The 125,987-nt window shown below is 50.8% G+C and overlaps 1 protein-coding gene across 1 annotated transcript; it reads right to left on the reverse strand.

The window, feature by feature from the left end:
• Positions 1-24,304: 24,304 nt before the first annotated feature.
• Positions 24,305-110,078, reverse strand: LOC144734807 (potassium/sodium hyperpolarization-activated cyclic nucleotide-gated channel 2-like). The gene is made up of 9 exons (XM_078617190.1): positions 109,390-110,078; positions 65,567-65,990; positions 55,181-55,342; positions 46,891-47,109; positions 43,974-44,120; positions 41,464-41,704; positions 39,799-39,963; positions 25,290-25,422; positions 24,305-25,205 (listed from the first exon to the last, which is right to left on the reverse strand). The coding sequence occupies exons 1-9, from the start codon at positions 109,773-109,775 to the stop codon at positions 24,305-24,307; spliced, it is 2,778 nt and encodes a 925-aa protein (XP_078473316.1). The 5' UTR covers positions 109,776-110,078.
• Between the last annotated feature and the right edge of the window lie 15,909 nt (positions 110,079-125,987).

The following is a 125,987-nucleotide window of genomic DNA, read 5'->3' on the forward strand; positions in this document are numbered from 1 at the left end:
AGGTGCTCGCTAACAGCACCACTTGCCCCAACAGTCTGTTACAGATTCTAGATTTGAGGCTTTCGTGACTGCAAGGATTCATACTCTTAGTTCTTTCGGTAAAGTCACGTAGGTAAAAAATGAAATAAAATTTTATAAAAATATTATTACATTTTTATTAATTTTAATTTCATGTTTTAAAATTAATAAAATATTATTATTTTATTTTTATTAATTTTAATTTCATTTTTTACCTACGTGACTTTACCGAAAGAACTAAGAGTATAGTCTGTTACAGGCTATACGGGGATCTTTGTCTTTGCTACGGGTGAGGGGAGGGGTTAATAGGTTGAGGCGAAGTCTCGCGACGTCGCGGAGTCTCGCGAGAGTTTGATGAGCGGGGCGGGGCGGACCGGTGGCGGGGCGAAGTGAGGGGGAGGGGCTTGAGTGCGACCCAGTCACGTGACCGGCAAGATTAATTGAGAAGCGATTTGACCATACTTCACCACGCTGGTTCATGCGGGTGGGTGAAGCGCTCTGCGTTACCACCCGAGTTCGATTCCTGGTCAGGGCCGAATTAATATTTTGTAGGCCCCCTGGGGCAACAGGCACCGTGAGGGGCCCCCAGTAATATTTTCAAAAGGAAAACAAAGTTTAAGAAAAATAAAATTTATACTGGTAGGAACCTCCTGGTTACACCAGCCCACAGGGGATTATTGTGTCCGTCGTGCAGGGAGGGGCTGGGTGGGGAGGGGAGGGTGGGGCTGGGTGGGGAGAGTGGGGAGGGTAGGGAGGGGCTGGGTGGGGAGGGGCTTGATGGGGATGGTGGGGTTGGGCTGGGTGGGGAGGGTGGGGGGTGGGAGAGGTGGGGCTGGGTGGGGAGGGGAAGGTGAGGAGGGGCTGGGTGGGGAGGGGCTGGTCACCCCGTGGTGCCCTTATAAAACTCAACGTTTAAACCTACTCACGCCGGCTTGTGCCCGCCCTCACAGTCGGGCATATTTGCGCAATACACCACGCCGCCGTTGACCCTTGGCCATTGACCGAGCAACCCAACCTTCCTACCAGCTCCCTCCGCAGGAATGTGTTTTTTTTACAAGGCTAACAACAAATAAAATTCAGCATTCACAAATAAAATAACTTTTCTATTTAAAGCTTTCGTGACTGCAGGGATTCATCTTCTTGGTTCTTTCGGTAAAGTCACGTAGAAGGGAAATAATAAAATAATACAAGTATTTTATTGTTTTATTTTTTTATTTTTTTATTTCCCTTCTACGTGACTTTACCGAAAGAACGTTTCGGCTACAACGCAAGCAGCCGTCTTCAGGTGAAGGACGGCTGCTTGCGTTGTAGCCGAAACGTCGTGAGAATTATTTTGTTGTTTTATTTTTATTATTTTATTGCTTCCCTTCTACGTGACTTTACCGAAATAACCAAGAAGATAAATAACTTTTCATTTAATCTCTGAAGGCCTTTACAGCTGGCGGAGGCCCCTGGGCTTGCAGCCCCTCCAGCCCCGTGCCTCAATCCGGCCCTGTTCCTGATGACGATTATCTGAATCGGTCATGGACCTCCCCTAGGTCGACTCAGCCTCACCTGGTTCTGTGTGTAAACGGCGCCGCGAGGGAGACAAAGGCGGCCGGGCGTGGTTGCCGGCCACCCACCACCTCGTGCGCCGTGCCCGCGTTCGCAGGTGCGACTCGCTAGCAGCACTTGCCCCAAACCGTCTGTGATGTTTCTAGGGGGCATCTTTGTTGTGTGCTTGTCTCTTAAGCTCCCTTAAATCATCGAGGCGGTGTTCCTTTAGAAGAGAGAGGAAATAACCAGATTAGGAGCGAGCGACCTCTGTGTGTCCCCCCCCCCCTCAAGAGCGCGCCAATGTCACTGACCGTACCTCGACCGTGCGCACGCGTGTGCCACACTCGTGTATCACACTCGTGCCACACACTCGTGTCACACACTCGTACCACACACTCGTGTATCACAATCGTGCCACACACTCGTGTCACACACTCGTGCATCACACTCGTGTATCACACTCGTGCCACACACTCGTACCACACACTCGTACCACACACTCGTGTCACACACTCGTACCACACACTCGTGTATCACACTCGTGCCACACACTCGTGCCACACTCGTGTATCACACTCGTGCCACACTCGTGCCACACACTCGTGTATCACACTCGTGCCACACACTCGTGCCACACTCGTGTATCACACTCGTGCCACACTCGTGCCACACACTCGTGCCACACTCGTGCCACACTCGTGTATCACACTCGTGTATCACACTCGTGCCACACTCGTGCCACACACTCGTGTATCACACTCGTGTATCACACTCGTGCCACACACTCGTGTATCACACTCGTGCCACACTCGTGCCACACTCGTGTATCACACTCGTGCCACACTCGTGCCACACTCGTGCCACACTCGTGTATCACACTCGTGCCACACTCGTGCCACACTCGTGTATCACACTCGTGCCACACTCGTGCCACACTCGTGCCACACTCGTGTGTCACACTCGTGCCACACTCGTGCCACACTCGTGTATCACACTCGTGCCACATACTCGTGTATCACACTCGTGTTTATCACACTCGTGCCACACACTCGTGTATCAAACTCGTGCCACACTCGTGCCACACTCGTGCCACACTCGTGTATCACACTCGTGCCACACTCATGCCACACTCGTGCCACACTCGTGTATCACACTCGTGCCACACACTCATGCCACACACTCGTGTATCACACTCGTGCCACACACTCGTGCCACACACTCGTGTATCACACTCGTGCCACACATTAGTGTATCACACTCGTGCCACACACTCGTGTATCACACTCGTGCCACACACTCGTGCCACACACTCGTGTATCACACTCGTGCCACACTCGTGTATCACACTCGTGCCACACTCGTGCAACACTCGTGTATCACACTCGTGCCACACTCGTGCCACACTCGTGTATCACACTCGTGCCACACTCGTGCCACACTCGTGTATCACACTCGTGCCACACTCGTGCCACACTCGTGTATCACACTCGTGCCACACTCGTGCCACACTCGTGTATCACACTCGTGCCACACTCGTGCCACACTCGTGTATCACACTCGTGCCACACTCGTGTATCACACTCGTGCCACACTCGTGCCACACACTCGTGTATCACACTCGTGCCACACACTCGTGCCACACACTCGTGTATCACACTCGTGCCACACTCGTGCCACACTCGTGCCACACTCGTGTATTACACTCGTGCCACACTCGTGCCACACTCGTGCCACACTCGTGTATCACACTCATGCCACACTCGTGCCACACTCGTGTATCACACTCGTGCCGCACTCGTGCCACACTCGTGCCACACACTCGTGCCACACACTCGTGCCACACACTTGTGTATCACACTCGTGCCACACACTCGTGCCACACACTCGTGTATCACACTCGTGCCACACTCGTGCCACACTCGTGCCACACTCGTGTATCACACTCGTGCCACACCCGTGCCACACTCGTGCCACACTCGTGTATCACACTCATGCCACACTCGTGTATCACACTCATGCCACACACTCGTGTATCACACTCGTGCCACACTCGTGCCACACTCGTGCCACACTCGTGTATCACACTCGTGCCACACACTCGTGTATCACACTCGTGCCACACTCGTGCCACACTCGTGCCACACTCGTGTATCACACTCGTGCCACACTCGTGCCACACTCGTGCCACACTCGTGTATCACACTCGTGCCACACTTGTGCCACACTCGTGTATCACACTCGTGCCACACACTCGTGCCACACACTCGTGCCACACACTCGTGCCACACACTCGTGTATCACACTCGTGCCACACACTCGTGCCACACACTCGTGCCACACACTCGTGTATCACACTCGTGCCACACACTCGTGTATCACACTCGTGCCACACACTCGTGTGTCACACTCGTGCCACACACTCGTGTTTCACACTCGTGCCACACACTCGTGCCACACTCGTGTATCACACTCGTGCCACACTCGTGCCACACACTCGTGTATCACACTCGTGCCACACACTCGTGTATCACACTCGTGCCACACTCGTGCCACACACTCGTGCCACACTCATGCCACACACTCGTGTATCACACTCGTGCCACACTCGTGCCACACACTCGTACCACACACTCGTGTATCACACTCGTGCCACACACTCGTGTATCACACTCGTGCCACACACTCGTGTATCACACTCGTGCCACACTCGTGCCACACTCGTGCCACACACTCGTGTATCACACTCGTGCCACACACCCGTGCCACACACTCGTGTATCACACTCGTGCCACGCTCGTGCCACACACCCGTGCCACACACTCGTGTATCACACTCGTGCCACACACTCGTGTATCACACTCGTGCCACACTCGTGCCACACACTCGTGCCACACACTCGTGCCACACACTCGTGCCATACACTCGTGTATCACACTCGTGCCACACTCGTGCCACACACTCGTGCCACACACTCGTGCATCACACTCGTGCCACACACTCGTGCCACACACTCGTGCCACACACCCGTGCCACACACTCGTGCCACACACTCGTGCCACACACTCGTGTATCACACTCGTGTATCACACTCGTGCCACACTCTCGTGTATCACACTCGTGTATCACACTCGTGCCACACACTCGTGTATCACACTCGTGTATCACACTCGTGCCACACACTCGTGAATCACACTCGTGAATCACACTCGTGCCACACACTCGTGAATCACACTCGTGCCACACTCGTGTATCACACTCGTGCCACACTCGTGCCACACTCGTGCCACACTCGTGCCACACTCGTGCCACACTCTCGTGTATCACACTCGTGCCACACACTCGTGCCACACTCGTGCATCACACTCGTGCCACACACTCGTTCCACACCCGTGTATCACACCCGTGTATCACACTCGTGCATCACACTCGTGCCACACACTCGTGCCACACTCGTGCCACACACTCGTTCCACACACTCGTACCACACCGGTGTATCACACCCTTGTATCACACTCGTGTATCACACCCGTGTATCACATCCGTGTATCACACCCTTGTATCACACTCGTGCCACACTCGTTCCACACTCGTGTATCACACTCGTGTTCCACATTCGTGCGCACCGAGCCGATGATGAATTGGCCACGATGAAAGTAACGTCTGTGCGGCACGGCCCGCTAACCACAATTACAACGGTGAAGGAAGACAAGGCTTTAATAATGTGGACATTACCGCGCATAAATTCTAGATTTGAAGCTTTCGTGACTGCAAGGAATCATCTTCTTAGGTTTTTTCGGTAAAGTCACGTAGAAAGTAAAATAAAATAAAAACAAAAATCACGACGTTTCGGAGGCAACACAAGTCTCCGTCATCAGGTGGGACCGTCACAGCCAGATTAGCTGTATCAAGTGACGGTCCCACCTGATGACGGAGACTTGTGTTGCCTCCGAAACGTCGTGATTTTTGTTTTTATTTTATTTTACTTTCTACGTGACTTTACCGCGCATAAATCATGCGTGTGCAATTACTACGTACGCGGAATGCGCGCACGCAAAGGCACGCAAATATACAACAAAGGTCACCCGTATAGCTTCAACAGATTGTTGGGGCAAGTGCCGTTAGCGAGCACCAACGAAGGTCAGCACGGCACACGAGTGGGTGGGTGGCCAGCACCACGCCCGGCCGCCTTTGTCTCCCTCGTGGCTATGTTTACTAAGTATTAATTTGAGGCTGAGTCGACCTCGGGGAGGTCGAGAACCGGTACAGATATTCCGTCACCGGTGTTGGTCGTGAGCGGGAATCGAACTCGCGTCGCCGGGATTTTTCGTAGCGGCAGTGCGCTAACCACTGCGCCACCGCTCCCACCACACACGCATGCATATTTATTATACACACACACAAAGACGTACACACGTACACACACCGGCTAGCTGTGTTTCAGTGATTTCTTTTTAAAGAGACGTCATAGCCCGCTCACTTTTGCCTGCAGGTTTAAAATTTGCAAGGATCCGCATGAATAATTAAGAGATCTAATTTAGCTCGCAGCGCGCATGGGCCATGTGCTCAGCATTCGAGTCGCATGCCCAACGGATAAAGCAATTCGTATCTACTCCTCGTGTGTAAGCTCCCCTCATCATCGTGAGCATCATCAATGCTCACCACTCACCTGAAACTACTCACCAGATAATGACACCGCGACACGCCACTGCTCACCACCACGCCACTCACCAGCACCCCACTCACCACCACCCCACTCACCACCACCCCACTCACCACCACCCCACTCACCACCACACCACTCACCACCACCCCACTCACCACCACACCACTCACCACCACCCCACTCACCACCACCCCACTCACCACCACCCCACTCACCACCACCCCACTCACCACCACACCACTCACCACCACCCCACTCACCACCCCACTCACCACCACCCCACTCACCACCACCCCACTCACCACCACACCACTCACCACCACCCCACTCACCACCCCACTCACCACCACACCACTCACCACCACCCCACTCACCACCACCCCACTCACCACCACCCCACTCACCACCACCCCCACTCACCACCACCCCACTCACCACCACCCCACTCACCACCACCCCACTCACCAGCACACCACTCACCACCACCCCACTCACCAGCACACCACTCACCACCACCCCACTCACCACCACCCCACTCACCACCACCCCACTCCCAGCACCCCACTCACCACCACCCCACTCACCACCACCCCACTCACCACCACCCCACTCACCACCACCCCACTCACCACCACCCCACTCATCAGCAACACATCACAGCCACCGCGACACGCCATTGCCACCACCACTCGCCACTAAGTTGTGGTGATGCCACCACGGAACTCGCGTCAGGCGAGGTGCAAACTTAGATTCGGAGCTTTCGTTACCGCAGGAATTACTCTGGTTCTTTCGGTAAAGTTACGTAGAAATAAATGTAATAATAAACGAATACGAAGTTTCGATTGCGACACAAGCAACCATCATCAGGTACAGTTGAATGAGAAATCAAACATAGTAAACTTGGAAATATAATGCAATACAACCTGTGTGTCTGTCTGTGTGTCTCCGTGTCTATGTTTTGTCTCTCTCTCAAATGTAGCAATCTTTAGAATAACGTAATCAACCAGGTGGGGTGTTCACTGTGGTGTTGGCCAACAGTTGGCACAGTAGGGGGCACAGGTGGTGCATCAGCCAGTCATCTCGGTCATCTCAGTCAGTCGACCCGTGGCACCTGCTGGGTCTGCCCCGTGACCTCCTGCCAGCGGGCGTTCGACACTTCACGTGGCCTCAAGGTGCACATGGCCTGGCACAAGCGCCGTGGTGACGTCACCGCCACTGAGTGGCGAATGGCGGTTGTTGTTGTTGGCCAACTCTCTGTGATGTGTTGCACTATATTTCTAACTTTACGATGTTTGTTTTCTCATTCATTTGTACCCGATGATGGTTGCTTGTGTTGCAATCGAAACATCGTATTCTATCATTACTTTATTTATTTCTACGTGACTTTACGGAAAGAACCAACGAGGTCAAAATCAAGTGACGAAGAAGGCTCGTTGGCAGGAGGTCATAGGTCAGACCCAGGTGTTATCGGTTAACTCTGAGCAGCTGGGAGTTCACACGGTGATCGATGGATGTGTCCAGATATTACGCAGTCCTTGATTTGTGTTGAAGCGTCGGGGGAGGGGTTGGGGGGGGGAGGGGGTTCTATTTTATGCGGCAAAGTGGCGTCTGGATGTCGGCTGTTGGGAGTGATGGATCGATAGGGATGATGGCGATTCGGAATTTTTGTTCTGCATCAATAGTGCAACGTACATAAATGCTCGTTCTTTCGTCGCGGTTCAACGACTGCCTTCATCCCAAGGTCGCGCAGTGTTTGTGAGCACTTAGTGTGACGTTGACGGCGGTACGCAGTAGGTGTGAGTTTCAGGTGGCACTGTCGGATATATATTTTTCCCCGACCAAATGTCAGATTTCATCTCTAACCTTTCCGCCTTTGCACCGTGTTACATTCCGAGTAACGTTCGTTGCCGAAGCGACGAGCCGGCGACAGCAATTGCCCGAGCTCTGCGGCCCTTTACATATATATCGATGTGTTATCGGTCAAATAATGATGAGCGTTTACATGCGGGAGGAAACCGAAGCACCCGGAGAAAATCCAACGCGTGCGAGGGCGCAACACTCTATTCCATGCAGAGGGGACAGCAGAGGTCGCAAATGGGTTTTGATTCCTTACCCGTACCCGTACCCGGCCGCACCGGGGTCGCAAACGGGTACTCGTACCCGTACCCGGCCGTACCCGTACCCTACCCGTACCCGGCCGAGTACGGGTAGGGTACGGGTATCGGGTACCTGATTGCGACCTCTGGGATGAAGCCATGTTGCAGGCGCGGGTGGGTTGATTCTAGGAACTTGAATTGTGAGAAGAGACAAGACGTTGGGAAATTAGTGACAAACAGTTACTCACCAGTGACTCACGGCCTACCTGTACCCGTACCCGGCCGCACCAGGGTCGCAAACGGGTACCCGTACCCGGCCGGGTACGGGTAGCCGGGTATCGGGTAGGGTACGGGTATCGGGTACCCGGTTGCCACCTCTGGGGGACAGGTGGGAGAGTCCACAGTTTTCCTGTAGCGCCTTCTGCTGGCGAGCCAGAGGTGCTGCCACCTCGACGCACACGGGAAAGGAATTTTACAGGTAGGAACAATATGTTCCACACTGCCCACCAGGGATTTTTTGTCTGTCTGTCTGTCGTGCATAAATATATATATATAATATAAACAGCTCTTTGATTGATAATTGGTTTTTTACCCTTCTATCTGGCAACAAAACTGACACCTTTTTACAAGGAGTCATGTTAACATAGACCACAATACCTGCAGTCATAATGCAAACAAAAAACATAACTCTGATAATGTATGCACTGTCCTTGAAGTTGATTGGTCCACACCCGAGGCAGCTTTCCTTAGAGCCTAGTCTCACATGGGTTGGACCAGATGACGCCAAAAGGTTATGTTTTTTGTTTGCATTATGACTGCAGGTATTGTGGTCTATGTAAACATGACTCCTTGTAAAAAAGGTGTCAGTTTTGTTGCCAGATAGAAGGGTAAAAAAACAATTATCATATTTTTTACTGGCAAATGAGGTTCCAATGGTGTAAACGTTATTTGATTGGTGGAGACCTACTGCCGGGTACGGAGAGGGGAGGGGCCTAAGGAAGGGGGGAGTCAGGAGAGGGGCCTGAGGGGGGGGGGGGGTCAGGGGAGGGGCCTGAGGATATGGGGGGGGTGGCCAGGGGAGGGGCCTAAGGCAAGGGGGGTCAGGGGAGGGGCCTGAGGGAGGGGGGGTAAGGGGAGGGGGGTAAGGGGAGGGGCCTAAGCAAGGGGGAGGGCCGATAGTTGAGGGGGCTGTCTGCCTGGCTACCTCAAGTCACGTGATCTTGTCCACAGGTAGGAACAACAGGTTCCACACTGCCCACCAGGGATTATTTGTCTGTCTGTCGTGCATATTTGTCTGTCGTGCACGAATGCGCTGTCCAACCAAGTTCCTACCTGCCCACTCCGAAGGAACGTGTTCACAACGTCTGTGGTGGTCCCACCAACCCTCACCATCACCACAGCAGGAGTCGAACACAAACACCAACAGAGGCAATGAGTCAGTGTCCTCATTAGTTTATAATTTTCATCTCTACACATCAAATATCTCTAGATGCAAATTATATTATACAAAAATATGCATTATATTCAGATTAAAAGTTGCCTTTTTTTTGGAAGAAAGCATTGATTATATACACATATAACAATTATAATAATATATATATATTCAACAAGTTAACGTGACAACGGTTAAAGCTTTTTTTTTAAAATAAAAGATTACAGGAATTTTTTTCATTCAGAAAATAAAACCAACGCATCGGGCACAACGCAAATAAAAACAAAATTAATATCCTTCGGAATGCGGACTAACGGAATGGTGCATCAAATAATTAATGAACGAATCAGTCAGTCAATTATATTTTGGCTAATCACACGCGTAAGAGACAGATTAACTTGTTCATCTGTGGCCTTCCTTCTCCATTCCTTCTTGAAATAACACGGACGAGGTCATGCAAAGGAAGCAGAGTTGAGGATCGGTCTCTTTAGCAGCGAGCAGACGGGAGCAGAAAACATCCCAACGCCTAGATTAAAAGCTTTCGTGACTGCAAGGATTCATACGCTTAGGTTTTTTTGGTAAAGTCACGTAGGTATTTTTAATTAATTAATAAAATATAAATAATAATAGTGATTTTATGTAGTTATTTTCATTTATTATTATTTTATTATTATTTTTACCTACGTGACTTTACGGAAAAAAACCTAAGAGTATGAATCCCAACGCCTACCCTTACACAAAGACAAAGATCCCCCGTATAGCCTTCAGCAGTCTGTTGGGGGCAAGTGCTGTTTGCGAGCACATGTGAAGGCAGGAACGTCACAGAAGGGGATGCGTGGTCAATAACACGCCCGGCCGCCTTTGTCTCCCCCCAAGTGCTGATGTTTCACGGCACACAACCAGGCACTCGTCCAAGGCTGAGTCGACTTAAAGGAGGCCCGGACCGATTCAGAATTATCGCCACTGATGTTGGTCGTGAGCGAAAATTCTACTTGGTTTGCCGGGTTCGTAGTGCAGTGCGCTAACCACTATACTACCGCCCCCACCTTATACAGAGAGACACACACACACACATAGACACATACAGTATAACTCCAGACAGGCAGAAGAATACAGACAAGACAAACAGAAGTACAGATATACACGCACACACGGACAAAGACGCATACATACAGACAGACGCACACATGCACATGTGCATTATGGGAAGGCTAATCTGTCAGATGATATAATTAAAACACGCAAATAATACGGCAATTAATGAATCAAGGTAGCATTGTTGACATTGTTCATGAGAACGATCATATCGATAAAACAAATCTTATTTTCATTAATCATTACAAATGTCATTATTATGTTGTGGTGGTTGTAGGCTGTGGGTCCCACACCTGGAATTTTCAGGGCCGCGGGAAAAAAAAAAACCTCGTTGGGCCACGCACCAATGTCAGGGCCCCATCGCTAGATGCACACCGCTAAGGAAGGGGCCGCAGAGATGAGGCCATGGGGTCGTGGGGCGGTAGCCGTGGCCGTCTTCACCGGGCCCTGATTGTGGAGCGGGAACCAAAACTCAACACGTCCGCCAATAACACCGCGGCCTTCCATCAGACGGGAAGATGAGGCGCTATCGGGCAAGGGACCATTTGCTTCGCATCGCACACACAAAGGTGTGTTGCTACGTGATTAATGATTGTGTTCCACGAAGTAGGGCGTGTTGCCCGAAACGTCACCTACTATATCTCGACGGTAACCTACTCGCGTTTAAAGACTAAAACGCCACCTCGCAGCCGTCAACACCCGCGTCCCAGTGCAACTGTTGCCAGCCCTAGAGATTTTGTCGACAATTTGGGCTGCCCTAGCGACGAGACGCTGTCAGAGCGACTGGTGATGCACGTATGTGTGCTTTGACTAAGGCCCATTGCCCGAAACGTCGCCTATGACATCTCTTTCCTTTGAAGGCCGCGGTGTTACTGACGCATGTGTTGAGTTTCTTAAGAAAATATATACACAGTATTTATATTTTGGCTTGTGCAGTAGCAGCATCACCACAATTACATCTATTTTTGTTGATCCAATTATGAACTCTCGTCTCCACCGTGAGTGTCAACCACGCCGCTTGGGACTCCGCACACGGCGGCCTCGGCCACGTGGTCCCCGTGTGCACGAGTCCACGGTGGAGGGAGCTCATCACCGAGCTGGACGTGGGAGGCCTCTTTGTTCCAGAGCCCATGGACCAGCAGCGTAACTCGCGTGGGGGGAGGGGGGGTTTGGGCGTGCCTTGGTGGCCAAAGATAGTCGTTGGAGCCCCCCTTGCCAACCACCGTGACGATATGTTTTCAACAGTAGTGTAAAAAGAACAAAGACTTATTTAAAACGCAGGTTTCAATACATTTTTTTAAAAATGAAAATGCTCCCATTTACGTTGCGCGTTTTATTTTTTATTTATTTCAAATAAAACAATTATATTGGGGGCCCTACCTGAGCGATTGCCCCACCACGCCTGAAGCTGACAATGTCGTTACTAACGCCACTGCGATGGACTCTTTTTTTCTTGAGTTGGAAAAGGGGTGTGCTAAGACCCCCCCCACTCTCTCTCTGCCACTCAAGCGCAACAGCAGCCAAACAACAATCCCAAGTGATTTCCTGTTCTCGAATGAGCATCGTACCGATGGCTCAACTCCCGTTTACAGCCCTGAGCCAGTGGTGGAAATTCCACATTATTGTGGGAGGGGCGAGTCTATCCATAGGACAGCCGCTCTTGACTTCCCCCACACGGTGGCACACATTTTATTGACCTCCCCCCCCCCCCCCAAGAGAGATGGATGGATGATGCCGAGTCAGCAGCCAGGCCTTCGTTTCAGCTGCCCCGGGGAAGGATGAAGGGGTGGCGGGGTTGATTGGGAGGGAGTCCTGGTAGTAGTGGCAGTAGTAAGTGGCACGTAGTTTGTGTCAAAAATGACACCTCCGCAAACTACTCACCTACTCCTCATATTTCAGCGTGTTGGTCCTGAGCCGGCAGAAGACCAATTCCACAGTCCAGTGGACTGGGTCAGGCTGTACAATTTACCAGGACGGCAGCAATGTCAATCGCTGCTTTCCACCGCTCCGAGTGAGACAGTAGTTCCAAGAGACGGTGCTCATTTTTAAATCGTTTATATTAAGTTCGCTTGCTTAGGACCGTGCAAATCTTTCGGTCGTTTTTTAACCCACTTCCCGTGATCCAATCGAGCTGACATTTTCCACACAGACTCGTTGTGCGTGACAATTAATGTTCGTGAAAATTTTTTTCCAAAATTTTACACTTTTTAGGACAATTTTTTTTAATTTAATTACCAATTGCTTAATGGTGCAATGCAATCATCTGACCCATAGGTGGCAGCCATCTCAAGCCAGAGGACGAGAGGACTCTAACCGCCACGCATATAAAGGATTTATAGTGAAAAACTTTGTTTTTACGGGTTAATTTTTTTACCTATCCCCCCCACCCCCCAGAAGGCATGATGATGACGACGACGGTGTTGGTAACGATGATGGCGATAATGATGATGATGGGGCTGGGTTTGTGACCCTGGCCGAGATTGGATCTCGGAAACCCTACGGTCGCAAGAGTTACAATTCTCCATCGAGAGAGATATAGAGAGTACAGAGTACGTTATACCACAGAGGACGTTACTCCTCTGATAAACCGCCGCACATCAAACGCTCGTTTCCGCCACTACCACCCGCCCGCGACGTCCCGCGTCCGTCTCTCAACGCGTCCATCGCAAACCGTCCGTAGGAAGACTTTAGAACATTCAGTCGCGATGCATACGATACACACACACGCTCGTGCACGCGCACACACTCGTGCACGCACGCACGCTCGCTCTCTCTCGCGCGCGTAACGCACGTCAATTAGCTCGACGTTATCTTGAGTTCCCCGTAACCGCGGACACGACGCGAACCCCGAAATCGCCACCCGCGTGGGCTCTCCACGGTCGTGCCGCCGCTAATCTGCGGTCCTCCGATCGCGTTCTCGCACACGCGGCGCGCCAGACGTCCGACGTTTCGAGCTCTCGCGCGGCTTGAGGGGGAAGGCTTCTCCGTGCCACTGAACGCTTCCGAGCAGTGGGAAGCGAAGAAGTTGGTCAGCGCGCGGAGAGAAGCGTCGGGTATCCGTGACGAACGACCCGAAAACACACGTGAGCGCTGTGACGATGAGATGATCAACAGCAGTGGCTTGGTGGTCGTGATTAGATGATCAACAATCGATGGTGTCGATGATTAATGGGTCATGATGATGGTGTTCGCGTTGTTGATTGGCTGTGTGCTTTGCGGGAGGCGGGGGGTGGCGAGGTTTAAGGGTCTCAAGATAGCCTGAAGCGGGGCCGTTTCATTATCCCGTGAGATGTAAGGCAGAAGGCGTGTCACGATTCATCATCACCATCACCACCACGACTCCACCTACACCGCGATTCGGTTCGTCGTCGCGATACGGCGTCACGATTATTACTTTATTATTTACGAATCGATTTTATTTTTGACGTACTGCATTAAACGTGTGTGCTGTGCACGTGACCAAGTGTGTGTGTACACGCACGTGGTGATCACATGGACACCACGAGGTTTCGTGTGCGTGTAAACGTGCGGACCACGTGCATACACACGTGGTGTACATGGTCAGAAAGAAAATGTCACGTCACGTGATTCGTTTTAGATAATTCATGCATTCATTTCCGAAGATAATCATCGGAATCGACCGATAAATAGAACCAATTCATACATTCGTCACTGGAGTAATTTCGTAAGAAGACATGAATATTTATCGATTAGTGGACGTAATTAATTTACTCTCCTCCCCCGAGACGATTACATAACTTTAGTACAACTTTTAAAGATTTTTGTTTTTTTAATTATAGAGGCCTCTAGTTGCTGCGAATCGAAAAGCGTCAGTTTGTAACTCGCGTGGCGTGAACTCAGAATCGATACCCAATCAACAACAATTGATGATTCATAACACGCCTTGTAAGGCAATATCAGGTCAGCCTGTCTCAAATGATACAAGAAATAGTTCTCGCTATATATTTTTTATATAGTTTTGCATATTCTACCCACATCACTCTCTTACCCATTACGATTAATCTTAATAGCAGCAATATATTTCAAGAGTGAAGTTAATGTCATATGTATAGGCTTAAATGTCATCCGATAAACTCTTTGATATACATTCGATATATACACACAGACATCATACATATATACACACGCAGACACGCCAGCACTCATGACAGATCGAATCATCTGTTCAGTGTTACAAACAACCAAACCCCAGGTTCGATCATCCTCGACATCGACCACAGTGAAACCTGATAATTGGTTTTTTACCCTTTTATCTGGCAACAAAACTGACACCTTTTTTACGAGGAGTCATGTTTGCATTGACCACAATACCTGCGGTCGGAATGCAAACAAAAAACACAACTCTCATCATTTATGCACGGTCCTTGAAATTGATTGGTCCACACCCGAGACAGCTTTCCTTAGAGCCTAGTCTCACATGGTGTTGGACCAGATGCCGCCAAAAGGCGCACAACTCAAAGACAATGCACCATCAGAGAATGAGAGCTCGGGGTAAAGCATTTACACCATTGGAACCTCCTTTGCCAGTAGCAAAATATGATAATTGCTTTTTTACCCTTTTATCTGGCAACAAAACTGACACCATTTTTACAAGGCGTCATGTTTGCATTGACCACAATACCTGCGGTCGGAATGCAAACAAAAAACACAACTCTGATCATTTATGCACGGTCCTTGAAATTGATTGGTCCACACCCGAGACAGCTTTTCTTAGAGCCTAGTCAGTGAAATCTCACGTGTCTCCCACGTGGACCTCGGGCATCTGTTTTGTGCTACAAGTGGGTGGTGGGTGTTGTGGGGGGGGTGAAAAAAAAGAATACGATTTGAATCTGAAATCCAGTTCAGGTGTTCGCCGTGGCAAGTACGAGCTGCTTTGCTCGCTTGCTGGCTGGTTTGTTTCCGTGGCACCGGGCATCGTGAGCGCGGCGAATATCGGCCACCACTTCTGGGAAGCGAGTCAGACGCAGACAGACAAGACGTACGGACAAACAGACACACTAGCAAGACGACTCTCGTCGTCACCACTCCCCTCCCCTCTACGCGCTCATAGAAGTCATATAATTTTTACGAATGTCGTCAATAAATACGAGCGTGCTGGGCCAAAATGTTTATACATTTCCTACACGCAGGGCCGGATTAAGGCATGGGGGCTTTAGGGGCTGCAGCCCAGAGATTAAGTGGAAAGTTTTATCGCTTGTGAATGCTGAATTTAATTTGTTGCTAGCCTTGTAAAAATAAAATTTTATTTTTCCTTAACTTTGTTTTCCTTTTGTAGCCCAGGGAGCCCTTCAAAATCTTTATCCGGCCCTGCCTCCACGCGCTGCCCCCCCCTCGCTCTCTCCAACTCTCTCTCCTATCCACGATTACCACCGATAGCCGCTTTCTGACCACTTGACAGCAGCAACACTTCATTGAGGTGGCTCGGGCACCTGGTCAGGATGACCCCTAACCCCTGGAACTCTAACGGGGCGGAGACCCCCGGGGCCGGCCCAGGACGCGCCGCTGGCGAGACCACGTCGCTCGGCTGGCCCTGGGACTCCCCAGGAAGAGATGGAGACCGTGTGTAGTGTAGTGTATAGTGTAGTGTAGTGTGTAGTGTATAGTGTAGTGTATAGTGTAGTGTATAGTGTAGTGTATAGTGTAGTGTATAGTGTAGTGTATAGTGTGTAGTGTAGTGTGTAGTGTATAGTGTAGTGTATAGTGTAGTGTATCGTGTATAGTGTAGTGTAGTGTATAGTGTAGTGTATAGTGTAGTGTGTAGTGTAGTGTATAGTGTAGTGTATAGTGTGTAGTGTAGTGTATAGTGTAGTGTATAGTGTAGTGTATAGTGTAGTGTATAGTGTAGTGTATAGTGTAGTGTGTAGTAGTGTATAGTGTAGTGTATAGTGTAGTAGTGTATAGTGTAGTGTACAGTCAGATTCCACCCCCCCCCCCCCACACCGTTATGCATACAGCACACCGAGAGGCAGAAACAGGGAACGAAACACGTTGATTCGAGAAGCACATATCCACCATTGGAACCTCATTTGCCAGTAAAAAATATGATACATATTTTTTTACCCTTCTATCTGGCAACAAAACTGACACCTTTTTTTTACAAGGAGTCATGTTTGCATAGACCACAATACCTGCAGTCATAATGCAAACAAAAAACATAACTCTGATAATGTGCACTGTCCTTGAAGTTGATTGGTCCACACCCAAGACAGCTTTCCTTAGAGCCTAGTCTCACATGGGTTGGACCAACCCATGTGAGACGTCATCTGGTCTTCTTGGTTCTTTCGGTAAAGTCACGTAGAATGGAAATAATAAAATAATAAAAATAAAACATAATAAAATAATTCTCACGACGTTTCGGCCACAACGCAAGCAGCCGTCCTCAGGTGGAGAACAGGTCTGTCGAGGAGACAGACTCTGTCTCCTCGACTTGCGTTGTGGCCGAAACGTCGTGAGAATTATTTTATTATGTTTTATTTTTATTATTGTATTATTTCCATTCTACGTGACTTTACCGAAAGAACCAAGAAGATGAATCCCTGCAGTCACGAAAGCTTTAAATCGGTGGCAATATCTTTTTTTTATGCGGCAGGTATAAGTGCATAATTCCGTGCGATACGTGTTGGTATTGAGTTTTATCCTGGCCTATTAAAAAACTCATTTAGATCCAATTGAGACCACGGGTCTGTATTTCCACGGAGACGAGATTGGGTGGGAGGGTGGGGGAAATTGATGAATGAAACAGAAGCATTTCCAGTGAAACAAATTAAAACAAATTTAAACACGGGGTTACACAATCACAATCCTAACAAATCATACACGAAAGTTAAAACATTGCACGCGCCAGAATGGGCGCACTAGCGCAAAATAAATGGAAATAAAAATATGTAATTCACTACAATTCTTCCACGTAATAAAATGTTTAGTTAAGCGCTGTGTGTGTAGTTTTTTATTTGCCAGAAGGCACGGAGAAGTAAGGAAGGAAAACAACTACTACCGATCGTTTAATTGTCTTGAGAATAACTGACTCATAACAGATGCCCTGTGGGGTGGGTGGTAACCAAATTGGTGTCCTGTCTCCTGCAAAACGAGAACGTGGCATCGTAATTTTGAAATGCGCTCGGCAGTGAATTTTACGTTCCATGTCGCTATTAATATTTTTTGTAAAAAAAAAAAAGGTGTATTCATAGCGATAATAATATTGGCGATGATGATGACTACGGTGACGATAGTGCCGTATTACTCGGATTATACGACGCTTCGGAATGTAAGACGCACCCAGAAATTGTGCCCAGTCTCAATGAAGTCATCCAACACGTGGTGGTCACACAGAAAGCAAAGATCCCCCCCGCCCATCTCCCCAACCCCCGTGTAGCCTGTCACAGACTGTCGGGGCAAGTGCTGTTAGCGAGCACCTATGAAGGCCGGCACACGGCACACGATGGGACCGGTGGTCAACACCACACCCGGCCGCCTTTGTCTCCCCACTGGGTGATGTCTACACACCGCACCAGGTACTCATTTAAGGCCGAGTCGACATAGCGGCGGCCCAGGACCTGTTCAGATATTCATCGTTATTTGTCGCAAGCGGGAAAACGAATTCGGGTCGCCGGGTTCATAGCGCAGTGTGCTAACCACTACACCACCACTCCCCACCAAAAAGACAAAGATCCCCCGTATAGATTTAACAGACTGCTCGGGAAAGTGCTGTTAACGAGTACCTATGGAGGCCGGAACGATGGACGAGGGGGTAGGCACCACGCCAGACCGCCTTTGTATCCCCAGTGGAGACGTTTACACACCACAGCAGGTACTCATTTGAGGCTGAGTTGACCTTAGGGAGGCACAGGACCGCTTCAGATAATCGCCACCGGTGTTAGCCGTGAGCAGGAATCGAACCCGGATCGCCGGTTTCGCAGCTCAGCACGCTAACCACTACACCACCGCTCCCCACCACACACATATACATACACACACAGACAAAAACAATATTGCTTTCAAATACAGGGGGAGAAATGTGTGTGCCATGATCCGCAGAATACGTGAAGAGTCGTCCATCCAGGATGAGCCTCGAAGTGCCTCACAGGAGAATATCCCTCCTCGATCAGAAACAGAAGTGGCTGGCGGGAGAATATCCCGCCTCGATCAGGCGAATATCGCGGCCTCTTGTGGCTGGAAGGGTGTCACGTGATCCCGTGGCACGAGAGACGTTCGCGAATTTTTGTTTTCTAATTTTAATTTCCTCTAACTCAACCCACGCGTTTAAATGTGCGGGTTTAACAATCGACATTTCAGTGCATCGCTTAAGCCACGCATCTTCATCACCACGCTTGCCGTGTCTGTATGGATGTAGGCCTCCATAAACAGAGGTTTTGGGGTTAGATCGTGCAAATATGAACTGCGTCGTTAAACCCGCTGCAGCCGATTAGTAAGGTCTGTCACGCAAAAACAGAACGTGCCAATTCGTTACGAGTTCAGCACCGACCGTTGTGTTGGAGAGTAACCCCACTACGACGTTTACCAAGGGCAGGCCTGTACGCACACAGCGCTTGTGTACAAATCACTGACAAATCGGAAACCCTTTGAGTGACGGCCAAAACGAGTCCGCAATTTCAACCCCATCGGAACCCCCTCTTGAGCATTTGACATGATATACATTATACATGTACTTGCTGCAGCAAGATGATATACATTATACATGTACGTGATGATATATACTTGCGCTGTATTGAAATGATATACACGCGTGCCTGCCTGTACTGTATTAGAACCATGGTTAACTGCCGGTGGACCTGCGAGGTGTCAGGAGAACGAATGAATGAATGGAGGGCACCTTCAAGGTTACTGCTGCGCCCTTCGTTGGAGAACGCGGCGTTGAATGTGGACTACGCGTGGAGGGAACGTGTCACACCCCCCCACACACCCCGTGGGCAAAAGGCGCTGCACCGGTAAACACGAGGGAACGTTTGGCCAACGTTTCGCGACCTGCCCCCTCACATGCTTCATCAAGGGCACCGTGGCGGCGAGGTGTTAACTACCTCGCCTGGTATACAGGAGGTCGACGGTTCGAACCCGACCCTGACGCCTGCTGTGTATTTGGAGTTTGCGGTGTCTCTCTCTCTCCCTGTAGAGATGTTAACTACCTCGCCTGGTATACAGGAGGTCGAGGATTCGATCCCGACCCTGACGCCTGCTGTATATTTGGAGTTTGCGGTGTCTCTCTCTCTCCCTGTAGAGATGTTAACTACCTCGCCTGGTATGCAGGTGGTCGTGAGTTCGATCCCGACCCTGACGCTCACTGTATATTTGGAGTTTGCGGTGTCTCTCTCTCCGCGTGCATTTTTCTCCGGGTCCACCGTTTTTCTTTTCCCACCCCACAATTTAGAATCAACATCACGCCTTAAGATCATTTGCCTGCAATACATTTCCACACGTGATAAGCCACTTCATTGGGCTATCATCTGTGGCCAGGTGGCTTCTGAAAAAAAAGCTGCTGAGCTCAGTGAGCCTTCCACCTGGTAAAAATGTAAAAAATAAAGTTTCGTCACGTAGAAGGGAAATAATAAAATAATAAAAATAAAACATAATAAAATAATTCTCACGACGTTTCGGCCACAACGCAAGTAGCCACTTCTCCCCGACAGACCTGGTCTTCACCTGAGGACGGCTGCTTGCGTTGTGGCCGAAACGTCGTGAGAATTATTTTATTATGTTTTATTTTTATTATTTTATTATTTCCCTTCTACGTGACTTTACCGAAAGAACCAAGAAGATGAATCCCTGCAGTCACGAAAGCTTTAAATCGAAAAATAAAGTTTAGTTTTTTCTAGTTTGGAATTGCACGGCGGGACGGAAGGAGGGGCGCGTGGAGGAGAGCGATCAGCGGTGGGGGGGGGGGGGGCGTGGGATTACGACATCGCAGCAGCAGCAGCACGCGGGGAAAGCGATGGAGTGGGGAGGCCTTCATCCAGCAGTGGATAGAGTGTTGCCGATGATGATGTGCGCGCGAAACTGCCACGTCAGCCCAACCCGAATCTCATCGACCCCTCCAAAAAATTCCCTTCCCATCACAAAGGTCACCTCGAGGTCTCCGTACGTAATACTGGAAAATGTCCAGCAAGTTTAAGATTTGCTCAGAAGCGGTTCTCTTATGTTTAAAGCCCCCTTATCCAGCGGTGCTAACTCCACATTCCTATTGCAGGGGCGATTATTTCCATATGACAACCGCTCTTGAATTCCTCCACAAAGCGGTACTAATTTTATCGACCCTCTCCCAAACAGAATTTGAGCTCCGCGCCCTTCCGATTGCGAGCCGCTCGCTCCGCCGCTGAGCAGCCTAGGAATGGAAGCAGCAGTAGTAGCAGCCAGGGCTTGATATTAGTTGGAGCTGTCCGATAGGGAGGAGGGGGGTGGGGGGATGAGAAGTGGGGGGGGGGGGTGGTGGATCCCAGTATCTGGCCGAGACATCACACGCCTGCGCCAACCACGACACCCACCGCTCCCAAACGCAATTCTGCGATTCGCGTAAACCGGGGGGGGGGGGTGGGGGGGGGGGCTCGGCAAAACTCCCCGGCCATCCGGAGCCGCACGGGGCCCTTCAAGGGACTGCTTCGTCGTCACGTTGTTCATTGGCCGCGTTGCATTGCGGCTCTCGAAATGTCAAAGGTCAAATTTTTTTTTTTTACCGAATTCTAAAAAACAAAAAGTCTCCCTCCCGTTGTTTCGGGTTTGCCGACAACCACCCCTCGGCGTGTCGCGTCGCGAGCGAGCGAACGCCAATGACCGCTCGCCGATCCCACGAGGCCGATCGCTTCCGTGCGTCGCGGACAAAGAAACCTCCCGTCCCCCCCGCGCCGCACCCCTCCAAACAATGAAATGAAGGAACAAAAATTCACATCGGCAACGCCGAGAGAGCGAGTTGGAGCTACGGACTGCAGAACCCCCCCCCCCGCCGAGCGAGTGTTCCTCACGCCGTCGCGCTGCGGTGGCAGCATTGGCGGCGTCGCTGCCGAGCCGGTGTACAGGCGGTGCAACTGCGCCGGAAGCCCCACGGGAAATTGCGAACGGGGGCTGGAGAAGGCCCTGGAGCCACGGGGCCAGGGTAGGGGGGGGGGGGCATTGCGATGTGGGGCCGAGGGGCCGGAGAGGATTACCAAGGGGAACAAAAAACATCGAAACGGAGCTTCCAATTCTGTTCGTGGCACCGGCGGAACCCGTGCCAGCCACTGGGCAGTGGACAAACAGCTCGGCGGAGGTGCGTGCCATCGCAGCTTCGTGACGACCACAGATTCGTCGTGGTGTGTCGCTTGTTGTTTTTTTTTTGTTGCCCAGCAGAGTTGTTTTTGTTTTGTTTGGGTCAGAGTCCACTTTTGCGTCAGGAGACGCACGGACGATCCGCACGGTCGCAATATCTCTGCCCACTCGGCGCTTGCAGTCATCTCTGTTGTCTTGTAGTTGGGGGGGGGAAGGGGAGGCTCTATGTATTTATGTACATTGCGGTTGTGCGTGAGTGCCACTGAGCGTGTCACTGCGTGCGCGCGCGCACACACTCGCGTGCGCGCGCGCACACACTCGCGTGCGCGCCCCACCATGGACTGAATCCTTTCTCGAAATGATTCGCACGCGAGATCACGACTCTTCGTGGCTATTGGTACGAGTGGCGATGAAGATTACGATGAGTATGCATATGATGAAGATCGCGACGATTTGTTAAACGGTTATGGATTTTCACAACGTACAATTGCATCGTTGTAGTTTTGACAGCGGTCGCGGCTGCCAAGGGTTGTCGTGGGGGGTGGGGGGGGTGGGGGGGCGATCTGCCACGGACCTCACAAAAAGAGGGCCCCCAAAAATCTGGCCTGAGGATGAGGAGCCACCACGCGGAATTCCACCCCTGGCCTCTTAAAAGAACAAAACCCTCATCGGCGATGGTGGTGATGTCACGTGATATGTGGTGATGTCACGTGGTTCGTGGTGCTGCTGCTGAAATTCATTTTTTGATGCCGCTGCTGCTGATGGTGATGATGGTGGTGGTGGTGATGGTGATGATGGTGATGATGGTGGTGATGGTGATGATGGTGGTGATGGTGGTGATGGTGATGATGGTGGTGATGATGGTGATGATGGTGATGATGGTGGTGATGGTGATGATGGTGATGATGGTGATGATGGTGATGATGGTGATGGTGATGATGATGGTGATGATGATGATGATGGTGGTGGTGATGGTGATGATGGTGATGGTGGTGGTGGTGAAACTTGCCACTGGTGATGCCGATAAATACCGTTGCCCATTGATCACCGTTAGTTATTTTTGAATCGTCACGAATTGTGCTGATGATGACGACGGAATTTATTTGAAATTACTTTCCCGCTCATTTAAAAAAGTGGGGAGAAATAAATTAATTGCCGTGGTGACATCGATGGCTACGACCGTGCGCATTGCGTTTCAACTCAACAATTGCCGATACCGAATTGACTTGACGACGATGACGACGACGATGAACGACCTCGTAAAATAATTCACCCACCACGTGGTGGAGGGTTGGAGGGAGGGGGAGACAACATTTGTAGCCGTGCGGCGGCGTCATCATCGTCGGTCGTAATTCGATTCGGGAATAATTTTCCGCCCGCAGTGGCGATGCGCACACATCGTGAATAATCGTCGACGCTGACAACGTGCGGCGAGCCGAGCCGTCGGCGCGTCGCGATGCTTAGCGGCGTCGCTCGATTTGAACGCCGGACATTATTTTAAGACAACACAACGGCGATCTGGGACGATGACAGATTACTCGGGGAGATCAATTTAGGACGGCGAGGTTCAAAACTGTGGAAATTGTGTTCAATGCGAACCGGGCGATTGCTAAGCGGGCGGTTGTGAGAAAACGGACGGTGGGTTCTGGAGGAGCACAGCGATGATTTTGACCAACAACAAAACAATACGACTTGTTTTAAAGAACCGACGGTGGTGAGCGATTGACGACGATGACTTCGAACGAGTTTGCGATGACGTCTCGGCCGGCGACGATCTCCACTGGCGATGACGATGGCGGCGCGGAGTGACGACGAGCCCCTGGACGACCGTAACGTTCGCACGTCCCGCACCATCGTCTCTACCACCACCAGCAGCTCGCACTACCACAACCACCAGCAGCAGAAGCAACACCACCAGCAGCACCACCAGCAGTATCACCAGCAGCACCACCACCAGCAATACCACCAGCATTATCATCATCAGCAGCAGCGGCACCACCACTACCAGAATCATCATCATCATCACCACCAGCATCACCACCAGCAGCACCACCAGCAGCACCACCAGCATCATCATCATCATCATCACCACCACCAGCATCATCATCATCACCACCAGCAGCACCACCAGCAGCACCACCAGCAGCACCACCATCAGCACCAGCAGCGACACCACCGGCAGCAGCAGCAGCGCTACAGGTTGGAGGAGAGCCTGGCCCGTGCCGGCTCGCCGCCCTCTCCGGCCACCACCACCGAGTCCCTCTTGACGAGGCTCAGCTCCCGCGCGAGCGGCGCCCCGGGCACCCACGGCACGCCGCCGTGGGGGCCCACGGACGCCGACGACGGCTGGCGCCCCAGCAGCGTCGCCGCCCTCCCTCGCGACAGCCCCTGCTGCTGCTGCTGACCGCCGGCACCGGCGCCGGCTGCGGCGGCCGTCGTGGGCAACATCGGCGGAGGCAGCGCCCCCCACCGCGCCGGCGCCGTCCCGCCGTCCGCGGGGCCCGTCCCTCCCGGCGACGCGGCGGTGGCCAACGGCGCCGCCGCCGCCGCCGCGGCCCGCGCCGGCGCCCCGCCGTCGTGGTGCTTCAGCGCCGGCTGCGACTGCGAGAGCGGCCGCGCGTCCCTGCTCAGTGCCGTAGCCGCGGCGCCGACGCCGCCGACGCCGGCCGAGGAGGAGGAGGAGGCGCCGGCGCCGGTGCCGGCGGTCGTGCCGCTGCGTCCCAGCGTCTGCGCGCTGCGGTGGGCGGCCCTCCGTGGCGTGTGTGGGGGGCTCCCGCCGGCCTGCTGCTGCTGCTGCTGCTGGCGCGGCGAGCGCGGCCGCGAAGGGGAGGAAGAGCCGGCCTTCACCGACGCGGCGCGGGAGGCGGACGGCGCCGAGGGCGGCGGCGGCAGCGCCGGCGGGGGCGAAGTCGCGGCGCCGATCGACGGCCAGAGCCACGTGGCCGCCGGCTGCTGCTGCTGCTGCTGGGGCGACTGCGCCGACGACTGCGGCGCGGAGGAGCGCGGCCGGTGCTGCGTGTGTGGCGTGGTGCCCTGGTGCGTGAGCGCGATGGTCACGGAGGCGGCCGTGTTGATGAGCGAGTTGACGGCGGCGCTGCCCCCCGGCGACAGGGCCCCCTGCGCCTGCTGCTGCGCGTGCCGCTGCTGCAGCTGCTGCTGCTGCTGAGCGTGCTGTTGCGCTGCGGCCTCCTGCAGCGTCATCTCGCGGTCGTAGCGCACGATGCGCTGGATGATGTCGTGCTCGCTCGTGTTGAAGATGCCCTCGTTGAGGTCGTCTTGCATCTTGTGCAGCAGCATGGAGTTCTTCTTGCCTGCCGCGGGCCGACAGCGTTCGACGGTTGAGAAGAGACACGGAACACCAGAACGAGAGAGAGATAGAGATCATTTACCATCCCCCCCCCTTCACCCCTCGTCTGGAACAGATGGGATAGGTTTGCCACCACGGCATTCTGGGAGTGCGTAGTTTCAGCAGCAGCATTGGTTCAATGCGGGCAAGGCAAGGCTCTGGACCAGTTTTGACATTCAGTGTCTCAGAGCAGCTCTTCAATAGACTCGGTTCTTAGCTTTTAAGTTGCTCTGAAATTTGGTGAATTGCAGATACATCCACTCACTCAACCACTCACCCTTGCCACTCACCCAATCAACCACCCAATCACCTACTCACCCACCCACTCACCTACTTATCCACGCACTCACCCACCCACTCAACCACTCACCTAATCACCCACTCACTCACCAACTCACCCAATCACCCACTCACTCACCTACTCACCCACCCACTCACTCACCAACTCACCCAATCACTCAACCACTCATCTACTCACCCACTCACTCACCAACTCACCCAATCACTCAACCACTCACCTACTCACCCACCCACTCACTCACCAACTCACCCAATCACCCACCCACCCACTCACCTACTCACCTGCACACTCCTCACCCACCCACCGCCTACACGTTTATATTTGGCGCATTGCGGAGTTCTGTGGGCCATGATTTGACCTGGGAGTGGAGTGGGGGGGGGGGGGGGGTTCGAGGGGCTCTCATCGTGGGGGGCGAGAGGCAGCGGTGTAATAGGAGGCGGCGTCTGCGGGGTGGAGGGTGGTGCACACTCTTAGCGGCTCAATGTTGGCGAACAGGACACCGGTGATGGTGGGGTCACGTCCCGCCCTGCCAATGTGGAGCCGATGTGGAGCCGACGCGTCCCAAATATTAATTGATCGTTCGGCTGGAGAAAGGCACGAAGAGTGGGTGTGTGTGAGTGCATGTGTGTGTGGGGGGGTATGAGTGTGTGTGTGTGGGGCGCGAGTGCGTGTGTGTGTGGTGTGAGTATGTGGGTGTGTGTGGGGGGGGGGTGTGAGTGCGTGTGTATGGTGTGAGTGCGTGTGTAGGGGGGTTCGTGTGTGTGGGGCGTGAGCGCGTGGATATGTGGGTGTTTGTGTGTGGTGTGAGTGTATGTGTGGGGGGGGGGGGGTGAGTGTGTGGGGTGTATATGTGGGGGTTGGTGTGCGTTTGTGCGGTGTGAGTGCATGTGTATGGGGGGAGTGCATGTGTGTGTGTGGTGTGAGTGCTTGTGCGAGTGTGTAGGGGGCGTGAGTGCCTGTGTGGGGGTGTGTGTTTGTGTGTGGTGTGAGTGTATGTGTGTGGGGGGGGGGGGTGCGTGTGTGGGGTGTATATGTGGGGGTTTGTGTGTGGTGTGAGTGCTTGTGCGAGTGTGTAGGGGGTGTGAGTGCGTGTTTGGTGTGAGTGCGTGTGTGTGTGGTGTGAGTGCATGTGTGGGGGGGGGTGTGAGTGCGAGTGTGTGTGTGTGTGCCTCAAATGAGTACCTGGTGCGTGTGTAAACATGAACACTTCGGGAGACAAAGGCGGCCAGGCGTGGTCCTGGCCACCCACCCCCTCTTGTGCCATGCCGGCCTTCATAGGTGCTCGCTAACAGCACTTGCCCCAACAGTCTGTTGAGGCTGTACGGGGGAGGTTTGTGCTTCGAACCTGGCGACCCGAGTTCCATTCCCGCTCTCGACCAATAACAGTGGTGAATATTTGAGCCGGTCCTGGGCCTCCCCTAGGTCGACTGAGCCTTAAAACGAATACCTGGTGAGACGGAGTTCGCCGTGCGTGATGCTGGCCACGCACGTGGGCCGTGTCAGCCTTTAATAGGTGCTCGCTGACAACACCTGCCCCAATCTCCCATTACATCAAATAGGGGATTGTAGCACGTGTGTGAGCGCGCGCGTGTGTGTGCACGTGTGTGTATGTGCGCGCGCGCGTGTGTGCATGTGTGTGTGCACGTGTGTGTGGACGTGTGTGCGTCAACGTGTCTCTCCTGAAATATGATTTGCCCTTTGGCTCCGAAGGAAATGGCTTTTAAGTGACCTCTGTTCTTTCCACTCATTTAACTCACAGCTCTGTCTTGCACTCAAAACGACACGGCCATAAATCATTCTACCGGTGGTGTGTAGTCGCGTAGGCCGATCTACTTCTATGATTGTAAACCGGTAAGCAAGCTCCAACCTGCTTGCTGTTGTTGGCTTCAGCGTCACACTCTTCGTCAAAGTGAGCGGGAATCGAATTCGGGTCGCCCGGTTCGCGGCGCAGCGCGCTAACCGCTCCACCACCGCTCCCCAAAGACAAAGATCCCCCGTATAGCCTTAACAGACTGTTGGGGCAAGCGCTGTTAGCGAGCGCCTACCAAGGCCAACACCACGCCTGACTGCCTTTGTCTGCCCCAGTGGCGATGTTTACGCACCGCACCCAGTACTCATTTGAGGCTGCGTCGACCTAGGGGAGGCCCGGGACCGGTTCAATTAATCGCCACTGGTATTGGTGGCCGTTAGCGGAAATCAAACTTGGGTCGCCGGGTTAGTAGTGCAACGCGCTGACCGCTACACTACCGCTCCCCACACTTACACACACACACACGTATAGCACAGAATGTATCGGACAGGGCATTGCCAAGGAACGTGGAGAGCATTCCTTGAGGCCTCCGTGACGTGGGTGGGTTGGCGTAATTGGCCTACTCTTCCATGCGGGACAAACTTCTTGGGAGAGTTGGGAGTACCCACACTTTACCCCATGACTGCACACGACCTGCCAATCGAATCCGTCGTCTACACCAGCGGTCCCCAACATTTTTGGCACCAGGCACCGGTTTCGTGGAAGATAATTTTTTCACGGACCGGGGGGGGGGGGGGTCATCATTGGGTCTTTCCCACATTTTCAAAGAAGCTCTCCAGCTACGTTTGTTTTTTACTCATTGTGGCTACTAGGGGTTAGCAGCTTGTGGGCTCACCAAAACTGTGACAAGTGCGCAGTGCGGGAAAGAGGCGCGGACAGAAGTGGTCGATTATAAAATCATGGGGGAGGCCACGTGCGAACTCACCGCTCTCACCTCCTGCTGCTGTGCGGCCCGGTTCCTAACAGGCCACGGACCGGTACCGGTCCGCGGCCCGGGGGTTGGGGAGCCCTGATCTACACAATCATCCTGCTGGGTGGATAGAGGCGGGGAGTGTGGGGGGTGGGGTAAATCTAAGAAACTTCCACCGTTGTTTCATTTGCCATGTCAGGGAGAGCCAATCGAAGTGGTGACCCCACGGAATGCCAGTCCGCTGCGCTAACCGCTTACACCGCAGCAGCAGCGACAGCAGCAACAACAGCAGCAGCAACACAACAGCAGCAACACAACAGCAGCAATACAGCAGCATAAAAAACAGGAGCAGCAACAACAGCAGCAGCAACAACAGCAACAACAACAGCAGCAGCAATACAGCAGCAGCAACAGCAGTAGCAAGAACAATACATCAACAGCAGCAACAGCAGCAGCAATACAACAGCAGCAACAACAACAGTAGCAACAGCAGCAGCAAATCAGCAGCAGCACAACAGCAGCAGCAGCAGCAATACATCAACAGCAACAACAGCAGCAGTAGCGCTGCCTTGGTTGTGCGAGAGTCGTTAACTAAGATCCACGTCCCCGCGATCCGTCGGGGCAGCGTCGGGGCGAACCCATGAATTCTGAAAAGTCAGCGCGCCGTCTTATCAGCCTCTGCCAAAAAAAAAACAACGGATAAGGAGGGCATGCCAGAGGCAGCTGCGGCAGCAGCTTGAAACGATGTGGACGTAGGAGCTGTAGCAGGATAAAATAAATCAGCGATAGAATTATAAAGTATGTTCACGTAGAGGGAAGACAAGTCAGCGTGGAGGGGAGGCCTAATCTGGGTTTTTTTTCGATCCTCAAATCGTCTCTTTAGATCCAGAAATTATGTGACAGGAAACTTAACGGTAAGAAAAATTAACCCGTATAAAAACAAAGTTTTTAACTATAAATCCTTAATATGCGTGTTGGCTAGAGTCCTCTCGTCCTCTGGTTTGAGATGGCTGCCACCTATGGGTCAGATGATTGCCTGCCACCATTAAGCAATTGGTAATTAAATATAAAAAAATGTCCTAAAAAGTGTAAAAATTTGGAGAAAAAAAATTCACGAAAATTAATTGTCACGCACAACGAGTATGTGTGCAAAATGTCAGCTCGATTGGATCACGGGAAGTGGGTTAAAAAACGACCGAAAGATTTGCACGGTCGTAAGCGCGCAAGCAAGTGAACTTAATATAAAGGATTTAAAAATTTGTTCTAGATTTGAAGCTTCCGTGACTGCAAGGATTCATACTCTTAGGTTTTTTCGATAAAGTCACGTAGGGGAAAAAAATAAATAAATAAAGTTAATGTTCGAACACATGCACACAAGTATTCAAAACATCATAACCATTCTTAATCCACGCTCTAACACATACACACAATAATTCAAAACATCAATACATTTGCCTATGGGTTCGATCATGGATCAAGCTTGGATCAAGCTTCGTATCGTTTAAAAAATCGCTCGATCCCCGTTTAATCGTGCATTGGATCGTTAAAAACACGAAACTCTTAGGTTTTTTCGGTAAAGTCACGTAGGTAATTTTTTTTTATAAAAGTAAAATAAAAAATCACGACGTTTCGGAGGCAACACAAGCTTCCGTCTTCAGGTGGAACCGTCACAGCATGATTGCTGTATTTTTAACTTTTATTAATTTTAATTTACTTTTTTACCTACGTGACTTTACCGAAAAAACCTAGAAGTATGAATCCTTGCAGTCACGAAAGCTTCAAATCCGTTAAAAACGCATTGCATCGCGTTCCGGTAATACTTACACGAGCAAAATCACGCCCTAATAAACTCCGTAAATGCGCCTACAGCACGAACATAATAATTAATGCATTCTGTCACGGATTAAATGTTACCCTGCTACAGCAGTGCCGCTAATTGCCGCGATGGAACGAGCTCGCTCGGGGTCACCCCGCACGGCAGCGCAAGAGAAGCACAACAATTTAGTGTCGACGACAATGAAATGAAGGTGTCTCCAAAGAGTAGCGCGCGCCTTCGGCTGACAAACACTTTGTTCCAATTACCCTTTTGTCAGTGTTTAATGTTGGGGCTGTTCAACTTCGTAACCCGTGGGGGGGGGGGGGGGGGTCCCCGTGGTTTTGGTGAAAAGAGGTGGCCAATTAAGGTAAGGTGAGAGAACCCGTGCGGGTTTTCAACTGAATATCGTCGTCGTCATCATCAGCAGCATAATTAATAACACAATATAATAATAATAATATATTCATACTCTTAGGTTTTTTCGGTAAAGTCACGTAGGGGAAAAATTAAATAATAATAAAATAAATAATAAACATAATAAGAGAAATGATAGAAATAACAAAAATAGTATTTCTTTTTTCGATTTAAAGCTTTCGTGACTGCAGGGATTCATCTTCTTGGTTCTTTCGGTAAAGTCACGTAGAAGGGAAGTAATAAAATAATAAAAATAAAACATAATAAAACAATTCTCACGACGTTTCGGCCACAACGCAAGCAGCCGTCCTCAGGCGAGGACGTTGTGGCCGAAACGTCGTGAGAATTGTTTTATTATGTTTTATTTTTATTATTTTATTACTTCCCTTCTACGTGACTTTACCGAAAGAACCAAGAAGATAGTATTTCTTCTTCTATTATTTTTATTATTTATTTCGTATTATTATTTTTCCCCACACGTGACTTTACCGAAAAAACCTAAGAGTATGAATCATTGCAGTCACGAAACCTTCAAATCTAGAAATAATGTATTCATTCATAACATGATTCATAATTAGGAGTGGTGGCACAGTGGTTAGAGACACTGCATTATGGATACAGCATACCCCAGTTGGATTCCCTGGCAGGGCTGACATCAGTAGCGAGTGCTTGCTAGACGGGTCCTTGACCCACCGGCGCTGAACCGATCATTCCATGGCGAGAACCCAGTGAGCCTTGGAGTCTCTCTTACAAGGGGGTACACCAGTGTCAGATGGGTGCAAATCACAGGGGCCCATCACAGGGGCAAATCACAGGGGCCAATCGCAGGGGCCCATCACAGGAGCCCATCACAGGGACCAATCACAGGGGCCGATCACAGGGACCAATCACAGCGACCAATCACAGGGGCCGATCACAGGGACCAATTACAGGGGCCAATCGCAGGGGCCCATCACAGGAGCCAATTACAGGAGCCATTCATAGTCGACAGGCATTAATTAGCGTTCACGCTGGCGTTGCTTCGTCTGGCAGAGTCGTGATCCCCAGCACGAAGGGACGCAACGACACGGGTAGCCCCATTGACCCCGCGTCTTCTCTGACCTCGTCAGGTCGGAGAAGACGAGTTGCCGATTAGCGACGTGGGTGGGAGGGAGACCAGCAGCTGGGGCTCTGAGATGGATCAGGAGTTGTATGTACCGTATGTTGAACTTCTTTTGCACCGTACGTAGCCAACCGTGATAATTTGGAGGTGCGGGGGAAGGACAATACACTAAAACACAAAAAAACTGTTTTAAAGAAATGAGTTTGTCGATTTCGATGTAAAGCTTTCGTGACTGCAGGGATTCATCTTCTTGGTTCTTTCGGTAAAGTCAAGTAGAAGGGAAATAATAAAATAATAAAAATAAAACATAATAAAATACAATTCTCACGACCTGTTCTTCACCTGAGGACGGCTGCTTGCGTTGTGGCCGAAACGTCGTGAGAATTGCATTTTATTATGTTTCATTTTTATTATTTTATTACTTCCCTTCTACGTAACTTTACCGAAAGAACCAAGAAGAATTTGTCGATCTAGATGATTTAAAAAGTGCATATCTCCCAGTGACTTCCTAATGTCGGGAGGAGCGTTCCAGACGGCCGCAGAAGCGCATCTGAAAGCGCCTGACGTGGTGACCGTCTTTGTTCGATGGCTGAGCCCAAAAGCCGCTGCGAGGATGACCGCAGTTCGCGTGATGGTTTATACTCCATGACGAGATCGGCGTGAAAACTAGATTGGAAGCTTTCGTGACTGCAGGAATTACTCTTTGGTTATTTCGGTAAAGTCACGTAGAAATAAAATAACATAATAATAGCATACGACGTTTCGATTGCATCACAAGCAGCCATCATCAGGTACAAATGAATGAGAAAACAAATATAGTAAACTTGGAAATATAATGGAATACAACACAGAGAGTCGGCCAACACAACAGTCAACACCCCACCTGGTTGATTACGTTCTTCCAAAGATTGCTAAATGTAAGGCCTCGACACAGAGATGTTGTCTTTCTGTGTGCCTTTGTGTGTCTCTCTCTCTGTTTGTCTCTGTGTGAGTCTCTCTCTGCTTGTGTGTCTGTCTGTGTGTCTCCGTGTGTGTGTTTTGTATCTCACAAATTTAGCAATCTTTGCAAGAACGTAATTAACCAGGTGGGATGTTGACTGTTTTGTTGGCCGACTCTGTGTTGTATTGCATTCTATTTACAAGTTTACTATGTTTGTTTTCGCACTCATTTGTATCTGACGATGGTTGCTTGTGTTGCAATCGAAACGTCGTATTCTATTATTATTATTTAAGTACATTTCTTTCTACGTGACTTTCCAGAAAGAACCAAAGAGAGATCGGCGTGGTATTGTGGTTCATTTGCGGCAATCACTTTGCGATGTAACAATTCACCACAGCACCGGCACATTCCGTTGTTCCATCTCCACACACGCTGGCCGCCCTCTCTGTGTGTTGGCGTTGTTGCTGCTGTTGTTATTTTCCGTGCCTCCGTTCAACAATAACAGTAACGGATTGTGCTGACGCAGATGACATTGCGAGCCCCATTAACGGAATCTGACTTTCGCAAAGGGCGAGCGAATGAGAGCGAGGGAGAGAGAGAGCGATGGAGAGTGAGGGAGAGAGAGTGAGGGAGAGCGAGAGGGAGAGCGAGCGAGCAGGAGAGAGCGAAATTGAGAGCAAATGAGAGGGGGGGGGGAGAGCGAGGGGAGAGTGCGCGGCACGGTGCAAATTTTGTCAAAAAGCCTCTCCGGTGAACAAATTCCCGTGTTTGCTCTTAGACAGAAACCGACGTCTTGAAATATTAAAATAATATAGGTAAAAATCTAGCGTCTTCAATGCACACGCTTCAATTCGCACTCACAAGTAGAAAGTAAATGATTTTGACCCCAGAATTAGTCAAAATTTGATGTGCTGAATAAAAGTGGGTGGCATCCGTTCGAGATGCTTAATTGTCTTAATGCGAGCCATCCACTTTAATTCGGCACATCAAATTTGATTTATTCTGGGGTCAAGATAATAGATTTTCTACTTTTGAGTGCAAACAAAAGTGTGTGCACTGAAACACTTTTTTTTTACCTTTTTTTAAAGTTGTAGTCCCATTGTCGTTAACTTAACAAAAAGTCTTGACCGTAAATGCTGCTCATTTGCATAGAGTAAGCTTACGTAATGTTGAAGGGCGGCAAATAAATAGATGGAGCAATTTCGTCTCTCTGTTTATGCAATTTTTTTTATGTGAACATGCAAATAGAAATTTGCAGGCGTCAGGGTTAGGATGAAACTCAGGAACCTCCCGTATACCAGGCGAGGTTAGTAAACATCTCGCCACGGCACGATGTCAACTCTGAAGACCAGTAAAGGAAATATTATTCATAATAAACGTTTTTGGGTTCGATCGCGTTGTTTATAAATGTGTCGTAACCCTCCACCACCCGACACGGCCAATCAGCAAAAAAAGTGTCACGTTGACAAAAAGACAAAAAGTTCACTACTTTAGCCGGGAACAGTGACGGCAAATTGCCCAATGATGCTGGATGTAATTACCAGCGAAACGTCGTACTCAAAAAAAATTGAAATGTTGTGGATTCATTCTTCAACACACCGGTGGGCTAAAGTAGTGAACTATTTGTCTTTTGTCAACGTGACACTTTTTTGCTGATTGGCCGTGTCGGGTGGTGGAGGGTTACGACACATTTATTAATAACGCGATCGAACCCAAAAACGTTTATTTTCAATAATATTGGTCGTGAAAGCCTGCCACGTGTTAAAGAAAATATGTATAACCCTCAAGGCCTATGAAGAAATCACCCAGACTTGGAATGTGGCCGATGTGTTTGGACCTCGAAAGTAAAGCAGATCTGAGCCGGGAACAGTAACGGTCAAAAATGAAATTAAAATTAATAAAAATAAAACAATAAAAATCACGACGTTTCGGAGGCAACACAAGCTTCCGTCTTCACCTGAAGCTTGTGTTGCCTCCGAAACGTCGTGATTTTTATTGTTTTATTTTTATTAATTTTAATTTCATTTTTTACCTACGTGACTTTACCGAAAGAACTAAGAGTATGAATCCTTGCAGTCACGAAAGCTTCAAATCTAGAAGTAACGGTCAGTCGGGCCTGCCCACCATGTACGAGCAGGTTGTCAAGGGGCTGGCCGGCTGGGAGCCGAACGTTGTGTTTACATGCAGAGTTGTCACGATACGTCTATCCGCACTTGAGGCCGTCACCCTCCCCGCAGTGGAATGACAAAGTTATCGATATTCCTACGGGCATTCCGAGGCACTCGTCTAGAGCGGTGAAAATTGCGCATTGCCACGGCAGGGGGCCGCGATTGACAAGCACCGAAGACTGCACCCGAAGTGGCAGCCATTGTCACAAGAGCGTGTTGAGATGGAAATGGTGCGGGCTTGGCCTTATGCGCAAGCCGTTGAACCGACAGGTAATTGAAAGCGTTGCGCATTGCTCTGTGACAGTGGAGTGAAGTGACATTCCGAGCAAGGCGACAGGGTCACAGTGCGTTCAGTTGTAGGATTTGCGATTGCTGGGGTCTGTAGTGTATGCCAGACGGCAATGCACACACGCATGGACCCGCAATGTGATAACCAATGCGCACGTATGCACAGCGATTGTATATATCTCGACAGCGTAGGCAGCGTGCACAGTGAACACGTTAGTATTCATGTCAACGAGAGAGAATGATAGCTTCTTTTGTGAATTACTAAGGCGCTCAATAAAAGGTTAAGTTCATTTAAGACCTATTCTTTCACTGTATTTATATTATAATTCATGCCAAATGTCGACTGCTGCTGCGTCCTGTACAGCACTTTGAGATCCTTGACGAAGAGCCGCTATTTCGATGTAATTATAAATTAAATGGCAATCATGATCACAATAAAGAGCCGCTATATGATGTAATTACAATTAAAATAGTAATCGTGATCACGATTAAAACCCACTATAAAAAATTTACAATAATTTAAATGCTAATCATGATCAGGATGAAGAGCCGCTTTATAAATGTAAAACAAATTATTTAAATGGTAATCATGATCACGATACACAGCTGATATGTAGATGTAATTATAATTAAAAAAACCTTTGATCGCGATGAAGAGCCACTATTTAAATGTGTAATGATAGGGGAGTCAACCTCTGGTGTGAGTGGACTAGTGGCCACGGGAGGTAATGACAGGGGAGTCAGCCTGCAGTATGATGGGACTGGTGGCCACGGGAGGTAATGCCAGGGGAGTCAGCCTGTTGTACGAATGGACTAGTGGCCACGGGAGGTAATGACAGGGGAGTCAGCCTGCAGTGCGAATGGACTAGTGGCCACGGGAGGTAATGACAGGGGAGTCAGCCTGCAGTACGAATGGACGAGTGGCCACGGGAGGTAATGACAGGGGAGTCAGCCTGCAGTGCGAATGGACTAGTGGCCATGGGAGGTAATGACAGGGGAGTCAGCCTGCAGTACGAATGGACTAGTGGCCACGGGAGGTAATGATAGGGGAGTTAACCTGCAGTACGAAGGGACTGGTGGCTTCGGGAGGTAATGACAGGGGAGTCGGCTTGCAGTACGAAGGGACTGGAGGCTACGGGAGGTAATGACAGGGGTGTCGGCTTGCAGTATGAAGGGACTGGTGGCTACGGGAATGATCGAGAATGAGAGCGTGGCCAGGTGACGGAAGAGGACAGTGGAGTCTGCTGGTAGAGCGAGCGGTCTAGAACCAGCGAGAAGGTTCGGAAATGGGGGCGTAGCCTCGGACCGTATAAAAGGGAGATGTGCGGGAGACTCGGGGCTGTCAGAGTGGGGGTCTCCGCCTATCCGAGTGTGAGCACGCGGCTCCTTAATACAGAAACCATCTCAAGGCAAGCACGTCGAAGTCGTCATTACAAATGTGATAATTATACTTTAAATGGTAATCGTGATCACGGTTCCCACCTGCTAGCGCTATTCAGCACAACCATACCTGCCCTCCGCACGTGAGAACGCGCCTTACGACACAAGTGATAGCGCTGTTTATTACGATTATAAGCATGTAATTGTGTTAACAATAGTGGTAACTATTATATATTACGATCAACGTTGTAATTGTTGGTCTCGCGCTCAGGGAGAGGGTAATGCAGCGGCTGCTCAGGCGCCATCACGAGCAGGCGCTGCAAGGTGCACGCCCCGCATTGGTCAGACGGCCGCTCAGCAACGGCCGCTGTGATTGGACGAGACGTTTGGCCCTCGTGGCTGGGTGCAACCATTCGTGACTTTAACAAGGGGGGAGAGGTAGAATGTGTGAGTCATAATTATTAAAATTATAAGAGAGTTTTAATAATAAATTAGTAAAATTTATTATAAAAAAAAAATTTTGATTGTTAATGATTAAAATGTATTATAAAAAATTTGCACGATGAAGAGCCGCTCTATATATGTAATTATGATTTAAACGGTGTTAGTAAAAGACCTGTTACTAAAAAACATGCTACTAAAAGACGTATTAGTAGAACACGTGTTACTAAAAAAAACATTACTAAAAGACATGTTACTAAAATACGCGATACTAAAAAAATGTATAATAAAAAAATTGTTTTAAAAAACACGAATACACACGTTCTGATGATGACCGATTGTGTTGCGATCGAAACGTCATCGTTTTTTGTTATTTTCTTTGAACCTATCTATGTGACTTTACCGAAAGACCCAAAGAAAATTTTACAACAAAAATGTCACAAAAAATATGTTACTAAAAATGTTATTAAAAATGTGTTACTAAAAATGTGTTACTAAAAATGTGTAACTAATAATGTTACTTAAAATGTGTTACTCAAAATGTGTTACTAAAAATATGTTACTAAAATGTTACTAAAATTTGTTACTAAAAATATGTTACTAAAATTTTTACTAAAAACGTGTTACTAAAAATATGTTACTAAAAATATGTTACTAAAAATGTGTTACTAAAAATATGTTACTAAAAATGTGTTACTAAATATGTTACTAAAATGTTACTAAAAATGTGTTACTAAAAATATGTTACTAAAATGTTACTAAAAATGTGTTACTAAAAATGTTACTAAAATGTGTTACTAAAAATGTTACAAAAAATGTGTTACTAAAACAATATTTCTAAAAATGTTACTAAAAATGTGTTACTAAAAATATATCACTAAAAATGTTACTAAAAATGTATTACTAAAAAAGAAACAAACGGGCAGAGACGTCGAGACGGGTGCAACGGTTCGGAACGGAACGGACATCACCACGTGGCCCCTCTAAGCCAACAACCTCCACAACCTCTCCGTTCTCTCTCTCTCTGGTTGCTGTCGAGAAGGGCCATTGCCCGAAACGTCGCCGATTAAATACATATTTCCTTTCTTTCACGCAATACACGCGTTTTTTGTATTCTTCTTCTTGACGAATGCGTTGTGAGTGTTGGCTTGCTTGTTTGTTTGGTTGTTGCTGTTGGTAAAGGGGCCGTCAATTTATTGTCGGCCGCTGACTTTCTCAATCGCGGCGGAGGCGGAGGTGACGAGAACTGATGGGGGGAGTGGGCTGGCGGCTACGAAGGGCGTTTGCTTCTCCCCTTGAAGGTTCTCAATAAAACATTCATAGTAATAATGAACGACGCTGATGCCCCCGCGAAATAAAACATTCATAGTGCCCGGAGACAAGCTGGCGAGCGCGCCTGTGTGCGTCTGTGTGTGTGAGTGTGTCTGTGTGTGTGAGTGTGTCTGTGTGTGTGTGTGTGAGTGTGTGAGTGTGTCTGTGAGTGTGTCTGTGTGTCTGCGTCTGTGTGTGTGCGTGTGTGTGTGAGTGAGTGTGTCTGTGTGTGTGCGTCTGTGTGTGTGAGTGTGTCTGTGTGTGTGCGTCTGTGTGTGTGTTTCTGTGTTTGTGTCTGTGTGTGTGTTGTGGGGAGCGGTAGTGTAGTGGTTAGCGCGCTACGCTGCGAACCTGGCGACCCGGGTTCGATTCCCGTTCACGGCCAACACCAGTGAAGATTGTCTGAACCAGTTCTGGCCCTAGGCCGACTCAGCCTCAAAAGAGTACCTGGTGCGGTGTGTAAACATCGTCACTAGGGAGACAAAGGCGGCCGGGCGTGGTGCTGGCCACCCACCCCCTCGTGTACCGTGTTGGCCTTCATAGGTGCTCGCTAGCAGCACTTGCCCCAACAGTCTGTTAAGTCTATACGGGAATCTTTTGTGTGTGGGGTGTATGAATGAGTGCGATTGTCCTCATGTCCCCACGTCTACCCCCCAAGTGTCTCCCCACGTACTCCCCCTGCGTCTCCCCATGTCTTTCACCAGGTCTCACCCCACGTCTCTCTCCACGTCTCCCCAAGTCTCTCCCCGCATCTCCTAGCGTCTCTCCTCGCATCTCTCCCCAGGTCACTTCACATCTACCCACATCTCACCCCAGTCTCCCCACATCTCCCCACATCTCCCCATGTCTTTCACCAGGTCTCACCCCACGCCTCACCCCATGTCTCACCCCACGTCTCCCCAAGTCTCACCCCGCATCTCCCAGCGTCTCTCCCCGCATCTCTCCGCGTCTCTCCCCGCATCTCTCCCCAGGTCACTTCACATCTACCCACCTCTCACCCCAGTCTCCCCACGTCTCCCCATGTCATTCACCAGGTCTAACCCCACGTCTCCCTGCGTCTCTCCACATTTCCCCACGTCTCCCCGCGTCTCTCCACATCACCCGACGTCTCACCCCAGTCTCCCCACGTCTCCCCATGTCTTTCACCAGGTCTCACCCCGCGTCTCTCCCCACGTCTCACCCCACGTCTCTCCTCACGTCTCCCCAGGTCTCTCCACATCTCCCCACATCTCACCCCAGTCTCCCCACGTCTCTCCACATCTCCACACGTATCGCCCCACATCTCACCCCAGTCTTCCCACGTCTCCCCACGTCTTTCACCAGGTCTCACCCCACGTCTCTCCACATGTCTCACCCCACGTCTCCCCGCATCTCCCCGCGTGTCTCACCCCACGTCTCTCCACGTCTCCCCACGTGCCTCTCCCCCCCCCCCCCCATCGCCCCCGGCGAGGGCATCTCACCGATGCGGTCGAGGCGGTCGATGGCCACGGTCTCGAAGGCTCGCCGCATCATGGGGTACTCCTCGAGAACCTCGTTGAAGTGGTCCACGGAGAGCGAGAAGAGGCGGCAGTACGTGTCGGCGCGCACGCTCGCCGTGCGGCGCCCGCGCGTCAGCAGGCAGATCTCTGCACGCGCAGAGTCGCCGTCGGCATCATCGTCAGCAGCAGCATCATCAGCAGCACCATCAGCATCATCAGCAGCACCATCAGCATTATCATCATCATCATCAACAACAGCATTATCAGCAGCATCATCAACAACAGTATTATCAGCAGCATCAGCATTCTCAGCAGCTGCATCATCATCAGCAGCAGCATCAGCAGCATCAGCAGCAGCAGTATCATCAGCATCATCATCATCATCATCAGCAGCAGCATCATTATCATCATCAGCAGCATCATCATTATCATCATCAGCAGCAGCATCATCAGCAGCATCATTATCATCATCATTATCAGCATCATCGTCATCATCAGCAGCAGCATCATCATGAGCAGCATCATCAGCAGCATAATCAGCATTATCATCATCATCAACAACAGCATTATCAGCAGCATCAGCATTCTCAGCAGCAGCATCAGCATTATCAGCAGCTGCATCATCATCAGCAGCATCAGCAGCAGCATCATCAGCAGCAGTATCATCATCAGCAGCAGCATCATCATGAACAGCATCATCAGCAGCACCATCAGCATCATCAGCAGCACCATCAGCATTATCAGCATCATCATCATCAGCAGCATCAGCATCATCACCATCTTCAGCAGCATCATTATCAGCAGCAGTAGCATCAGGATCATCAGCAAAATCATCAGCAGCATCATCAGCAGCAGCATACATCATCAGTGTCATAATCATTATCATCATCAGGCAGATCTCAACACGCGCAGCGTCATCATCAGTTTCATCTTAATCAGTGGCATCATCAGCAGTAGCAGATCTCTTACATGCGCAGCATCATCGGCATCATCCTTATCATCACTATCGGTGTCATCCTAGCGACATCATCAACGTGGGAATGGCTCCTGGTTCAAAAGCGAGGGCCACCTCTGCTGCTGATGAGAGACCGGGTGGCGAAACCGCTCCGGAGATTTGTCTCGCGTTGAACCGAACGCTGCCTCACTAATGCCACGACCAGACGGCTGATGGGATGTGTAAAAAAACAAGTTTGTGTTGCGGCAGATCGTGCGAAGGGGGTGTGCAGAAGCAGGCGCCCGATCGTCCGTTTATTTATTTATTTATTCCTCCTCCTGAGGCTCCTCCTCCTCACGTCCTCCTCCTGAAACTCCCTCCCTCTCCACCCCCCTCCCTCTCCTCCCTCCCTCCCTCTCCTCCCTCTCTCCACCTCCCTCCCTCTCCTCCCTCCCTCTCCACCCCCCCCCCCTCCTGACCTTCTCATCCTGAACCTCCTTTTCCTTCCCCTCCTTCCCTCCCTCCATCCATCCCTCCCTCCTGACCTCCTGACCTCCTCCTCCTGAACCTCTCCCTCCTCCTGAACCCCTCCCTCCGTCTCCTCCCCCCCCCTCCTCCTGAACCCCTCCCTCCTCCTGAACCCCTCCCTCCGTCTCCCCCCTCCCCCCTCCTCCTGAACCCCCCCCCCCTCCCTCGCCCTCGCGTCGACCGACCTCCGAAGTAGGAGCCGTCGGAGAGCTTCGTCTCCTTGTTGGCCTTGGTGATGATGCTGACGACGCCGTGCTGGATGAAGTACATCTTCTTGCCGATGGTGCCCTCGCGCACGATGAAGTCCGCCGGCTGGAACACCTCGAACTGCAGCTTGGTGAGCATCGCCGTCACGAAGTTGGGGTCCGCGTTGGCGAACAGCGGCATGGAGGCGACGAGCTTGCGGCAGTTGTAGTTGACGATCTCCTGCGGTCGAGGGGGGGGGGGAGCGGTATGGGCGGCGTGGTTCGTGGTGACCGGTGACCACGGCAGCGGTGGCGGTGGTGACGATGGTGATAGAGATGGTGATGACGATGTTTATAGAGATGGCGATGACGATGATGATAGAGATGGCGGTGACAATGGTGATAGAGATGGCGGTGACGATGGTGATAGAGATGGCGGTGACGATGGTGATAGAGATGGCGATGACGATGATGATAGAGATGGTGATGACGATGATGATAGAGATGGTGATGACGATGGTGATAGAGATGGTGATGGCGATGGTGATAGAGATGGTGATGACGATGGTGATAGAGATGGTGGTGGCGATGGTGATAGAGATGGTGGTGGCGATGGTGATGACGATTGTGATAGAGATGGTGGTGGCGATGGTGATAGAGATGGTGATGACGATGGTGATAGAGATGGTGGTGGCGATGGTGATGACGATTGTGATAGAGATGGTGGTGGCGATGGTGATAGAGATGGTGGTGGCGATGGTGATAGAGATGGCGGTGACGATGGTGATAGAGATGGTGATGACGATGGTGATGACGAATGTGATAGAGATGGTGGTGGCGATGGTGATAGAGATGGTGGTGGCGATGGTGATAGAGATGGTGGTGGCGATGGTGATGATGATTGTGATAGAGATGGCGATGACGATGGTGATAGAGATGGTGATGACGATGGTGATAGAGATGGTGATGACGATGGTGATAGAGATGGTGATGACGATGGTGATAGAGATGGCGATGACGATGGTGATAGAGATGGTGATGACGATGGTGATAGAGATGGTGATGACGATTGTGATAGAGATGGTGATGACGATGGTGATAGAGATGGTGATGACGATGGTGATAAAGATGGCGATGACGATGGTGATAGAGATGGTGGTGGCGATGGTGATAGAGATGGTGGTGGCGATGGTGATAGAGATGGCGATGACGATGGTGATAGAGATGGCGATGACGATGATGATAGAGATGGCGATGACGATGGTGATAGAGATGGCGATGACGATGGTGATAGAGATGGTGATGATGATGGTGATAGAGATGGTGATGATGATGGTGATAGAGATGGTGGTGGCGATGGTGATAGAGATGGCGGTGACGATGGTGATAGAGATGGTGATGACGATGGTTATACAGATCGTGATGACGATGGGTATACAGATCGTGATGACGATGATGATAGAGATGGCAATGACGATGGTGATAGAGATGGCAGTGACGATGGTTATACAGATCGTGATGACGATGATGATAGAGATGGCGATGACGATGTTTATAGAGATGGTGATGACGATGTTTATAGAGATGGTGATGACGATGGTGATAGAGATGGTGATGACGATGGTGATAGAGATGGTGATGGCGATGTTTATAGAGATGGTGATGACGATGGTTATACAGATCGTGATGACGATGGTTATACAGATGGTGATGACGATGTTTATAGAGATGGTGATGGCGATGTTTATAGAGATGGTGATGACGATGGTTATACAGATCGTGATGACGATGGTTATACAGATCGTGATGACGATGTTTATAGAGATGGTGATGACGATGTTTATAGAGATGGTGATGACGATGTTTATAGAGATGGTGATGGCGATGTTTATAGAGATGGTGATGACGATGGTTATACAGATCGTGATGACGATGGTTATACAGATCGTGATGACGATGTTTATAGAGATGGTGATGACGATGTTTATAGAGATGGTGATGACGATGGTGATAGAGATGGTGATGGCGATGTTTATAGAGATGGTGATGACGATGGTTATACAGATCGTGATGACGATGGTTATACAGATGGTGATGACGATGGTTATACAGATGGTGATGACGATGGTGATAGAGATGGTGATGACGATGGTTATACAGATGGTGATGACGATGGTTATACAGATGGTGATGACGATGGTGATAGAGATGGTGATGACGATGTTTATAGAGATGGCGATGACGATGGTGATAGAGATGGTGATGACGATGGTGACAGAGATGGTGATGGCAATGGTGATAGAGATGGTGATGACGATGTTTATACAGATCGTGATGACGATGGTTATACAGATGGTGATGATGATGGTTATACAGATGGTGATGACGATGGTTATAGAGATGGCGGTGGCGATGGTGATAGATATGGTGATGACGATGGTTATACAGATGGCGGTGGCGATGATGATAGAGGTGGCGGTGGCGATGACGGCGACGCGTCTCGCGCTCACGTGTCTGAGCGGCTCGTTGAGCTCCTCCAAGATGTTGTCCTCGTCGAACATCTTGCCCTGGTAGCGGTGCTCGTAGTACTCGTGGATGCGCTGGCGCAGCTCCGCCGGCAGCTTGTGGAACGACATGTACTGCTCCACTTGCTTGTACTGCACGCGGAGGGGGGTCAATAGGTCAACGGGTCAAAGGGTCAGCGGCGGGATCGGTACGGCATGCACTGCTCCACTTGCTTGTACTGCACGCGGAGGGGGGGTCAATAGGTCAACGGGTCAACGACGGATTGGAATTATATGCACTGCTCCACTTGCTTGTACTGCACATGGGGGGTCAATAGGTCAACGGGTCAATAGGTCAGCGGCGGGTCGGTACGGCATGCACTGCTCCACTTGCTTGTACTGCACGCGGGGGGTCAATAGGTCAACGGGTCAAGGGGTCAGCGGCGGGTCGTTACGGCATGCACTGCTCCACTTGCTTGTACTGCACGCGGGGGGTCAATAGGTCAACGGGTCAAAGGGTCAGCGGCGGGTCGGTACGGCATGCACTGCTCCACTTGCTTGTACTGCAAACCGGGGGGTGGGGGGTCAATAGGTTAACAGGTCAGCGACGGATCGGAACGGCATGCACTGCTCCACTTGCTTGTACTGCACACGGTTGGTCAATAGGTCAACAGGTCAAGGGATCAGCGGCGGGTCGGTACGGCATGCACTGCTCCACTTTCTTGTACTGCACGTGGAGGGGGGGGTCAATAGGTCAACGGGTCAACGGCGGGTCAGCGGCTCAAAGGGGGGTCGACCGGTCAATGGGGGTCCATGCTAAAGAGTTTATATTGGGGAGGGAGGGGGGTGCCACTAAAGCCATCGCCGCCCCCGACACAGCCGATCGGCGAGGCCTCGTCGCCGCAAACAAAACGTGGCCAAATTCGCCGGCGGCTTCAGCACGCCGGGGTTGTTGTTGTTGTTGTTGTGGGTGTGTTGGGAAGGCAAACCCCGCGGCGTTTACAATTCCGAGTACAATAATAGTAGGTTTTTACCCTTTAAACTGGTACAAAACTGACACCTTTATACAAGGCATCATGTTTGCAATAACCACAACACGAGCAGTCAAAATGCAAACAAAAAGAAACAACTCTGATAATGGTAATGATATGCACTGTCCTTGAAGTTGATTGGTCCACACCCGAGACAGCTTTTCTCAGAGCCTAGTCTCCATTGGTGTTGGACCAGATGACACCAAAAGTCGTACAACTCAAAAACAGCGCACTATCAGAGTATTGAGAGCTCGGGGTAAGCATTTACACTATGAGACCTCCTTTACCAGTGGCAAAATATAGTAGTAGGTTTTTACCCTTTAAACTGGTACAAAATCATTATCATCATCAGAGTTGTTTCTTTTTGTTTGTATTTTGACTACTTGTGTTGTGGTTATTCCAAACATGATGCCTTGTATAAAGGTGTCAGTTTTGTACCAGTTTAAAGGGTAAAAACCTACTATTATATTTTGCCACTGGTAAAGGAGGTCTCATAGTGTAAATTCCGAGTACGGTGAAGGTTCCGCGGGCGACTGCAACCAATCAGGAGCTCCAGCACGGGGCAATTGGCATGGAAATGCGAGGATGTCCTCCCTGCGTCGTCAGTCTCAAGCAAATGTGACGTCATCGCTGTGAGCCCACGTGGTGTCAATCTGGTCAGTGGGAGGTCAATGTGTCAGTTAGGCAGAGGGAGGGGGGGTCATCAGGTCGACGGGTCAAAGTGTCATCGATGCACAGGGGGTCAATGGGGGGGAGGGGCGGTCAACGTGTCGGTGATACACGTGGGGGTCAATGGGTCAGCGATGCACAGGGGGGTCAACTGGTCAATGGGGGGGTCAACGTGTCAGTGATGCACATCGGGGTCAACGGGTCAAATGGGGGGGTGGTCAACGTGTCAATGATGCACATGGGGGTAAATGGGTCAGCGATGCACAGGGCGGTCAATGTCTCAACGGGTCAATGGGGGAGGGGTCAACGTGTCAGTGATGCACAGGGGTCAATTGTTCAACGCGTCAGCGATGCACAGGGGGGTCAATGGGTCAACGTTTTAGTGATGCGCATGGGGTCGACTGGTCAATGTGGGGTGAAGCGGTCACCCGCGTCAAAGGGTGAGAGGTGACGGGTCATCGCTGCTGATGAGGATGATAGTGATGATGATGGTGTCGACGATTAGAATCGCCCAGGGACGGATGTAGGCCGAGGCTGAGTGAGCCACAGCTTAGGGCCTCTCATTGCGAGGGGTGCGGCGGGCGGGCGGGCGGCGACCTCCGAATACGAAATAAACATTAATTAAACAACGGCACGAAGTTGCAAGTTTTTACATAATCGGTTGAAAAATAAAGAAGACTGTGGGAATAACAAAAACAAACGGACTTAAACGGTTACAGGGTCTCCTCTTCTTACGAACGAGTTAGGTTCCAGAGGTACTGCTCGTAACTCGATTTGTTCGTAAGTTCCATCTTTACTCCCGTCGATTCGAAACGCGTTGTACGGCGTGTACACTCAACACGGGGAATGGCTTTATAAGTTGTGTAATCTCCTGCAGACGTATATATCGCTGGTACTTCACGTTCTGTAGATGTAGACGCCACCACCGCCGTCTATTGCGCGGTGGTTGAACTTACGACTCTCGGTCCGAACAGGCAACTGGACATACGGACCAGGCTTGTTCGTATCTCTGACAGTTCGTGAGTAGAGGAGTCCCTGTATTTCCATTGCGATATTAGACAACAAATCTCAGAGGCATTCCTCCAAGGGGGGAACCCTTCGAAAAGCTTCACGCGGCTGAATTTTAGATACCCCAGCAACGTCACAATCCCCCCCCGCCCCCCCGAGGGGAGATGGAGGAGGGGGGGAGGGGGAGGGGGGGATCCTCAATGCCCCCCACGCACCTTCTCCTGGTACTGGCGGCGCGACGAGTCGAGCGACTGGATGAGCGCCGTGGCGTGCCCGATGAACATGGCGTAGCACGTGGCGCCCACGATCATGCTGAGCATGGTGAGCCACACGTCGGACATGCTGGAGGGCGCCTGCTGCCCGTAGCCGATGCACAGCATGTGGCTCATGGCCATGAAGAGGGCGTACGAGTACTGCATCTCCCACGACACATTCTGCAGCAGCACACAATGACAAAGGTCGCCCGTGTAGCCTTCACGGGAGTGGGGGCGGGGGGGTGTGGGGACAAGTGCTGTTAGTGAACGAGGAATAGCAGCGACTCGTAAAGGCCGGCACTGTTGCACACGAGGGGGAGCGGTGCGGTGGCGAGCAAACCGCGACATCGCTAAGTAACGCAAATCCAGATATCGCTTCCATCCCCCCCCCTCCGGCAATCTCGCCGTGCGTGTGGTGAACAGCGGCGATGTGGGTGTGTGTGTGTGGGTGAGTGTGTGTGGGTGTGTGGGTGTGTGTGTGTGGGTGAGTGTGTGTGGGTGTGTGGGTGTGTGTGTGTGGGTGAGTGTGTGTGGGTGTGCGGGTGTGTGTGTGTGGGTGAGTGTGTGTGGGTGTGTGGGTGTGTGTGTGACTTGCCGATGACTGGTACCAGCGGTGTCAAGATCGGCCTCAGTGGAGGAGGCTCGTGAAGGACGCTACTGGGCAGTTGGAGGCAGTCGCCCTCCAACAACAACGGAGGGCGGAGGAGCGACGCTCACAACAACGAGCGGAGCGCCGGGTGGCTAAAGCACAGCAAGTTGGCACAGTAGGGGGCACAGGTGGTGCATCAGCCAGTCATCTCGGTCATCTCGGTCAGTCGACCCGTGGCACCTGGGTCTGCCCCGTGACCTCCTGCCAGCGGGCGTTCGACACTTCACGTGGCCTCAAGGTGCACATGGCCTGGCACAAGCGTCGTGGTGACGTCACCGCCACTTAGTGGCGAATGGCGGTTGTTGTGTGTGTGTGGGTGAGTGTGTGTGGGTGTGTGGGTGTGTTTGTGTGGGTGAGTGTGTGTGTGTGGGTGAGTGTGTGTGGGTGAGTGTGGGTGTGTGAGTGTGGGTGGGTGGGTGAGTGTGGGTGGGTGAGTGTGGGTGGGTGAGTGTGGGTGAGTGAGTGTGGGTGGGTGAGTGTGTGTGGGTGAGTGTGGGTGGGTGAGTGTGGGTGGGTGAGTGTGGGTGTGAGTGTGGGTGGGTGAGTGTGGGTGGGTGAGTGTGGGTGGGTGTGTGTGGAGGGATGAGTGTGGGTGGGTGGGTGAGTGAGTGTGGGTGTGTGGGTGAGTGTGGGTGGGTGGGTGGGTGTGGGTGGGTGTGTGTGGGTGGGTGTGTGGGTGAGTGTGGGTGTGTGGGTGAGTCTGGGTGGGTGTGTGTGGGTGGGTGAGTGTGGGTGGGTGAGTGTGGATGGGTGAGTGTGGGTGGGTGTGTGGATGGGTGAGTGTGGGTGGGTGAGTGAGTGTGGGTGGGTGAGTGTGGGTGAGTGTGGGTGGGTGGGTGAGGGTGGGTGGGTGAGTGTGTGTGTGTGTGGGTGGGTGGGTGAGTGTGGGTGGGTGAGTGTCGGTGGGTGAGTGTGGGTGGGTGAGTGTGGGTGAGTGAGTGTGGGTGGGTAAGTGTGGGTGGGTGAGTGTGGGTGGGTGAGTGTGGGTGAGTGAGTGTTGGTGGGTGAGTGTGGGTGGGTGGGTGAGTGTGGGTGGGTGAGTGTGGGTGGGTGAGTGTGGGTGAGTGAGTGTGGGTGGGTGAGTGTGGGTGGGTGAGTGTGGGTGGGTGTGGGTGGGTGGGTGAGTGTGGGTGGGTGTGGGTGGGTGAGTGTGGGTGGGTGAGTGTGGGTGGGTGAGTGTGGGTGAGTGTGGGTGGGTGGGTGAGTGTGGGTGGGTGAGTGTGGGTGTGTGTGTGTGTGTGTGGGGGTGAGTGTGGGTGAGTGTGGGTGGGTGAGTGTGGGTGAGTGTGGGTGAGTGTGTGTGGGTGGGTGAGTGTGGGTAAGTGTGTGTGGGTGGGTGAGTGTGGGTGGGTGAGTGTGTGTGGGTGAGTGTGGGTGAGTGTGGGTGGGTGAGTGTGGGTGTGTGGGTGTAAGTGTGTGTGGGTGAGTGTGAGTTGGGGTGAGTGTGAGTAGGGGTGAGTGTGGGTGAGTATGGGTGAGTGTAGGTGAGTGTGAGTAGGGGTGAGTGTGGGTGAGCGTGTGTGAGTGTGTGTGAATAGGGGTGAGTATGTGTGAGTGTGGGTGAGTGTGAATAGGGGTGAGTGTGTGTGATTTGTGGTGAGTGTGAGTAGGGGTGAGTGTGAGTAGGGGTGAGTGTGAGTTGGGGTGAGTGTGAATAGGGGTGAGTGTGTGTGAGAAGCGTCAACTCCGGGCGTGTCTCTGCACGCCTGGAATCCGGCGCCGCGCGCCTCGGGTTAGCGGATCACTCCGGGATCACTCCGGCGTCACGCTGCGCGCCAGAATCCCACCCAGGGTGGCACGGGGCGGTGCAGTGCAGCAAATAGGTTCCCCATCTACCCACGTTCGTCTACTTCGCTGTGTGTGTCTCCTCTTCGCTGTGTGTCATCTCCTCTTCGCTGTGTGTGTCTCCTCTTCCCTGTGTGTATCTCCTCTTCGGAGTGTGTCATCTTCTCTTCGCTGTGTGTCATCTCCTCGTACCGTGGTGTGGCTGTCTCGGGGCTCGCTGGCATTGGTTGACAAGCGAACCTGACTGCTGATGAGACACCGAATGTCGAAACTTTGTCTGGACAAATTTTTTCAAAAACATATTTTGGTTCTTTCGGTAAAGTCACGTAGATAGAAAATAAAAATAAAATAAAAATTTGAAATAAAATTGTCTAGACAACCTCTTCCCCCCCCCTCCTCCTCCTCCAACGTTCCCCCAGCTCGAGAATGATCCGAAGCCTCCCTTCCAAAACGCTCGAACTTGTTCCACGTCCCCGTTGGTTCGCGTGGATTATCCTCCGCGTCATCCTCCGGTTTCCCCCACCCCCCCCTCCCTCCTCCTCCCCGCACCTTCACATCGAGACTCAACACGGACGAGTTTTATGATTCATTCCACGCGATGATGATAAACCACGAAACCTCGTTTCGCTATCATTTTGTGACAGCGCAGGTCGCTCCGGGGGGGGGGGGGTTACACCTTGTAAGATGAAGAACAATAGTGAAGTGTTTTTATTTAGTTTAGTTTAGATCGCCCCCCTCTTCCCCACGGTCAAACCACGCGTGGACACAATCACAGCCCGTTATACTCGGCGGGGGGTGAGAGGGGGAGCGGGGGGAAGGGGGGGGGGGCTGGGTGGAAGTAGAGCTGGGGGGAGGGGGGAGTTGGGTTGGGGGGAGGGGGAGCGGGGGAAGGGGGGGCTGGGTGGAGGAAGAACTGGGGGGAGGGGGGAGGGCGGTTGGGGTGAGGGGGGGCTGGGGAGAGGAGGGGGCTGGGTGGAGGTAGAGCTGGGGGTAGGGGGGAGGGAGGTTGGGAGGAGGGGGGTTGGGGTGAGGGGGGGGGGGCTGGGTGGATGAAGAACTGGGGGGAGGGGGAGCGGGGGGAAGGGGGGGGGCTGGGTGGAGGAAGAACTGGGGGGAGGGGGGAGGGCGGTTCGGGGGAGGGGGGGCTGGGGAGAGGAGGGGGCTGGGTGGATGAAGGGCTGGGGGGGAAGAGGGCTGGGGGTGAGTCGGGGGAGGGGGCCTGGGGAGAGGAGGGTGTGGGGGGAGGGGAGGCTGGCAGGAAGGGGGGGCTGGGGGGAGGCGGGCTGGGGAGAGGAGGGAGCTGGGGGGAGGGGAGGCTGGGGGTGGTAGTAAGGGGGGCTGCGGTGTGTGGGGGAGCTGGGGATAGGGGTGGGGGGCTGCGGGGGGGGTGGGGGTGGAATTCCTGCGAGGCGGGTGCGCGGCGTTGTCGACTGTGGAGCGCTCGGAATCTCTCTCGCCCGCCCGAGCCCTCGACGGGGAGATTAACAACGCTCGCCCTCTCGCATTTCAATGAACTTCACCAACGCCTCTCCTCGCCCCGTGCGAGAGGCGTCGTTTGTTCTTTTCAGTCGGGGGTGGTGGCGCGGGGGGGGGGTAGGAGCTGTTCATAATCGGGCGTCCGTATTTGCCAAGGACAAGTTATGTCAGGATCTTGGCTTCACCGTTGGGGTGGAAGGCTGGGGGGGGGGGGATGAGGTTTTTTTGTGACGTGGTTTTGGTTACAATCGCGACCTCTGGGCAGGTGGTGGACGATGGGCGATTTGACCCGGTGGAGGCAATGCAGGGGGCGCCAGGGAGGCGAGACGTCCACTGCCTCACCTGGCACACGGGAGGATCGTGGGTTCCACCATGGCACTGCCGCCTGTATATTTTGAGTTTTCGTGTCTCTATCTCTCTCCCTCCCTCTTTCTCCCCGTGGTTGCGTGGATTTATCTCCGGGTCCTCCGGGATTTCCCTCCACGTTTAGAATCACCGTACGTTTTAGAGTAATTTGGCTGCTATAAATGTCCACGTGATAAGCCACTTCGTTGTAGCTCGCATTTGAAGCCACGTGGCTTCGAAAAAAAAGTTCTATATAGCTGAGTGGGCTATACAAGTGGTAACATAATAAAATTATCTTCTTGGTTCTTTCTGTAAAGTCACGTAGAAGGGAAATCATAAAATAATACAAATAAAACATAATAAAATACAATTCTCACGACGTTTCGGCCACAACGCAAGCAGCCGTCCTCAGGTAAAGAACAGGTCTGTCGGAAAGACAGCGTCTGAATGAACACCACTAAGCTTGGCAGCGTATATTTAATCTGGGTTAGAGGAGGAAGGGCGCCTTGACAAAGGAATAATAATAAAATTCGTTTATAGTCGAGTTTTAGTTTGTAGTCGAGTTTTTAGGTCCGGCTGGTGGTTCACCCTCCCGCCCTCCACCCGCCCCTCCCCTCGTCCCCTCCGGCACCACCCCAACCCCTCCTGAACTTTTGTTTTAATTGAAACTCGGAAGAGAAATAAGTAATTCAGAACAAACGCCAACAACAACAACCCAGCCAAGAGTTGCGCAAGTTACATTTTGACAAAAGTCGCGGGAGTAACTGGGACGTGGAGCGATTTGTGTGACTTTGAGTGGAGGTAACCTCACTGCGTGCCCACACATAAGAAACAGAATGACAAAGTGACTGTGATTATTGAACCGAAATCGCCTTCCAATTCATCCACATGCGCCGCGATTCTCACCTGTAACAATAGCGCCCTGATTGTCATTGAGATCGGACGGAATCTGTCACGTGTCCCTGTCACGTGTCTGTGCCACGTGTCACTGTCACGTGTCTATCACTGTCACGTCACTGTCACGTGTTTGCCACGTGTCCGTCACGTGTCTGTCACTGTCACGTGTCCTTCACTGCGACTTCACGCGTGTTGTTATTTGCCGTTCGGAGAGTAGATGAGGCTCCAAATCCATTGAGTTGTTTCGTTATTCTGTGCACCACTGCGGCAGATTGAAAACAAAAACTAACTTTCTTTAGAACTGCTTGTTGTTGTTGTTGTGTGTTTAGTTTGTTTGTCCTTCCCCGCGCACCTCCAATTAGCGCGGTTGGCTACGTACGGTGCGAAAGAAGTTCGACGTCCAAACGTACATCAATCACATTATTTGATTGTGTAGCCTTCATAGAAAGATTATATAACAGGCGACATATCAGACAATACACCAGAAGGACCATCGCCTGAAACGTCATAAAAATGTATCTTTCAGGCCACACGCGGTTAACGTTAACGAACGTGTTGTACCCCCTATTATTATATTTTGGTACTGGCAAAGGAGGTTTAATGATGAAGATGCTCACCCCGAGCCCTCATTACTTTGATAGTGCATTGTCTTTGAGCTGTACGTCTTTTGGCGTCCTCTGGTCGAGCACGAATTGGGTCGAGGCTCAAAAGAAAGCCCTCCCTTGGTGTGGACCAATCAGTTTCAAGGACAATGCATATATTATCAGTGTGTTTTTTGTTTGCATTTTGACTGCAAGTATTGTGGTTAATGCAGACATGAATCCTTTTAAAAAGGTTTCAGTTTTGTTGCCAGAAAAAAGGGGAAAACCCTATTATTAAACTGGTCAACACACTTTTTCTGGCATAAGGTATTCCAACGGTTTTTGGGGTGCTGATTCCAAATCTGGCATCAGTTTTTGTCTATCACATCAGGTTTTTGAGATATCAAATATTGCATTTTCAATAAAAACTGCAGAAGAAAAATATTAAATAAATGTGGATATCTACATAAAATGATATTATAAACACACTTTCCTAAAAATACAGCACCATATTTTAACACTAAAGCAGTCACTGACTCGCAACAACGTGCAATCATAAGTGACAGAGTTAATTTCGGGTAAAATCAATGAAAATGGGGTATTCCGATAGCATAAAAATGAGATGTGATAGAGCAAATCTGAGATCAGATTTGGAATCAGCACCCTGAAATTAGTCTAAAACAGCTGCAAAAGTCCAGGCCAGAAAAAAAAAGTTTTTTTTTGTTGACCATTGAGTTATTGAACGTGTTGTCTCCCTAGCCTAGTCATCTCGATGAGCAACGGTTGGCTACGTACGGTGCGAAAGAAGTTCAACAGACGTACAGACATCGGGGCCATCTCTCCGAGCCATCCACACGTGACGTCGGTGGTGGGTTCAGCCGAGAGAGTCACGCCCCTGCACTCCGTCCCATTCCCCACTCCCCGATAGCCCCTTTCGTGACCCTGCGTGCCAGTGCCACTGCTCGTCACTCATTTCCAGAGACGGGGGGGGGGGTTGGCACTTTTGCTGATGAGACATCATCAGTGCCGAGGGCCGCCACACGCATTTGAAACCACTGCTGGGTTTGACAGCAGCACGACGACGACGATGATGATGATGGGGGGGTGCGTCAGGGGCCGCACTGAAAGCCACCGGAGGGCCATCAGTGCCCCCCTTGGTGGCCGTGCAATGAAGAAGGCCGCCGTGTACCCTCTGCTGTGACCCCTAATTCGTTGGCCCTTGCACTCCCTTGTCCTTGCCGCCATCTCAATCAGTTTTTTCATACTTTGCTGCTTTTAAACTGTTAAGCAGCTTCAATAGACCTGTAATAAAGGTCGTTGAGGCGACTTCTGGAATCCGGTCTTTTATTCACTTCTCATTACAGCTCTCCTTCACGCTGCTGACTGGCAGCGTGAGAGGGACAGACAGAGACACGCACTGCCACGTGGCAACTTGGAGCCCCGCTCTCGCGTGGCCTCCTCCTCCATTCGTTCCAGTTCTGACCACGTGTTGTTCGTCTCCACCCCTATTTAATACCCGGGTCACGTGGTACATTTCCACCAATCCTGGTTAGCCTCTATGGAATATTCCAGACACCCTCGTAGGCTCCCGGGACCACTCCCCTGACTCATCTCCCCATTGGCTGTGGCCAAAGCCAGCAGAACCAATCCTCTACTTACAGCTGTCACCTTTCCATTACGTCAGGGCCACGCCCCTAGGCTTCCCCCCATTGGCTATGGACCAGGACCGGCAGAGCCAATCATCATGACGAGTTGTGATACGTCAGTGAGCCGGATATATCCTCACATTACAGACCCAAGTCGACTCCGACTACGCCGCTGCACCCGCGGTTAAACCCCATGCGCAGTGATACGGCCGGCGCACTTTCGGGGGTCTCTGGCCCAAAGACGTTGGGGCACCACTACCAAGCTCACGTGCGGGATCCATCCCCTGAGTCGGAGTCAGTTCTGCAACAGACTCCACACAAGTTTATCAGAGAGCCCACTTCAATGTGTGATCGATGAGCATTAGTGATGGACCGGACTCATAAGAGTGCGCAATAAAAAATGTTCTTCACTTACTTCAAGTGGCTTGAGGAACGGCGCTCTACAAATATGAAATATAAACTGAGATAAGGAACCAAGACCCCCACTCAGGCCTGCCCCAGCCCTGCAGAATGCACTCTGCTGCTGGCCATGATGTGCCCAGTGGTGTGTGTGTGTGCTGCCCATTGTGTGCCCAGTCGTGTGTGTGTGCTGGCCATTGTGTGCCAGTGGTGTGTGTGTGCTGCCCATTGTGTGCCAGTGGTGTGTGTGTGTGTGCTGGCCATTGATGTGCCCAGTGGTGTGTGTGTGCTGCCCATTGTGTGTCAGTGGTGTGTGTGTGTGCTGCCCATTGTGTGACAGTGGTGTGTGTGTGTGTGTGCTAGTCATTGTATGACAGTGGTGTGTGTGCTGCCCATTATATGTGAGTGGTGTGTGCGTGTGTGTGATTGCGCTGGCCCATTGTGTTGTTGTTGTTGGTTTCCTCCGGCCGTACCACCATGCGGGAGGTGGTGACCCAGCAGTCGTCTGGGAAGTCCTGCAGCATGGGCACGAGGAACTGCAGGCAGCCGTCCCAGTGGCACAGCAGCAGCATCATGGCGATGAGGTTGATGATGCGCATCACGGCGCTCGCCAGGTCGTACGTCATGTGGAAGATCTGTCGCGACGGGCAAGGGCGACACGAAGACAAAGATACCCCCGTATAGCCTCAACAGACGGATGGGGCAAGTGCTGCTACCTATGTGTAATGACAGTGGCGTCTGCATGCGGTGTGAGTGAACTAGTGGCCACGGGAGGTAATGACAGGGGAGTCAGCATACAGTGTGAATGGACTAGTGGCCACGGGAGGTAATGACAGGGGAGTCAGCATACAGTGTGAATGGACTAGTGGCCACAGGAGGTAATGACAGGGGAGTCAGCCTACATTGTGAATGCACTAGTGGCCACGGGAGGTAATGACAAGGGAGTCAGCCTACATTGTGAATGTACTAGTGGCCACGGGAGGTAATGACAAGGGAGTCAGCATACAGTGTGAATGCACTAGTGGCCACGGGAGGTAATGTCAGGGGAGTCAGCCTACAGTGTGAATGCACTAGTGGCCACGGGAGGTAATGACAGGGGTGTCAGTTGTGAGTGTGTAGAGACCGGTGGCCACGGGAATGATCGAGAAGGGAGCGAGGTCAGGTGACGGAAGAGGATGGTGGAGTCTGCCGGTGGAGCGAGCGTCCAGAATCAGCAAGAAGGTTCGGGAACGGGGGCGTGGCCTCGTGTCGGTATATAAAAGGGAGATGCGCGGGAGACTCGGGGCTGTCGCAGTGGGGGGTCTCCGCCTGTGTCAAGTGAACGTGTCTTCAATAAAGTTACATCTCGAGAGAAGTGTGTCAAGTCGTCTTTACATATGCAAGGCCAGAAGAGCACAGAGACAGACACACACAAAGACAAAAATTCCCCCCCCCCTCCGTGTACCCTTATCAGACTGTAGGGGCAAGTGCTGTTCGCGAATAGCACCTATGCAAGGCCGAAACGGCACACGAGGCGGTGGGTGGCCAGCACCACGCCCGGCCGCGTTTGTCTCCCCAGTGGCGATGTTTACACACCACACCAGGTACTCATTTGAAGCTGAGTCGACTTAGGGGAGGCCCAGGACCGATTCAGATAATCGTCACTGGTGTTGGCCGTGAGCGGCAATCGAACTCTGGTCGCCGGGTTCGTAGCGCAGCGTAGCGCTAACTACAAAGACCCACACAACGACAAAGATCCAGCGTATAGCCTCAACAGGCAGTTGACACCGGTGCTGTTTGCGCGAGTAGCACACCGTGTGAAGCGGGAGCTGAGTTCTCGAACAAAGCTCTCGGTTTGCCGGTCGATCTACGTTCCCACCCTCACCTATGGCCATGGGCTTTGGGCAATGACCGAAAGGGTGAGATCGCGGGTACAAGGGGCCGAGATGAGGTTTATCGGCAGGGTTTTCCGGGCTCACTCTCCGTGATCGGATAAGGAGCTCGGTAATCAGGGAGAGCCGCAGAGTCGAGCCGCTGTTCCTGCGGATTGAGAGGAGCCAGTCGAGGTGGTTCGGGCACCTGGTGAGGATGCCCCCACCCCGGTAGACTCCCCCCCCCTGGGACTCTACCGGACAGCACGTCCCACTACGTCACTCTGCTGGCCCGGGAACACCCGGGGATTCTCCAGGAAGAGCTAGAGTCCGTGTATAGTAGTGTATAGCAGTGTAGTATATAGTGTAGTAGTGTATAGTGTAGTAGTGTATAGTGTAGTAGTGTACAGTGTAGTTGTGTATAGTAGTGTATAGCAGTGTGGTGTATAGTTTAGTAGTGTATAGTAGTGTATAGCAGTGTAGTGTATAGTGTAGTAGTGTATAGTGTAGTGTATAGTAGTGTATAGCAGTGTAGTGTATAGTGTAGTAGTGTATAGTGTATAGCAGTGTAGTGTATAGTGTAGTGTATAGTAGTGTATAGCAGTTTAGTGTATAGTGTAGTAGTGTATAGTAGTATATAGCAGTGTGGTGTATAGTGTAGTAGTGTATAGTAGTGTATAGCAGTTTAGTGTATAGTGTAGTGTATAGTAGTGTATAGCAGTGTAGTGTATAGTGTAGTGTATAGTAGTGTATAGCAGTGTAGTGTATAGTGTAGTAGTGTATAGTGTAGTGTATAGTAGTGTATAGCAGTGTAGTGTATAGTGTAGTAGTGTATAGTGTAGTGTATAGTAGTGTATAGCAGTGTAGTGTATAGTGTATAGTAATGTAGATCTAGAGTCTGTCGCCAGGGAGGTGTGGACCGCCCCTACTCAATGCGCTTCCACCGCGACCCTCACCAGGACGAGCGGTCTGAGAAGCGAACGACGGAACCTATGAAGGCCGGCACAGCACACGAGGCGATGGGTGGCCAACACCACATACACCAACACACACAACAACAACAACCGCCATTCACCACTAAGTGGCGATGACGTCACCACGACGCTTGTGCCAGGCCACGTGAAGTGTCGAACGCCCGCTGGAAGGAGGTAATGGGTTGACTGACTGAAATGACTGGCCGATACACCACCTGTGCCCCCTACTATGCCAACTAGCTCTGTTTTAGCCACCTGGCACCCTGCTCGTTGTTGTGAGCGTTGCTCTTCTATCCTCCGTTGTTGTCGGAGGGCGACTGCCTCCAACTGCCCAGTAGCAGCGTCCTTCACAAGCCGCCTCCACAGTCCCAAAGACAATACAAAGTAAAACAACACCAGCCCCCCCCGCCCCCCCGTATAGCCTTCAATAGACTTCTAAAGCAAGTGCTGTTAGCGAGCACTTATCCCCAAGACAATAGGCCACCGTATGACCCACACACAGGGCACCCCCCCCCACACACACAGAGACCGGCCAACACGCACACACACACGCGCACTCACAGACACGTAGAGACACTGTTAGTTACATCGATTTACGAGGGAGCGTGCGAGTGCGTGTGGGCTACACACACACACTCACACCAGGGTGGATAACACACACACACCAGGGTGGACAAAGCACACACACTCACACCAGGGTGGATAACACACACACACCAGGGTGGACAAAGCACACACACTCACACTCGGGTGGATAACACACACACACACCAGGGTGGACAAAGCACACGCACTCACACCAGGGTGGATAACACACACACACACCAGGGTGGACAAAGCACACACACTCACACTCGGGTGGATAACACAAACACACACACCAGGGTAGACAACACACACACTCACATTAGGGTGGATAGCACACACACACTCACACCAGGGTGGACAGCACACACACACACCAGGGTGGACAAAGCACACACACTCACACTCGGGTGGATAACACACACACTCACACCAGGGTGGACAACACACACACCAGGGTGGACAGCACACGCACACATGCCAGGGTGGACAAAGCACACACACTCACACTCGGGTGGATAACACAAACACTCACACTAAGGTGGATAGCACACACACTCACACCAGGGTAGACAACACACACACTCACATTCGGGTGGATAACACAAACACTCACACTAAGGTGGATAGCACACACACTCACACCAGGGTGGACAACACACACACTCACACTCGGGTGGATAACACAAACACTCACACTCGGGTGGATAACACAAACACTCACACTAGGGTGGATAACACACGCACTCACACCAGGGTGGATAGCACACACACTCACACCAGAGTAGACAACACACACACACACACACACACATTAGGGTGGACAACACACACACTCACACCAGGGTGGACAACACACACTCACACCAGGGTGGACAGCAAATACACACACACCAGGGTAGACAACACACACACTCACACTAAGGTGGATAGCACACACACACACCAGGGTGGACAACACACACACTCACATTAGGGTGGATAGCACACACACACTCACACCAGGGTGGACAGCACACACACACACACCAGGGTGGACAAAGCACACACACTCACACTCGGGTGGATAACACACACACTCACACCAGGGTGGACAGCACACACACACTCACACCAGGGTGGACAGCACACACACTCACATTCGGGTGGATAACACAAACACTCACATTAGAGTGGACAGGACACACACACGCACACCAGGGTGGACATACTAAAACAAACACCCCCCTCCCACGCCGCTCGCCGCCAAGGTGGGCGGAGGTCGTTTGCAGCGACGCTGATTGGTGACCTTGGGTGATCTCTACGTTGAAGGGGCCCAGACCTCGCCCGCCCGCCCGCTCGCTCGCTCGAGTGACACCCGCGCGGCTCGTCATCACCGGGGGTCAGGGTTAGGGTCAACTTCGGTCGTCGGCGTCGTAAATTGGTTTGCCACTTACTTGCCTTCCGTGTCCAGAGACTTACATCAGAGCCAATGACTCACGTAGGCTCACACATCCTTACATAATGAGCCATGAACTCACGTAGCCTTATATAGGAGCCATAGACTCACATAGACTTACATAGGAGCCATAGACTCACATAGACTTACATAGGAGCCATAGACTCACATAGACTTACATAGGAGCCATAGACTCACATAGACTTACATAGGAGCCATAGACTCATATAGACTTACATATGAGCCATAGACTTGCATAGACTTACATAGGAGCCATAGACTTGCATAGACTTACATAGGAGCCATAGACTCACATAGACTTACATAGGAGCCATAGACTCACATAGACTTACATATGAGCCATAGACTTGCATAGACTTACATAGGAGCCATAGACTCACATAGACTTACATAGGAGCCATAGACTCACATAGACTTACATAGGAGCCATAGACTTGCATAGACTTACATAGGAGCCATAGACTCACATAGACTTACATAGGAGCCATAGACTCACATAGACTTACATAGGAGCCATAGACTTGCATAGACTTACATAGGAGCCATAGACTCACATAGACTTACATAGGAGCCATAGACTCACATAGACTTACATATGAGCCATAGACTTGCATAGACTTACATAGGAGCCATAGACTCACATAGACTTACATAGGAGCCATAGACTCACATAGACTTACATAGGAGCCATAGACTCACATAGACTTACATAGGAGCCATAGACTCACATAGACTTACATAGGAGCCAGAGACTCACATAGACTTACATAGGAGCCATAGACTCACATAGACTTACATAGGAGCCATAGACTCACATAGACTTACATAGGAGCCATAGACTCACATAGACTTACATAGGAGCCATAGACTCACATAGACTTACATAGGAGCCATAGACTCACATAGACTTACATATGAGCCATAGACTTGCATAGACTTACATAGGAGCCATAGACTTGCATAGACTTACATAGGAGCCATAGACTCACATAGACTTACATAGGAGCCATAGACTCACATAGACTTACATATGAGCCATAGACTTGCATAGACTTACATAGGAGCCATAGACTCACATAGACTTACATAGGAGCCATAGACTCACATAGACTTACATAGGAGCCATAGACTCACATAGACTTACATAGGAGCCATAGACTTGCATAGACTTACATAGGAGCCATAGACTCACATAGACTTACAAAGGAGCCATAGACTTGCATAGACTTACATAGGAGCCATAGACTCACATAGACTTACATAGGAGCCATAGACTCACATAGACTTACATATGAGCCATAGACTTGCATAGACTTACATAGGAGCCATAGACTCACATAGACTTACATAGGAGCCATAGACTCACATAGACTTACATAGGAGCCATAGACTCACATAGACTTACATAGGAGCCATAGACTCACATAGACTTACATAGGAGCTAGAGACTCACATAGACTTACATAGGAGCCATAGACTCACTTAGACTTACATAGGAGCCATAGACTCACATAGACTTACATAGGAGCCATAGACTCACATAGACTTACATAGGAGCCATAGACTCACATAGACTTACATAGGAGCCATAGACTCACATAGACTTACATAGGAGCCATAGACTCACATAGACTTACATAGGAGCCATAGACTCACATAGACTTACATAGGAGCCATAGACTCACGTAGACTTACATAGGAGCCATAGACTCGCATAGACTTACATAGGAGCCATAGACTCACATAGACTTACATAGGAGCCATAGACTCACATAGACTTACATAGGAGCCATAGACTCACGTAGACTTACATAGGAGCTAGAGACTCACATAGACTTACATAGGAGCCATAGATTCACATAGACTTACATAGGAGCCATAGACTCACATAGACTTACATAGGAGCCATAGACTCGCATAGACTTACATAGGAGCTAGAGACTCACATAGACTTACATAGGAGCCATAGACTCGCATAGACTTACATAGGAGCCATAGACTCACATAGACTTACATAGGAGCCATAGACTCACATAGACTTACATAGGAGCCATAGACTCACATAGACTTACATAGGAGCCATAGACTCACGTAGACTTACATAGGAGCCATAGACTCACATAGACTTACATAGGAGCCATAGACTCACATAGACTTACATAGGAGCCATAGACTCACGTAGACTTACATAGGAGCCATAGACTCGCATAGACTTACATAGGAGCCATAGACTCACATAGACTTACATAGGAGCCATAGACTCACGTAGACTTACATAGGAGCCATAGACTCGCATAGACTTACATAGGAGCCATAGACTCACATAGACTTACATAGGAGCCATAGACTCACGTAGACTTACATAGGAGCCATAGACTCGCATAGACTTACATAGGAGCCATAGACTCACGTAGACTTACATAGGAGCCATAGACTCACATAGACTTACATAGGAGCCATAGACTCACGTAGACTTACATAGGAGCCATAGACTCACATAGACTTACATAGGAGCCATAGACTCACGTAGACTTACATAGGAGCCATAGACTCGCATAGACTTACATAGGAGCCATAGACTCACATAGACTTACATAGGAGCCATAGACTCACGTAGACTTACATAGGAGCCATAGACTCACATAGACTTACATAGGAGCCATAGACTCACGTAGACTTACATAGGAGCCATAGACTCACATAGACTTACATAGGAGCCATAGACTCACGTAGACTTACATAGGAGCCATAGACTCACATAGACTTACATAGGAGCCATAGACTCACGTAGACTTACATAGGAGCCATAGACTCGCATAGACTTACATAGGAGCCATAGACTCGCATAGACTTACATAGGAGCTAGAGACTCGCATAGACTTACATAGGAGCCGTAAACTCACATATCTTTACATAGGAGCCATAGCCTCACATAGCCTTGTATAGGAGCCATAGACTTACAAGGGAATTTGTCTTCTGGAAGATGTGTTGTAATCTAGATTTTCAAAACCATATTCCGGAAGGCCGTTCTCCACAGCCATACATTACCGGCCAGGGGGCAGGAGGTACCGACGGCCGTCCACAATCACCTTGCCGAAGAATCTCTCTCCCCATTGCATAGCGGCGTGTCCAACATTCATCTTCTGGAAGGCAGTGGCTCTCCATAGCGATACCGTATTCTCGCCATTATAAAACCGATATTTGTTTTTCATTTCCTTCTTTAAAAATATCACCGCACAGTTTTGAGAGCGTCTAATTATCCAGAGACTTACGGAAAATGCAAAAAAAAACTATTATTAGCAGATTTCGTTGTTGTTGTTGTTGTAGAAATCCATTCTGAGCTTCTCCAATATATACTTGTTTCTTTTAATCGATTACTTTATTTATCGACACTTGGTTCACACCTCGCACATGCCCCTGCAAAGAGCGTTCAGTGAGATATTCTGGAGGAACTATGCGGCTAACGTCGCATCACCGCGTGCCAATGAAACCGAAACAACGGAATTCTCGTGACGCTGGAATTTTCCCAAATTGGGTAAATAAACAAAAAAAATTAAAACCCCAAATGTAATATCACGGCGTATCTGTGCAGTATCATTGGTGATTGGGATGAGACCATCAATTTAAACACGTAGGCTTTCGCGACCCAATATTATTCATAATAAACGTTTTTGGGTGGGTGAGATTCGCGTTATTTATAAATGTGTCGTAACCCTCCACCACCCGACACGGCCAATCAGTAAACAAAAGTGTCACGTTGACAAAAGACAAATAGTTTACTACTTTAACCCACCGGTGTGTTGAAGAGTGAATCCACAACATTGACAATTTTTGAGTACCACGTTTCGCTGGTAATTGCATCCAGCATCAACCCGCTACAATCGAGGATCCCGGTTTAATGACAGGCAGCTGCCTGGATTCGAACCCAGGCCCTCTGCAGCACGGGCTCAGTGCTCTGACCCATGAGCCACCGGGTCACCACCCACACACATCTATTTATTTCGTGACTGCAGGGATTCATCTTCTTGGTTCTTTCGGTAAAGTCACGTAGAAGGGAAATAATAAAATAATAAAAATAAAACATAATACAATTATTCTCACGACGTTTCGGCCACAACGCAAGCAGCCGTCCTCAGGTGAAGAACAGGTCTGTCGGAAAGACAGCGTCATTCAGACTTCTACGTGACTTAACCGAAAGAACCAAGAAGATTTTTTTTTTATTTCATCTGAATAATCACAAGGCCAAAGAGGCAACTTGCATGCGCGGTTCCGTCCTTATCAAGGTTCATCAGCACCGTACGGTACTGCCAATCGCGCCTGGATGATTGACGGGGCGATGTAGGGAAGAGGACCGGTGGGGGAACGGTTGTGGGGGGGGGGAAGGAGGTAGGGGGGGGGTAGGGGGGGGGGGTAGGGGGGGGGGTGTCAAGTTCTTGAGCGCAATGCGCACGACGCGAGCGGAGTTATTGGCTGCGTCGGGGAGCCCCCGAACGTCACCCCGAGGGCCTCCGTGCCTGCTGCCGCTCGCTCAGCCGTTACGTCCGATTGAGCGATTCGCTGGGAATCTGTTGAACATTTTTTTTGGGGGGGAAATGCCACGAGGCGCCGTTAAAAAAGATTCGCCGAGCATCCCCGGAGAGAGGCGGTGCGACGCCGCGCCACACAAGGACAACGGGAATGTCAAGATGCGTGCCAACTGCCACTGTACCGGCCCTGCAAGCGATGCCCACCGGCTCCCGTAGAAGACCCACAGATTTATGTCGAGACCCGTAGGTTAACGTAGGAGACCCATAGGCTTGCATAGAGACCCATAGGGATGCATTGAGAGCCATAGGCTCGCATAGAGACCCATATATTTCTACGTAGATTTATAGACTTACACAGAGACCCATTGATTACATTGAGACTCATAGATGTATTGACTTACATAGAGACCCATAGGATTACATTGAGACTCATAGATTTATAGACTTACATGAATACCCATAGGATTGCTTTAAGACTCGTATACTTACATAGAGACCCATAGATCTATACACAGACGTATAGACTTGCATAGAGACCCATAGGATTAAATGGAGAATAATAGGCTAAAATAAAGACCCATAGATGTACACATAGACTCATAGGCTCACATAGAGACCCATAGGATTACATGGAGACTAGTAGGCTTACACAGAGACCCATAGATGTATAGAGAGACGCATAGGCTTACATAGATGCCCATAGGATTACATGGAGGCTCAATGGCTTACATACAGACCCATATATTTATACACAGACTTATAAACGTACATGGATACCCATAGGATTACATGGTGACTAATCGGCTTACATAGAGACCCATAGATGTATACAGAGACTCATAGGCTTACATACAGACCCATAGATGTATACAGAGACTCATAGGCTTACATAAAGACCCATAGATGTATACAGAGACTCATAGGCTTACATAAAGACCCATAGATTTATACACAGATTTATAGACTTACATAGAGACCCATAGGATTACATGGTGATTAATCGGCTTACTTAGAGACCCATAGATGTATAGAGAGACGCATAGGCTCACATACAGACCCATAGCTGTATACAGACACTCATAGGCTTGCATACAGACCCATAGATGTATACAGAGACTTATAGGCTTACATAAAGACCCATATTTCGATGTAAAGCTTTCGTGACTGCAGGAATTCATCTTCTTGGTTCTTTCGGGAAAGTCACGTAGAAGGGAAATAAGCAAATAATAAAATAAAACGTTAAAAAATTAATTAATGAACATTAAAATACTAAAATACTATGTTTTTCTTATTATTTAATTATTTCCCTTCTACGTGACTTTACCGAAAGAACCAAGAAGAAAAAGACCCATATGTTTATACATAGATTTATAGACTTTCATGGATACCCAAAGCATTACATGTAAAATAACATTTTAAAACACCACCACCAGCACCACCAGCAGCACCTTATGAAGAAGCTCACCTCCTCCCACTGGTGGATGTAGCGAATGAGCCTAGACAAACGCAGCAGCCGCAGCAGGCTGAGGATCTTGGCGAAGCGCACGATGCGCAGCGCGCGCGCCGTCTTGTACACGTCCGAGTCCATGCCGCTCTCCACGATGAGGAAGATGTAGTCGACGGGGATGGAGGACACCAGGTCCACCAGGAACCACGTGCGCAGGTACGTGCGCTTGATCTTGCGCGGGTCCAGGATGATGTCGGTGTTGTCCTCGACCACGATGCCCGTGCGGAAGTTGAGCACGAGGTCGACGAGGAAGAAAGTGTCCGAGAAGACGTTGAAGATGATCCAGGGCGTCGTGGTCTCCTCCTTGAAGAAGGTGATGCCCACGGGGATCACGATGAGGTTGCCCACCATCAGCAGCAGCATGACGAGGTCCCAGTAGAACCTGCGAGAAGGATTTATTGAAGAGATGAGATCGGCCGGTGAGGGGGGGGGGGGGGCTACGTGTGGCACATGTGAGATGTGGGAGCGGTCGAGCAGCGGTTACGAACCCGGCAATCCGACTTTGAAACCCGCTCATGACCAATAACAGCGTTGAATATTTTAACCGGCCCTGGGTCGCCCCTAGGTCGATGCAGGCTTAAATAAGTACCTGGTGCAGCGTGTATACATCAGCACTGGGGAGACAAAGGCGACCGGGCGTCGTATTGAACATCCACTCCTTCGTGTGCCCTGCAGGCCTTCATACTTTCCCCAACAGTCTGTTAAGAGGCTATACAGAGGATCACTGTCCGTCTCTTGTTTGAGGAAGAGGGTAGGTGAAGGTGCACCACCTGTAATTTTCTCAATCTTTTGCTCATGCTTTTATTACCTCGTGTCTCTCGTTCGATTTCGATTTAAAGCTTTCGTGACTGCAGGGATTCATCTTCTTGGTTCTTTCGGTAAAGTCACGTAGAATGGAAATAATAAAATAATAAAATTCTCACGACGTTTCGGCCAAATGCAAGCAGCCGTCCTCAGGTGGAGAACAGGTCTGTCGAGACAGAGTCTTCTCGACAGACCTGTTCTCCACCTGAGGACGGCTGCTTGCATTGTGGCCGAAACGTCGTGAGAATTATTTTATTATGTTTTATATATATATTTTTTTATTTCCATTCTACGTGACTTTACCGAAAGAACCAAGAAGATGTCTCATTTGAGTTCAGGACCACGGACAGCCCCTTTGTGTTCAGCACCACGGACAGCTCCGTGAGTATTTCACTTGGGATAAGAACCAAGGACAGCCCCTTGTGCTTTAAATTTTGATTTAAAGCTTTCGTGACTGCAGGGATTCATATTCTTGGCTGTTTCGGTAAAGTCACGTAGAAGGGAAATAATAAAATAATCTAAATATAAAAATATTAAACAATACAAAATTGTTTTATATTTATATCATTTTATTATTTCCCTTATACGTGACTTTACCGAAAGAACCAAGAATATGAGCCCCTTGTGTGTTTGACAAATTATACGAACAAATATTAACATCATCATTTCTCACCCAGCACAGATACTGAAATTGTTCGGTTTCAATCATTTGTATTTATTCGCTCAAGAAAACCTCACTGAATCTCTTGATTAATTTTCAAGTGTGCTTACTACAGCACCTTTTAGGGGGAAACCTGGATACACGGAGCATACCCACGCATAAAAGAAGGATAAAACACACTGTGCTGCACAGATAGCCAGCCTGACCTAACCTACTTGCTGTACTCCCTCGTATGGGCAACACCACTCTGTCATGCAAGGTGAGTGCCTCCTTGAGCACCAAATCTGTGTGATCCATCAACTCTGCCTCGACGTCAGATTCACACCCGGCTATTAAACAATTCCATTTTAGAAGATCCGTTATTTCTCCTGCTAATGAATGCACGAGGGGGCATTCCGTTAATTTGATTTTCGACTTAATTTCGTAAAGTTCACGCTCTAAAAATGTAAAATATCGGTTGGGCCAATCACGCGATGAACTTTCGTCTGGAGCAGGGTGGTTGGGGAGAGGACACACGGCCGAGTGTGATTAAGGTTACCACTTATAGAGGGACACTCGGAAGTATTTCTGTGATATCGGCTTTCGCGATCCACTCTCTATCACACAGAGTGGTGCGATTCTCGCTCTGTGAAAGCTCCAAGTGGCCACTTCGTCTGGCGACGTGACGCCAATAGCAGAGAGTGAAGAGAGAAGGCAGGGGAGACGAGGAGAAGGAGGATGGAGAGGCTGCCTCAGGACCCTGACGATGCTGCTTCTGCACGGAGCGGCGTTTGTTCTCGAAGTGGGCGGGGCGAGTGGCCACTTCACAGAAATCACGTGATTCGCATGAAGGCTTGAGGTGACGTAGAAGAGTTTTTCAGAACAAAAGCAGACGCGATGTTGTTGAACGTAGCAGGCGCATGAAATGTGAAATAGGATTTTTACTAAATTTAGTGTTCACTTTTGGGAATAGATTTTGTGCTTGTCACAGCAAGTCTAAAAATGATGTGTTGCTTGCAAATTAACCCAATTTGCCCGGAGTATTTTTAGCCTTGCTTTCAAACACGATCACATTGCCCCTATTTCCATCCTGGTAAAAAAAACTAAAAACCACTATACTGTTCAGCTCGTTTTGTAAATCCACTGCTGGATGAAGGTCTCCCCACGTCGTATCAGTGACGGAGGGGGGAGGGGTTATCTGACCATGCATCACCACACTGGTTGGTGATGAACGAAGGTGCCCAGAACCCCTTAATCAGATATAATTCACCACTGATCTTAGCCGATGCCGGTAATCGAGCGAGCTGGCTTCATCGTGCAGTGAAGCTACCCAATACGCCCCCCCCCTCTCCCCCCAACGCCTCCACCCCTCCCCCCCACCACAAGTCCTAATAGGGCCCGTTAAGAGTCCATAAATCAATCACTGCTCTTAACGGCGGCCCACTCTAAAACTCAGTGCCTCCATTGGAGAGCAATCAGAAACCTCGGCTCCCCATTCACTTCCTCCATAACCGGGCACTGAGCACACACGGCCCGGGTTCTCTCTCTCTCTGAGAGTGATGTTTGTTTTTAAAAAAACAACACAGATTATCGTTTTCTCTCTCCCCGTCTCTATCCGGCTAACCCGAGCGTTCCCTCCCCCCGGGTCAACAATCCGACGAGAGATATGCGAGCTGACAGACCCAACCGTGCAGAAGGCGATTAATGGGAAGAGGCCACTCACGAAGGCGGAAAGGCCGCGTGGTGTCTCCCAGTTGGCCGGGGGGGAGGTGGGGGGGAGCGTGGGATTCCACCCCCAATCCGGTTTCTAGGCAGCGCTGTGGAGTGTCGGGGGGCGCGCGTCCAGACATCACCTGGCCAGCCGATAGCCCTGGTTTTGTCCCGGGCAGTCACCTCGCGCCCAAGCGCTAATTACACGCAGGCTTAAAACAAAAGCCTGCTGAGTTTCTGAGCTCTTGTCAGATCAGCCGCGGCAATCATGGTGATTGGGTCTTAGTGTAAAGAAGAAGAAACCGGTAGAGAGCTGGCGTGAAATAAACGTGACTCGAGTGTCTTCTTGGTTCTTTCGGTAAAGTCACGTAGAAGGAAAATAATAAAATAATAAAAAGAAAACATAATACAATAATTCTCACGACGTTCCGGCCACAACGCAAGTAGCCGTCGTGAGAATAATTTTATTATGTTTTATTTTTATTATTTTATTATTTTCCTTCTACGTGACTTTACCGAAAGAACCAAGAAGATGAATCCCTGCAGTCACGAAAGCTTTAAATCGAAAAGTGACTCGAGTGATTGCCAAGTATGTGGCCCAGCCATCTGTGGGTATCCGGAAATGGCGAGCACGTGGATAAGTGACGCCCCACGGGCTTGTCGCGATGTGGCTGAGAACATTTTGGATTTTTAAAAAAATTGGTTATTTCTGAGACCACGTGTTTCTCCTCTGCCCAGCAAGGTGACACGCGCGCTGGCGATTATGCTGACGATGAAACATTTAAATACGCAGCAGCGCACGAACAGCAGGCACAGCGTTAATGCAGTGTAGTTGCATAAATTAAATGTAATTATAGTGCCGTTGAACTCTTACACCAATTGGGGGGTGGGGGGTGGGGGGGGAGTGCGGGTGAATTCCGTATTCTCTGAATGATACGATGCTCCGGGAAATAAAAACGCATCTCCAAAAACTCGTGCCCAGTGCAAATGAAGTTCTACAAATCTGGTGACACAAACACACGCATGGCCAGAAATCTGGCAGTGAGGTGAGGTGGGCAGGTAGGTGGGTAGTCGGTAGTTATATAGATAAAGATATATTTTGTTACATATCGATTTATATAGGTCATTGAGTAGGTGTTATGGGCAGAAATATAGTTTGCTAGGTATAGATCGGCGTGATAGGTATTTAAGGTGATATATAGATATTGGTGGTTGGGTAGGTAGTTTCAGTTTTGCTGCCAGAAAAAAAGGGAAAACCCTATTATTATATTTTGGTACTGCCAAAGAAGGTCTAATGATGTAGATGCTTATACCCCGAGCCCTCATTACTTTGATAGTGCATTGTCTTTGAGCTGTACGCCTTTTGGCATCCTCTGGTGGAGCACCAATTGGGTCGAGGCTCAAAAGAAAGCCGTCCCTTGGTGTGGACCAATCAGTTTGAAGGACAATGCATATATTATCATAGTGTTTTTTGTTTGCATTTTGACCGCAAGCATTGTGGTTAATGCAGACATGAATCCTTGTAAAAAGGTTTCAGTTTTTTTGCTGGAAAAAAGGTGAAACCCCTATCATTATTTAGGATTGATTGGTAAAGATGCAGTTAGGTAGGTTGGTTGGTAGATGGCTCACTCTCAGAGCTGACCTTGGAGGTCAAATATCGACCGCTCAACAGCTCTACCACCTGACTGAAGAAGTGTTGACCAAGCAAATCCGCTGCCCGCAAACAGCGTTGACCACGGCGACATCTCAAATTGTCGGCACGGTGTGAACAGTCTGACAAACATCAACAAACATCGGGGAAACGGGCACGCGGCCCCCACTAGCGGCGCTGTACTAATTTGCCAATGTTGACATTTCCAGGGTCTGCCGGCGGGAAGTGTTTGGTTGGCAAGGGGTCTGGGGTCGGCTGAAGCGCCCGGGGGGGGGGGTCGAGATTGGGGCGCTCAGATGACAGCGCCTGTGGCGGAGTGGTGAGCCCCCAGCCTGCTGTCTCGAGAGGGCCCTGCTGCTGCTGCTTCTGCTGCTTCTGCTGCTTCTTCTGCTGCTGCTGTTGCTGCTGCTGCTTCTGCTGCTGCTTCTGCTTCTGCTGCTGCTGCTTATGCTTCTGCTGCTGCTGCTTCTGCTGCTGCTTCTGCTGATGCTGCTTCTGCTGTTGCTGCTGCTTCTGCTGTTGCTTCTGCTCTGCTGCTGCTGCTTCTGCTGCTTCTGCTGCTTCTGCTGCTGCTGCTTCCGCTGCTGCTGCTTCTGCTGCTGCTGATTCTGCTGCTTCTGCTGATTATGCTGCTGCTGCTTCTGCTGCTGCTTCTGCTGCTGCTGCTTCTGCTGCTTCTGCTGCTGCTGCTGCTTCTGCTGCTTCTGCTGATTCTGCTGCTGCTGCTTCCACTGCTGCTGCTTCTGCTGTTTCTGCTGCTTCTGCTGCTGCTGCTTTTGCTTCTACTGCTGCTGCTGCTTCTAATGCTGCTTCTGCCTTTGCTGCGACTGCGTCTGCTGCTTCTTCTGCTTCTACTGCTGCTTCTACTGCTGCTTCTGTTACGTTTGCTGTTGCTGTTGCGTCTGATGCTGCTTCTGCTGCTACTGTTGCTTCTGCTGCTTCTGCTGCTGCTTCTGCTTCTGCTGCTTCTGCTGCTGCTGCTTCTGCTGCTGCTACTCCTGCTGCTGCTGCTGCTGCTGCTGCTTCTGCTGCTGCTGCTGTTTCTGCTGCTGTTGCTGCTGCTGCTTCTGCTGCTTCTGCTGCTGCTGCTGCTTCTGCTGCTTCCGCCTTTGTCTGCTGCTGCTGCTTTTGCTTCTACTGCTGCTGCTGCTTCTAGTGCTGCTTCTGCCTTTGCTGCGACTGCCTCTGCTGCTTCTTCTGCTTCTACTGCTGCTTCCGCTGCTACGTTTGCTGTTGCTGTTGCGTCTGATGCTGCTTCTGCTGCTACTGTTGTGTCTGCTAATTCTGCTGCTGTTGCTTCTGCTGCTTCTGTTGCTGCTTCTTCTGTTGCTGCTGCTGCCGATTCTGCTTCTTCTTCTGCTGCTGCTGCTTCTGTTGCTGCTGCTGCTGATTCTGCTTATTCTGATCATTTTGCTGTTGCTATTGCGTCTGATGCTGCTTCTGCTGCTGCTTTTGTTGCTGCTTCTGCTGCTTCTGCTTATTCCGCTGCTGCTTCTGCTGATTCTACTTTTGCTATTGCGTCTGACGCTGCCTCTGCTACTGTTGCTTTTGCTTCTTGCTGCTTCTGCTGCTTCTACTGCTGCTGATTCTGCTTCTGCTGATTATGCTGCTGCTTCTGCTGCTGCTTCTGCTGCTACGTTTGCTGCTGCTGTTGCTTCTGCTGCATTTCGCTTGTGCAGATCACACGGGCGGGTTTGCGGGGAAAGCGTTCACGGCCGAGGTGCGGGGAGTAAAATAAATCAAGGAACGTCACGGAATTCAGGGCAAGGTCACGGGGAGAAAAGAAACGTGGGGGGAGAGGGGGGTGGCAGTGACTCACCTACAAGGTTATATTCTGTGTTTGTTGTTTAAAATGGCGTCTTTATTCTCAGATGCTACATAAAGTCAACACGAACGCAATGAATGTTTCAACGCCAACACGATGGGATTTTGAATCGATTCTTTCCGATGGAGGCTGCTTTAAGCTTAGCTTCGGAGATTCCGACGGGTGTGCACGCAGCTGCGTATGCCAATTAGACTTTAACTTCAACAGTAAATCAAGGGCATGCATTTAAAAAAAAAACTATATATTATAGCTGCGTACACGGGGGAAGTTAATTAGAAGTTAATTTAAGCTCAAACATCACGTTAATTGGCTTGGCGTGATCGACAGTGTGCTTCTGCCGTGCGGTTCGTTAGTAAATCCGTCGTCGTTGTACTGATGTCAGTGATTATAGCTCTCACGATTGTGAAATGAGGGAATTTTATCGATAAAAATGTTTTTGTATCAATAAGGAAGATAAAAAAAATCGAGTCATCGTGATGCTGGCAGTGGCGCACGGGAACAAAGAACGGCAACTGAACGTCTGGCTTGGAAAACTCGCCTCGTAAGACTTCACTTTACCCCCCGTAGTTGTAGCCGCTCTCCCTGCAGGCTCTGAGTGGCTGAGTGGGAGAGTCAGTAGGTGAGTGAGTGGGTGGGTGAGTGAGTAGGTGAGTGTGTGTGTGAGTGAGTGAGTGGGTGAGGGAGTAGGTGAGCGGGTGAGGGAGTAGGTGAGTGTGTATGTGAGTAGGTGAGTGAGTGGGTGGGTGAGGGAGTAGGTGAGTAAGTGGGTGAGGGAGTAGGTGAGTGTGTGTGTGAGTAGGTGAGTGAGTGGGTGAGTGAGTGAGCGAGAGAGTGAGTGGGTGGGTGAGGGAGTAGGTGAGTGAGTGGGTGAGGGAGTAGGTGAGTGAATGGGTGAGGGAGTAGGTGAGTGAGTGAGTGAGTGGGTGGGTGAGGGAGTAGGTGAGTGAGTGGGTGGGTGAGGGAGTAGGTGAGTGGGTGAGGGAGTAGGTGAGTGTGTGTGTGAGTAGGTGAGTGAGTGGGTGAGTGAGTGAGTGAGTAGGTGAGTGAGTGGGTGGGTGATGGAGTAGTTGAGTGGGTGAGGGAGTAGGTGAGTGTGTGAGTGGGTGGGTGAGGGAGTAGGTGAGTGTGTGAGTGAGTGGATGAGTGGATGAGTGAGTGGGTGGGTGGTGAGGGAGTAGGTGAGTGTGTGTGTGAGTGAGTGAGTTGGTGAGGGAGTAGGTGAGTGGGTGAAGGAGTAGGTGAGTGTGTGTGTGAGTGAGTGGGATGAATGAGTAGGTGAGTGGGTGGGTGAGGGAGTAGGTCAGTGGGTGGGTGAGGGAGTAGGTGAGTGTGTGTGTGAGTGAGTGGGTGGGTGAGGGAGTAGATGAGCGGGTGAGGGAGTAGGTGAGTGTGTATGTGAGTAGGTGAGTGAGTGGGTGAGTGAGTGAGTGGGTGGGTGAGGGAGTAGGTGAGTGAGTGGGTGAGGGAGTAGGTGAGTGTGTGTGTGAGTGAGTGAGTGGGTGGGTGAGGGAGTAGGTGAGTGAGTGAGTGAGTGGGTGAGGGAGTAGGTGAGTGAATGGGTGAGGGAGTAGGTGAGTGAGTGAGTGAGTGAGTGGGTGGGTGAGGGAGTAGATGAGTGAGTGGGTGGGTGAGGGAGTAGGTGAGTGAGTGAGTGAGTGTATGAGTGAGTGGGTGGGTGGGCGAAGGAGTAGGTGAGTGAGTGTGTGAGTGAGTGGGTGGGTGAGGGAGTAGGTGAGTGAGTATGTGAGTGAGTGGATGAGTGAGTGTGTGAGTGGGTGGGGGAGTACGTAAGCGAGTGTGTGAGTGAGTAGGTGAGTGAGCAGGTCGTAATATTTCCCTTCTCCACTCTCTCCTCTACCACTCCCTCCACCCCTCCACCCCCCTCCCGCTGGGAAACCCGCAACACCCTCTGAGTGCTCGCACCCCCAGAGTCTCCGATGCAGAGTGGTGGTGGTGGTTGTGCTGGCGACCCCAGTAGTCAAGGCGCTGTCCCTGGTGCTGAGATGCAATGTGGCTCTGATTGACAGGGTCACCACTGGGGCGTTTATTTGTCGTAGTAATATTATCATGTAATGCATTACCGATGTTAACCCAAGGAAGTCTTATTGAATTTCGATTTAAAGCTTTCGTGACTGCAGGGATTCATCTTCTTGGTTCTTTCGGTAAAGTCACGTAGAAGGGAAGTAATAAAATAATAAAAATAAAACATAATAAAATAATTCTCACGACGTTTCGGCCACAACGCAAGCAGCCGTCCACAGGACAGCTGCTTGCGTTGTGGCCGAAACTTCCCTTCTACGTTACTTTACCGAAAGAACCAAGAAGAAGTCTTATTGAGTCTCGTGGCTTTTTTGGCAGGGAGGGAGGGGGGGGATCCTGCCAAGTTTTGGCAGTTGGGATCGATCATTATTATTGCTGCTGCCGTACGTGATACCAATCTCAGTAATTGTGGTGGAGTTTTTCAAACGTTTGCAAAACAATTGAAGCGTAACGCTGGCACATCAGTGGCCTTGCCAATTGGCGTCACGGGATCTTGAACGTCCACCGTCAGTGTTAGCGGATGGGGCGTAGTGTCACGGTGGTTATTGCACAGACCGCCGTCCACAGGCTGTTGGGGCAAGTGCTTTTGGCGAGCGCCTATGAAGGCCGGAAGAGCGCACGAGGTGGTCGTGAGGACAGCAACACGCCCGGCCGCCTTTGTCTCCCCAGTGCTGATGTTTAACTCGCCGCACCGGATACTCATTTAGGGCTAAGTCGACCTATGGACCGGTTCAAATTTTCGTCTCTGATGCTGTTAGCAAGCACTTACGGAGGACGAAACGGCCCACGTGGAGGTGATTTGGACAGCAACACGCCGGGCCGTCTTTGTCTCCCCAGTGCTGATGTTTTTTTCTCACCGCTACCAGGAAAAGTGGACCTAGGGCCCAGTTCAGATATTCGTCACTGACGTTGGCTCTGAACTGGAATCGAACTCGGGTCGCCGGCATCGGGGCGTGGTGCGCCATAATCACGACGCGATCGCTCCCCGGTGTTAACCAGGGCGGCCGCCGGAGTCGAACCGTGAATCTTCGACGATAAGCGGCGGGCGCGCCAACCGCTGGGGCCTGCGTCAGCGGCAGCAACGGGCATAACGGTGACGACGCATCGACGATTAATCGATTATTTAGCTCGCGACGCGTGTTGAGTGGCGCGAGAACCCCACGTGTTTCGTGACGCGTCCGTTGCGCGTCACGCGACCCCCTTGCAGCCACTCGAGGCCGCTACGTTCACCGCAATCGTGAGAATCGATTATCGAATCGAATCGTCATTTAATGACGGCAATCATTCGCAGCGCCGTTGTATCATAGACACGTGCTATGGGTACAAATGTCTGCTCCTTGCTAATACATTAATTTAAGCAATGGGGAGCGGTGGCGCAGTGCTTAGCGCGCTGTGCAATTAACCCGGTGACCCGACTTTGATTATCTGAACCGGTCCTGGTCCACCGGTAGGTCGACTCGGCCTCAAATGAGCACCTGGTGCGGTATGTAGTAAACATCGCCGCAAGGGATACATAGGCGGCCGGGCGTGGCGTTGACCACCCACCCCCTCGTTGTGTCGCGTCATAGGTGCTGCTCGCTAACAGCACTTGCCCCAACAGTGCGTTAAAGAGGCTTCACGGGGGGTCTTTGTCGCGCGCGCGTGCGTGTGCGCGTGCATGTGCGCGTGCGTGTGCGCGCGTGCGTGCGCGCGCAGTAGCTTAGCAGCCTCGGCGTGGCTGCTCCACGAACACCGCATCAATATTTTACGCTCTCTCTGACGTTCAAGTGCCTAATGATCGCGCTTGCGTAACGCGCGTTTCAAAGGTCACTCGAACGCACCTCGGGAGGGCACGCACGCGCGCACGCACCCCCTACACAGACGGATACAGAGACAAAGACCCCCCCCCCGTCTCCTCCTACCCCCCCCGCGTAGCCTCCCAACAGATTGGTGGGGCACAGCGGTGGCTAAGCTGCTGCGCGTGGCTGCCTGTTATCGCTGCTGCTGCTGTTGCTGCTGCTGTGGAGGCAGCAGCAACAGCAGCAGCGAGAGGTTCGTTGGATAACGCACAGCCACCCTGGCTCGCCAGGAGAAGGCGGTACAAGCCACGGTGCCGACTAATCGCCGTCTGTGTTTCCATCCGTGCGGGGGTTGCAGTTTTATTTCACCCCGTGCGAGCTTTCTCCGGGTGCCTCAAGTGTCCTCCCCACTCGCATCGACACTCGTCACTCGTTGGCCGAAGAAACATTTTTTTTAAAAACTCCAAACGTGGCAGCTCCGTCGTGAATAAAAAAGACGAATTCCCGTGAACGAGCTCCGGCGAAGGCGAACGCGGCACACGAGGAGGGGGTGGGCGCGGTCAGCACCGGCCGCCTGTCTCTCACCGCACCGGGCGTCTCTCTCTCTCTCTGCCTACTTAAGGTTGAGGTCCAGAGCCGGCCCAGCCACTAAGCGACCCTTGCAATTGTAAAGGGCCCCGTGGCCAGCAGAGGGCCCCCTAGAGTCACTGCTAGCTAGTGGGTGAAAAAAATCATACATCAAAGGGGCCTCCAACCAAATTTTGCTTAGGGCCCCCAAAGGTCTAGGGCCGGTTCTGGCTGAGTCGACCTTGGGGAGGGCGCATAACCGGTTGAGATAATCGCCAATGGGGTGGGCCGTGAGCGAGAATCGAACTCGGGTTGATGGGTGTTGTAGCGCAGCGCGCCGACCGCTTCGCCACTGCCCCACTGCGCCACTGACCCATAACAAAGACAAAGATCCCCCATATAACCTGTAGCAGACTCTAGGAGCAAGTGCTGTTTGCGAGCACCTATGATGGCCGGCACGGCACACGAGGGGGTGGGTGGCCAGCACCGCGCCGCGCCGCCTTTGTCTTCCCAGTGGCGATGTTTACTCCACACCGCACCAGGCACTACATTTGAGGCCGAGTCGACCTAGGGGAGGCCCAGGACCGGTTCAGATAATCGTCACTGGTGTTGGCCCTGAGCGGGAATCGAATCCGGGTCGCCAGGTTCATAGCGCAGCGTAGCTGGCAGGAGGTCACGGAGCAGACCCAGCAGGTGCCACGGGTCGACTGGCTGAGAGGACTGAGATGACTGGCTGATGCACCACCTTTGCCCCCTACTGTGCCACCTTGCTGTGCTTTAGCCACCCGGCGCTCCGCTCGTTGTTGTGAGCGTCGCTCCTCCGCCCTCTGTTGTTGGCGACTGCCTCCAACTGCCCAGTAGCGTCCTTCACGAGCCTCCTCCACAGAGGCCGAACTTGACACCGCTGGTACCAGTCATCGGCAAGTCCACTCAGCTCCACATCCTCCTGCACCACATCACTCCATCTCTTATCTAGCCCGTGCCGCGCCCGTTTAGCCCCCTCATTCCAGCCGAACAAAAGCTGTTTAGGCATGCGGTAGCTGGGCATGCGGGATCCATGACCCAGCCAACGCAGCCTTGCCTGCCGGAGGAGCTCACCAGAGACACACACACTGACACACACGACACGACACACACGACACTCACACACTGACACACACGACACGACACACACTCGGGCCGTCTCAGCAGAGACAATCTGAACGAGCTGAAGAGAGCGGCAGAAAGTAAATGACTGCGCACAAAGTCGTTTTGGGCAAAAAACACACAGAGGGCGAAACGCATTCGGGGGCATGCAACCAACAGCAGCTGTTCGGGTGGTGGGGAGCGGTGGTGCAGCGGTTAGCGCGCGCTGCGCTGCGAGTTCGATTCCCGGCCCACGGCCAACACCAGTTGACGATTATCTCAACTGGCTCTGGACCTCCCCTGGGTCGACTCAGCCTCCAATCAGTACCTGGTCCGCGGTGCGTAAACATCGGGGAGACAAAGGCGGCCGGGCGTGGTGCTGGCCAACCACCCTCTCGTGTGCCGTGCCGGCCTTCATAGGTGCTACTCGCTAACAGCACTTGCCCCAACAGTTTGTCGAAGGATATACGGGGGATCTTTGTCTTTGTTTGATGGTGGTGATAGTGGTGGTGGTGGACGGGGGTGATGGTTGGTGGTGGTTTGTGGTGGTAGTTTGTAGTGGTGGTTTGTGGTGGTGGTGGTTTGTGGTGGTGGTTTGTGGTGGTGGTGGTGGTGGACGAGGGTGATGGTTGTTGTTGTTGGTGGTGGTGGTGGAACAAACCAGACAAAACCCCCGGCAAAGACCACACAAGCGACGAGCAGCAGCGAATACGTCCACTCGGATGTGCGGGGAGTGGGGGTGTAGGGGGTGGGGGTGTAGGGGGTGTAGGGGGTGGGGGTGTAGGGGGTGGGGGTGTAGGGGGTGGGGGTGTCACCGTTGTAATTCACGGCGAGAGACAAGGGACAGGAGGCAGGGGAGCTCCTCCGGTATCGATCTCTCGGCAAATCGGCTCCTGTGGAAAACGTATTAACCGTCCGACGCACGTGTCCAATCTGTTGTTGTTGTTGTTGATTCTCTGTTGTTTACGGCGCCCTTCGCGGGGGTTGGGCAATTAGACGGTAGCAGAGGGTTCACTCTAGCCTCGAGCAGGAATGAGGTTCGGCCAAAGCGACAGATCCGGGGTGGAGGCGGTGGGTGTCAGGAACATATCCCGATCCATCCAACACCAACCGCAAGCAATTGTCTATTGTTGTTATTGATATTTGCTGGAGGAAACGCGTCCATTGTTTTGTGTGTAGTTAACGTACGGGGGGGGGCTTGTTTTAAGTGCCCGACATATCGGGACTGGTCGTTCAAGCCCAACCTCACTACCCTCCAACCTGACCCCTGCACCCCAACTCCCCCCCCCCCCCCCCACATTCGTCAATAACACAGTGGCTTTAAAAAATAAATATACATACGGGGAGACGTTCTGGACTAATGGTCCTTCTATTGAGCCAATTATTGGACTGTGCACGTGTTACTGGCTTGTGAACACTGCTTGTGCACCGCCACCAACGCAGCAGCAGCATCACCGGATAATTCGTTCATTTCGTGCGTGGACGTGTGGCTGACGTTTCGGGCAATGGCCCTCTTTTCACGGCACGTAGAGAGAGGCTTAGAGAGGTAGAGCGATGAGTTTGTTGTTGTTGCTTGTGCTCGTGCACAACTGCCAATGCGTCGTCACCAAATACTCGCATCTCTCGCCTAATACTCCATCGGGATTGCTGCTCGCGTTATCTTTTCTGGAGGCAGTGGATTGAGGCGAGAGACACCCGCAGCTGCGCGATCTTATCAATTCGGCCGGAGACGCCGAGACATTTGAAATGCTTGAGAGCAGATTTAACGCCTCAAAATAACATTCCCCGAATCAATTTATTGAAAAAGCTAAGCCCATCCACCTCCCCCGCCACTCCCTCCGATGAAAAATGTGTATTGGGTACATTATGCTGAAAAGGAAGAAACTTAATTTGATGACAATGTTTTAATATCATTTCGTGGCAACCGTACGAATGTCATAGCTGGCCCTACCGCAGAGGGCATCAATTCGAGTCAGACTCATTTGTTTTACTGCCTGAGAAGTCAAGAGGTTAGGAAAGCCCACCCCACCTTGGCACTGAGATGTACACGCGTGTGTGCGTGTGTGGACAGCAAGTATGCAGATAGAAATCACATAGGCCTTTGTGTCTCGAGAGACAATTCTTTTGCGCCTTGCGAGGTCAGCTGTAGGTTTTGCAGCGCCTACAATGACTTAGTAGGCCAATCCTTGAGTGGCAATCCTTGCCACAGCAATTGCAAGTGAATGCGGTGGCAGCTCCAGAGGTGTTTGTCGCTTGTTCTTTACGTTGCTCCCTCTTGGTTTGCCAAGCAATGTGTCTTTTCTCCTCGCCTCTCCTGAGGCCTGTTTTCACAGCCTGCTGCCAGCTGAGTCGGTCGCCGGCAGTTTTCTCCCAGTCATTTGGGTTGATGTCGCAGCTCTTCATGTCCCGTTTACAGACATCTTTGAAGCGCAGGACCAGGCGACCAGTGACCCGTGTACCTGATGCCAGCTCGCCGTACGAGACATCGTTGAGTATTCTGCCATCCTGCATGCGGCGCACGTGACCAGGCCATCTCAGGCGCCTATGACTGAGTCGAGAGTACACGCTGGGAACGTTGGCCAAGTTGAGGACTGAGGAGTTGGGAACGCGACCTTGCCATCTGATACCGAGGATGCACCTGAGACAGCGGAGGTGGAACGTGTCTAGTCGATGTTCTTGATGGGCGTATGTTGTCCAGGACTCAGACCCATAGAGGAGGGTGCTAAGGACGCATGCCCGATACACCTGTACTTTGGTGTTGAGCGTTAGGGATTTGTTCTCCCGCACTCTTTTGGTCAACCTGAACATCGCTGTGGACGCCTTCCCAATGCGCTTGTCAATCTCTGTGACAAGAGACAAATTGCAGGTGATGGTGGAACCCAAGTAGGTGAAGTCCTGAACGACTTCCAGGGTGTAGCTGCCAATGTTTATGGAAGGAGTGTCTCTGACATCCTGGCCCATGACATTGGTCTTTTTCAGACTGATTGTCAGGCCAAAGTTGTTGCAGGCATTGGCAAGGTGGTCAATGAGTGTCTGCAGACCTTGTTCTGTGTGAGATGTCAGCGCGGCATCATCAGCAAATAGGAGTTCTCTGATGAGGACTTTACGGACTTTGGTTTTGGATCTGAGACAGCCATGATTGAAGAGTTTGCCATCAGATCTTGTTTGGAGAAAGACTCCCTCTTCTGCTGTCCCAAAGGCATATGTGAGCATAAGTGAGAAAAAGATGCCAAACAGTGTTGGGGCAAACACGCACCCCTGCCTTACACCGCTGAGTATGGGAAATTCCTCTGAGGTGGTGCCGCTGTGCTGTATTATTCCTTTCATGTTGTCATGGAAAGAGGAGATGACTGCCAGCAGCTTCGGTGGGCAGCCGATCACTTTGAGGAGTTTGAAGAGGCCTCCCCTACAGATGAGGTCAAAGGCTTTTGTAAGATCAATGAATGCCAAGTACAGGGGCACTCTCTGTTCTCGGCATTTCTCCTGTAGCTGACGCAAGGAGAAGAGCACGTCAATCATGGACCTTCCTGCTCTGAAGCCACACTGTGCCTCAGGATACGTCCTCTCAGCTAGTATCTGTAGCCTGCTGAGGACCACACGGGCAAAGGTTTTACCCACAATGCTCAGCAGGGAGATGCCACGATAGTTATTGCAGTCCCCACGGCCACCCTTGTTTTTATTCAGGGTGATGATGTTGGCGTCTCGCATGTCTTGAGACATTGCTCCTTCTTCCCAGCACTGGCATATAAGTTCGTAGAGTTTTGTGAGGACGGCGGGTTTCGCACATTCCAGTACCTCAGGTGTGATGCCGTTCTGTCCCGGAGACTTGCCGCTGGCTAGTGAGTTGATGGCGTTGTCCAGTTCCTTCAAGGTTGGAACATTGTCCAGTTCGTGTATTGTTGGTAAGGGGCTTTACAGCAGCAAGGGCAGCTTCTGATACACCATTGTCTCGTGAGTAAAGCTCTGAGTAGTGTTCTACCCACCTGGCCATTTGCTCTTGTTTATCAGTGATGATGGCCCCTGTGCTGGATTTAAGAGGGGCAGTCCTCCTGATGTCTCCATGATACTTTGTGGCACGGTTTAGTGAGAAAGAATGAGTTTGCGATACAGAGATTGTGGTATGAACAAGGCTCCAGTCGTCTTTGGCCACGCGCCGTGGTCAACCCCAACCCTTGCATTGAAGTCTCCCAACAGAAACACGTGCTCAGAGTTGGGAATTGTGCTCATAATATTGTGAAGCTCTTCATACAACTGGTCATGAATATCCGGAGGTGAGTAGAGTGTTGGGGCGTAGACACTCATGATGTTTACATGGTCAGAAGCAGCGAGCAGTCTCATGAGCAGAATCCGCTTGGAGCCTGAAGTCGGTGGTTCTATCATGCCAAGGAGTGTGCTTTTGACAGCAAACCCAACACCGTGTTGCCTTGGTTTGTTCTGCTGTTTTCCTTGCCAGTAGAAAGTGTCGTCACTCTCTCGTAGTGAGCCACTGCCAGCAAGCCGGGTCTCCTGCAGTGCTGCAATATCCACATGAAGTCTCGCCAGCTCCCTGTCGATAACTGCAGTCTTGCGGATGTCCTCAATCTGCAATAGATCTTCGGAGAGTCCAGAACACATTGTACGTACATTCCAGCTTGCAAAATGAAGGGCTGGAACCTTCTTTCCTTTTGTTTTGCTTTTGTCTGGTGCAGGTGTTGCAGCCCACGTGTCTGGTGACGAACCATAAGCTCCAAGCACCCATTGGAGCAGGTGAGCCGTGGCGGGAAAGCACCTGATTGGCGGGGGCTGCCCAGCTTGAGGCGGGTTGCGGTAGCTGTCCATTGGGGTGCAATGACCCCTCCCACCGACGATGGCAACCCGTGGCGCCCATTTTTTACGCCAATCTAAGATGAGCTTATAACCCGTGACTGCTGCCGTCCTTGTTTCTTGGCCACGATTAGGTGGCCGAGGAGTGTCCTCTCCCCATTTTTGCACCTCTTGTTGGCGCAAATAGTGGGCAGGTTTATTCTGGAAATCCTGGGTTGCCCATGCGTCAGGATCCCCCCCTCGGCCTTGCTGGTAATGTCCAAAGGAGTGCGTAGCACGACGTTTGGTACCAGTTTGGCTGCACGGGCTGCCGGGAATGTGCCGCAGAGCGTCACAAAACCGCCTGAGGGACCCCACTCGTGATTTTCTGTCGGGGTTTACTCCCTCAGCCATTGACTCTCCCGAGACACTCACAAGGCAGTGAGAAAACCGCGTAACCCTGGGAGGGGCCCTTACCAGGTACTGACAGCCGGGCCAGCTGTGCCTGGGACTCGCGTAAGGCAGGGTCGTCACGCCCGCTACCCCAAAATAGAAATCAAATAGAAATCAGGGTAACATCAACTGTGTTATCAGAGGAACCTACCTACAACACTGCACGAAGATAAATCAACATCTCCCGTCATGAGAGTTCGCTGGTTAATTATTATTTTAAAACCGTTCAATTAAGTTACCAAACAAACGATTGTAACCTATTCAGGGTGATTGTATGTAAAACAACCAGGCCTGACACATGACAGGATCAATATATGACAGGATTAATGGCAGGGTTAGTATATGGGAAACAGTCCCGCCTACCGCGGTTTCATCATCCCTGAGCCTACGACCAGGTTACCCACAATGCACTACACGATGATCTATTGTTGTCAGTACAATCTCAGAAGCTAAGCGAGTTTGAGCCTGGATCGCGCTTGGATGGGCCACCAGCAAAGACAAAGGTCTGCCGTATAGCCTTAACAGACTGCTGGGACAAGTTCTGTTAGCGAGTAGCAACTAACGATGTCTAGCACCACAATGTCGAGCACCACCTATGATGCGAGGCATCACTGCAGAAGAATCTATTGTTGTACTGTACTATGCTGCCACGTCATTGCCCCCCCCCCACCGCCAACCCCCAGCACTGACGAGTGTGGTGAAGTATGGTCAAATCCATCCAACACCAACCGCAAGCAATTGTCTGTTGTTGTTATTGATATTTGCTGGAGGAAACGCGTCCATTGTTTTGTGTGTAGTTAACGTACGGGGGGGGGCTTGTTTTAAGTGCCCGACATATCGGGACTGGTCGTTCAAGCCCAACCTCACTACCCTCCAACCTGACCCCTGCACCCCAACTCCCCCCCCCCCCCCACATTCGTCAATAACACAGTGGCTTTAAAAAATAAATATACATACGGGGAGACGTTCTGGACTAATGGTCCTTCTATTGAGCCAATTATTGGACTGTGCACGTGTTACTGGCTTGTGAACACTGCTTGTGCACCGCCACCAACGCAGCAGCAGCATCACCGGATAATTCGTTCATTTCGTGCGTGGACGTGTGGCTGACGTTTCGGGCAATGGCCCTCTTTTCACGGCACGTAGAGAGAGGCTTAGAGAGGTAGAGCGATGAGTTTGTTGTTGTTGCTTGTGCTCGTGCACAACTGCCAATGCGTCGTCACCAAATACTCGCATCTCTCGCCTAATACTCCATCGGGATTGCTGCTCGCGTTATCTTTTCTGGAGGCAGTGGATTGAGGCGAGAGACACCCGCAGCTGCGCGATCTTATCAATTCGGCCGGAGACGCCGAGACATTTGAAATGCTTGAGAGCAGATTTAACGCCTCAAAATAACATTCCCCGAATCAATTTATTGAAAAAGCTAAGCCCATCCACCTCCCCCGCCACTCCCTCCGATGAAAAATGTGTATTGGGTACATTATGCTGAAAAGGAAGAAACTTAATTTGATGACAATGTTTTAATATCATTTCGTGGCAACCGTACGAATGTCATAGCTGGCCCTACCGCAGAGGGCATCAATTCGAGTCAGACTCATTTGTTTTACTGCCTGAGAAGTCAAGAGGTTAGGAAAGCCCACCCCACCTTGGCACTGAGATGTACACGCGTGTGTGCGTGTGTGGACAGCAAGTATGCAGATAGAAATCACATAGGCCTTTGTGTCTCGAGAGACAATTCTTTTGCGCCTTGCGAGGTCAGCTGTAGGTTTTGCAGCGCCTACAATGACTTAGTAGGCCAATCCTTGAGTGGCAATCCTTGCCACAGCAATTGCAAGTGAATGCGGTGGCAGCTCCAGAGGTGTTTGTCGCTTGTTCTTTACGTTGCTCCCTCTTGGTTTGCCAAGCAATGTGTCTTTTCTCCTCGCCTCTCCTGAGGCCTGTTTTCACAGCCTGCTGCCAGCTGAGTCGGTCGCCGGCAGTTTTCTCCCAGTCATTTGGGTTGATGTCGCAGCTCTTCATGTCCCGTTTACAGACATCTTTGAAGCGCAGGACCAGGCGACCAGTGACCCGTGTACCTGATGCCAGCTCGCCGTACGAGACATCGTTGAGTATTCTGCCATCCTGCATGCGGCGCACGTGACCAGGCCATCTCAGGCGCCTATGACTGAGTCGAGAGTACACGCTGGGAACGTTGGCCAAGTTGAGGACTGAGGAGTTGGGAACGCGACCTTGCCATCTGATACCGAGGATGCACCTGAGACAGCGGAGGTGGAACGTGTCTAGTCGATGTTCTTGATGGGCGTATGTTGTCCAGGACTCAGACCCATAGAGGAGGGTGCTAAGGACGCATGCCCGATACACCTGTACTTTGGTGTTGAGCGTTAGGGATTTGTTCTCCCGCACTCTTTTGGTCAACCTGAACATCGCTGTGGACGCCTTCCCAATGCGCTTGTCAATCTCTGTGACAAGAGACAAATTGCAGGTGATGGTGGAACCCAAGTAGGTGAAGTCCTGAACGACTTCCAGGGTGTAGCTGCCAATGTTTATGGAAGGAGTGTCTCTGACATCCTGGCCCATGACATTGGTCTTTTTCAGACTGATTGTCAGGCCAAAGTTGTTGCAGGCATTGGCAAGGTGGTCAATGAGTGTCTGCAGACCTTGTTCTGTGTGAGATGTCAGCGCGGCATCATCAGCAAATAGGAGTTCTCTGATGAGGACTTTACGGACTTTGGTTTTGGATCTGAGACAGCCATGATTGAAGAGTTTGCCATCAGATCTTGTTTGGAGAAAGACTCCCTCTTCTGCTGTCCCAAAGGCATATGTGAGCATAAGTGAGAAAAAGATGCCAAACAGTGTTGGGGCAAACACGCACCCCTGCCTTACACCGCTGAGTATGGGAAATTCCTCTGAGGTGGTGCCGCTGTGCTGTATTATTCCTTTCATGTTGTCATGGAAAGAGGAGATGACTGCCAGCAGCTTCGGTGGGCAGCCGATCACTTTGAGGAGTTTGAAGAGGCCTCCCCTACAGATGAGGTCAAAGGCTTTTGTAAGATCAATGAATGCCAAGTACAGGGGCACTCTCTGTTCTCGGCATTTCTCCTGTAGCTGACGCAAGGAGAAGAGCACGTCAATCATGGACCTTCCTGCTCTGAAGCCACACTGTGCCTCAGGATACGTCCTCTCAGCTAGTATCTGTAGCCTGCTGAGGACCACACGGGCAAAGGTTTTACCCACAATGCTCAGCAGGGAGATGCCACGATAGTTATTGCAGTCCCCACGGCCACCCTTGTTTTTATTCAGGGTGATGATGTTGGCGTCTCGCATGTCTTGAGACATTGCTCCTTCTTCCCAGCACTGGCATATAAGTTCGTAGAGTTTTGTGAGGACGGCGGGTTTCGCACATTCCAGTACCTCAGGTGTGATGCCGTTCTGTCCCGGAGACTTGCCGCTGGCTAGTGAGTTGATGGCGTTGTCCAGTTCCTTCAAGGTTGGAACATTGTCCAGTTCGTGTATTGTTGGTAAGGGGCTTTACAGCAGCAAGGGCAGCTTCTGATACACCATTGTCTCGTGAGTAAAGCTCTGAGTAGTGTTCTACCCACCTGGCCATTTGCTCTTGTTTATCAGTGATGATGGCCCCTGTGCTGGATTTAAGAGGGGCAGTCCTCCTGATGTCTCCATGATACTTTGTGGCACGGTTTAGTGAGAAAGAATGAGTTTGCGATACAGAGATTGTGGTATGAACAAGGCTCCAGTCGTCTTTGGCCACGCGCCGTGGTCAACCCCAACCCTTGCATTGAAGTCTCCCAACAGAAACACGTGCTCAGAGTTGGGAATTGTGCTCATAATATTGTGAAGCTCTTCATACAACTGGTCATGAATATCCGGAGGTGAGTAGAGTGTTGGGGCGTAGACACTCATGATGTTTACATGGTCAGAAGCAGCGAGCAGTCTCATGAGCAGAATCCGCTTGGAGCCTGAAGTCGGTGGTTCTATCATGCCAAGGAGTGTGCTTTTGACAGCAAACCCAACACCGTGTTGCCTTGGTTTGTTCTGCTGTTTTCCTTGCCAGTAGAAAGTGTCGTCACTCTCTCGTAGTGAGCCACTGCCAGCAAGCCGGGTCTCCTGCAGTGCTGCAATATCCACATGAAGTCTCGCCAGCTCCCTGTCGATAACTGCAGTCTTGCGGATGTCCTCAATCTGCAATAGATCTTCGGAGAGTCCAGAACACATTGTACGTACATTCCAGCTTGCAAAATGAAGGGCTGGAACCTTCTTTCCTTTTGTTTTGCTTTTGTCTGGTGCAGGTGTTGCAGCCCACGTGTCTGGTGACGAACCATAAGCTCCAAGCACCCATTGGAGCAGGTGAGCCGTGGCGGGAAAGCACCTGATTGGCGGGGGCTGCCCAGCTTGAGGCGGGTTGCGGTAGCTGTCCATTGGGGTGCAATGACCCCTCCCACCGACGATGGCAACCCGTGGCGCCCATTTTTTACGCCAATCTAAGATGAGCTTATAACCCGTGACTGCTGCCGTCCTTGTTTCTTGGCCACGATTAGGTGGCCGAGGAGTGTCCTCTCCCCATTTTTGCACCTCTTGTTGGCGCAAATAGTGGGCAGGTTTATTCTGGAAATCCTGGGTTGCCCATGCGTCAGGATCCCCCCCTCGGCCTTGCTGGTAATGTCCAAAGGAGTGCGTAGCACGACGTTTGGTACCAGTTTGGCTGCACGGGCTGCCGGGAATGTGCCGCAGAGCGTCACAAAACCGCCTGAGGGACCCCACTCGTGATTTTCTGTCGGGGTTTACTCCCTCAGCCATTGACTCTCCCGAGACACTCACAAGGCAGTGAGAAAACCGCGTAACCCTGGGAGGGGCCCTTACCAGGTACTGACAGCCGGGCCAGCTGTGCCTGGGACTCGCGTAAGGCAGGGTCGTCACGCCCGCTACCCCAAAATAGAAATCAAATAGAAATCAGGGTAACATCAACTGTGTTATCAGAGGAACCTACCTACAACACTGCACGAAGATAAATCAACATCTCCCGTCATGAGAGTTCGCTGGTTAATTATTATTTTAAAACCGTTCAATTAAGTTACCAAACAAACGATTGTAACCTATTCAGGGTGATTGTATGTAAAACAACCAGGCCTGACACATGACAGGATCAATATATGACAGGATTAATGGCAGGGTTAGTATATGGGAAACAGTCCCGCCTACCGCGGTTTCATCATCCCTGAGCCTACGACCAGGTTACCCACAATGCACTACACGATGATCTATTGTTGTCAGTACAATCTCAGAAGCTAAGCGAGTTTGAGCCTGGATCGCGCTTGGATGGGCCACCAGCAAAGACAAAGGTCTGCCGTATAGCCTTAACAGACTGCTGGGACAAGTTCTGTTAGCGAGTAGCAACTAACGATGTCTAGCACCACAATGTCGAGCACCACCTATGATGCGAGGCATCACTGCAGAAGAATCTATTGTTGTACTGTACTATGCTGCCACGTCATTGCCCCCCCCCCACCGCCAACCCCCAGCACTGACGAGTGTGGTGAAGTATGGTCAAATAACCCCCCCCCCCTTCCCATGACCCACAAGGCATGGGGAGATACTCATCCAGCTGTGGATCGGTTAAACGAGCTGTACAGAGTGTGCATGTGTCATATTGGCGGTAGATTTTGTTGCGGAAACATTTTAAGGTCTACAAATTGTTCGTAAATTTCCCTACGGAATTGAATATTGCGAACAGGTTGAGGCGTAATCATGCAGCAACTGAGAGCACAATCACCGGACAGAACCCGGCTCAACACATTCGTGTCCATAACACTGCGAGAACGCGTGCGTCTGGCCTTAAATAACAAGTGGGACAATCGGCGACGCTTCGGGCAATGACGCTTCCTCTCGGCACGTGGAGAGGCTAGAGAGGTGCGCACTGGGAGACAAGGCAGGGCCATCTCCTGGGTCTCCTCTCCGCGCGCTGTGACGAAGGACCCGTTTGCCCGAAACGTCAGCTGATTATACACATGCTGTACTTTTATTTTTTTTTTTTTTTCCATCTGCGTGACTTTACCGAAAAAACCAAAGAATATGAATTCCTGCAGTCACGAAAGTTTTAAGTCGATTTTTTTTTTTTACAAATGCTCCGTTTAAGGCCACGGCGTTACCGAGGAATGCGCGTGGAGTTCGCGTTGCCGCTATTTGCGCGCCACTGCCAACGCAGTGTCACAGCACGGCGTGATCTTGTTTTAATTAAAACATGTTTTGCTTTTGTGCAATTGTACTCCAATCGCTGGCGCCATGGCACAAAGGGGTGCTGGGTGCAGCCCCTGCAATTGCTCGCGCATGGCACTGCTAGCGGAAGGGGTCTCGACTGGAGAGAGAGAGACTCCCTCTAAATAGAAGTGGTTCTTCACCTTCACTGCATCCTTGCATCCATTTGGTTCTCGATCATGGAAACATTTACAATGTTAATAAAAAAAAACATAGGGTTTGATCAAACAAAGTAATCTACATCATTAGACATCCTTTGCCAGTACCAAAATATAATAATAATAATAATAATAATAGGATTTTCCCCTTTTTTCTGGCAACAAAACTGAAACCTTTTTTTTACAAGTATTCATGTCTGCATTAACCACAATACTTGTAGTCAAAATGCAAAAAAAACCACTCTGTAATAATATATGCAAGGACAATGCATATATTATCAGTGTTTTTTTGTTTGCATTTTGACTGCAAGTATTGTGGTTAATGCAGACATGAATCCTTGTAAAAAGGTTTCAGTTTTGTTGCCAGAAAAAAGGGGAAAAACCTATTATTAAAACAATGTAAGTTGTATTCACGCGCCCTGTGCTTAATTTGCGTTTAGATTATTTACCTTCTAACAACAAAAAAAATCTTGCAATGTCTCGCACCCCGAGAAAGGGCACATCGCACCCCAGGTTAAGAACCACTGCTCTAGAATGTTAATTGGCCTGCTCTTCCATGCGAGACAGACTTAATGTACGATTTGGGAGTACCCACAACTTTAGCCCACTGCCAAGCGCGACCTACCGATCAGATCCGTGCCGTACACATTCATACTACTACTTGCTGGGTGGATAGAGGCGGGGGTGGGTGGCGGGTTTAATAAGCTTGCCCCATTCCGACTTAAAACTTTCGTGACTGCAATAATTCATATTCGTTGGTTCTTTCGGTAAAGTCACGTAGATAGAAAAAAATCAAAGTTAATAAAATAAGTTAATAAATGTATTTTTATCTACGTGACTTTTTTTTGAATATGCTAAATTCATCTTGATATGCACATTCTTATGTTAAGGCGCTCTTCTTCCAACCCAGCTTATATATAAGCTCCAAGCTTGGTAGTGTCTCATTCTTCACCTGAAGACGGCAGCTTGCGTTGTGGCCGAAACGTCGTGAGAATTATTTTATTATGTTTTATTTTTATTATTTTATTATTTCTCTTCCACGTGATTTTACCGAAAGAACCAAGAAGATGAATCCCTGCAGGCACGAAAGCTTTAAATCGAAAAGACATTTAATTTGATTCAATTCTCAGCGCTGGATTTTTTTTTCCCAAGTGACAAAAATGTATCGAAATATTTAACGTTGTGTGTGTGGTTTGGTGGCTCAGTGTGTGTGTGTGTGCGGTAGTGTAGCGGTTAGCGTGCTGCGCTACGAAACTAGCCACCCGAGTTCGATTTCTGCTCATGGCCAAAATTAGAGGCGATTATCTGAACCGGTCCTGGGCCTCTCTTAGGTCGATTCAGCCTCCAATGAGTACCTGGTGCGGTATGTAAACATCGCCACTAAGGAGACAAAGGCGGTTGGGCGTGGTGCTGGCCACCCACCCCCTCATGTGTTATTTTGGCCTTCATAAGTGCTCACTAACAGCACTTGCCCCAACAGTCTGTTACAGGCTATGCGTCTTATCTTTGTATTACATTATTTTATTTTACCAGGTAAGGCCCACTGAGCTATACAGCTTCTTTTCAGAAGGGGCCATGGCGATCACAAATGCTAGCTCAGCGAAATTGTTTCATCGCGGCAAAATACTCCGAACGCGTGGATGTTGATTCCAAATGTTGGAGGGAGAAACGTGGAGGGCCACGGCAAAAAGATCCACGCGACCGCGGGGAGAACGCGCAAACTCCAAATATACAGCAGCAGCAGGCGTCAGGGTAGGGATCGAACCCACGACCTCCTGCACACCAGGCGAGGTAGTTAACATCTCCTAGCCACCGTGATGATGATGAGAGAGAGAGACGCGCAAACTCCAAATATACAGCAGCAGCAGGCGTCAGGGTAGGGATCGAACACACGACCTCCTGCACACCAGGCGAGGTAGTTAACATCTCCTAGCCACCGTGATGATGATGAGAGAGAGAGACACGCAAACTCCAAATATACAGCAGCAGCAGGCGTCAGGGTAGGGATCGAACACACGACCTCCTGCATACCAGGCGAGGTAGTTAACATCTCCTAGCCACCGTGATGATGATGAGAGAGAGACACACGCAAACTCCAAATATACAGCAGACGTCAGGGTAGGTATCGAACCCACGACCTCCTGCATACCAGGCGAGGTAGTTAACATCTCCTAGCCACCGTGATGATGATGAGAGAGAGAGACACGCAAACTCCAAATATACAGCAGCAGCAGGCGTCAGGGTAGGGATCGAACACACGACCTCCTGCACACCAGGCGAGGTAGTTAACATCTCCTAGCCACCGTGATGATGATGATAGAGAGAGACACGCAAACTCCAAATATACAGCAGCAGCAGGCGTCAGGCTAGGGATCGAACACACGACCTCCTGCATACCAGGCGAGGTAGTTAACATCTCCTAGCCACCGTGATGATGATGAGAGAGAGAGACACGCAAACTCCAAATATACAGCAGACGTCAGGGTAGGTATCGAACCCACGACCTCCTGCATACCAGGCGAGGTAGTTAACATCTCCTAGCCACCGTGATGATGATGAGAGAGAGAGACACGCAAACTCCAAATATACAGCAGCAGCAGGCGTCAGGGTAGGGATCGAACACACGACCTCCTGCATACCAGGCGAGGTAGTTAACATCTCCTAGCCACCGTGATGATGATGAGAGAGAGAGACACGCAAACTCCAAATATACAGCAGACGTCAGGGTAGGTATCGAACCCACGACCTCCTGCATACCAGGCGAGGTAGTTAACATCTCCTAGCCACCGTGATGATGATGAGAGAGAGAGACACGCAAACTCCAAATATACAGCAGCAGCAGGCGTCAGGGTAGGGATCGAACACACGACCTCCTGCATACCAGGCGAGGTAGTTAACATCTCCTAGCCACCGTGATGATGATGAGAGAGAGAGACACGCAAACTCCAAATATACAGCAGCAGGCGTCAGGGTAGGGATCGAACACACGACCTCCTGCATACCAGGCGAGGTAGTTAACATCTCCTAGCCACCGTGATGATGATGAGAGAGAGAGACACGCAAACTCCAAATATACAGCAGCAGCAGGCGTCAGGGTAGGTATCGAACCCACGACCTCCTGCATACCAGGCGAGGTAGTTAACATCTCCTAGCCACCGTGATGATGATGAGAGAGAGAGACACGCAAACTCCAAATATACAGCAGCAGCAGGCGTCAGGGTAGGGATCGAACACACGACCTCCTGCATACCAGGCGAGGTAGTTAACATCTCCTAGCCACCGTGATGATGATGAGAGAGAGAGACACGCAAACTCCAAATATACAGCAACAGCAGGCGTCAGGGTAGGGATCGAACACACGACCTCCTGCATACCAGGCGAGGTAGTTAACATCTCCTAGCCACCGTGATGATGAGAGAGAGAGACACGCAAACTCCAAATATACAGCAGACGTCAGGGTAGGTATCGAACCCACGACCTCCTGCACACCAGACGAGGTAGTCAACATCTCCTAGCCACCGTGATGATGATGAGAGAGAGAGACACGCAAACTCCAAATACACAGCAGGCGTCAGGGTAGGGATCGAACCCACGACCCTCCTTGCACACCGGGCGAGGTAGTCAACATCTCCTAGCCACCGTGATGATGATGAGAGAGAGAGAGACACGCAAACTCCATATATACAGCAGCAGGCCGTCAGGGTTGGGATATCGAACCCACGACCCTCCTTGCACACCAGACGAGGTAGTCAACATCTCCTAGCCACCGTGATGATGAGAGAGAGAGACACGCAAACTCCAAATACACAGCAGGCGTCAGGGTAGGGATCGAACCCACGACCCTCCTTGCACACCGGACGAGGTAGTCAACATCTCCTAGCCACCGTGATGATGATGAGAGAGAGAGACACGCAAACTCCATATATACAGCAGCAGGCCGTCAGGGTTGGGATATCGAACCCACGACCCTCCTTGCACACCGGGCGAGGTAGTTAACATCTCCTAGCCACCGTGGCGCCCGAGAAATGACCTTCAGCATCCGTTCCCCAAAGACATCGCTACAGTGCGCGTGTATATACCAAAATATGTGGAGAGCGGTGGTGCTACGGTGCGCTTCGAACCCGGCGACCAGAGTTAGATTCCCGCTCACGGCCAACACCGGTGGCGATGGTCTGAATCGGTCCAGAGGCCTCCCCTAGGTCGACTCAGCCTCAAATAAGAATCTGGTGCGCTGTGTAAATATCGCCTCGAGGGAGACAAAGGCGGCCGGGCGTGGTGCTTACCACGCACCCCACCATGTGCTGTGTCGGCATTGATAGGTGCTACTCGTCAACGGCACTTGTCCCCAAAGGCCTGTTACGGCGATACGCGGGATCTTTGTCTTCATAGATTAGACAAATGCCACCCAATTAAAGATTCATCAACTCGGCGTGGCCATCTCCGAGTTGACCCAAAGGGCCCCCCACTGCAACACAGAGGGGGGGGGGGGGCGAGAAAGCGGTGAGGAATTGAACTGCCACGGAGACTGCGGCTCTGTGTGTGCAGCTGATGATGATGATGATCACGATGCAGTCAACGTGGTTGGTGACGACGATGATGATGCAATGAATGTGGATGATGACGATGATATTGTCAAAGTGGTTGATGATGATGCAATGAATGTGAATGATGACGATGATATTGTCAAAGTGGTTGATGATGATGATGCAATGAATGCGGATGATGACGATGATATTATCAAAGTGGTTGATGATGATGATGTAATGAATGTGGATGATGACGATGATATTGTCAAAGTGGTTGATGATGTCGATGATGATGCAAGGAATGTGGATGATGACGATGATATTGTCAAAGTGGTTGATGATGATGATGATGATGCAAGGAATGTGGATGATGACGATGATATTGTCAAAGTGGTTGATGATGATGATGATGATGCAATGAATGTGGATGATGACGATGATGATATTGTCAAAGTGGTTGATGATGATGCAGTTAATGTGGATGATGACGATGATATTGTCAATGTGGTTGATGATGATGATGATGCAATGAATGTGGATGATGACGATGATGATATAGTCAAAGGGGTTGATGATGATGCAATGAATGTGGATGATGACGATGATGATATAGTCAAAGGGGTTGATGATGATGCAGTGAATGTGGATGATGACGATGATATTGTCAAAGTGGTTGATGATGATGATGATGCAATGAATGTGGATGATGATGACGATGATGATGTAATCAACATGGTTGACGGATGATGATGATGCTGTGGTGGTGGTTAGGCTAGCAGTGCCACTGCTGATGATCCGGTGAACGTGAATGTTGGTGATGACGATATCACTGTATAGATGTCATGTTGATGATGATGTTGATGACGATGATGTTGATGAGGACGACAATGACGGCGTTGGCGGCGGTGCTGCTGCTGCTGATGATCCAAAGAGCGAAACCCGGATGGCAATGATGGTTTAAATTCTGATGACTAAGATAATTTTTTGTCTCAATCGACTAAATAATCACTTAATTATTACTTACAGACTACACCATCCGCATTAGCCAGCGAGGTCACGAGTGGTCAAACAACCCCCCCCCCTCTCGACCCGCGCCTCTCATCCAGCAGTGGAGCGACAAAACGGCTCTGCTGGTGCCGTTGCTTGTAGCCACGCAGTTTGTAAATTGGAATGCGCATCGGCATACGCGCGGGTGTTATATTCCACGGCGCGTATGAGACGTAGCATTTGACCTTGGATGACCCCAATCAGAGGCATCTACGGGACCTTTTTGGCCAGTATCAGAATGATAAAAAGAACTATAAGAATAGGCTTTGACCCGCCTGGCAAGACAAACAGGAGATGTTTAAGATATTCAAGCAGCGAATAGAGACACCCCGATTGCGAAGGAATCAGCTCTGCATTGACCACACATGCTTGTAGCAACAACAACAACAAAAACCATGCAAATAAACGCGCTCTCTGGTTCACGGAGTCTCGACGCATTGCAATAGGCACATACTTGGCGTTCGAACGTCTTAACACGTCCTCCGTATTTCCTATTACATTTTTCAACCCAATCAGAGGCGTCCTATTCTTAGTTTTTTTTGGTAAAGTCACGTAGGTAAAAAATTAAAATTAATAAAAGTAAAATGAAAATAAAATAAAAATCACGACGTTTCGGAGGCAACACAAGCTTCCGTCTTCAGGTGGAACCGTCACAGCACGATAGCTGTATATCAAGTGAGTAAAATTCCTCTGCTCGGTTCATCCGTCATTGTTTCCCATTGTTGCACACTGCGATCGTACGCACAAAGACAAAGAGGGCCCCTTGGAGCCTACACGGGCTCTTTCGGCAAAGTGCTCTTGCTGAAGCCCGTGTGAAGGTCGTCACGCGCAAGAAGCTGGAAGCGGCCGGATATATGGCCGGCCGCCTTTGTCTCCCCAGTGCTGATGTTTACACAGCGCACTAGGTACTAATTTTAAGGCCGAGTGGACCTGGGGGGGAGGGGGGTAGGGGTAGGCACAGTAACGGTTTAAATATCCCTCTTTGATGTTAACCGTGAGCGGGAATCGCACAAAGTCAGGTCACCTGGGTTCATAGCGCGGTGCGCTAACCACTACGCCACCGCTCCCCACAGACAAAGACACACACACACATTCTCAACAACAACAACAACGAGTGCTATTTCGAGATGACAGTCCTGATAACACGAAGCTCCAGCCAGGCCACAGCCACTTCCATTGGGCCTTAATTTAGAAAGAGCCGATTCCAATTAAGATTGCGATCTAAGTGTGTGTGTGTCTGTGTGCACGTGCCCCACGTGTGTGTCTCTGTGTGCGCACACGTGTTCCGCGTGACGCAGACAACGCTAATTGCATGCACGTACGGTGCGAACTTCCTTCGCACCGTACGCAGCCAACCGCGCCAATTGCTCAGCGCGTCGCGTATTTGACGATCGCGTGCAGCGTGGGACGACTGCGACATTGATTAGATTCGAAGCTTTCGTGACTGCAGGAATCACTCCTTGGTGCTTTCGGTAAAGTCACGTAGAAATAAATTAAATTAAATAATAATAGAATACGACGTTTCTATTGCAGCACAAGCAACCATCAGCAGGTACAAATGAATGAGAAAACAAACATAGCCAACTTGGAAATAGAATTTCGATTTAAAGCTTTCGTGACTGCAGGGATTCATCTTCTTGGTTCTTTCGGTAAAGTCTACGTGACTTTACCGAAAGAACCAATAAGTTGGAAATAGAATGCAATACAACACAGAGAGTTGGCCAACATCACAGTCAACACTCCACCTTGTTGATTACGTTCTTCCAAAGATTGCTAAATTTGAGAGAGAGACAAGACACAGACACGGAGACACACAGAGCAGAGAGAGAGAGAGAGAGACACACACACACAGACACAAACAGAGAGAGACAAAACACAGACACGGAGACACACAGACAGACACACAAGCAGAGAGAGAGAGAGAGAGACTCACACAGAGACAAACAGAGAGAGACACGCACATAGGCACACAGGATTGTGAAGGGCAGTCAATCGCATGGCAAAGGTGGAGAGCGGTAGCAGGCGTGGTGGAATCTCGACTCAGTCTCTACAGATACCTGGACGCACGAACGGAACATTTCACATTCTCCAGCAGAGCGCGGCTGTGGTATCATCCAGAACGGACCCTGCAGCCAATACTCTTAGTGTTTTTTTCGGTAAAGTCACGTAGGTAAAAACATGAAATTAATAAAAAATAAAATAATAAAAATCACGACGTTTCGGAGGCAACACAAGTCTCCGTCATCAGGTGGGACCGTCACAGACAGATTTGCTGTATCAAGTGAGGCAGGGATTCCAAGATGCAAGTTCTTAAATACAAGTTATTTGTGTTTGCAGCCAATCCCCACGTTGCGGTCATCTGGGATGATGCAGCACCTGAATGTGAAACCGTAATTCGCCGCTGGGCCATCCACATCGGCATCTGCATACGACGACTACGACAAGAAGAAGACGAACAGCCCAGAGAGAAACGCGTGGGACACGTGACAAACACGACACCACCACCAACAACAACGACAACAACAACGACAACAACAACGATGGCTATCGAAGAGTCCCAGCGGCACACGAGTTCCCGTCCAGGCCACGGCTCTTCCCCACGGCTCTACCGAGGGAGCGGTGGCGCCGCGGTTGGCGCACTGCGCTAACGAACCCGGCGACCCGAGTTTCATCGATCGCTCACGGCCACCGAACATCGGTGGCAGCAATCATCGCCCTCCTCCTCCTCCCCCCCTCCCTCCCCTAGGTCGACTCAGCCTCAAATGAGCACCTGTCACGGTGTGTAGACAACAAGGGCTAACGAGCGTGATGCTGACAACACACCCCCCCAGCACTTGCCCCAACAGTCTGTTGAGGCTATACGGGGGGAGGAAGGGGTGGGGGATTCTTTGTCTTAGTGTGCCTTGCTCCATGAGAGAGATCAAGTCTCCATCACTTAGTAGTAGGTTTTTATCCTTTAAACTGGTACAAAACTGACACCTTTATACAAGGCATCATGTTTGCAATAACCACAACACAAGCAGTCAAAATGCAAACAAATATAAATAATGGTAATGATATGCACTGTCCTTGAAGTTGATTGGTCCACACCCGAGACAGCTTTCCTTAAAGCCTAGTCTCCATTAGTGTTGGACCAGATGACGCCAAAAGGCGTACAACTCAAAAACAGTGCACTATCAGAGTATTGAGAGCTCCCGGTAAGCATTTACACTGTTTTTGAATTGTACGCCTTTTGGCGTCATCTGGTCCAACACTAATGGAGACTAGGCTCTAAGGAAAGCTGTCTCGGGTGTGGACCAATCAACTTCAAGGACAGTGCATATCATTACCATTATCAGAGTTGTTTATTTTTGTTTGCATTTTGACTGCTTGTGTTGTGGTTATTGCAAACATGATGGCTTGTATAAAGGTGTCAGTTTAGTACCAGTCTAAAGGGAAAAAAACCTACTACTATATTTTGCCACTGGTAAAGGAGGTCTCCATCCCTTGTCACGGGAAAACACGATCTCATCGATTAAGGAGGCTTCTCTGTTATTCAGCTCCGTGATTGACGCGCAGAGCGATGGTTCGGCTACGTACCCGTGCGAAAGAAGTTCCACGTACATACAAAGACAAAGATCCCCCGTCTAGCCTTAACAGACCGTCGGGGCAAGTGCTGTTAGCGAGCACCTATGGAGGCCGGCATGGCACACGAGGGGGTGGGTGGCCAACATCACGCCCGGCCGCCTTTGTCTCCTTACGCGCCACAACAGGTACTCATTTGAGGCTGAGTCGACCTAGGGGAGGCCCAGGAGCGGTTTAGATAAAAGTCACTGGTGTGGGCCGTGAGCAGGAATCGAACCCGGGTCGCCGGGTTCGCAGCGCAGCGCGCTAACCGCTACGCCACCGCTCCCACGTACACAAAGACAAAGATCCCCCGTGTAGCCTTAACAGACTGTAGGGGGAAGTGCTGTTAGCGAGCACCTATGAAGGCCGCAATGGTACACGAGAGGGTAGGTGGCCAGCACCACGCCCGGCCGCCTTTGTCTCCCTAATGGCGATGTTTACACACCGCACCAGGTACTCATTTGAGGCTGAGTCGACCTAGGGGAGGCCCAGGAGCGGTTCAAATAATCGTCATTGGTGTGGGCCGTGAGAGGGAATCGAACTCGGGTAACCGGGTTTGCAGCGCAGCGCGCTAACCACTACACCACCACTCCCACACACACACACAGACACACACCCCCACATACACCCACATACACACACACACATACACCCACATACACACACACCTACATACACACACCCACACACACCCACATACACACACATCCACACACCCACACACACCCACACACACCCACACACACACAGACACACACCCATACACCCACATACACACACCCACACACACCCACATACACCCACCCACATACACACACACCCACACCCACACACACCCACATACACACAACCACACACACCCACACACACCCACATACACACACATACACACACACCCACACAGACACACATACACACACACCCACAGACACACACACACACAGACACACAGACACACCCACATACACACACACACACCCACATACACACACACATACACACACATACACACACACCCACACACACCCACAACAACACACAGACACACACACCCACATACACACACATGCACACACACAGACACACCCACACACACCCACAGACACACACACAGACACACAGACACACACACACCCACATACACACACATACACACACACAGACACACACATGCTCACGCCACGGTCTCGATTTGCCAGCAAGACGAGCAAGCCCAAGGAAGAATTGCCGCGCGGACGGATCGAGGTTCTAAAACGCCGTCCAACAGAAGGCGTTTGTCCGAGGAAGATATTTCATTTGTTCGGGTTGTTGTTTGTTGTTGTTTGTTGTTGTTGATATGAAGGCACGCTACCTGCTGTGATAATTGGATCAGAGGTATGGGCATCGTGGGAGAAAATGAGAAGCGTGCAACGAATGGAAAGCCGAGCGAAGTCTTCAAAACAAAGATGTGAGTTCTCAATGTAAGAAACGTCCTGGAGCACGCTTGTAATTACGAGAACTAGAAGATGTATTACTATACATACATAGACAAAGACCCCTCCCCCCAAAGACCCATAGACTAACACAGAGACATCTATAGACTAACACAGAGACCCATAGACTAACATAGAGACCCATAGACTAACACAGAGACCCATAGACTAACACAGAGACCCATAGACTAACTAACACAGAGACTCATAGACTAACACAGAAACCCATAGACTAACTAACACAGAGACCCATAGACTAACACAGAGACCCATAGACTAACACAGAGACGTATAGACTAACTAACACAGAGACTCATAGACTAACACAGAGACTCATAGACTAACTTACACAGAGACTCATAGACTAACATAGAGACCCATAGACTAACTAACACAGAGACCCATAGACTAACATAGAGACCCATAGACTAACACAGAGACTCATAGACTAACAAAGAGACCCATAGACTAACATAGAGACCCATAGACTAACCAACACAGAGACCCATAGACTAACATAGAAACCCATAGACTAACACAGAGACCCATAGACTAACATAGAGACCCATAGACTAACAAACACATAGACCCATAGACTAACTAACATAGAGACCCATAGACTAACACAGAGACCCATAGACTAACACAGAAACCCATAGACTAACATAGAGACCCATAAACTAACATAGAGACCCATAGACTTACATAGAGACCCATAGACTAACACAGAGACCCATAGACTAACTAACACAGAGACCCATAGACTAACTAACACAGAGACCCATAGACTAACACAGAGACCCATAGACTTCCATAGAGACCCATAGACTTACATAGAGACCCATAGACTAACACAGAGACCCATAGACTAACTAACACAGAGACCCATAGACTAACACAGAGACCCATAGACTTACATAGAGACCCATAGACTAACACAGAGACCCATAGACTAACTAACACAGAGACCCATAGACTAACACAGAGACCCATAGACTAACACAGAGACCCATAGACTTACATAGAGACCCATAGACTAACACAGAGACCCATAGACTAACACAGACTAACACAGAGACCCATAGACTAACTAACACAGAGACCCATAGACTAACACAGAGACCCATAGACTAACAGAGAGACCCATAGACTAACACAGAGACCCATAGACTAACTAACACGGAGACCCATAGACACACACAGAGACCCATAGACTAACTAACACAGAGACCCATAGACACACACTGAGACCCATAGACTAACACAGAGACCCATAGACACACACAGAAACCCATATACTAACATAGAGACCCATAGACTAACAAACACAGAGACCCATAGACACACACAGAAACCCATAGACTAACTAACACAGAGACCCATAGACACACACAGAGACCCATAAACTAACACAGAGACCCATAGACTAACACAGAGACCCATAGACACACACAGAGACCCATAGACTAACATAGAGACCCATAGACTAACTAACACAGAGACCCATAGACTAACACAGAGACCCATAGACTAACACAGAGACCCATAGACTAACACAGAGACCCATAGACTTACATAGAAACCCATAGACTAACACAGCGACCCATAGACTAACATAGAGACCCATAAACTAACACAGAGACCCATAGACTAACACAGAGACCCATAGACTAACACAGAGACCCATAGACTAACACAGAGACCCATAGACTAACACAGAGACCCATAGACTAACATAGAGACCCATAAACTAACACAGAGACCCATAGACTAACACAGAGACCCATAGACTAACACAGAGACCCATAGACTTACATAGAAACCCATAGACTAACACAGCGACCCATAGACTAACATAGAGACCCATAAACTAACACAGAGACCCATAGACTAACACAGAGACCCATAGACTAACACAGAGACCCATAGACTAACACAGAGACCCATAGACTAACACAGAGACCCATAGACTAACATAGAGACCCATAAACTAACACAGAGACCCATAGACTAACACAGAGACCCATAGACTAACACAGAGACCCATAGACTTACATAGAAACCCATAGACTAACACAGAGACCCATAGACTAACACAGAGACCCATAGACTAACACAGAGACCCATAGACTTACATAGAGACCCATAGACTAACACAGAGACCCATAGACTAACTAACACAGAGACCCATAGACTAACACAGAGACCCATAGACTTACATAGAGACCCATAGACTAACACAGAGACCCATAGACTAACTAACACAGAGACCCATAGACTAACACAGAGACCCATAGACTAACACAGAGACCCATAGACTAACACAGAGACCCATAGACTAACACAGAGACCCATAGACTAACTAACACAGAGACCCATAGACTAACACAGAGACCCATAGACTAACTAACACAGAGACCCATAGACTAACACAGAGACCCATAGACGAACTAACACAGAGACCCATAGACTAACACAGAGACCCATAGACTAACTAACACAGAGACCCATAGACTAACACAGAGACCCATAGACGCTTATCCGACCTCGGCGATCGGGAAGACGCGGACACTCTGTCCGCGTTCCGTCTCCCCGCATTGCCACAAGTCGCGCCGTTGATGGGTGTCCGCTCAGCAAACCCTTGGCAACGGGGGTTCGCCTCGCTCGGGCGCTGTGGCAGTGGTGATCGTGATCGTTATTGTTGCGATTAACAACGCGAAGGCCGCGCACGAGATACACGTACAACACAGGGGCAAAGATCCCCCTTATAGCCTTCGAGAGAATGTCGGGGCAAGTGCTGTTCGCGAGAACTTGCGCCAGGCCGAAACGGCGCACGAGGGGGGGGGGGTGTGGCCAGCACCACGCCCAGCTGTCTTTGTCTCCCCCCCCCCAGTGCTGATGTTTTTACACATCGCTCCAGGTATTCAATTGTGGCTGAGTCAACCTAGGGGAGTCCCAGGACCGGTTCAGATATTCGTGACCGATGTTAGGCTGTGAGCGGGAGTCGAAATTGGGTCATCATCATCGTCATCATCACCCACTGGATACACACTTACCGTCAGCAACCAATGTTACTGCATTCATCACCATCATCATCATTATTTCCTCATCATAACCATCATCACTTCCTCATCGTTATCATCATAATCCTGTCAGATACTTAATCATCATCATCGTTATCATCATAATCATACCGGACACTCATCATCATCGTTATCATCATAATCATACCGGACCGCATCACAATCATGATCGGCCAAGGTCAACCGTCTACTGCCCCTCCCCCCGCCCACTGCCCCCCCGCATGGAACATCTCAAACATTCAGTGCCGCTGGGAGAGACGTCAAAGTGGTTCCGTGCGTTCCGGACGAAGCGCATCAGGGTCGGGGAGGGGGGGCCGCCCCAGACCCCGTCTCGTGGCTCCTCCCTCGCCAAGGCGTCGGCCTCCACCGCCTTGCGTCACCGCGGCTCATCCCGGCTCGGGCAAGATTGTCCCAAGGACAGAGGTCGTAACCGGGTACCCGATACCCGTACCCTACCCGATACCCGGCTACCCTGGTGCGGCGGGGTACGGGTAGCCGTTTCCGACCCTGGTGCGGCTGGGTACGGGTACGGGTAGGCCGTGAGTCACTGGTGAGTAACCGTTTGTCACTCATTTCGGGTAGGGTACGGGTACGGGTAGGGAGCGGGTCGCAAATGGGTACCCGTACCCGGCCGGGTACGGGTACCCATTTGCGACCCTGGTGCGGCCGGGTACGGGTACGGGTAAGGAATCAAACCCCGTTTGCGACCTCTGCCGAAGGACCAGAAAATCTCCCCCTCCCCTCCCTCCCGCCATTCGTTATGCAAATCCCTTTTGTGCGATCCACTGCTGGATGAAAGTCCTTCCCCCTCCGCCGGGGTTTCGGCGTTCCCGGAGAGAGAGAAGGGGGGGGGGGGACATGGGTGTTGACCATACTTCACCACGCTGGTCAGTGCCGCTCATTATTAAATGTTGCCCGTGCTTGTGGAGATCACAAGCAGCGAGATGAATGCGGAGAGACAAAGCACGCACGATTGGCACCGTTGGATACGCGCGGCTGCGAAAGAAAGTTCAACACGCGCGCGTTGCAACGTCAAACTGACGATTCATTATTCTGTGCGCTGTGTTGTAGGGCTCTGCTTAGAACTCGGAGCGATGTCTCACGGGAGAGAGAGAGAGAGTCTTTGCCGATGAACGTCTGGCCGTTCGACATCATTTTCTGCAAGCAGAGCACGGCTCTGCAAGTTTTGAACACGAACTAATTGTTCTTCTTGGTTCTTTCGGTAAAGTCACGTAGAATGGAAATAATAAAATAATAAAAAATAAAACATTATAAAATAATTCCCACGACGTTTCGTTTCCATTCTACGTGACTTTAACGAAAGAACCAAGAAAATGAATCCCTGCAGTCACGAAAGCTTTAAATCGAAACTAATTAATTGTTTGCTGAAATTTTGCGTGCTCAGAAGTAAATGAATACGTATTTTTGAAAGAAAAAAAAAAGCCGTGAGGCTGAAAGGATGTGTAAAAAAATAAATAAACCAAATTAAATTGTTTTACGTGGAAGGGGGAACGGATCTTTGAAGGATGGGATAACAAACGCTGTGGCTAGCGCGGTGCGCTAAGCGATGCACCACCGCTCCATTTCCACCACACAACAAAGGTACAGATGCCCCCCCCCCCCGTATAACCTCAACAGACTGTTGGGGCAAGTGCTGTTAGCGAGTAACACATACGGAGGTGGGTGGCCAACGCCACGCCCGGCCGCCTTTGTCTCCCCGCGCGGCGATGGTTTACACACCGCACCGGTTACTCAAGTATCTGAGGATACCTATCGGGAGGCCCAGGACCGGTTCAGATAAATCGTCAGCGGTGTTGGTGACCTTGAGCGGAAATCGAACTCGGGTCAATAGCGCAGCGTAGCGCTAACCACTGCGCTACCGCTCCCCCTCAACTCACACACGAAAAAAGACAAAGATCCCCCGTGTAGCCTTAACATACTGTTGGGGCAAGTGCTGTTAGCGCGCACCTATGAAGGCCACCACGGCATACGAGGGGGTGGGTGGCTAGCACCACGCCCGGCCGCCTTTGTATCCCCAGTGGTGATCTTAACACACCACACCAGGTACTCATTTGAGGCTGAGTCGACCTAGGGGAGGCCCAAAACCGGTTCAAATAATCGTCACCCGTGTTGGCCGTGAGCGAGAATCGGACTCGGGTCGCCGGGTTCAAAGCGCAGTGCGCTAACCGCTACACCACCGCTCCCCCTCAACTCACACAGGCACACCTCACCCACTCACAAAGGCAAAGACCCCCCTATAGTCTTAGCAGACTGTTGGGGCAAGTGCCGTTAGCGAGCACCCATGAATAAAGGTCACTGGTGTTGTTGACCGTGAGCGGGAATTGGAAACGGTGTGGCCCGGGATACGTAGCGCGGTGCGCTAACCGTTGCGCCACCGCTCCCGCCACCGCTCCCGCCACAACACACGCGCGCGCACGCACGCACGCGCATCATCATCATCAGCGCCGCCGCCGCCGCCTCCGCTACCTCCACCGTGCATCATCAATGTTTTAGCGGCGAGACGACGATTCCGCGGTTGACATTGCGAGTCTAAAAATACCGCGTGTGAGAGCGAGAGGTGGTGGGTGGGGGCGGGGGCTGGACAAGGGGAATGGGGGGGGGAGCGAGGGGGGGCGTGGGACGGCCGTGTGGGGGGGGGGGCTGGACAAGGGGAATGGGGGGGGGAGCGAGGGGGGGGGGCGTGGGAGGGCCGTGTGGGGGGGGAGCTGGACAAGGGGAATGGGGGGGGGAGCGAGGGGGGGCGTGGGAGGGCCGTGTGGGGGGGGGGCTGGACAAGGGGAATGGGGGGGGAGAGATGTGCGAGGGGGGGGGGGCGTGAGAGGGCCGTGTGGGGGGGGGGGTGGACAAGGGGAATGGGGGGGGGGGAGCGAGGGGGGGGGGCGTGAGAGGGCCGTGTGGGGGGGGTGGCTGGACAAGGGAAATGGGGGGGGGGGGGAGCGAGGGGGAGGGGGGCGTGGGAGGGCCGTGTGGGGGGGGGTGGCTGGACAAGGGGAATGGGGGGGGGGGAGCGAGGGGGGGGGGCGTGTTTGGGCCGTGGGGGGGGGGGGCACTGCGTTGTCACGGCCCACAGGGAGCCTACAGCGCGAACCCCCACGACTCCGACCCGATTTACTTGCGGGGGGGGCAGGGTGGTGAGGGGGGGGGGCCAGGGTGGATTACAGTGCGTGGCTATGGGGGGTGAGGGGGGGTGGCAGTGACATCAGTGACTCAGCTCAACTGGAACGGACCCTGGGACTCGGCTCAAGTTGACTCCGCTCAAATGAGTATCTGGCTCCGGTGTGTAAACATCATCATTTGGGAGACAAAGGTGGCCGGGAGCGGGGTCGTGCCACCACCCAGCCCCCCCCCCCCTCGTGTGCCGTGACGGTTCTTAGCAGGCGCCCTGCCAACGGCACTTGCCCCGAACCGTCTGTTGAAGTCCATGCCGGCTGGAATCTTCGTTTGTTATTCGTATTTAATGCGTTCCCGGCAGCCTCGGATCGATATTAACGAGTTGGCTGAACGTCGGCGGCCAGTGACACCTCGGGGCCTCATCCGGCAATTCCTCTAGATCCACTCAGCCTTAAATGAGTCGCCTAGAACAGCGCGTAAACTTCAGGATAGGCTCATTTTTTTGCACCACGTTAGCCTCAACGTTTATATAATCGCACCAGAATAAGAATTTCCAGAAATTTTAAAAAACACACATCGATTCGTAATGCCTCCATCGTTGAGTCTTAAGAATTGTTAACAATCGACAATTCCACGTATTATTACACCACCACCACCACCACCACCACTCGTTCGCAACTTAACGGCTTAAGTTATCGTAACTACCCCCGTAAGTTAAGCTCCTCCAATATAATGTCGCTGAACACACATCGGTCAAGTTGCGTGAATGTCGAGATTATTGTGTTAACAGACCAAAGCAGTGTGTTAATAATACACACGTAGCCTGATTTCATTAAGTCAGACAAAAGCCCTCCCCACCAGCCCCCCCCCCCCCCCCTCCTGAAGGTTGATAAGTGCATAAATCTATTTACGACTTAATAACATTGGCCTCGACTTACCGAGGAGAACAACACTGAGTCTCAAGACTCTCTATTTCCACGGGAGGGGTCCTGCTACATTGGGATGGTTGGCCGGTTAAATTGTTCATCAGAGTTCGGCTCCTTGTCGGGGAAAAACCCGGAGGAACCCCATCGCACCGCATACGGAAATCTGTATTTGTACCGGAGGAATCCGATGAGCTATGAAGCTTTTTTACACAGATGCCCAGTAAAGGGGGAGACGGCTTTCAAAGAGCCGATCACGCGAACCGACTTGCTGTACTGTCAACAAGGCAAATCCCCGGTCACCTCGCCATGCACCCAGCGGGCGGGGTTCAGAGGTTCGCCAATCTGCACGTGATCCACCAATCCCAAGTCTTGCCTCGCAACAGCGCAAAAGAGCCCGGACCACCACCACCCCAACCACCACCACCACTCACCAGCACCACAGCCGCCACCATCACCAGCAGCAACAACACCACAGACACTCTTACTACCACCACAACCACCACCACTCACCAGCACCACATTCGCCACCATCACCAGCAGCAACAACACCACAACCACTCTTACTACCACCACAACCACCACCACTCACCGGCACCACAGTCGCCACCATCACCAGCAGCAACAACACCACAACCACTCTTACTACCACCACAACCACCACCACTCACCGGCACCACAGTCGCCACCATCACCAGCAGCAACAACACCACAAACACTCTTACCACCACCCCAACCACCACCACCACCACTCACCGGCACCACAGTCGCCACCATCACCAGCAGCAACAACACCACAACCACTCTTACTACCACCACAACCACCACCACTCACCGGCACCACAGTCGCCACCATCACCATCACAAGCAGCAACAACACCACAAACACTCTTACTACCACCACAACCACCACCACCACCACTCCCCAGCATCACATTCGCCACCATCACCAGCAGCAACAACACCACAACCACTATTACCACCACCACAACCACCACCACTCACCGGCACCACAGTCGCCACCATCACCAGCAGCAACAACACCACAACCACTCGTACCACCACCACAACCACCACCACTCACCAGCACCACAGTCGCCACCATCACCAGCAGCAACAACACCACAACCACTATTACCACCACCACCCCAACCACTATTACCACCACCACCACTCACCAGCACCACAGTCGCCACCATCACCAACAGCAACAACATCGGCACAACCACTATTACCACCACAATCACTACCACCATGACTACCAACATCACAATCAACCACCAGTCCTCACCACCGCTATCACAATCCCCACCACCACCAACCACCACTATCCCCATCACTACCAGCACCACCACTGGCATCTTCTGGACCACCACCATCACTACAGCAATCACCAACAGCATCATTACAATCATCTACACCACCAGCAGTAGAACTAGCAATAACAGAACTACAACCACCACAATCACCAGCAGCACAACCAACCACCACCATCATCACAAGCACCACCACCAGCAGTCACCACTACAATCCCAACCTCCACAAGCACCTCCACTACAATCACCACCACGACCATAATCACCAACTACAAAATCACCACCACCACCACCACAACAATCACCACCTCAACAACAATTACCACTTCCACAATCACCACCTCCACAATTACCACCACCTCCACAATCACCACCACAACAATCACCACCAGCACCACCACTAAAATCACCACAATCTCCATAATCACCACCACCACAACAATTACCACCTCAACAACAATTACCACTTCCACAATCACCACCTCCACAATCACCACCTCCACAATCACCACCAGCACCACCACCACAATCACCACAATCTCCACAATCACCACCACCACAACAATTACCACCTCAACAACAATCACCACCTCCACAATCACCACCTCCACAATCACCCTCACCTCCACAATCACCACCAGCACCACCACCACAATCACCACAATCTCCACAATCACCACCACCACAACAATCACAAACCTCAACAACAATTACCACTTCCACAATCACCACCTCCACAATCACCACCAGCACCACCACCACAATCACCACAATCTCCACAATCGCCACCTCCACAACAATCACCACCACCACAACCACCTCCCCCACCACCACAACCTCCTCCTCCGCCACCAACCGCCACCACGCCGACTCTACCTGAAGTCACTGTATGGGTGGATGATCCAGAATCCGGCCAACTTGACCCTCTCCTGTTCCTTCTCCACCGCCTTCTGGCTGCCGAACATCCTCAGCGAGAACTTGTTCACGCCTGGCAGCATCATCGCGCTGAACTGCCGGTGCATGAAGCTGCTCTGACTGCCAGTCTGGTCCACGTCTTCCCCCGCCGCAGAGGTCGAACCGAGGTTCGCGCCCGGCCCTCCGTCCTCCGCTTTGAGCAGAGACATCGAACCACCGACGCTGGCACCGCTGCCCCCTCGACGAGACATCTTCCGCTGCTGCTGCTGCTGCTCCGAAGATAAAGCGTCGTCCTTTCGGGAGCCGCCAACGCGCTGCTGTTGACGTCGTCTCGACGACCTTTTCATGGCCCCGTCCGCGAAGCGGATGGTGGTCGCGTTGTTGGAGTCGGATGATTCCTGCGGTGCCGAGTCCTCGAGGAATCGACAGCTGCCGAAGTTGGTCTCCACGGACGCGAGGCTCTCGCGACTCTGCGCGCAGTCGCCGTTGGGACTGCACTTGGCCACCAGAACTCTGGTCTCGTCCTCGTCCCGGCAAGACTCAACTCCCGGCGAGATCGTGTTCGCGATTGTTGTTGTTGTTGTGGCGGTGGTTGCCACACCACCACCACCGCCGGTGCTCGAGGGAGATGTGGACGAAGCAAGAGTCCGTAGTCGAATGAGTCTGCCACCACCACCGCCGCCACCACCGCCACCGCCACTCCCTCCGACGCTCGGGCAAAGACCTCCCTGTTGATCGGCCGCGTTGGATGACTGCTGCTGCTGCTGGTGCTCGTTCTGGCTGCCGTTCGTGTGTTCGTCGTCGCAGTCAATGAGACTGGCACGGGGGCACAGATGCTGGGGCAGGCTGTAGAGGCGTCTGCGCATTGCGTGTGGCAGCTTATCCATTGCGAGTCTGCGCGTGTGTCTGTGCGCGTGGTGAGTCTGTGTGTCTGTCCCGCCCGCGCCGTGTGAGTAATGTTAGCCTCCACCCGTCGCTCTCCTCCCCCCCTCTCTCTCTTGCTCTCTCTCTCTCTCCCACCTCTTTCTCTCTCCAGATATCTCACAAACTCCCGCTCTCTCTCGCTCTTCTCGTCACTGTGCGCGTTCCCTCCCTCGCCTCTCTGTGTGTGTGTGTGTCCTTTTGTGTACGACTACTGTGTGGGCCCGTGCATTTGTATGTACGTCTGTGTGTGTTACAGGTGCGCGTCTTCTTACGTGTGTCTTTGTTCTTGCGTGTCTGTGGGTGTTCCTGTGTGTCTGTGTATGTGTTCCTGTGTGTCTGTGTGTGTTCTTGTGTGTGTTCCTGTGTGTCTGTGTGTGTGTTCCTGTGTGTCTGTGTGTGTGTTCCTGTGTGTCTGTGTGCTCGCATACAGCACTTGCCCTAGCCGTCTATGTAGGTCACACGGGGGATCTTTGGCTTTGTTCTCGTGTATGTTTGTGTGTGTGTGTTGTGGTTCGTGTGTGGTGTTGTTATCTTCGTGTTGTATGTATGTACGCCTGCTCGGGCGTGTGTTTGTGTGTTGTGTTCTGTGTGCGCGTGTTCCTGTGTGTTCTTGCGCGTCTGCGCGTGGTCTGTGAGCGCGTGTCTGTGTGCGCGTGTCTGTGTGTGCGCGTGTCTGTGAGCGCGTGTCTGTGTGCGCGTGTCTGCGTGCGTTCTTGCGTTCTTCTATACAGTGTGAGCGCGCGCGTGTGTCTGTGTGTGTGCGATCGTCTTTATGTTGTTGAGTGCGCACGCTCGTGTGTTCGCGTGTCTGTTCACGCGCGCGTGCGTGTGTGTGTGTGCGCGCGCGTGTGTGCGCGTGCGTGTGCGCGCGTGCGTGTGTGTGCGCGTGTGTGCGCGCGTGTGTGTATGTTCGCGTGTCAGTGTTCGCGTGTGTGTGCGTGCGCGTGTGTGCGCGCGTGTGTGTGTGTGTGCGCGTGTGTGTGCGCGCGCGTGTGTGTGTGTGCGCGTGCGTGTGTGTTCGCGTGTGTGTTCACGCGCGCGTGTGATCACTTAAGTTCTTATCGGGTTTGTTCCAGCTTTGATGATGACGATGATGGCGGTGATGTAATTGATCTTGACTAATAGATGATGATAATGCACTTTTAAAATTGTAGTCCATGTACAGTGTTATGATGGTATTGATTGACTCTTGTACGATAATGCTAATGTGTGACTAAAAAACACATAATGAGGCTGATAATGTATTATAATGTTGTTGGGTGATGATGGTGGTGATGGTGATGGTGGTGATTATTGATCGTGGCTACTGGATCATGAAGATGCAATTGTGATTCCTGCTTGATGATGCTGTAATCTTTGATGTAATGACTGGCGATCTATTTGAATGGTAGATGGTGGTGTAATTGATCAATTATGGTGATGTCAGGTAATTACAGTAAATCTACCGGCTTCCCTTTGACATTGTGATAATGGCAATTAGATAATGAAGTCAGTCGCTAAAGATAATATGGATTATGTGGGATATCGGTGAAGGTCAGATGACGATGTATCTGAATCATAACTAGAAATTATGATGATAAATCCTAATTATGATATCATGATCACGATATTTGGAAGTTAAAGCTTATGACCATGTAATTCGTTATCCATCTTAATCGTGGCTATAAGGTTCATAATCAATTTAGATTTAAATAGGAAAATGGTGTAGGTTTAGCACGTGCGGTGCGAAAGAAGTTGGACACACATTAAAAATAATTAATATACTAATCGTTGCTAATGATGATACTAACAGTGAGTATGCGCAAGGTGATGATGATGGCGATGGATATTAATCGTGAAGAGGTGTGATGTTCAACGTGAGGACAAAATATAGATGGTGAATGAATGAATGCAAAGTATTATGGTTGATGATGATGATATTTAATTCTGATTATGTTGAAAATCGTGATGATGATACGAGCACTATGATGTCGTCAAAGTATAACAACGATAATGATGATAAGATATACATAACAAGATGCTAAAAATGATCCTAAAAATGATCATGTCCATATTACATGTTATAGTTGATGATGTTGTCTGCTCGATGCTAAATACAATTATGGACCCTAAAATTTATGACAGAGAGGATGATGATGCTAACAGCAATCACAGATGAAATGATGGATTTTAAAGATGACCATGCTTCAATGAATCTGAAGATGATTGTGCCTGTTTAACACCCTGGCAATCAAATTAATGAATTAATTCATGAATTAATTCATATCAACGCCGATGCATATAATAAGAACATCACCATCATCATCATCACCGCTACCAACATCATCTTTTTTCAGCCCCCTCAATCAGCCCCATCGTCATTACCTCCTCGGCGAAATCCTCTCTCGCCAAATCCATGCGCTGCTATGCACGTGGCATTTTTCTTTCCACTGCTAGCCTATCGCAGGCCGTCCTCCAGACTCGCAAGGACACTCGCTCCAGCGGTGTTGGGTGTCCGATCAACCGAAGACCCCGTACGAAGAGGTGTCCCCTAACGCACCGCTACAAAGATCTCCCCACTGCACACGCGCGCACACACACACACGCACGCACGCACGGGCAAGCAGTCCATGCATTATTCATGTATACATGTATACTGTATACATATATTAAGTAGATGCTGCTGCAAGTCACTTAAATGCAACATCCTTCACGTGTATGTGTGTGTGTGTCTCTCTCTCTTCCCCCGTGTTCCACTCAGTAGCAACAGCGGTGGCATGCACGCCACGCAGTGCGCACACGGAAGTCGACGGGGTAACAACGAAGGTAAAGTCGGCGCGTGACGTGTGGTGATGGGGCAAAGCACGGGGTACTCTCGATTTAAAGCTTTCGTGACTGCAGAGATTCATGTTCTTGGTTCTTTCGGTAAAGTCACGTAAAAGGGAAATAATACAATAATAAAAATAAAACATAATAAAATAATTCTCACGACGTTTCGGCCACGATGCAATCAGCCGTCCTCAGGTGAAGAACAGGTCTGTCGGAAAGACAGCGTCTGACAGATCTGTTCTTCACCTGAGGACGACTGCTTGCGTTGTGGCCGAAACGTCGTGAGAATTATTTTAATATGTTTTATTTTTTTTACTTTATTATTTCCCTTCTACGTGACTTTACCGAAAGAACCAAGAACATGGGCTACTCCCAAACTCTTCCCAACACGTCAGGGTCATCGTGGAAGAGTAGGCCAAACAACCTTCGTCCAGAGGGGATCTCTTGACATCCTTCAAGTGGAGGCCCTTCCGCCACGCAGCAGTGGCATGAGCATGCTATTGCGCAGCTGCGCCTTTGTGTTTGTAAATATGAAGACGCCAGGGGTAAATCAGATCTCAGAAGCTAAGCAGTGCTACAGCCTGGCCAGGGCTTTGATAGGACCCCGCTACGCGCGCTGTCCGGCAGAGGGCAGTGGAGCGCGACGTCCTGCGTTGTACTGCACTTCTACGCTTCCCCAACCGTCAGTGACCCCGCGTGGTGAATTATCGTCTAATAAGAATCTCCACAACCCGAGTGGCTCTGGTCCCAGCGACGGATTGATGAGAGGGCACGCGGGCATTTGGCGACGCAGTGGGTGACACGCGTGCCTCGTGGCGACTAGGGTGCCATACACTTAGTTCTTTCGGTAAAGTCACGTAGGTAAAAAATGAAATTAAAATGAATAAAAAAATAAAAATCACTGATTTTATTAAAATTAATACAAAATAAAAAAAATTAGATCACTAATTTTTTTATTATTAATTTTAATTTCATTTTTTACCCACGTGACCTTACCGAAAGAACTAAGAATATGAATCCTTGCAGTCACGAAAGCTTCAAATCTAGGACTAGGGTGCCACTCTGCGTGGAGTTTGTATGCCCCCCCCCACCCCCTGTTCCGTGTGGGTTTCCTACGGGTTCTGAGGTTTTCCCCCCATAGGTAATTCCAACACACACATACACGCACGCAATGTCTCTGGTATTGTTCCAAACATCCCACTATTGTAAAACAATTGGATGAAAATGTTTTGGCTTAAAAATGTCGTGACTGCAGGAATTCATATTCTTTGGTTCTTTCGGTAAAGTCACGGAGATGAAAAATACAATTTAAAAAAAATAATAAACTCACGACGCTTCGATCGCAACACAAGCGGTCGTCGTCAAATATAATAAAAAATAACAAAAACCAGCCTTTTCCGTTGGCTATCTAATCCACTGCTGGATGAGTGCGGGTCGGTGAAGTTTGGGAGCATAGGTGTGCAGTACAACTGTGGGCTTTGCTGGCCTGGCCAAAGCTGATAATGTCGAAGTAGCATTCGATGTACAGACTCGTGTTTCTGTATTCTTACTTATTTTTTATTTTTATTTTTTTATTTAGTAATTTTATTTTATATCTACGTGACTTTCCCGAAAGAACCAAAGGTTATGAATTTGATGCAAATTATTCGATTGGAGTAGCAGCAGCAGTTGGCATCACCCCCTACTGCGAACACTCGGCATGACCCTCCTGTGAGTGAGCCTTGAGACTGGGTGAAGACATCCCCCGAGTAAACAAACGTCAACAAGAACTCAGCTCAACACGTGGCAGGCTTTCGCGACCCAATATTAGTCATAATAAAGGTGTTTTTGGCTGTTTAGATCGCGTAAGTATAAATGTGTCGTAACCCTCCACCACCCGACACAGTCAATTAGTAAGGGATTTGTCGCGTAAACAAAATGCCAATTCGTTACTAGTATAGTGTATAGTGTAGTGTATAGTGTAGTGTATAGTGTAGTGTATAGTAGTGTATAGTGTAGTGTATAGTGTAGTGTATAGTGTAGTGTATAGTGTGGTGTATAGTGTAGTGTATAGTGTAGTGTAGTGTATAGTAGTGTATAGTGTAGTGTATAGTGTGGTGTATAGTATAGTATATAGTGTAGTGTATAGTAGTGTATAGTGTAGTGTATAGTGTGGTGTATAGTATAGTATATAGTGTAGTGGTGTGCAGTGTACAGTGTAGTGTATAGTGTAGTGTATCGTTTAGTGTGTAGTGTATAGTGTAGTGTATCGTTTAGTGTACAGCAGGGGCGGTTTCTTCATTAGGGCGATTGGGCGACGCACCACCAATGTCATTCAACCACAGAGTCACGATAGCCGTCACTGTGCCTCTGGATATAGTCCAATCAGCGTCATGTCACGTTATGTGGAGTACCGCCTCTTTTTGGGCGATTTCACTCCGGCTGAGAATCGCCCCGAGTGGCCCCATAGACTTACATTCAAAGATGTTTTTTTTCGAACGGGGGGCGCTGCAATGCATTCTCTATGGCTTCCGGAGGGCTCGCACTAACGTGCTTACGTCATCATACGTAAGCACGTTTCAGTCAACAATTTTATTTGTCGCCACCTAGTGGAATCTTTAATAAAAGAAACTTGAGTGGATTGTATTAATAGTGAGTATAGAAACAAACAATATGTATTGTAAGAGTCACTTTATTTTTCATTAATATTAAAGAAGTGAAGTTGCCTTTACATGCTTAAGCTGTTAATTTATCCTTTGCATGGGTGGACCTTATCCTTATAAATCATCCAGACATTTGCCCCCCCTGAGAGATTTTGCAGGAGCCGCCACTGGTGTATAGTGTAGTGTATAGTATAGTGTATAGTGTAGTGTGTAGTGTATAGTATAGTGTATAGTATAGTGTATAGTGTAGTGTATAGTGTAGTGTGTAGTGTATAGTGTAGTGTATAGTGTAGTGTATAGTGTAATGTATAGTATAGTGTATAGTATAGTGTAGTGTATAGTGTAGTGCATAGTGTAGTGTATAGTGTAGTGTACTATTTCAGCCAACCGGTGTGTTGCAGAGTAAATCCACAACATTCACAATCTAAGTAGTACGACGTTTCGCTGGTAATGACATCAACCAGCATCATCGGGCGATTTGCCAGAATCGTGAAGCAATCCACCTGCTTCATGTCTTAGCAGGACAACTTCATCACTGAACCCATCAGGTGCAGAGATCAGAGGCGGAGGAGGGAGGGAGGGGGGCATATTGTAATTATATAATAGATTAGTAATCTTTCTATTTAAAGCTTTCGTGACTGCAGGGATTCATAATCTTGGTGCTTTCGGTAAAGTCACGTAGAAGGGAAATAATAAAATAATAAAAATAAAACAGACCTGTTCTTCACCTGAGGACGGCTGCTTGCGTTGTGGCCGAAACGTCGTGATAATTATTTTATTATGTTTTATTTTTATTATTTTATTATTTCCATTCTACGTGATGACTTCACCGAAAGAACCAAGAAGATGAATCCCCGCAGTCACGAAAGCTTTAAATCGAAATTTGTATATATATTTGATGGGCTCGTGACAAGCGCTATTAGAGAGCACCTACGAAGGCCGGCATGGCACCACCACCACCACCACGCCTTGCCGTCTTTGTATCCCCAGTGCTGATGTGTACACAGCTGCAGCAGCTTTCGGTACAGGTGAACTCATTTAAGTCTGAGTACGGTCTGTGTCGGGTTCAAATAATATTCGCCCGCTCCGATCGGTCGTACACCAGGGGGCACCCCGACCTGCAGGCTGGGCCGACTCCTTTCCCGTTGGCTAACTAATCCACTGCTGGATGAGTGCGGGCCGGTGGAGTTTGGGAGCATAGGCGTGCAGTACAACTGTGGGATTGGCTGGCCTGGCCAACGCTGATAACGTTGAAGCAGCATTTGACGTACAGACTCGTGTGTGTGTGTGTGTCTTCTTAAACGCATGAACAGCGTTCGTGAAATCATTGTACCGAAATAACCAAAGAGTAATTCCTGCAGTCACGAAAGCTCCAAATTAAGATTGCACACAATATGTTAAGCGTTCATAGACATTCATAACGGGGCGACATTCGTCATGAATGCATCGACTGATACGATTCGCACATATGTACGGACATTAAAAAAAAACACATTGCCTGCACATATGGGTATATACCATTGGTGCACACATATAGCACACGCGTTACACCCGGGCATGATAAACGCAGTAAGTGCACACATTGATTGGCTCATATCAGAGGTCGCAACCGGGTACCCGATACCCGTACCCGATACCCGGCTACCCGTACCCGGCCGGGTACGGGTACCCGTTTGCGACCCTGGTGCGGCCGGGTACGGGTACGGGTAGGCCGTGAGTCACTGGTGAGTAACCGTTTGTCACTCATTTCGGGTAGGGTACGGGTACGGGTAGGGAACGGCTACCCGTACCCGGCCGGGTACGGGTACCCATTTGCGACCGTGGTGCGGCCGGGTACGGGTAAGGAATCAAAACCCGTTTGCGACCTCTGGCTCATATATACCTTGATGCACGACATGCATGGACACATACACAGTACACACATTACACACACGTAGAAAACAATACACACACACATACTCGACACACACTTTTGGAGGCAAGTGCTGTTAGCGAGCACCACCTATGAAGGTCGGGACGGCACACGAGGGGGTGGGGTGGCCAGTACCACGCCCGACCGCCTTTGTCTCCCCTCGTTGGGATGTTTACTGCACACCGCACCACGGGCACGGTACTCATTTGAGGCTGAGCCAACCTAGGGGAGGCCCAGCACCGGGTACGAGAAGCAACGTCATCACGGCACCGGGCCCCAAAGCGCCTTCGCCGCTTTGTTTAATTCCCGGTTCGAATCCACGCGGGCCTCCGTGATTAATACTGCGCGCCAGAAAAAAAATACCCCGACAATAAAACGCGCAGCCTTTTGCCTCACCCACAGGCGGTTGGGAGAACGTCGGGGAGATGGGAGAGGGGGGCACATGAACGCTCCACGTCGCTCACAAAGCGTAGTGAGTGCCGTCTTGTGTACGCGCGTATCGGAGTCACCGCCCCCCCCCAATTTTGCCCCAGAATTGGAAAATCGCGTCGCAAATTTACTCCGTTGGGGGGCTCGACGGATGACAAATGAATCCCGTCCGTGGAGGGGGGGCGGGGGGCGGGTGAGGTGGAGGGGGGGGACGCAGGTGACGATTGCAAGGTTCACTGCCGACTCCTCGAAAAGGTTAAAGCAACATTGACATGAGAGGGGTGGGTGGGCCAGCACCACGCCCGGCCGCCTTTGTCTCCCCAGTGGCGATGTTTACACACCGCGCCAAGGTACTCATTTTAGGCTGAGTCGACCTAGGGGAGGCACAGGGCCCGCTACAAATAACCGTCACTGATTACGGCCGTGAGCGGGAATCGAACTCGGGTGGCCAGGTTCGTAGCGCAGCGCCCTAACCACTACACTACCGCTCCCCACAGCTACACATTCACACCACCAACACACACACGTACACGTTCATACAGCGCACGCACTGATTCAACACACATGGATATACACCCCACACACAAAGATCCCCCGTATAGCCTTTAACAGACTGTAGTGGCAAGGGCTGTTAGCGAGTAGCGCCTAGGAAGGCCGGCACAGTACACGAAGCGGTGGGTGGCCGCGATGTTTACACACCACACCAGGTACTCATTTGAGGCTGAGTCGACCTAGGGGAGGGCCCAGGACCGTGATCTTGAATCGAATTCGGGTCACCGGGTTCGTAGCGCAGCGCGCTAACCGCTGCACCACCGCTCCCACCATACGCACAACACGCATTCATAACAACGCATATTCTACACGGTCAACGTGTATATAACACATACAGTAGACATCATAATAATATATCTCCACGCTGAGCAAAGCGCCTAGCCTCAACATACATCCATGAACATGATCAGCATCAGCAGAGAGTCTCGTCAGCATCGTCATCGTCAGCATCATCAGCAGCATCGTCATCAGCATCAGCAGCAGCGTGGTCGTCGTCGTGGCGAAGAGGCCACGGCTCTCGAGTCGGCTACCCGGGGCACTCTCACACGCAGGCACGAAGGGCAGATCGACCTTGGGGGAGGAGGAGGAGCGGCGGTGGCTGGAGGAGGAGGAGAGAGGAGCTGGGAGAGGGGATAGAGAGAGCGAGAGAGACAGCGGAGAGCGAGAGAGCGTGAGAGGGAGAGAGAGAGCTGTGATGGGAGCTGCTGCTGATGGTGGTGGGGTTGGTTGTGGTGGCGGTGGTAGTGGTGGGGGTGGTGGTGGTGGTGGGGTTGGTTGTGGTGGCGGTGGTAATGGTGGGGGTTGTAGGGTTGGTGGTGGTGGGGTTGGTGAGTTAGTGGTGGTGGTGGTGGTGGTGGCGGTGGTGGTGGTGGTAGCGTTGGTGGTAGTGGTGGGATTGGTGGTGGGGTTGGTAGTGGTGGGGGTGGTGGTGGGGGGGGGGTTAGGTGGTGGTGGGGTTGGTGGTGGAGGTGGGGTTGGTGGTGGAGTTAGTGGTGGTGGTGGGGTTGGTGGTGGTGGTGGGGGTTGTAGGGTTGGTGGAGGTGGGATTGGTGGTGGGGTTGGTGGTGGTGGTGGGGTTGGTGCTGGTGGTGGTGGAGGCGGGGTTGGTGCTGGTGGAGGTGGGGTTGTTGTTGGTGGTGGTGGTGGTGGAGGCGGGGTTGATGGTGGTGGTTGGTGGGGTTGGTGGTGGTGGTTAGGGTTAGTGGTGGTGGTGGTGGGGTTGGTGGTGGTGGGGTTCGTGGTCGTGGCGGGGTTGGTGGTGGTGGTGGTGGAGGTGGGGTTGGTGGGGGTGGTGGAGGCGGGGTCGGTGGTGGTGGTGGTGGTGGGGTTGGATGGTGGTGGTGGCGGGGTTAGTGGTGGTGGTGGAGGTGGGGTTGGTGGTGGTGGTGGGGTTGATGGTGGTGGTGGAGGTGGGGTGGTGGTGGAAGTGGAGGTGGGGTTGGTGGTGGTGGTGGTGGAGGCGGGGTTGGTGGGGGTGGTGGAGGCGGGGTCGGTGGTGGTGGTGGTGGTGGGGTTGGATGGTGGTGGTGGTGGTGGTGGTGGCGGGGTTAGTGGTGGTGGTGGAGGTGGGGTTGGTGGTGGTGGTGGGGTTGGTGGTGGTGGTGGGGTGGTGGTGGAAGTGGAGGTGGGGTTGGTGGTGGTGGTGGTGGTGGAGGCGGGGTCGGTGGTGGTGGTGGTGGAGGCGGGGTCGGTGGCGGTGGTGGGGTTGGTGGAGGTGGAGGTGGGGTTGGTGTGCGGGGTGGGCTGGAGTCGCGGCGTGTGACAGGTGCGACGCGCTCACGTTACAGCGAGGGGAGAGTGAGAGAGAGAGAGAGTGGCTTGTGTGAGAGTGGGGAGCGGTGGCGCAGCGGTTAACGCACTGCGCTCTATGAACCAGATTCCTCGTTGATGACTAACACCAGTGACGATTATTTGAACCGGTCCTGGGCCTCCCCTAGGTTGACTCATGTGTGACGTGTAAACATCGCTACTGGAGAGACAAAGGTGGCCGGGCGTGGTGTCGGCCACCTCGTATGCCGTGCCGATCTTCATCATACGTGCTCGCTAACATCACTTGCCCCAAAAATATTTTGAGGCTATACGGGGGAACTTTGTCGCGGGGAGCGGTGTTGTAGTGCTTAGCGCGCTGCGCTATGAACCTGGCGACCCGGGTTCGATTCGCGCTCACGTTCAACACCGGTGACGATTGTCTGATCCGGTCCTGGGCCTCCCCTAGGTCGACTCAGCCTGAAATTAGTACCTGGTGCGGTGTGTAAACATCGCCACGGAGGAGACAAAGGCGGCCGGGCGCGGTGCTGGCCACCCACCCCCTGGTGTGCCGTGCCGGCCTTTATAGGTGCTACTCGCTCCCAGCACTTGTCCCTACAGTCTGTTAAGGCTACACGGGGGATCTTTGTCTTTGTGACCACTGAGAATCCGTACTGGTTGATGAATCTTCAGTGCCCTTGACGGTTGTGTTGCGTGTGATGGGGAAACTTCCCCTCCACACGCGGTCCACCACGTCCAGTAGAACATCTCGCGAGACCAGTTAGCTACTCAGCAAAGTGCCGCCGACACTTTAAGTCTTACCCATTAAAGATTTTTTTAAAATAAAAATCTGAATCATCATTAGACCTCCTTTGCCAGTAGCAAAAATATAATAATAGGGGTTTTCCCCTTTTTTCTGGCAACAAAACTTAAACCTTTTTACAAGGAATCACGTCTGCATTAACCACAGTGCTTGCGGTCAAAATGCAAACAAAAAACACACTCTGATAATATCTGCATTGTCCTTGACACTGATTGGTCCACACCAGAGACGGCTTTGTTTTGAGCCTCGTCTCAATGTTTGCATTTTGACCGCAAGTATTGTGGTTAATGCACACGTGATTCCTCGTAAAAAGGTTTAAGTTTTGTTGCCAGAAAAAAAATTCTAAACCCCTATTATTAAAAATCAGAATCTTATTCTAGACTGGAGGAATCCGATGAGCTATGAGCATGTTTCTTTCACAGATGTTCGTTGCGAGCGGCTCAGCAATTCTCACTATATCTCCTGCACCCGGCACACCACGTTCAGTATTCACCTCTGGCCACGGCATCGCAGCGGACAAACAATTTGAGGGAGGCACCGCGGTCGCTGGGCACGGGATGGGGCTTGCAAATCTGCTTCCTCGCAGCGGGCGACCTTGGGGCTCCGTTTGGCTACGGGGGCACCGGTCGTGAAGTCGCGGCCTTTGTGCAATTGGATTGTGCGGGCGACGTGCTCGTGCGCGCGCGCGTGCCAATGGTACCGACGCGGTGGTGAGCAATGATCGATCTCGCTCCGTCGTTCGACGACTCGTCCACATTTCTGCCGGTGGGGGGGGGGGGGTTGAGTACGCGATCGAACACGTGCCGCTGTGTGAATCCTGAGTAGGGCGAATTTATTTCACGTTTTTTGGGGGGTTTGAAGCTTTCGTGACTGCAGGAATCCATGCTCTTTGGTTCTTTCGGTAAAGTCGCGTAGGTAGAAAATAAAAATAACTCACGACGTTTCGATCGCAACACAAGCAATCATTATCAGGTGGGAAAACCACGGCAAGAAACATTGTTTTGCTGAAGTGGGAGAGAAGTTGGAGAGAGATACCGTGGTAAGATAGAAACGTCTTACCACGGCATCTCTCTCCCATCTTCTTGGTTCTTTCGGTAAAGTCACGTAGAAGGGGAAAAAAAACATAATAAAATAATTATCACGACGTTTCGGCCACAACGCAAGCAGCCGTCCTTCACCTGCTTTAAATCGAAATCTCTCTCCCACTTCAACAACAACAAAAAAATTATTGCTGTGGTTTTCTCACCCGATGATGATTGCTTGTGTTGCAATCGAAACGTCGTGAGTTATTTTTTTATTTTATTTTATACCTACGTGACTTTACCGAAAGAACCAGAGAGTATGGTTTTTTTTTGGGGGGAGGGGGGGGGTTACAAAAAGAAACGTTCTAATCAAAATAAGGCGCGGCCGCTCGCAATCGCCCCGCTAACCCTGGGAGGTCACTGTCACGAGGTCGAGACGGGGTCTGTCCACTGCTGGATGAACGCCTCTCCTCGCCGTCACGTGGCGTAACAGCGACGTCTGAACGCGAGACGATTTCGCCGCTCCGTCTCTCCGCCGGTCGGTCGGGCGCCTTCCCTCCGTGTTACTGATCTTGACCACCGGCTATCGGTCCTGCTCAAGGGGCCCGCCAGCTCACGATTGTTCTCGACAGCCCCAACACGTTGTCTCGAAACTCTTGCCGTCCGTTCTGTGTCTTCGGCGTCGACTCCATCGCCTTGTCGTCTATCGATGCCATTCAAAGCTTTCTTGCGCACTTTGTTCAGTAAAAAACAAACAAAACACCAGTTTATACTCGTTTTTTTTGGTAAAGTCACGTAGGTAAAAATAAATAAATAAAAATTATATAGAAATATAATAATAAATCACGACTAAGCTTCAAATATAGAATTAAACCACCAGTTTACCCGCGACACATGCGCGCCAAGCGGAGTAGAATTGCTGGCACGAATAGAACGCATCTACTGCTACGACAATTCCATAATAGCGGTGTTCTTGTTAGATCGCGTATATATTTACTTACGCGATCTCACCCAAAATATATAACCCCAAATTGATATTTACGCGATGTAACCCAAAAGCCTCTATTATGGATATTATTGGTCGCGAAAGTACTACTGCTTAGTATAATTCTAGATTTGAAGCTTTCGTGACTGCTGGATTCATACTCTTTGTTTTTTTCGGTAAAGTCACGTAGGTAAAAAATAAAATGAAATAAATGAAAGCAGTGATTTAATTTAGTTGTTTTCATTTATTTTATTTTTTGCTTAGTATAATAATTGGTTTTACCCTTTCTGGCAATAAAAACGGGCGTTAAGATGTTCAAACGCCAAATAGAAACCTTTTGCGATGATTCATATCTGCATTAACTCCAGACGCAATACTTGTGGTGAACATGCAAACACATATGCTTGATAATAATGATGTATCTACTGTCCTTCAAGAAGACAATGCCATCTATCATAATGATAATTCTCAAGTCCCAGAGCGGCGGTGGTGACAGAATGGTGTTGTTGGTGAGGAATGAGAGGGTGGTGGTTGGTGGTGGTGAGGGATGAGAGGGTGGTGGTGGTCTTTGGTGGTTTTTGGTGGTGGTGGTTGGTAGTTGGTGGTGGTGGTTGGTGGTGGTAGTGGTGGTGAGGGATGAGAGGGTGGTGGTGGTGTTTGGTGGTGGTGGTTGGTGGTGGTGGTTGGTGGTGGTGGTTGGTGGTGGTGGTTGGTGGTGGTAGTGGTGGTGAGGGATGAGAGGGTGGTGTTTGGTGGTGGTGGTTGGTGGTGGTGGTTGGTGGTGGTGGTTGGTGGTGGTGGTTGGTGGTGGTAGTGGTGGTGGTGAGGGATGAGAGGGTGGTGGTGGTATTTGGTGGTTTTTGGTGGTGGTGGTGGTTGGTGGTTGGTAGTTGGTGGTGGTGGTGAGGGATGAGAGGGTGGTTGTTGTGTTTGGTGTTGGTGGTGGTTTAGGTGGTTGGTGGTGGTGAGGGATGAGAGGGTGGTGGTGGTGTTTGGTGGCGGTTGGTGGTGGTGGTTGGTGGTGGTGGTTGTCGAGGTGGTTGGTGGTGGTAGTGGTGGTGGTGAAGGATGAGAGGGTGGTTGTGGTGTTTGTTGGTGGTGGTGGTTGGTGGTGGTAGTGGTGGTGGTGAGGGATGAGAGGGTGGTTGTGGTGTTTGTTGGTGGTGGTGTTTGTTGTTGGTGGTGGTGGGGTTGGTGGTGGGGTTGGTGGTGAGGGATGAGAGGGTGGTTGTGGTGGTTGGTGGTGGTGGTTGGTGGTGGTGGTTGGTGGTCGAGGTGGTTGGTGGTGGTAGTGGTGGTGGTGAGGGATGAGAGGGTGGTTGTGGTTAGCGCACTGCGATATGAACTTGGCGAACCGAGTTCGATTCCCTGCCATCGGTAACGAGTAGCAGCTGAACCTGGCCTCAGACTCGTTATCAGGATCATAATCTTTACTTCGACTGCAGCAGGAATCCGATGAGCCATGAAGCTCTTTTTCACAGATGCCCAGCAGAGGCAACGACCCACATTGACCAGCGTGGTGAAGTATGGTTAAACAAACACCCCCTCCACCACGTGACCGGCACGGCGTGGGAAGAACGTCTTCCGTCCAGCGGTACACCGTACTGACGTAAACAACTCAGCGACGATTACAATAATTATCTAAATATAACACACAATGGTAGGTGGACGTATCACATAACTACGCAGCAGGAGCCAATTAACGCGCGCGTAATTGACGGCACGTGTCGTGCAGACATCGCGTCCCACGATTGTTGCCTCGTCCTGCCTCGCGACCTCGTCACCGCACGCCATACCAAATCATCCTCCTCTTCTTCCGCCTCCAATTCCACCCCTTCCACATCCACCTCTTCCACATCTTCCTCCTCATCTTCCTCCTCTTTCACGTCTTCCTCCTCACCCTCCTACTGCACCTACTCCACCTCCTCTTCCACCTCTTCCTCCACCACCTCTTCCGATTCTACTCCTTCCACATCCTCCTCCTCTTCTACATCTTCCTCCTCAATCTCCACCTCTTCCACATCTTCCTCCTCCTCCTATTCCACCCTTTCCACATCTTCCTCCTCATCCTCCACCTCCTCCTCTTCCACATCGCCATCGTCATCCTCCTCCTCCAACTGCACCTCCTCCACCTCTTCCCCCTCCTCCTCCTCCTCTTCCTCATCGTACTCGTCATCCTACTCCTCCGACTGCACCTCCTCCACCTCCTAGTCCCCCTCCTCCAACTCCACCTCCTCTTCCTCCTCAACCATCTTCCTCCACTTCCTCCTCCTCCTCTTCCACATCGTCCTCGTCATCCTCCTCCTCCAACTGCACCTCCTCCACCTTCTCCTCCTCTTCCTCCTATTCCTCTGCACCCCCTCCCGCTCCCCCCCACCCGGCTGTCCCCCTGAAGCTCGACGCCCCACTCGCCCGAGACTCCGCAGGGTAACGCTGGGCCACATGGCACACTGTATGGTGCATACACGCGGCTCCGATACACACACACACTATATACACACATTTTATATAATCGTGTATTATATACATTCTCCTGTGCGATACACCGCAATGGCGTGGGTGAGTAGAGGGGCGGCAAAGATGATCGTCGCATTTAAGGGTTGTTAAGTCGGGGAGGATGGCCACATGCACAAAGACAAAGATCCCCCGTGTAGCCTTCACAGACTGTCGGGGCAAGTGCTGATAGCGAGGTGCACCTACGCAAGGCCGGAACAGC

Source organism: Lampetra planeri, chromosome 53, assembly GCF_965212315.1.
Source record: "Lampetra planeri chromosome 53, kcLamPlan1.2.h2, whole genome shotgun sequence".
Classification (NCBI taxonomy): Eukaryota; Metazoa; Chordata; class Hyperoartia; order Petromyzontiformes; family Petromyzontidae; genus Lampetra; species Lampetra planeri.

Bases quoted from the DNA above. Each gene is read 5' to 3' on its own strand.
- LOC144734807 (XM_078617190.1), bottom strand. From the start codon at position 109,775: ATGAAAAGGTCGTCGAGACGACGTCAACAGCAGCGCGTTGGCGGCTCC. The intron at 44,121-46,890 runs GTGCGTGGGGGG...CTCCGCGTGCAG, and splicing joins GCCGCCAGTACCAGGAGAAG to TACAAGCAAGTGGAGCAGTA. The intron at 25,206-25,289 runs GCAACAGCACGC...GCCGGGGGGCAG, and splicing joins ACGCTGCAGGAGGCCGCAGC to CGCCGCCGTCAACTCGCTCA.